The sequence below is a fragment of the Polyodon spathula genome, chromosome 8 (assembly GCF_017654505.1).
Source record: "Polyodon spathula isolate WHYD16114869_AA chromosome 8, ASM1765450v1, whole genome shotgun sequence".
Classification (NCBI taxonomy): domain Eukaryota; kingdom Metazoa; phylum Chordata; class Actinopteri; order Acipenseriformes; family Polyodontidae; genus Polyodon; species Polyodon spathula.
The window spans coordinates 27,623,541-27,748,365 of record NC_054541.1 but is presented as its reverse complement, the minus strand read 5'-3'; the positions used below and the strand labels follow the sequence as shown (position 1 = coordinate 27,748,365).

The following is a 124,825-nucleotide window of genomic DNA, read 5'->3' as shown; positions in this document are numbered from 1 at the left end:
GTTGTAGAGTAGAAATGTTGGTTTTCTCTTTTTTTTCCTCCCCTGTGTTTAGCTAGTAGACTTCCAGCTGAAAAAAGAACAGACTCCTATGCAGAAGTGAGCTTGATATGTGAAGATTATTTACTGGACACCATTTTTCATGCCTGTGACAAACAACGCAGAGGTAAGTAAATCGGTATTGAAGTTTACTTCACAGAACATGTACAGTAGAAAATTGAACCTAGATTCATACAAGCATGTAATATGCTGAGGAATGCTGTCTATATACCATTGTTCTTTTCTTTACTTTTCTGCTATGATCTGTGCAACAAGCATTGATTAGACTATTTCACCTGTGTAACTCTTGATAGTGCTAGCTGCTGTTGAGATTTAAGAATGGTAAAATCGATGAGGCAAACTAAAGACAGTTTAGAATAGTTTATCTTTAGAAGTTATGGTGATAAACAATGATAAGGAACCAATGTGGTGTCCCTCTTTTCTAGGCAAGGTATCTGTTTCATGGATAGTGGATTACCTCCGGCATACAACCAGTCGTGGATCTGAAGACAGCAGGCTTGAGGAACTGTGCAACATGCTGGACCCCAAGCGCAGGGTCATCTCCATAGACCTGCCCACCTATCACACCACCGTGAAGGAGTGGATTGATGACTGCAGAAACAATGGGTCACTATTACATTTACAAGCCCAAGGAATTGTCCCTTTACAATCCAGAAATAAACATGGAAGTTATATCTGCAAAATTACTAAAAACTATTTCTTGAAATCCCTTTACCCCTAATTAATTACTACTTCAATTTGAGCACAGAAATAGTACACTACCTTGATGTAAACAAAAAACTACAGGGATGGAATTAAGACTCCCTTTGCTTAGCAGTCTGATCCATTCCTGGCTTTACTATGTTTATTAAGACTCAGCTGAGCTTGTCAAACACATGTTAAACCCTGGAATGGGTGAAACTGCTGTGTAACAGGAGTTTTATTTACATCTCTGCATTATAGGTCCACATATATGTTTTGGGTGTACTGCAACATTAGCATCTTGTACAATAACTAAGATATTTCACATAATGCACACAAATTACAGTTACAGGCTCCAGGAAAAGAAAGTCGGTATGGTTGTTCTGTTGGTATTTATGTGGTTTGTTTAGAATTTGGTAATGTGAGATTCATGAGTCATTATTAGTTGCACAATGCAAAATACTGAAGCACAATCAGTGGGACCTTGATCGAGTTTTAAAAGTAAGTTTAAAAAAAATAAAAAATAATTGCCCCCAAATGCAAGCAAGTCAAATAAGCTGAATGTTGGTATTCTTGGATCAAATGGTTTTTTGATCAGAGGGACCTGAAGACCTGATTAATCTATGAAAATAACATTGTATTTAACATAATCATCTTTCTATAAACAGTGCAAGTTTTACTTTAAGTTAAGATGAGATGATCCTATGTGTCTTTGCAGTGATGAGAGCACAGCAAGGGATGCAACAGAAGATTCATCTCAGATACTACGGGAAAGTTTCTTATCAGGTAAGAGTTTTGGAATCAGTAATGAATGCTGGAGTGCTGCATAAACCATGTTAACCTAGTCGTCTGTGCAGAACACAGTAAAAAATATTGAAAGTGTCATAGATAACCAAAATTCTCCTGCGTCAGCTGTCAGAAAAAAATTATTTCACAGCTAAAGGGGATTAAATGCAAAGACACAATGACAATCTTGATAGTGGTCCGTATTGTGGCCCTGTTTACAAATGACGAGCTAGCGTGTACATTGCTCAGTTTGCATGTAGTCAATACGGACACTTTATTTAATAGTGGCTGAATTACTTTTTGTCAGGGTTGGGATGAGAAGTTTTTTTTTTTTCTTTCAGATCAATAACTCTGTGTGACTGTTTTATTTATACAGGAAGAAGATCTGTGTTGCTCATTGCAACTGTTGGAAGTTTAGAGGCATTTGGAGGAGAAGTCTCTAGAGGTGGCTTGTAAGTCAAATCCACACTAAATTATAGCATTGTTCATTGAGGGAGAAGGATTGTTTATAAATGTCACTTGATATGTTGAAATTAGCTATATTGGATAAATAAACTTCTTGTCAATTCTTTTATACTTGTGTTTGTTCTGTCAAAGAGTAACTAGATATGACCATGTCACAGTTTGGCATTTTACTGTGAACAGGACAATCTGTCTCTCTCTCTTTTCCCAGTTAATTACCTCCAAGCTAAGTACAGTATGTACTACATTGGAAAGTTGTCAGTCTCTGGGAATAGTCATATTGGATTAAAGAAATCACAAAATGCTATGAACGTAAACTGTAGCGCCCCAATATATGTAGCTGTAAATTGTCAATGTAATTATTAAACATTAAATAGGAAAAAAACAGCTTTTCTCACTTGGTGCCAGAGCTACAATGTTTGCTTGACACCAGATTGCGTGTCCTGTTTATGTAAAGTATACAGTGTGAACCTGGGAACTGGAGTCTTGTTTAATGCATTCAAAGGCAAACGGCAAGTGTTCTATGTGGCCACTAGTAGTACTGGGTTTCAACTTTGAAAGCTATACCTGAGTTTGTAAATTTTTGTTCGGATAGAAAAAGTCAAACCTAATCTTTCATCTCCATGGGAACAGGGAGACATCTGATTTAGTGTACTGTGTCAATGATCTCCAATTCAACAACCAAAAACTACACGATGAGATGAGAAAACTGAAACTGGCTGTGGAGGTGATGGATGAAGCTAATAATAAACTCCTGAAGGAGAAGGAGGACTTCCGGGCCCAGTCTAAAAGGTATTGCTATCTATTTCAAGGTCCTGTTTTGATCGTGTGGCTGTTACAACTACTATTAACATTGAGAACCTCATAATGTGCCTCAACAAATCCCTTCCAAAAAATATTTTAAACAAACCTTTTTATATTGGATTGTATCTAGGATTGTGTGGAATTTTGGTGTATCTTCACTTAAATTGTAAAATGGTTTATCTCTCAATAATCATAATAGGCATTTACTAAGGAGAACCACAATTTCTCATTCTATACGTTTTTTTTTACATAACCTAATGGCACCTTTTTGTCGATGTACTTGCAGCAATTGCAAAAGGTTTTTTGAACCTTGAACCACATTGAACCAGTGCTTGACTTTCTAGCCATCTCAGAAAATGAATGTGGGTTAGTCAGTTATACTGAGGTTTTCTGCATTGCAGTGGCCAGCAGTCTGCTATGAAGGTAGAGCTGGAAGAAATTAAAGTAAATCTGTACAGTGTGGAGGAGAACAGTCAGAATGGTGGCTCAGAATAAACAGATGGTGAGGCCATCAGACTAACCAGTCTGAAAAAAAATGTGTGAAAATAAAATCAATGGGTCAAAAAACTTCTACAAGTCATTGATTTGTTTATGCAGTACACTACATGTTGCTATGCAGAAAGTTTCACAATGTTCCCCGTGTGAGTACAGTAGATTCCTGTTACTTGTTTGGCAAATTGGTGCAATTAACTAGAATATGCAGTTATCTGGAACAGAGTAGTAATAATAATGTGCTTCATGACCATCAGCAATGCAATTAAGAGTAAGATATATATCTTCAGAAACATTTACATGGTGGTTTGATTTTGATCTGATGCCTTTGAACCCTTCCTCTGGAACAATGGCACACTTTTTGCACATAGTGGCCCTGCAGGTTGTGGTGACCTACTCTTTGCTTTAGCAGTAAGAACATTTGAATGGCTGAGTTCCTGTTCATGTACAAAAATATAATTAGACCACAGTTTTACTGCTATGGCCCATTTGCTTGTTATAAACGTGTATTTATGTATTATTGTGTGTATTTGTGTGTATTGTTTTAAATGTATTATAATGGTGCACTCTGTGGGTTTGTTTGTATTCCTTCTTGGTTACAAAAATCTCTAACATTTTATAGATTTCCATGTTGGCTTTTGTGCCAGTTACTTTTGTGTCTTTTAAACTGCAAACCAAGCCTTGATGCTGTGAAACCTGTATATTCTCCTTCATTATTCTCCTTCACCATCCAAGAAGCCATGTTAATGCTAATATGTAAATGCCCTTCAGCAGAAATATATCTGGTGCTTGTGTAGAGGTGAGTTTCCAAACTAGTATATTTTATAATTATAAATACACTTTTTATAAATTTATTTTATATGTATTCTGAGTTTCCTGTTTAAAATTACATTTGACAACAAGTCCTTCTGTAAACAGTAAGAAACATGAGTTTAGAGAGTATGTGATGAAAGGAAATTGATTGTTGACCCTAAGTCATCTTTCATGGTTTAATTTGGTTTTAACATGAAAACAAGGTCAGCATACTTTGCCCTTGTTTTGATTTATTGAAGTGTAGTTAATGAAGATAGTAGTTTTACTTCATGCAGTATTTTCTGAACTGGTCATGTGAACAGTAAAAGTCATGGAGTTCTTCTGACGGAAAAAGATAAGGCTGGTTAAAAAGCCAAGGAACATTAGAATCTTTAGAGTAGAATTAAAATGGTATTTAGAAAAAACAACACAATGCTGGAGAAGTATCAATTTCTGGTATTTTAACTCCACAGAAACATATTCAGGAACTCAAAAGTACCATTGCTGAATATTCCTCAATAATGGAGGTAAGATGTTTTTCTTGGATCATTTCATTAATAAGATACTGACAATGGTGAAGTGAATACTAAAAAACAAAACAAACAAAAAAAACAGCCAGTGTTCTTCAGCGTCTTTGCTTTCTATGTGTAGATCCTTTGGAATGGGAGTTCTGTAAATTGTATGGATGTTTTATGTGTTCGCCATTGAGATTTTCTTCCAGACAGCTTTTAAGACATGAAAAGAATAAACTGGAAAACCACATCGACATGATGCAGCCCGACCTGGCTTTGTGAGTACTGACGGAGGCGGTCGGGTAGTGGGCAGCATATAATGGGCATCTGTGCCTTTCCTCACTCCTCCTGTACTTCTTTAAATAGTTTCCTATTGACCTTTTCACAGTGGCAGAATGAGCTTATAGACTGCATTGCAGGGTCCTTGCATTGCAGTCTCCTGAGGTATGTGGGATGACATAAATAAGGTTTGAATAGATATAAGTAACCAAGGCTACACTGACATTCCTTCAAAATAATGTTCCTAGTCTTGATGTTGGAGCCAGGCGTGCATTGTATCAGCTGGACTGTCTAGATCCCAGCTTGGCAAAAGCATGTACTAACTATTTCTACTTAAATTCAGTTTTCCTTTTTATAACCCTATCTTTTGTTTTTTAGGCAACTGGCAGGAAACAGATGTCACCCTCTTTATGTCAAGCACCATCTTTAGATGAACGTTTGGATAGGGAAGTTCTGTTACTCCTGCAAGCCCAGTACCTGAACAAATGTCAGCTGAATTCAAGCCTTCCATTGTAAAGCCTTTTTACAATACTTTGTAATTAACAAAACAAAAACCAATAAAATGACACTGAACTGTGTGTCCTGAATTAATGTTTCTAATTAATTTAACACATGAATAACTTGTATGTACGCTGCACTCATGTCAGTGTCTGTACAGTATCTACTATAACTAAATTAAAAAGCGCCCTCTTAAATGGGATCTTCTTTCTACCAGTTGTAATAGTTGGTAATGGGCTTAGACACTTCACCATTCTAAAATCAATCCTAACTGGGAGTGTCTGGATTTGCAGGTCTCGTTAAATAAATAAACCCCCAAAACAAGAGAATTTATTTACTCATTGGCATTTCTTTTTTCTGATCCAATGTCCCATTTAAATTAAACAAAAGCTCAACCTATATATCCTGTTAACACAGACTCTCTGTAAATGTCTTAATGTGCTATATTGTAAACCTATGTAGTACTGCAGCTAAGCACTGAATTGTTTTATGGTGGGTGTTTTGTTTTTTTTGTCATTTTTTTTAAGCGCCAAGACTTTACTGAGGATGGCAATACAGCTGTGGCTTCACTAAAGTAAGTAATTGAGTCACAAATAGGAAATGAAGCCACAGGCAAGACTAAGCTCGAGGTAAGTTAGAAATGGTGACGTGTTTTCAAAGTTCAATGTAAAAATAAAAAAAGCTTTTCTGAGATGTTACATGCATGTCGTTTTAAAAAAGAAAAAAAGGGTATCCTCTGTTCTCAGCACTTGCAAGTATGGATTGCAGTGCATAGGTGAAAGAGTGATGCAGGTGCTCCAGACATTGACAAACACAGAGTTCCACGGTTCAAGTTCTTTTTATTTTCTTTTTCCAGTCTCCTTGACTGTGTAAATAATAAATGCTGGCTCTAACCAACTATGGCTATTGCCAGTGTATAAACCAAGGGTTTACAGTCCCAAAATAATACAAAAACACAGACACACAGATACAGACATGCCCAGACAGTGCATGCTCTAGTGCAGGTGCGGTGCTTGATTGTGTACAGGTGCAGTGAAGTCCAGGCTTATGACTGGCTTGAAGCAGCAGTCCCCGTATACGTATAGTAGCCGTCTGGCAAAGACAAACGTACACAGTTATTGGTAACAAACTAAAACATTTCACTCCCTGTTTCCTCCCATTATCCACAATAAAGGAACCGATTATGGTGTTGCATCCCTCTAAAGTACCCTAAGCTCCGCCCCCTCCGATAGCTAGTTCAATCACGTCTCCTCCAATTCATGACTGCAACTTTGCTCACCGTACTAGGGCGATGACTCCTGGTACCGTGACACCGCACCCTTCCTAAATAGCCGGCTTCCAACTGCCTCTGAAATGAACTGCCAAGCCATTCAGTCCGAGGCACGCAGTTACTGTTGTACAGTTCTCTCGCAGGTTGAGAGGGAGATTGTTGATTGTTCGCTCTCTGTCACAGGGTGTAACAACACACTACTGTCACAGTACAATATGTATCATGATATGCAGGCCATGATGCATTATGTATCACTGCTTGTATGATGCATAATAAGATCAAATGGTCATTTAATGGACGATTTTGTTAAGACAAAAAATGAATCGTATAAGGAGAGTATGTAATCTTATCAATTATAAAACACACAATTATTCTTCATTCATGAACCATGAGCTGTGTTGTGATTTTGGTCTTATTTCGCAATACATATCTTTCTTCTGATATGATATATATCTTGTGAAGAAAGCATTACAATTTATCAATGCATCCTTACTTACAATAGTGCAACGAAGAGGCTTTACATAGAAAATGGAAAAAACATAGATGGAAAAGACAGAGAAGAGATATTGAATATGAAATTGGCCTAAACTACACTGAAGGCTAACCACTATATTTGGCCTGCATATCTTTGTCAATGTTTACCGCTTAGCTGATATTTTAACATTTAAACTATTAACACTTTTACTGTGGACAGTGAAGATGTTGTCCTGGAATGTACTACTATGAAAGGTTTAACAGAAGTAATCAGAATAGCTTTTGTTAATTTTAAAATGCATAGCTACTTTACTAGCCTGAAGTGGAAACTGTCCTAGTTTGCAAATCTTTCTAATTAAAAGTACAGTGATTTGTGGACACATTAGCCAGAATAATACAATAACTGCAGAACTACAGTGTCTTTAGATAAAATGGAAATTTGTAGTGGAAAGAATAGAGTGAACCTTACCAGTATGTATTTTGTTTTGCAAAATGAAAAGACCATCTACACCATTCTCACTGAGCAGCATCTGAACCCATACAAATAGGTTTGCGGTTTTTGACAGTTTTTATATTTTGTGCAGACTTTAAAGAGACAACTGGAAGAGAAAAGAAGCTTTTGGATTGAAAATCTCCAGCAGCTGGACCAACATAAATCCTCTTTGGAAAAGGAATTAATTAAAGTGGCAAGTAATTTGCGGAGGTCCAGGACAGAGATTATTCACTTGAAGGATCTGTCTTCCAGGTGAGAGCAATGCAGTAAGGTTATGGGAATTGAATGTTTCATGTAGAAGTACAGCAACTGTGCAAGAAAAGATTATATGTTTTTTCACAGCTCACAGCTGTACCTTTTGTATGAATGTTGCAATGTGCATTAATAGTATGTATAGGCTTTTTTAGTCTCTGTGGTTTAATTGAAAAAAGAACTGGAGATGTGTCAAGTCATGACTAATAACCCTTGAAACCAGAAAATATATAAAGATTTTTATTTTTATTTTTGATGGGCTCTTTTACACAAGTAATATATTCAAGAAATATATAGTTCTTTGAGAGTCCTATTGATGTAGTTGTGTGTGACCTGGAGGGTCTTGACTAGATCAAGCATGTGGAAACTACATGTATCACAATTGGTCACAAACCCAATAATAACCATATGGGTAATTGTCTCCAAGAAAAAGTTTACATTTTTTAAATGCACCGCAATTGTTTTTAATTTAACCCACCCTGGATTCTCTGCAACTGGGGGCCTGCAAAGTATTGAATTTGCTCAACTTCAAATTTCAAAGACCCCTTACTGCATTATCACCCCACCTCCAAAGAGAAGTGATTGGTTGATTGGGCTGCGTATGGTCCCATGGTTACGGAACCACATTGCATGGCCAAGGAGAAATACCCAGGTGTCAGGCTTTTCTTAAACGTCAGTGGCATCTTGTGGTTTTGCCTCACTCCACACCACACCACAGACTTCAAGAACTGGAGGCTCAAAAGCAGCTGCGAGAGGAAGCCAAGGCTTGGGCAGTCAGAAAGCAGTGTGAGCTCAGAGAGGCGGCCTCACAAACTGAACCCTCGGAGCAGCAGCTGATAAAGGAGGAGGCAGAGCGGGGAGGGGACCCTTTGCAGTGCAGGAACTTGCCAAGATTCAATCTCCTTGTCTAGTGTATCCCCATTCCTGTTCTAGCAGTGTAGAGCAAAGCAAATTGTAGCTCTTGGTTTAGTGGTTTTTGTAGATCTGTAAATATCAGAGGAAGTTAAGCTGTAGGAGTCTGAGTGGGTGGTTCTATCGGTGAATTTAAGTAGCTTGCTTTTTTTTTTTTTTTTTTTTTATCGCCTCCTAACCACAAAAATAGCAGTGTTCAAACATGCAAAGCAAAAGTAATACAAACGCAGATGTGAAAGGCAGGTTTAAAGAGACAACATTTTTCTAAGCTTTGTGGCACCTGTTTTCCACTTTTGGAAGGGAGGTTCTTTTACACCAATAGAGCATATCGGCTACTTTTAAAAATAATGAGCATAGTTGGTCTTAAGCTGTATTGAGTTTTCATGCTGTGCATTCAGGTTACAGATGAGACCACAGCTCCTGACACTGTCTGGAATGAAGTCGACTCTCTAAGATGTCAACTGGAGGAAATGGTTTGTGAGAAACAGAACCTCCAGGATAATATCTGTTCCACGTCGGGCAGCTATCGGGTACTTCAGCAGAAAAGTGATGAGCAGCAGAGTAAGTACCGCCAACAGTGTTGCAAAGTGCAGGATAATCATTGAACTACTTCTAGTTGTGATTGAATGTTGTCACACCACTGAAAAGAAAGTGTATATATTTACTCTGAATGATCCTGTTTTATAATATAATACTGTACATAGAAAATCTGAGAGCGTGAAATACCATTTATACATGCCTTCTAATCTTCATTTCTGCTTCTTACTGCAGAATATAATTAAATCAGTGTAGATTGTCTGATGTACACATCTGCTCTCTGTAGGTATAGCTAAGCAGCTACTGTACTTTTTACATTAGATTGCCATGGAAAGGTTCCAGTTCATAGGCAAGAATCTAATGTAGCTGTTAGTAAAATACTTTTGCTGAATGTGTATGATGTTTGACAAAGATCATACACTGGGTTATCAAGAGAGATTAAAATGGAAGTTTTTTTTTTTTTTTTTTTTTTTTTTTTTTAATAAACTGCATTACTAGAGCAGCCCTGTTCTTGAGGGAAATGGTTTTGTTTGGGATTTGATTAAAATAAAGTATTTAAAGTTTTGTCCTCTTGTATTTCATATTGCAATTATGAAGAGTTAATAATTTTTATATAGTGCCTTTCAAAGCAGACCACCACCACAAAGCGCTTTACAAGATATGAGACTAGGGTGTCTGAACTATGCATCAGCTGCAGTCACTTACAACAACGTATCACTGAAAGACTGAGCACAACGAGGTTAAGTAACTTGCTCAGGCTCACATAATGAGTCAGTGGCTGAGCTGCAATTTGAACCAGGGACCTCCTCATTCCAAGCCTGTTTCTTTAACCACTTGACCACACAAATATTTCAACATATGTGTTATATTTTGTAAATGAATTACTTTGTATGGTGCATAATTGTTATGAGCTCCACTAAGTCGTTAAGCTGAACACTTTCCATCTGGTCAAAACCATGATTGTCAGCTGGCAAATAAAACCCTGGAGGATTTTATCCACTCCTGTAAGAGAAGACACTATTTGATTGCAATTTATTGGTAGGGTCTCTAATTGTGTAGATGAGAGTAAATGTACTGTTGTGTAAATAAGAAGTTCTGAAGAGGTTTAATTGGGTTTTAATTTTACCACCAGCCAACAAACATATTAAAGGGAATTACTTTGAAAATCTGAGTATGTACTCCCCTCATTGTTAGTATTGAAAACCCTGCAAGTTATAGATGCACTCATAATATTAGAAAAAGATATGTTAAATGCTTTATGGCCCGTTTCTATAGAAGACTGGAGTCTGTATTAGTCATCTGTATTCTGTATTAGTGTGTTCATAATAATATTAAATAAATCATTTCACTACACAGCTCTGTGGGGAATCGTGACAGACAAATCTTCAGTTTGAAATTTGTTTTTTATAAATAGGCTTTTCAGTTCAGATATGGGTACTGGAATGATGGAAAATGTCAGCCTTTGTTTTAAAGCTGCAATATATCGTTTGTTTGTTTTTCATTGACAGTTCTGTGTTGGAGAATATGATGTTTTACAATTCCCAAGTGTTACACAATTAAAGAATAAAAAAGAAGGCAAGGTGAGAATAAATGTGTTCTTTTTTTTTTATATACAGTAGTATTTTTTTATACTGAAACAGTCACTTGGAGAACAATCTCTACCTAGATGTTTATCATTCTTTGAAAACATCATTTTAAATGGTATTAACGGTTCATGTAAAAATGTTTCCCTGTCCTAATGTCAATTTAAAGGTCAGTTATCCTATTTAAACACACTTCTTTTGAAAACCGACTATTTTAATATAATATATATTTGGCCCTGATATTGATATTGATGTCATACAGCCACCTGCAATTTCTTTATATCGGATGAAATTGAAGTGAGTACTCTGCTGTGTGTGTTTGGCAGTCCCCTTGTGGGTTTTTTCTTTTTTTTTTTTTTTTTTTTTTTTTTTCAAAGTAGTTACAAATATATAGTGATATGTACAGTTAATTTCAAATGGGAGTTATTACCCTTACCTTAATTTTGTATGAATTCATGCATGTCTGAACTTTTTAAATACCAAGAAATTTCAATAAATACAGCTGGGGAGTTCCATTGTAGTAGAAGAGTAAAACAATGATTGTACTTTTCAAATTAACTTTTATTGTAACTACGTTTTGGTCAGTCAGCAGTTTTTCGCAGTTTATTGAGCTTCAAACATAAACAGCTGCCAAAATAATGTGTACTGTCATTTATGGTTATTGCTCTTTTTTCATTTCCAGTTTTGTGACACCTGACCAACGGTTTTTAGAGGAACTTTTCTTTTTGGTGGTTTCCTAAACTGAGATTAAGCAGAACTAGTGACCGGAAGGAACAAGCAGCATTACCAAATTAAATTAATCTGCACCCACGCCTTTACTGCTACCAAACAAATACGATGACCACCTCCCTATACAAGAAAGTGCAAAAAATGGGAAGAATCACTTAAAATGCACTGAGGTTTATAGAATTTAACATTCTTTTTAGAAAATCTGTTCATGTTGCAATGGACAACCAAGGTGTTTCAGATAGTTTATCTAATCAGGCGAAACCACTTGCTCTTGCTGATACTGTGTTCTTCCTCTAGTTATCTATATAGATGTGGATGCAGCTGCTGCTACTTATGGGCAGCCTTTGTACAGTGTTGTCTCATACTTCTTCACATAAATAACTAATGAGAATGCTTTACGTTAGTTTTATTTATTGATTTATTTGTTTTTGCTGATGAAATCCCAGGGAGTTTCAAAGATAAGCGGGACTGGTAGGAACTCTAGCCTTAAGACAAAGGCTGACTTGTTTTATTGTAGTATCACTTAAACTTGACAGTTCGTCATAGTAGATTTATAATTTATACAATTGCACTTGGAGTTCTGCTGTGGAGATCAGGCAATAGGATTCACAGCGCTTAACACGTGTGCTCTAGGGCAGCATTTGCAAAACAAATGTAGTCCAAAGTAACCTGACATGTTTTGTAGGTCGGTGTGTTAAATGCATCTTCCAATCTAATCCTTAAATAGAAAAACAGTAAATAAACTGTAGCTTCAGATAACCACCGATCTCAACAGAAATATATGCCAGTGCAGAAACACTTGTTCCATATTTTATTTTAATGAAGTTTTAAAAAAAATTTTAATGAAAGATCATTACAAATGTAAAATGAAAATAATTTTAAATGGGCTTTATAGAGTTACTGACTTGCAAAGTGTGTAGGGCGGGTGTACAGTAAGAATGAATGATGGTTTGGCTTATTGTATTGTACCTCACTGTGTTTTCCCATGTTTGTATGAAAATTCGAATTTCATGCCGCCCTGAATGCAGACATTTAACTGGAGTATCTGATTTTCTAGCAAAATAGGTGCCAGAAGGGCTGGAGAAGCTGCCCTGAATGGGAGTCAGACCACACTCTGCATGTCATTGATTAGAGGTGCCTCTTGCTGGTACACGCCCTTAATAGGTAAGAGACCAAGATCTTTATCGCTTAGCAATGTTTGATGACAATCTAGCCGCATTTTTTAGACACAAGAAAACTAGCTGCCTTGTTGAGTACAGCCTCTGTATACTAATAATAATTTTGGTGATGTTTGGTATACTGTATAACTTACTTGTTTGTCTGAAGTAACAGGTAGTTGTGTGGACAGATAGTATACTTTCTCTTGCCAGATGCACTGGCATTAGAACTCCTTCAGCTTGATCAAAGACTACAGACACAGAAATTAAAACGACCAAGTGTGAAACTCCAGGAGTGTAAACTAATAGTTCTGAAAAGGACAGCTGGAACCCAAGTGCTATTAAACAACAGGTTGGTGAACAGCTTTTATGCAGTGTTAAACCACATCCCTGTATGTTATAGGGAATCTGATTGTATTTTTTACTACATAGACAATGTTTGACTTTGTTACTATACAATTGCAAATTGCATTAAAGCATGTCTAATTTTATACTGGAGTGAGATGGCCGATGCTTTTGCAATCAAGTGCAAATTGAATCCTTAACATAATTAAATTATTGTGAATGCAATTGCCAACTCCAATTGTATGTTCTGTTTTGTTTTTTTTAATCAATATCTATCTATCCATCTATCTATCTATCTATCTATCTATCTATCTATCTATCTATCTATCTATCTATATCTATTTGTACTCAAACTTTTTTTTTTAAATATATATAAAAGTAAAACATACTTCTGTCTTGTTTTAGATTTTATTCTTATCCAGTTTGGCCCACACAGTATTCCTGTTTTTTTTTTTTTTTTTTTTTTTTTTTACCTTGATAGGAGAGTCTGCACCTTTGCAATGCAAAGCAGTGTTTTCACTTTTCGGGCACTCTTGTGAGAACCCTTTTGTAATGGTTTGGCATTTCAGCAGGATAAGTTTTGCATACACTGATCACTGCACTGCTGTGGAGTTCGAGTGTGAGTTTTATTTATTGACAGTAAACACTACTTGCATGGAAAGAGAAGTACAGCTTTAACTTTTTTTTCCTCTTTGTTTCGTTCCAGGTGTGAAGTATCTTCTGGTGGAGTTCAAGTTGAAGAAGACCTGTCCGTCACCAGCATGAGTGAAGTAAAGTTTCGTTTTATATAAATTACATTTGAGAGAAAACTTGCTTCCTTTTTTTTTCTTTTTTTCTGCCCACACAGAGTAGCTGTGATGTGTTGAACTTCCTCATTTTCTTTTAAATTTATTTATTTTTGGTCATGCAAGCCTGCATGTAAATTCTCTACCAGGAAGCACAAAATATGTTGTCTGTCTGTTTGTCTTAAATGTATGCAGTAAGATGGTAAAGGGGAGATAAACATTTATTCAGGTAAGATATCCTGCTTGTGTGTCCTATGTGGTGTTGCCTTTATCATTGAGATGTTAAAGCAATGGTAAAGATTCTCGCTACTCTTGGACTAGCTGGAAGTATTTATCTGTCGGCTGACTGTAGGCTGATGTTTAATGGGCTTGTATGGGTAATGACTCCTGCCTGCTTAAGATGGATCAGCTACTCACTACTGTATGTTAACATTGCTTGGTATGGTTTTGAAGTGTCCAGACTTTGTCTATCCAAGACTTGAAAGCTTTTTCAGTCCTGTGGCAGCTACTGATGTAACACACATGTGTGCCCTTTATTGCAGATATAAATTAATACCAACAACATTTAATAAGTGCCTAATATTGTTTACAGATTTTTTGGGGAAGGGGGCTCCAGGATATACAATATTTTGTTGAAGGAGGGCTGCATATTTTACTCTTGCTATAATCTGCAGTAGTTAGACATAATCTGTTGTAAAAAAAAAAAATTGGTTACACTTAATTCAGTTGTCCAAAGTTAATTAGGGATTGAATGTTATGTACTTCTAATGAAAGATCATTACAAATGTAAAATGAAAATAATTTTAAATGGGCTTTGTAGAGTTACTGACTTGCAAAGTGTGTAGGGTGGGTGTACAGTAAGAACGGATGATGGTTTGGCTTATTGTATTGTACCGCACTGTGCTTTCCCATGTTTGTATGATGACAGTACTGTACTTGTTTACACTAATTATAATTTTTCAGATCTAGAAAAGCTTAAAGGTGAAAATTAAAGTTCTAAATGGATAATGGATGAGCAGTAACATTTGATGTGCGATATGATCTATTCAAATGACACTAAATATTGCACACTAAGGTGGCAGTTTAAAAATGGTAATAATACTTTAATCAAATAATCTTTGTGCTGATTTCTATTCACACATGATTTTAAACCTATTTCTGTTTTTTATTCACATCAGAAAACTGCAGCAGACCAGTCATCTGTCAGCGCAGTACCATTAAACAGGTTTGTGTCTCATACACTGCATTCCAAAACATTGTTGTGGTCTGGTTTTAGTTCTTCTTCCTTCTAATAGATTGTACCTTCTTGTTTTGCAGTTTCAACCAAGAGAAGGCACCAGTGTGGGATCCAGCTCCAATTACTCCAGGAAGACCTGAAATGACAGGTGGGAGGGGATTTTAAGATCATGTAGATTGTGAGACCTGCTGAGAGATTGCTAATGATAGAGGAGTGTATCAATTCAAATTCTTCTGTTTGGTTTAGGTCGAGAGTCACAGGAGGAGACCTGTCCAGGGGGAAGAAGTTCTATAATGACAACTGGGAAACCCAAAGAAGGAAATGAAAGTGTTTCTCTAAATAAAAGCCTGTCGGGTATTTCATTTTTCATTTATTTGTTCATTCATTCTACTCAATTTTTTGTTTCCTGTTCTACCTTTTTGTGTGTGTTGCATATATAGTGTTTTACGTTTAGTATTCTGTAACTTTTGGTTTAAGAACTTGAATGATTTTTTAAAAAAGTAATTACATTTTATATTAGGTTTTACAGCTGTTGCTTGTTGAGGCACTGCCACTTCTCAGATGGTGCCTGAAACTTTGTATTGCTTTAAATTCTCATTTGCATGAATTTTACATTTTATTATTGCTTTTGCACCACTCAGTCTCAAACTTGACAAGCAGCATCTTTGTATTCTGCCATGGATAGCTTGCATATATTTAAGCAGTGTTGGTATTCAACATCGACTGATGCTCTGTTTTTTTGGGAGACATACTTTCTGATGTTCCTGTCACTAAATTAAAAAAAAAATAATAATAAAAAGACATACTTTCTGATGTTCCTGTCACTAAATTAAAAAAAAAATAATAATAAAAATAAAACATCTGATTACAGTTGCATAGGGAATTGTCTTGATACTTTAACAGGAAATGTCATATTGCAATAATAACTTATTGTAGTGAAATACATGTTTTTAAAGTAGATGTTTAACATTGGTCACAAACACTTTTCACTTCCCGGAGTGAAACATTTACTTTTATAGTGAAATCTGCCTTTCAAATGGTTTGTAAAATGTGATCTTGGATCTAGGTTTTATATACTTTTATTTGTATCTCAGTGACAAAACCTCAAGGAAGTATAATGAATGTGGAGATTTGTTGACAATCTTGTCATACAAGCTTCAGTTTCTGTATTCCTGAAACCTAATTCACACATTACAACTTGTATTTTTTGATATCCAATTAGATAAATAATTAACTGGAGAGGGGGGAATGCTAAATAACCAGATGTTCTGATCACATGGTTACCTTAAATGGCTTAGGTTTAGAATTCTCATGAAGGATGTTGCATAATCCATATATATATATATTTTTTTTTTTTTTTTGCAGTACTTACAAAGCTTATGACTGGACTTTTTGTTTCAGTGAGAGTGAACAAACCAAACAGTGTGTGTAAATATGTATAGATTCGATTATGCCATTTTTTCTGTACTTACAAAAGACATCTGTTAGAGTGGCGCTTTACAATTCCTCTTGTAAATTCAGTACGATTAGCTAGTTCCTAAAGCTTGTTGGCATGCTAATATGGCGAAGTGACTCTGGAGGGAGGGTCAGGAGAGGATTGTGATCTAATATCGTGTTATCGTGAATATATAGCCACACGTGGATTGATCATATCCTTTATTATTAATGTATGTATTTATTTATTTATAGTGGATCCATCTCCAAATGATGGGAGTCTTAGTGCTAATGTGCCAAAGAAAGAAATGTTGACACCCAGAAGTAAATTTAAAATGAACCTGGTAAGTTTTTATCCGCTGCAGCATGAGAGGTGTGTCTATGCATATTTTTAGGGGCTATATTGCATTATACCACATACTGTAGTATTTTTTGCAAGTAGAAGCCTTGATTTTACCTACGTTTGCACTGATGGCTTAGGGGCTTGTATGCACCCCCCCCCCCCCCCCCCCCACAACTGTTCTATCTCCCCAACTTCTGATAGACAGGGTACCACCAGTCGGAAACGTGCTGTATGTATTTGCAGTTCCTTTTTAATTCACAGAAGTGTCAGTGATTTTAAATGTATTATTTTAGGAACTTGCCAAAGGTATGGAGGCTATTGACGAACACAAAGGACAGGAACCACCGAGCAATTCCACAACTGACGCTGTAAAAGGTGCAGGGCCTGAAAATGCATTGTGTTTGTTTTTTTTTTTTCATTTCATTTTTTGTTTTGATTTTGTATTGGTTACATTAGTGCATAAATCCAGTGCCTTGGCAGTGAAACTGCACTTCCTGGAGATTTACATTAAATGGCAATGTGCAAAATAATACATATTTATGAAAGCAATTCAGGCACATAGTGGGTCCTCCTTATCCTGTAACAAGCTCATGGTTATGTCAAAGTTTTTTGTGGTCCAACATTTGGAAACCTGTTCAGCTGGACGGTTGTCGGGGTGGGGTAGGGGGGTGGTGGTCTCCATACACATGGGAGGAGTCATACGCAAAAAACACACATGATAATAGATGTAACCCACTACCAACTCAACACGACCATCATGACACTAAAAATAAACATTAATGAAGTGTTCTTACTTTTGTATAAGTTAGTGATCAGCAGATGTGTCAGCCGCACAAAGAGCACAGCGTGTGGTTTTCACTAACTCTACTGTGAAGAATAAATCAGGATGCGGAACATTTGCTAGGAAATTGGGACTGTCACAACTATATAGGGACTGTTGGCATGTATGTGGTCCAGTGGTTAAAGAAAAGGGCTTGTAACCAGGTTCAAATTCCAGCTCACTCACTGACTCACTGTGTGCGCCCGCCCCCCCACCTTCTGGCGTCGCGGGACCGAGCCTTTCGGGACCGATTTTTTCGGCGGGACCCTGAGCAAGTCACTTAACCTCCTTGTGCTCAGTCTTTCAGATGAGACTGTTGTGACTCTGATACATAGTTCACACACCATAGTCTTTGTAAGTTGCCTTGGATAAAGGCATCCTGCTAAATAAACTAATAATAATAATAATAATAATAATAATAATAATAATAATAATAATAATAATAATAATACTCCAATGCGCTCTGTTCACCTGGTGTAGTGTGACAGAAAGATGCAGTCCATGTATAAGGGTCCCCCCCCCTTTTTTTTTTTTAATACTAGATAGAAAATGACTAACTTTACATTGAGGTCTATAATGTTTTGACTACTATCTTCAACAAGTAGAACAAAGTAAGGAAAATCAGGATAATGGTCTAAAGTAGATGTGTGGCTGTGTTTCAAATATTTTGGATGAACAGAATATTGGGTGGTTTAAATCATTCTAGTTTTTTTAATGAAATCAGAAGCGTCTAGAAATCATAACAGCATTAAGGAGTTTTTCCCCCCTTTGTAGTTAATGAGGACAATGAAAACAAGGAAACCAAGAAAATCACTGCTCCAAAAAAAGATGACAAAAGCATGTAAGTACATGTAAAACAAACAGCAGTTTTATTTTCCTTTATGCTTCCCATATACTTGGAAACCTAGTTTAATAAAGAAATTCCTCCCTCAATTTTTCACAAAATGATCCAAACGTCATTATGAATTAGTACAGTTAGAATGTTGCAAAGGACTTAATAGATTGAAGAAAGTGTTTTTTTCGTTTGCTTGAACTTTTTTTTTTTTTTCTAGTTTGTCTGCCAATGATAAGGAAATTGAGGTGAGTGTTTTGCTAAAAGGAATTTAATTTTATTTAAACCCTTCACTGATTTGTCTGTCTGTTCCTACACTACTTAAATACATGCTGGCTTAACTCCACCCTGAAGCCAAATTTAAAAGTCCATCAACCGATAATTCACTTAGCAGCCCCCTACTGGGCTGAGTGAGTAATTTCAAGCACAATTACAGTATTTCAGGTGGATTTGGGGATATTAAACAAGAAGTGCAACTGTAGCCACCTTCCTGTGATCCTCCTGAGAATGTTTCTTGACTGGTGATATTTGCAATAAAAAATGGTTGTCTTATCAGGCTGAATTTCACCGCTTGTCATCGGGTTTCAAATGTGACATGTTTACTTTGGATAAACGACTGAGGCTGGAAGAGCGATCCAGGGACCTGGCTGAAGGGAATTTGAAGAAAGAGGTCAACAACTGTAACATGCTGTTGGAGGTGAGACCTGTAGGATTTTTAACACCTTTTTGAGTTCTCAGTTTTGCAAGTAAGTGTCTTAAACTGTAGGAAAAGAACTGATGAATGTGTCCTCAACAGTGTTTTTGAAGTTCGTGGTTGAAATCATGATGTCATCCTTAACCCATCAAACTTCAAATGTGTTTTCTTAAATTATAAAAGTTCTAATGACTTCAACTGTTTGAATTGAGGGTGTCAGTAATGCTGTTTTTTTCATCTCCCTCCTTTGTCAACTCTATCAGCTACTACGTATCTATTTTGCTGCTATATCTGCAATTCAGTGCTTAGGAAATTCCTGTTAGGACTTCAAGTTTAGATACAGTAACAAAACAGTTTGGAAAATTGAGTCCTTTTAAACAGGTGTGGGGGGTTGGGATCATTGGTACAGTAAGGAAACTCTGTGGTGTGTTGCTTTCTTAAAGGTAATACTGGTGTGTGTTCTACTCAACAGACTCTGATCCCGCTGTGTGAAGATGATAACCAGTCACTGGAGATTGTCCAAAAGCTGCAGAAGAATTTAGACATCCTCAATCAGTCCATCACCAGAGTCTCAACAAGGGCTGAATTGCTTGGAGCAATTCACCAGGTGATTTGACTTGTTTGTGGGTAAGGGAAGGGGGAGAGACATTCTTTTTAAGGGTGGTGCTTTATTTGAGCTTTGAGTGGGATGAAGCCCATATAAGGCTTATGTGCAGTAAAGGTAGTTTCCGGTCATAATACAGCACAGGGTGTGAATCAACAGTGTGGTGGCAGGTAAAATGAATTAGTGAAAAAAGTCTGGAAAACTAAACTGTAGATGGACAAATTTATAATGGCTTCTGTTCAGTTTTCATTTCATTTTTCTGTGCTTATTTTTAGCTATTTGAGTTATATGTAAATCTTTTTTTTTTTTCCCCCAGGGCGTTCGATTTTTATATCCTGTGTGAAATTATTGTTTTCAGTGTTTTTCTGTCACAATATGTCTAGTAACTCAACAGTACTTACACACTCCAATTGTACCTTAATTCTTATGGTCACTGGAATATTTTTCTGGAGCTTTTGTATGTTTAGGTGTTTTTTTTTTACATGTTGCCAGTTTTGCAGTTCTGTTTAAATGTGTGCAAATATTCCCTATAGAACTGTAATATACACTGAACAAAAATATAAATGCAGCATGTAAAGTGTTGGTCCCATGTTTCATGAGCTGAAATGATCCCAGAAATTTTCCATACACACAAAAAGCTTATTTCTTTCAAATTTTGTGCACAAATTTGTTTACATCCCTGTTAGTGAGCATTTCTCCTTTGCCAAGATAATCCATCCACCTGACAGGTGTGGCATATCAGGAAGCTGATTAAACAGCATGATCATTACACAGGTGCACCTTGTGCTGGGGACAGTAAAAGGTCACTCTAAAATGTGCAGTTTTGTCACACAACACAATGCCACAGATGTCTCCAGTTTTAAGGGAGCGTGCAATTGGCATGCTGACTGCAGGAATGTCCACTAGAGCAGTTGCCAGAGAATTGAAAATTCATTTCTCTTCCATAAACCGCCTCCAATGTTGTTTTGAAGAATTTGGCAGTACGTCCAACCGGCCTCACAACTGCAGACCACGGGTAACCACGCCAGCTCAGGACCTCCACATCTGGCTTCTTCACCTGCGGGATCGTCTGAGACCAGCCACTCGGACATCTCATGAAACTGTGGGTTTGCACAACCGAAGGATTTCTGCACAAACTGTCAGAAACCGTCTCGGGGAAGCTCACCTGCGTGCTTGTCGTCCTCACCAGGGTCTTGACCTGACTGCAGTTTGGCGTCGTAACTGACTTCAGTGGGCAAATGCTCACCTTCGATGGCCACTGGAACGCTGGAGAAGTGTGCTCTTCACGGATGAATCCCGGTTTTAACTGTGCTGAGCAAATGGGAGACTGCATGTATGGCGTCGTGTGGGCGAGCGGTTTGCTGATGTGAACAGAGTGCTCCATGGAGGCGGTGGGGTTATGGTATGGGCAGGCATAAGCTACGGACAACGAACACATTTGCATTTTATCGATGGCAATTTGAATGCACAGAGATACCGTGACGAGATCCTGAGGCCCATTGTCGTGCCATTCATCCGCCGCCATCACCTCTTGTTTCAGCATGATAATGCACGGCCCCATGTCGCAAGGATCTGTACACAATTCCTGGAAGCTGAAAATGTCCCTGGCCTGCATACTCACCAGACATGTCACCCATTGAGCATGTTTGGGATGCTCTGGATCGACGTGTACGACAGCGTGTTCCAGTTCCCTCCAATATCCCTCAACTTCTCACAGCCATTGAAGAGGAGCGGGACAACATTCCACAGGCCACAATCAACAGCCTGATCAACTTTATGCGAAGGAGATGTGTCGCACTGCATGAACCAAATTGTGTTCACACCAGATACTGACTGGTTTTCTGATCCATGCCCCTACCTTTTTTTTTTTTTCAAGGTGTCTGTATTCCCAGTCATGTGAAATCCATAGATCAGGGCCTAATTAATTTATTTTAATTGACTGATTTCCTTATATGAACTGTAACTCAGTAAAATCTTTGAAATTGTAGCATGCTGCGTTTATATTTTTGTTCAGTGTAGTTTTAAATCTTTTTTTTTTAATGGGGAAAGCGGTCAAGTCAACATGAATTGAGTAACCATTTCCAGTGTTTTTTCCAGTATTTACTGGATATAACTGATTTTGGGTGTTTTTTTTCCGTTTTTATTGGTTAAAAACAAAAATCAGAAGCCCCAATTATAAGGGACTTGCAAGAAAGTTGTTATGCTAATGAGTGGTAAGAAAATGTTGTTAAAGCTTTTATTGATCTTTAAAATCCAAACAACCACAATACATCAAAGTAATTTAAATACTATAAAACTGCACTTCTATTTTTTTATTTATTTATTTTTTCAGGAGAGTCGTGTCTGTAAAGCTGTAGAAGTCATGATCCAGCATGTGGAGAATCTGAAACGGCTGTACACGAAGGAGCATACAGAGCTAGAGGAACTAAAAGAGTCCTTGTTGCAGAGTGAACGATGTTTTGGTAACATAGACAGAGGTAGAGACAGTTCATATTTGGATGGAGCAAGTTACTGGAGATTAACCAAACAATATTAGTTAAGCCTTTTTAAAAGTAAAAGCTTTGTTTACAGCTACCTTCCCCAGTTTCAGATCAAAACCAGCAACTGATGGGTCTGTCAGGCCTCTCCTGTACTGGCTGCTGGGGCTAGTGCCCACCTGCTAATGAGATGTCTCTCATCATTTTCATATTTTATTCGTTTTTGCTTAAATATTAATCTGCCAAAGTCAGGATGTGTCAGGGAGGGGGAAAACAAAACATTGGGCACTTCCAATCGTTTATCTGCATTGGGAATGGTCTGTGGGTCGAGGGAGAGCAAGTTCGGGTGAGCTTAGGCCCTCCAAGTCCCAGTCAAACTCTGCCCATGCTCGTAAGTTTCAATTTTACAAGAGATTTCAGGCTTCTGGATTTCAACATATGGGTGGGTGTTTTGGTATTTCATACTATGCTTTTTTTTTTTTTTTTCTTAGATGATTTGAGAAATAAGAGGTCTCCAGGCTCCCAGTACTATAAGGTAGGTTAAATTGTGTTATTCTTCTATTTTAATATATCCCAGAGTAGTGTTAATGTGTGTTTTATGAAGTGTGATCTGAGCTTCATACAAAATACCAGTTTGTTGGTTATCTTGTCTTTGCTCTCTTGTGGTGGAAAATGTCATATTAGATGGGTTTCATATATAACTGTTAAATATGTCAGCAGTTCAGTTTGACTTAATAAATAAAGGAAGCTCAATACATAATTAAACCGTTTTTTCATCACACAGCCTTCCTCCCAACGACGGGTGAGCATTGCAGCCATACCGAGAAATAGTGGAGGTCCTGTTCATTTTGACCTGGTAAGCAATTTCTTACTACTTGTAAAGACCTTTTAATATTGATAGTCAGATTGTGTGTCAAGGTACTGTAGAACACACTGATAAGTGTTGTAAACACTATGAGTGGGTCATTTTGTTTATGTTCTAATATACTATGGTGTGTTATGCACATAATAGTAAAGATCTATCATTTCCCTAATGATTTTCAGACAGTTTTTTAATTAATTTTCTTAAGGTGTCAAATTAGGAGGTATGTTTTTTAATCTTGTTACATATCTTTGCAAATTCTGTTTGTCTTTAAGCAAAAGTTGCATGCAAATGCAGAAACTGGAGCTAATGACAAATTGTCAAGGAGACCTAGCACCTGGTATGTATCAGTTGTGTGTGTCTGTCTATCTGGATGTTGGATCCTGATTGTTAGATGCCAGTAAATATCTAAACAGACTACATTACCCAGGCAGTACATTTGTTGATCCAATTCTAAATACAATATTAATTTATATTTGAACTTAACACTTTTTTGTAATTAAGGAAGTAATCATGCTGATGTATTTTGGTATTAAAATGATGTTTCAGGAGGTTGTTGGGAATTAAGCCAAATCCTCGTCCTACATTACAACGGTTCATTAGCTCTTGTACTTGGGCAGAATCTGATGAACCTTCATTAATGAAAGGGTGAGAATTACTTTTATGCATACTAATCTTCTATTTTTCACTGCTATTAATGAAAACTTGAAAAAAAATCCCATTCATATATTGTAAGAAATCATGAGGAGGCCAGCTGTTAATAAATGGTCAATTCATGAATGAATGGATTAACTATACTACCCTGTAAACACCTCGAAGCAGTCATTTAAGAGTTTAAATACTCCATGTTCATTTGGACAAAAATGATTAGTACTACTGTACACTGTTATACTTCATAATAATGTGTTCATTTTGTGATAATAAAGTAACATACTTTTGTAAATAAACCACAAATGTTTGTTGAATTACACCATTTTTGCAGGCATGAACATGAAACAGAATCCCCTCCAACAGAGGAAAAGAAAGAGGAAATTCAGGAACGAAAGCAGAGCATCTCGGAGAACAGAAATATAATATCAGCTGTTTCAATTACTTCCACAGTGTTAGTTTAAGACAGTTTGTTTTGTTTAGCTATTCTGCTTTAACCCCAACTAAACTCTTGCTTTGCCGTGCAACCTACAACATGCAGAAAGAGCAATTGCATCTTCAACCAGCTGCTTTGCTTTTTGGGGGGAAACAGGAAGCAAATTTTTCTGCTGTGGGAGCTTTAACCCTTTAGTCCTGAATTACTTTTGTTGACCTGAAGATTGGACTCATTTTACTGAGAATACATGAGAACAGGACAAATATAAGTTGACATTTTATACACTACCTCAGCCTGGAACCTAGGAGTCCTGCGAGGTTCCAACTTGATTTCCGACAGCATATGTTAACGTATGCCGCTAAGATGAGACGGGACCTTGAGGTCCCGCCAGGACTGAAAGGGTTAATCAGTAATTTAGTTATCAGAAACCCAATACTGGAAGTTTTAGCTTTCCTAAGCCTTTACTCTCAGCAATTATTGCGCTACGGTGGTTTTACTTTTTGGCTCCGCCCCCACCCATATGCATTTTGCCAGTATAATATGAGTGTTAAATTTAATACATTTGAATACCTTTTATTTCCACAGCTATGACAAGATATCTTCATATATTGCTGATTTCCAAAGCTCTCTTTCTAAGACCAACAAAAGACTGTGGATTTCGCTTATTATGGTTATACTTTTTGCTTCTGTCATTGGCCTGATCGCTGGCTTTGCCTTCCAACCGTCTGCAGAGGCGGCTCCTGTGGGAACTGGGGACTCTTGGATGTCGATACAGCAGCTTCTGTGGCCTTATGCTGGACTTAGACACAATGGTCAGCCTCCTGTATAACAATCCTTTATACTGTGATGCTTTTTAGTAGTTCTAGTATTTAAACAACTGAGAACTATGACATTCTTATTTCATGTAATATATTTAGTTTAAAAATGAGTTGTGTGGCAGTAGTTTTTTTGGAACACTAAGTACATCTTTAATGTTGTTGTTGGGTTTACAGCATTGTGAATCTAAAATTGGACTTTAAATGGCATTCATTTTACACCATACAGGAGGGATTTGGTTTAAAAAAAAAAAAAAAAAAACTGCTAAAAATATAACTCAAATCCGTATTTTTTTAAAAACTTATCTACACTATTGTTTAAACTGAAGTCTCATTTGGTTACTGGTGTTTCTCTAAGGAAAGGGGAAGGAGATTTGTTTTTAGTTACCCCTTTGGGAATCTGTACCAGAATTTTGCAGTGTGATATCACTGGGATATTTTAATTTTAAATGTTTTGATGTAAACAACATTAACTTAATACTTTTGTAGAGCATTAAGTTGAGTTCATACTTTGAGTTGCAGGTGGGACACACTTTTTGTGTTATGTGAATTGGAAATGTTTGGAAATACGCTTTGCAATTTCAAAGACTATGAATGTTAAAAGCAACTGCCACTATGTAATTCCTGAATATATACACAACACTTGAATATAGTATGTGTACAATAAAGTATGAAAGATCACTAGTAAGATAACACTTTGGTTGCAATCAAAAGCTTTTGCACACAGTCAATAGAAAGATAATGAGATTTATTTAATCCTGCACCGAATTCAGCATGCTGTAAAATATGGAATGAAACTTGCAGTTTTCTGCCAGATCAGTGGAGAAATCCTCGCTGTACTGTGTGAGCTGTAGCTGCAGTGCCCTGGTAGCATTTAACAAATACAAAGCCCAGTCTTCATCTGCCACATTGTCTGTCTTAAGGTGTACACTTACCTGAAAATGAAGTAAAACATTCAATACAATAAGTGTTTCCTTCATTCTTTAACTCCAATTTTTGTAAACTGAGAACGATTTATATTAATGTTACCACATGAGCAACAAACAACTTGAGGATGCATCTGAGACTTTCTTGTTTGACCTTGTTTGAGTTTTGTCATATTTATAAGTGTTTTTCTCCATCCAAAAAAGTTAATGAAAGACTAGAATAAAAGATTTGAGAATACAGCCCATAATGTCTTAAATATTACTTATTTTGCTAAATTAGACAATTCCACAGTAGCTTACATTCATCCTATATAATGGCCCATGGTGCCATGGTCACAGGGATAAATTTACCATGATTTTGTGTACAAAGGTCCCAACATCGCCTATAGGTAGATCTGAATGCACAATGTGTGCTCCAGGTGTTTATAGCCAGAGAATTACGGGGTTTCCCTGCCAATACTGTCATAGCTTTGTGTTCAGACACTGTTGTATTTAACTTTCTGAAAATAAATTTCAGCAAGTAGGTCAACAGCATCCTCCTTTGTAACACTTTCTTAGTTGCAACTTCCCTATTCCTGTGTCTAATGCTTGGAACTATCTGGAGGCTTTGGTGTCTCTAAAAAAATTAAATTGTTCTGCTTGTGGATTATAATGTGAAAAGAATATTCTACAACAGCTAATCTATTATAAAATATATACAGAAAACAATTGAGTGTGAACAGCCAATCACCTTCCAGAAGTGAAGTGCTTAACTGTGAATTCAATTTTAAATCAATCCGTGCATAAATTCAGACTTTTTCCCTTAAAATTCTAATCTACAACTAATCTGATAACATAAAAAGCTACTTAAACATACTTTCAGACGCCCTGTCTAGAGACAAGTGAAATCACGCCTGACAGGACACAGTAACGAAAGCTCAATTTGCAGCTACTGGACAGCAAATCAACAGGAAAGACACGATTGGTCCACAATTCTATCATCAGTTGGATTCAAGCAATGCCCTCCCTCAAAACCAGCCAGTCAAACTGCCAACCCTGTTTCAGTTCTTTCCGCACCAGCCAATCCACTCTGCCAGCATGAATAACGCTCCGCTATTATACTAAGAAAGAGTATGACCCCAATAAATGTTTTCTCTACATGCGTGTCATTTTTCTATTCTAATTATGTTAGGGACTATTTTCCTCAGTGGAAGGTTACCTGGCAAAATATTCGAATTTAAGGTAAATATAGGTAAATAGCGCCCTCTCTATGTGGGCGCTACCGTGTGGTAGATGACCTTGACTTTCGTTGGCGCCCTAGTCTACGGCTCGGGACACATAACTCCAGTCGCGGTCATCTACCACACGGGACAGCCCGCATCGACAGGCTCGATCGCTTAAATATATATATATATATAAATATTTTAAAAATTGTATAGTACAGTATGTGATTTTTAATGTAGTATATTGTAATGTGTAGTCCTGCAATTTTAGGCTAACTACTTGTAAAAAGGTTTGCGTTTTGTAATTTTTTTTTTTTTTTCCCACACTAAAGATCTTTTTTGTTGTTTTTAATTGTAATATCGCTAACAACCAAAATGTTCTGGGGTGCAGTGCACAAAAATCCATAGAAAGTCTACTTACCTGCAGGCACCTACTTTGGAATTGGTTATAGAGTGGATTTTTCAGTGTGATTTATCTATCATTTTCAGGTTTCTTTAAACTGGCAGCGGTAAGAAAATCCCTTCAAGAATCTCCTTTTGGGGAGGAAAATGTGCCTGTGAATACAGTTCTGCTAAGCTATACTGTACTTTTTTTTTTTTCTCTCCATACCTTAGAATTGAAGCTTACATATCGTTCTGAATCTTCCTCCACAAAGATGTTAACTCCAGCACAGCGGGGGTCATCCAATTTCCTCTGATGTGGGAAAGGTTATCTTTGCTGGAACGAAGCAGGTTCAACATGCACTGACCATCCTGTTTTTAAAAAAAAGATATTATTAGGTCTGCCCTGATGTCAATGTGTGTTGAACTTCTCTGGACAGTTGATGTCTTTACCCCAAACAATAAGCCACAGCTGGATTTTATAGAGTATTTTACAGTTTCAGGGATTCCATGCAGATTGAATCGCTTATTTATTTTAAGGGCTAATCCAGGGATAATAAAGGATACTCTCTCAAACCCACATGTGGATTATTCAGGTGGGGTACAGGTTGATCAAATTAACCCCTAAGTATCATATGAAAAAAATGGAGGGCAGAGGGGCTAAATAAAAATGCCAATTTAGGTCTACTCCCAGTTTGATCCAATAACTATGTTCAACATACAGCAATCAGCTTTAGTATGGCAGGTAATTTTGTGAACAGGAAATATCTGAGTTGTCAAGTAGTTATTGATTTAATATTCCATTGAGTAAACTATAATTTGTACGCACAATATCAGAAAACACATGCAAGGCAATACTATGAAAACCAAACAATAGTTACAGTATTGGAATGACAATATCTAATAACATTTTTTACAGTTAAATCAAAAAGCCCCATTTGTTTTTTGCAATTAAATTGCACTTGCCTTAATTATTATTTCTACTTCATAAACTGCAGCAGTAGCTGTTAGAATGGCATTATTTAAGCCCAGTGGTCTCAACTTCCAAGACTGAAAGGGCATGTTCACGTGGGACTCCTGCAGGCGTGTGAAATTGTAAAAAGTATCCATCTTGAAGGAAATGTGTTTGGCTTCTTTATCAATTTTCATATCGCTAATACTGTACGTTTTCCATTGTTTGCTTGTAAAATATATATTTAAAGAAAAACATTTTAACAATAGAATCTAAATAACTGCCATTTAAAAATAATTGAAATTTAAAAGAACATGGATGCCCCCCACCAACCCAAGTAATCTGCTTGAACCCTAAGATAAAAAAGGAAATAGACCACATTTACCATCAGTGGGTAAATCAAACCTGTAATGACGATAAATACAAAATAAACCAAAAACAGTTTATTCCACTTTAGTCTCTGACATACAAATAAAGGTGTGTTTGTTAATCTAAAAAGAATAATACAATGCCTTCTGTGTCCCATCTAGCAACCTGAGGGTCCTCCAAAAACATGACTGTGTCAGGAAGACTGATTGTGACACCTACTGGTGGAAAAGTAAAACTGCTGTTATCAGTTTTCTTCTCATCCAGTTTCCCAGAACCAGAGTTACTTGATTTGATTGTTTCCATGGGGTAGGGAAAAGTAAGTAGTCCTGTATCCAGCAGCTAGTAAGAAAAATGTAACTGCTTCAGAAGTGTGAAAGCTCAGTGTGTTTATCAAAAGTAATGTAACTGTGGATTACATGTTTAAATCAATCAACATTCCTTTACAAGTCAAAACAAGACAATTGAAAGTGGGGAAAAAATCTGTACAGTATTATTTATTTATTTTTTAAATTTAGTAGTCGGCAATTATTTTTTGTATTTTCTCCCAGTTTAGAATATCCAATTATTTTTAGGCTCAGCTCAGCTCATCGCTACCACCCCCGCACTGTCTTGGCAGTGGCAGCGGCAAACACAAACACACGCTGTCCTCCAAAGCAGGTGCAACCGACAGCTTCTTTTCACACTGCAGACTCGCCATACAGCTGCCTCAGAGCTAGTGTCGGAGAACAACACACCTCTGGGCAGCTCACAGGCAAGGCCACAGGCGCCCCGCCAGACCGCAGGGGTCGCTGGTGCGTGGTGAGCTGAGGACATCCTGGCCAACCAAGGCCCTCCCCCAATTGTGCGCCGAACTTTAAATAAACACATAAATGACAGCTAATTAGTCCAAGTTCTTACCTATGTTTGAAGTGGCAAGTGCCAGTGAAACTGCAGTGAACAGAGCCAAAAACGGCAGCTCCCATGAATGGGCCCCGAGTGAAAAAAAAAAAGCAGTAACATTTTAAGGTGTTTTTCCCTGAATTTAATGTAAATCGCGTACTTTTCCCTAGAATTAACCCCAAAAAAGTCAAGATTTAGTTAAATACATACACGTTAAACATTCTTAAAAGTTTTTAAATTTGTACATTGTATACAGAGGTGGGGAAGCAAAGAAATTGGCTCTTAGAGTATAAAGGGCAGCTCAGCAACAAAATATATGCTAAGAAAAGAGATCGCATATAAAACGTTTGCGCTCCACTGACCTAGATTATAACACAAGCGTTACAATTATTAAATGCCTTTCAATCAAAATAGCACGTTTTACCAGAAAGAGAATGAGATATTTACCTGCACAATTGTCCATCCTTTTATATTTTGAGGTTGAGGTGGAAGCTTAAACATATCAAAGTAATAAATTCCACCCAAAGGTATGAACTGACACAGGTCAACTGTATCTTCCTCAAGAAAATCTTCTTAATCCTGCTATGGCGCAGGCAGTGTCGCTTCCTGAACTGCACACAACCAATCTTTTAAAGGCATTTAAATGACTGTTAAAAGTTAGTGAACGACTTAAAGAGCAACTTGGTAACATCAGTTAACTTCATTTGTATTGTATTATTGTTGCTTAGATTCACTTTATATCAGATTTACTTTCTTCTGTTTCAGTCATCACATCCTGAAGACGTCCTCTCAATAAAGCATTGAGAATAATGTCTTAACCATGTACATCATGTACACAATTCACATGTCCCACAACATCACTGCCTTTAGTGGATGTTGTACGAAATGCATTGGTAAGAATGTTGGAGAGGGGATGGTTAATAATTACACTGTACTACAGTAGTTTTAAAGTTACCAAGATGTGACGACTATAACAAAAATGATACAAAGTGAATCTAAACAGCAACAAGAACACATTACTTAATGTAATGCTGATATTTCAAATCCATACCGTTTTTCTCTTTAATAATATCTCTCCCAGTAATGTGACTGGGATTTTGATTAGATTTATTTACTTACCTTCAGTATTCTCTTCAATTAGGCAATCTGTCTTATTTTCTTCTTTGTTTTTCTCAGCCAAACTTCTAGTTTCAATTTTTAGTTGAAACTAAGCTCATCGCTCTGCTTATAAATGATAGAACATTTCCATATATGAACAGAGGATGAGTTACTATCAGTTACTGCAGTTCAGATTACTTTGTTTAAACTTGCTATAGTTTATTATACAGTCAGTACATTATACCAAACAGCTTACAAATATTTAAAAGTAAATTCTCATTAGCTTTAGTGGAAATGTTAATACTCCTCGGATTGTTAAATTAATGCAGGGGAATGCTCTTTTACTCACAATATTTGCACAGAGAAATAGAAGGCGTTTATACTCGACTGTGCTGATTTTTTAACTGTATAACAAAGCTGTATTTTAGAGCTGAACTTGCAATAATGGCTTGAAGTCATCTGACCTATGACGATTTGCATATCCAGTCATAAAGTAAGAGATTAAAAGAAGAACCTTTATTTATCACCTTTCTGTCTTCATATCACCTTCCTTTATTTATCACCTTTCTGTCTTCATATATATAACCAAGATCATGCAGCAGTCTCTTGACACAGGGGTGGTACCGACAGACTGGAAAATTGCAAACGTAATACCGATCCACAAAAAGGGAAACAAAACTGAACCAGGTAACTACAGACCAGTAAGCCTGACTTCTATTATATGCAAACTTATGGAAACTATAATAAGAGCCAAAATGGAAAATTATCTATATGGTAACAGGGTACTGGGAGACAGTCAACATGGTTTTAGGAAAGGGAGATCGTGCCTAACTAACTTGCTTGATTTTTTTGAGGATGCAACATCGATAATGGATAATTGCAAAGCATATGACATGGTTTATTTAGATTTCCAGAAAGCTTTTGACAAAGTCCCGCACAAAAGATTAATTCTCAAACTGAACGCAGTTGGGATTCAAGGAAACACATGTACATGGATTAGGGAGTGGTTAACATGTAGAAAACAGAAAGTACTGATTAGAGGAAAAACCTCAGAATGGAGTGTGGTAACCAGTGGTGTACCACAGGGATCAGTATTAGGTCCTCTGCTATTCCTAATCTACATTAATGATTTAGATTCTGGTATAGTAAGCAAACTTGTTAAATTTGCAGACGACACAAAAGTAGGAGGAGTGGCAAACACTGTTGCAGCAGCAAAGGTCATTCAAAATGATCTAGACAAGATTCAGAACTGGGCAGATACATGGCAAATGACATTTAATAGAGAAAAGTGTAAGGTACTGCACGCAGGAAATAAAAATGTACATTATAAATATCATATGGGAGATATTGAAATTGGAGAAGGAATCTATGAAAAAGACCTAGGAGTTTTTGTTGACTCAGAAATGTCTTCATCTAGGCAATGTGGGGAAGCTATAAAAAAGGCTAACAAGATGCTCGGATACATTGTGAAAAGTGTTGAATTTAAATCAAGGGAAGTAATGTTAAAACTGTACAATGCACTTGTAAGACCTCATCTTGAATATTGTGTGCAGTTCTGGTCACCTCGCTATAAAAAAGATATTGCTGCTCTAGAAAGAGTGCAAAGAAGAGCGACCAGAATTATTCCGGGCTTAAAAGGCATGTCATATGCAGACAGGCTAAAAGAATTGAATCTGTTCAGTCTTGAACAAAGAAGACTACGTGGCGACCTAATTCAAGCATTCAAAATTCTAAAAGGTATTGACAGTGTCGACGCAAGGGACTTTTTCAGCCTGAAAAAAGAAACAAGGACCAGGGGTCACAAATGGAGATTAGAAAAAGGGGCATTCAGAACAGAAAATAGGAGACACTTTTTTACACAGAGAATTGTGAGGGTCTGGAATCAACTCCCCAGTAATGTTGTTGAAGCTGACACCCTGGGATCCTTCAAGAAGCTGCTTGATGAGATTCTGGGATCAATAAGCTACTAACAACCAAACGAGCAAGATGGGCCGAATGGCCTCCTCTCGTTTGTAAACTTTCTTATGTTCTTATGTTCTTATATATATATATATATATATATATATATATATATATATATATATATATATATATATATATATATGTGTGTGTGTGTGTGTGTGTGTGTGTGTGTGTGTTTAAAACAAAGAAAAAAGACACAGAATTTGGGTGTGTAATTTTATTACAAATATATACAAATGTGTATTCCTTTTGAAATAAAGTTTGTTTTAAAACTCATTAGAATAAGCATCAATTGGGCTCTCACATTGCTTTTTTTCTTATATCAATAGTTGATTTTTTCTCTCTCTCTCTCTCTAAAATATAAGTCATGTATTGCTCAGAGTCTAAAAACAACAACGATTGCATTTACGTTGAGAGCGGAAAGAGGAGAGGATGACCCTTGTGTGCCTATAAAAATGCCTATTGAAGATATTTTAAACTTCACGAAGTAGCCAGGCTCACCATCCTTGCCGCAGATTCCACGCAGTGTTTACAATCTTTGCACGTCACTATTGCAACGCTGCAGCATGCGTGCCCACGCTGAGACAGTCGCATAGCAAGGCGAGAGCGCGACAGCCAGGATCGATTTGCGGCTCTGTTTACCAGAAATTAAGAGACGAAGGGCAAGGTGTTCAGAAGGTACTGGTAAAGTATTTGCAGATATACATTTAAACCCGGACTACAAAAACAACGTGTTTGTTTAACATGTACAGGGTTTATTTATGTATTTTCGATATTTAAGTTTTAAAGCATGCTTTAAGTTTTGTAAACTCCTGGTAATTGACCAATACAGTAATACTTTATTGACAGTATTCTTTATTTATTGTGATTTCAGCATGTACAGTAATGTGGAATACCCTGAAATGAATTTTGCTAGAGTCTTACTTTATGGTCAGGTGCTGTTTCAGCAGGTACACTTAATGAAGCAACTCAAATATAAAAACAAGTTCAAATTAAATCATATGGTTGTTTGTTGAAGTGACGGGTATGTCAAACGCAACGTGTAACTTGCTTTAGTTTAAAGAATGCTGGGAAACAAAAAACAAGTTTCCGATTTCTTTTGTGCATCATTTCAGTGCTTGATGGTTCGAAGTTTGACAATGGCCAATCCCTTAAGAAGTGAAGTTGTAAGACTTTATAAAAATGTAAGTGCTCTGCTCTTCTTATGAATGACAACTTCACAGGATTAAAGAACAACATAGGATTAAATTTGACATTCATATAAAAGGGTACTGCAACATTAAAAGTACTGTATGCTTTTTTAAAATCTTTGTGCTAAAACTAACAGTAGGAATTGATGTATAACAACAGGACAACTTGCAGAAAAACAGTCAAGTTAAAAAGTGAACTTACAGAGGGAACGAACTGGGAATCAGCTGTAAAATCATTAACCTTACCAGTCCATGTTATTTTGAGAAAATTAAACTGCGCTTAGCCCTATGGTGTCCACTCACAGGAAGCTGATAAGGGGAAGACTTGTCAATATAATATGTCATGTCAGCTGCAATATTGAGATCATCTCAACTTTAATTGAAGAAAAACATGTTTAAGTTCAGAACAACACTGGAATAAATGCATAGGTTTATTATATATCGACAATCCAAGACACTTTTTGGTACGTTTTTTGTTAGTGTTGCACATCTATTAAAATGCTGTTTGTCTTTCTCATTTAAGTTGCTATACCTTGGGAGAGAATACCCTAAAGGAGCTGACTACTTCAAAGATCGTCTCAAGATGGCTTTCTTGAAAAACAAGTGTGTCACAGACCCTGAAAAGATCAAGGAACTAATAGGTCGTGGAGAGTACGTTATAAAGGAATTGGAGGCTTTGTATTACCTTCGAAAGTACAGGGCCATGAAGCAGCGGTATTATGAGGAAGGGAAAAAGGAATGACTTGCCTTAATTGACATGCATTTTCAGGTTGAGAAAAACTCTATTATAAAGTGCATTAATTTTAATTTAGGATGCCACACTAATACGCAAGAACCAGTGGCTCTCATTTTTAATGGCATTGTTGCAAACAGTAAACCTTGTGTATTGTTACAGTGTAATTTTCCTATTATTTCTGTCCAGTAACACAACAAATCTGTTTTATTTTTATTTACAGGGAGGTGCACTGCATGAAATATTTGCAGCATACCAGTAACAACCTCAACATCAGTTGTGAGTTACAGAAGTTATAATTTATATGGTTTGCAACCAGCCACTATTGCTTTTGGTTTGCTGAGTGCCAACTTGTAAACCAAAATCATAAAATAAAATGCAAATACTATTAAATTAGAACAAATGTTTTTTTTGTTTGTTTTTTTTTTTTTTTTTTTAATGAAAATTATAAGAGAAAGGGATAGGTGTAGGGTTGGGCTTGTTTGTTACATGAAAATGTACAAGTAATAGAAGCAATAGTCCAATAACTTAAGACTATCTAAATGCATTTCAGGGTATTCCACATTACTGTAAAGGCTGAAATGACAATGTTTTCTAGGTTTCATTTAAAATAAACAATGTCATACTGTTGAAGATTGTCTTCAGGGTAATTAGGTGAAAAATGAGCATTGCATGATCACTGAACTAAATAGACTTACTACTGTACGGTGCATGTATGATGATACCTTACTACAGGAAGCTGTGTGGTCCAGTGGTTAAAGAAATTGGCTTGTAACCAGGAGGTACCTGGCTCAAATCCTGGCTCAGCCACTGACTCATTGTGTGACCCTGAGCAAGTCACTTAACCTCCTCCATTTTTCTGGTGACACATTCTTGTAAGTGACTCTGCAGCTGATGCAGTTTACACACCCTAGTCTCATATCTTGTAAAGCGCTTTGTGATGGTGGCCCACTATGAAAGGCACTATATAAAAATAAAGATTATTACTATACAAGCAGCAACTTGATCCTTCCAGGTTCTTCTCGCCAGTTATGCCTGTTTGGAATATCATAGCATTCAAACACTTGCACTGAAGACATGAAAAGAATGGTTCAGTTTTTGCAATGAAAATTGCTTATTCTATGAGACAGATGTTTCCATCATATAGCATGTAGCAGGAAACAGAGCTTTGAAGATCACAAATAAACCAATTGCCTACATTTGACAGTGTGAACAAGTATAACTTTTAAATCAGGTTTTACTGTGAGAGAGCTGCATTATCTAGTTAGAGAGTATGAGCATTACATCCCAAAATAACTTAATTTGTGGTTTATGATCAAAGATACCAGGGCTAAGGTTTGAATCCCGGCTATGTCACAGCCAACCGTGACCGGGGGTTCCTAGGGGGCTTTCGGCCGAGCGCCGCCCGAGTAGGGAGGGCTTATGTCAGCAGGGGAATCCAGTTCACTGCACATTAGCGATCACTGTGGCCAATAGGGAGTCTGTGGTTTTGCAGTGGAGCCACCAGATCTGTGTTGTCCTCCGGCACTGTAGGTCTGGTGGCCTTGCTGTGGATCCACAGTGCAAAAAATGACAGATTGGCAGGCGCATGTTTCGGAGGACACGTGCTCCAGCTGCCGTTTCTCCAAGTCAGCAGGGTAGTTGCGAGCAGTAAGCCAAAAGATACAGATAATAATTGAGCATACAAAATTGGGGAGAAAAACAGGTAAAAAAAAAATTGATGACAACTAAATAGAAAGAAGAGACCAGGGCTAGATTATTAATTTTAAAAAAACATTTAAAAGATAACATTCAAAATCACCAAGAAACAGCTTGGGAGATTTCGGATATTAAACAAAAACACACATTTTATTTTTATACAAAATGACTTTTCATGATACAAAAAACATGAACACTTAAACAAGGACAAAACATGGTTTTATTTTTTTATTTTTAGCCAAACTGTTTATAGAAATTATTATTATAGACATATTGTATCAGTGATGCTTGTGGTGCAAAAGCATCATCAAACAGGTGGTAAAACAAGTAGTACAAGTGTTAAAATAAATAAAACAAAGAGCCCCAAAAATGACCAAACATTTAACACTACAGAATAAGTTGGGTAAAAGTGATTTACCAACTTGAAGCTTTAAGGCTGATAACTGACATTAAAGCTCCTTTTGTATCTTTGATTTAAATGTTACAATTAAAATAAAAACATTCAAATGGTCATATGATAGCTTTGGCTTCCTCAATCCAGCTTTCTGATATGGAGGCATTAGCTGGTTAATGCAGCATCAATACATCCTGAGGTTAAAGTAGTAAAGGTATCAAATCAGCTCAGATTGCAGAAAATGGCTCCTGATATTTTTCCTAAGGAGGTTTTCACATTACATCTGTTGTAACATCCACTCTGCAGATGGGACAAGTTGCATTTTCCTGGAAAAAAGCATGTACAACGCAAATATTTATTTGTATAATTCTGTTCCTGCAGATGTGTTTGAATCTGGAGTAACTCTATGCTGCTGGGTGCAACTTTGACAGTTCTGGCATAATCAGTTCATACAAATGAACATTAAAAAAATGTTACTTTACCTTAGCTGTATCCCAGCTTGCAATACATTTTTCAACATAATCCTGATTGCTCTGGTATTTTTATTCACATGTTATAGGTAAATAACAGTAGGGAATTGCTTTTTTTTTTTTTCAACTTTTACTTGGGGGAATAAAAGTTTCTTGGAAACATTGCAGTGTATCCAGATCATGTTCCCTCCTGCAATAATGATGGTGTATTGTGGGAACAGAAAACCAGCATTTCTTTATATAAGAGGGAGGATGATCCAGACACACTGCAGTGTTTAGATAATACATTCTCATGGTGATTACTCCTGAGTAAATTTATTCTCCCAGATGATTTGATTAAAATATTAAAAAAAAAAAAAAAAAAAAAAAAAAGAGGATTGGCAGTATATTTTTTTAAAAATAACCCTGCAACACGGGACACAAAGGTAATGAAACATGTTTCATTGCAGGATGTTCTGTAAGACTACATTGAGAGGGTACATTTTCTCCATGCCATTTTTTTTTCATTAGTACATACAAAGTTATGATTACTATTTTTATCACAATGTAGGGTCCAATTCAGGTAACTTTAGGCTGACAAATAAAATAAAAAATTAGGAAAAATAATTTAAGCAATAAACAGAGCTAATGAGGAACAGTTTTTTTTGTTTGTTTTTTTATTTAGGATTCATCTACAATAAAGTGTTCATTAAATTGAAATAAAAATTGCACATTTGATGTTTAATGCATTCATTTATCTTGAATTAAATGCTTTTTTTTTTTTTTTTTTTTTTTTTTTAAGAGAGAAGTCTCCATGAAAAAAAATGTATCTACTGTAGAAAAGTCTAACCAGGCCCTAAATAATATAGTAACTTTAAGGAAATTTAATTACAGGTATATCTAAGTATTTCTGAATAAAACAGCCTACCTGTAACCAGCGATCAATGCATGGCACGTGGTAATCATGAAGACAAGGCAGCATCCTTAGCTGCTCTCCTTCCATGTAGCTGGAGAAGCAGATCTGACAGCTAAAACATACAAATTAAATACACATTAATTACTAAACCATGACAGGTTTACATTTTTATTGATTCTGATTTTTTTTTTTTTTAAAGAATATTTGCATTTTTTGCCTTAGAAAAGTAAAATGGCATACTTAAAAAGGCCCACTGCTTTAGTATACACACCAATACCCCAGAATCCAGGACTCTGTCTGTAAAGTCTACTTACTCAGTCTTTCCTGCAGCATAGGCAGGGTTGAACAGTTTTGTAGGTAAGCGGTTGATCTCTCCCTTGCTCAGAGTCTTCTTCCCCAAGGCTGTACCCTGACTCTCCTCAAAAGCTAGAAGTGCCTATCATAAAGAAGACCACAAAACAAGAACCTCAGTCTCTAAAACAACAAAACACAAGTATTCAACAAAACAAAGTGGCTTAATATGCTAAAAATCACAAATACCCATTCAATTTTGCAAACAGTCTATTACCTCATAATTGTCCCCCTGACTCTCATCAAGCAGATCTTGAATATGCTGCCTTTGCCTTGAGCGCCTGGATCTTCCATTTCCACGAGAACGGGTAGGCCTGTCTAAACACAAACATTTTACTTTACAGTATTTGCCTGGTTAGTGGTTCACAAACAATTTAGGATTGAAACCGAACCCAATTCAAAACCGCAAGTATTGCTTATAGGTAGGGCTTCCAATTTTCAGTTTTAACAGATAAACACTGATAAAACTCCCAATACAAAAAATAATAAATAAAATCTGTATATATCCAATAAACACCGGAAAAAATATGGAAATGGTACTCAATTCATGTTGACTTCACCCCTTTCCCAGTGCAGTTAGTTATGCAATGTCCCTCCTTCCTTACTTGCATCTAGCATGGATTCGTTCCGAATACTTTCAACCCACCACAACTACTGAGTGGCAGCAAATTCCTACATTTCTATTGGAGTCTCCAGAGACAGGGAGGATTGTAGGATTTAAACGAGACTACAATTAGGATTGCTCTTGCTCGCAGGATTTAAAACACAATTACAAATTAATAAAAGGTGTCTAGACACAAAACCCCTTACAAGAATATGCCTGTGTGAACACAAGGATTTCATTGTGCAAGACAGTACAAGTACTGTTGAGTTACTATACATATTGTGCCAGGAAAAAACACAGAAGAATTTTGGAAAATAATATATCTCATACAGTATATAAAAAACAAAAATCTGAAAAAAGCTTTTTGGGTAGCTACATAATAAAACTGAAACCCAACTTAGGCAGGTTAAGTGTTAGGCATGATACTGTATCAGATTACATCAGGGAAAACTAATCAAATGACTTGTTGAAGAAACTAACTTTTACAAGAGATTGGCAAGAGATGGGTAGAAAGCTGACCAGGATACCCTATTGTGCAATGTTACCCCGCCCCTGGGTGTATTTCTGTGTTATATGTGGCATGTGGTGTGTTAATGTTGGTGTATTGTAGTTGGTTCACTGGATATAATATGGATTATGCGCAGGTGTTTAAATTGTATATTTGTATTTAGGCACAAGGATTGCACATCTCTTCACGTGCAGGTAAAATGTAATAATATGTGAGCACAGGGAATTGCACTAAGTAAATTCACATGCAGTTGTACTGAGACTTGAATTGAATGACTGATTAGTAATCGAGTCTCGGTACAGCTGCATAAAAGCTGCATGTTTTCACTCACTCAGGGTTGTGTGTTCAGTGAGTGGAGAACGGGTGTGGAGGAGAATAAACAAAGTAAAATAATGTAAATAGAACGGTTTTGACTCACTGTGTTTGTTTGTCTAATTAATGTTAGTTCGTTTTGTTTCATCTTTGTTTTGGCTACCAGTGCCGTGTCCTGTGTTTTGTTGACCATTTTTATTTTAAACCTGCGAAAGCAAGCAAGCGCATTTACCATATCACTCACAGTGCTGTGTGTTTTCTTCTGGTCTGACGTCACCACTGAAGCCAAACTGTCACACTTATACATGAAAAAAACCCTGAACACCCCAACCAAAGAAATACAACTATGCACTTACTGTATCCTGTGGCTTGGTGAACAACCATTAGACAATGTTCCAAATGACTGGGAATCCCCCCTGTCATGAAGTTTTCACTACACCCAAATCTCCTACAGTAACCTACATCACTGGAAGCAAATGCATAACACCCTGGAATACCGCAGAACCCTGCTGAACCACTGGCCCCGAGCGTGGGCTAAAAACAAATGAGAAAAGTAAATGTAGCAGCAACACATAACCACAATTTTATAGACAACTTTGATAAAATAGGGGACAGTAGCATGTGTAGTTATGACTAATATATACACACACACACACACAGTGCCTCGCAAAAGTATTCAGACCCCTGACCAATTCTCCCATATTACCGAATTACAAATGGTACAGTGAAATTTTGTTCAGTTTGATATTTTATTTTTAAACACTGAAACTCAGAATCAATTACTGTAAGCTGACATTGGTTTTATGTTGGGAAATATTTTTAAGAAAAATAAAAAACTGAAATATCTTGCTTGCATAAGTATTCAACCCCTGTGCTGTGGAAGCTCCCAGTTTGCACCAATGAAAGAAATTGCCCTAACGAGGACACAATTACCTTACCATTGGCCTCCACCTGGGAACCATTAAAAGTGTTTGGATATCCCAGTGAGCACAGTTGGATCAATAATCAGGAAGTGGAAGCTACATCACACCACCCAGGCACTACCAAGAAAAGGCCGTCCCTCAAACCTCAGCGCTCAAACGAGACGTGTGAGAGAAGCCACAGAGAGGCCAACAATCACTTTGAAGGAGCTACAGAGTTCAGTGGCTGGGAGTGGAGTAACGGTGCACCAGTCAACCATATCAAGAGCTCTGCATAACACTGGCCTGTATGGGAGGGTGGCAAGAAAGAAGCCGTTACTCAAAAAGCTGCGATGCTGGAAAAGGTTTTGTGGTTAGACGAGACCAAGATAGAGCTTTTTGGCCAAAACTCAAAGCGCTATGTGTGGCGCAAACCTAACAGTGCCCATGCCTCAAGACACACCATCCCTACAGTGAAGTATGGTGGTGGCAGCATCATGCTGTGGGGCTGCTTCTCATCAGCAGGGACTGGGCATCTCGTTACAATTGAAGGAAGAATGGATGGAGCAAAATACAGGAAAATACTGCAAGAGAATCTGCTTCAGTCCGCTAAAAAACTGAAGCTTGGGAGGAAATTCACCTTTGGCACAAGGCCAAAGCAACATTGGAGTGGCTCAAGAACAAAAAGGTGAGTGTCCTACAGTGGTCCAGTCAAAGTCCTGATCTCAATCCCATTGAGAATCTGTAGCACTATTTGAAAATTGCAGTCCACAAGCATCATCCAACCAACCTGAACAACCTGGAGCAAATCTGCCAAGAAGAATGGGCCAAAAATCACTCCGACACTGTGTGCAAAGCTGGTACATACTTACCCCAAAAGACAAAGCTGTTAATGCAGTGAAAGGTGGCTCTACCAAATATTAATGTGTGGGGGTTGAATACTTATGCAAGCAAGATATTTCAGTTTTTTATATTTCTTAAAAATATTTCCCAACATAAAACCAATGTCACCTTACAATAATTGATTGAGTTTCAGTGTTTTAAAATAAAATATCAAACAAAACAAAATTTCAATGTACCATTTGTAATTCAGTAATATGAGAGAATTGGTCAGGGGTCTGAATACTTTTGCAAGGCACTGTGTGTGTGTGTGTGTGTGTGTATATGTATATATATATACAAATATACACACACACATATAAAGTAACAGTCAAAAGTTTGAGTACACCTGCTTGAAACCAGGTTTTTCATGATGCTTTTAACTGTATAAACTTGTCTATAATATAGACATTTTAATATATAATATAAAATTGTCTTTAATATTTCATTATGATACGTGTACTTATATAAGCTGATAATTATAAGTGAATTGCATTAATTTTTTTTTTTTTTTTTTTTTTTAAACTGAAAATGTAAACCTTCTCAATTTCAATGAAATGGTCACCCAAAGGGGATTTCAGTCTGAAGCCCAAGTCAGTTAAAAGTCTGAAATATGTATAACATGGTGTTAGAACACTGGTGTAAGTATAAAAGTGTCTTTGTTAGATGTTCTTGGAGTTAACTAGCATGTTACCTAATTAACCTTTTGTCAAGAATTATTGTTAACAGGTGAGGGTCCCTGATTACTATAAATATAGGTAGCATAGGCACAAGTTTGTCATTCCTGAATGTAAGAGAGCAGAAAATGGCAAAATACGCTCAGTTAAGCAAAGAAAAAAGACAGTCTGTAATTACTTTTAAGAAATGAAGGTCAATCTTTAAGACAAATCGCAAAAACTCTGCAAGTGTCTGTAACTGCTGTGGCCAAGACCATCAAACGATTTGAAGAAACTGGCACTCATGAAGACCAAACAAGGTCAGGGTGACCTCAGAATCAGAGAACAAGTTCATTCAAGTCACATCTGCGAAACTGGCAATTAACTGCCCCTGAAATACAAGCTCAGCTAAATGCTACAACATCAACTGTTCAGAGGAGATTGCGTGAAGCTGGTCTAACTGGAAGAATTGCTGCAAAGAAACCATTGTTAAGAGTGCAGAATAAAAAGAAGAGACTTGCCTGGGCCAAAAAACATAGAAACTGGACGTTTGAGGAGTGGAAGTCGGTCTTATGGACTGATGATTCAAAATTTTAAATATTTGGGTTCAACCACCGAGTATTTGTAAGATGCAGAGAGGGTGAGCGTACGAGTTCTGCATGTGTGGTTCCCACTGTCAAGCATGGAGGAGGCAGTGTCATGGTCTGGGGTTGCTTTGCTGGTGACAGAGTTGGTGATCTTTACCAAGTCCATGGCAAGCTCAACCAGCATGGCTATCATAGCATACTTCAGAGGCATGCCATTCCATCAGGATTACGGCTAGTTGGGCAGTCCTTCACTCATCAGCAAGATAATGACCCGAAACACACCTCACAGTTGTGCAAGAACTATCTGGTAAAGAAGGAAAGTGAAGGACAACTCAATCATATGACCTGGCCTGCCCAGTCTCCAGACCTCAATCCCATAGAACTTGTATGGGACGAACTGGACAGAAAAGTCAAAGCAAAGCTACCCACAAGTGCCCTACATCTCTGGGAATTGCTGCAGAAGAGCTGGGAAGACATGTCGGGTGATTTCCTGCTGAAACTTGTTAACCGAATGCCTCGTGTTTGTGAGGCTGTTATTAAGGCAAAGGGTGGCTATTTTGAGGAATCCAAGATTTACAGACAATTTTCAATTTTCTTGAACATTGCTTTGATATTCCTCGTTTTGTTTTGTACATTGTAACGTGTTTTCATTTTCAAGTATTTACAGAAACGTATACGACGTAAAACAATTATGAAAAAAAACGAGTTTCAAGCAAGTGGACTCAAACTTTTGACTGATACTGTATACACACATTATTATTAATTATAAATAATAATTGATATTATTCTATATTATATATATATATATATATATATATCTCCATAGAATATAATATATACTATATACCATATCTATATATATAATATATATAAATTAAGTATGTGTGTGTGTGTATATATATATATATATATATATATATATATATATATATATTTTATTATCAACTATTACCAACACCTAACACCAAATTATATATACACACACACACACACACACACACACACACACACACACACACTACTTACTGCTTGGTGTCTCGTAGATCGACCTTGCCCAACTGCAGGTTGTTCTTCACTGTCAAACTGTGCCTGTTAAACCGAGAAACAAAAAGCCTTGTACTTACCAAGCAATGCAACAGAGGATAGGGACACTGCTGCAGTTTTCAGTTTTGCCTGTAGTGTTCTACAAGCCCCCTGAATTGGTATTTGGTATGAATTAGAGGTGCACCGATAAAGACTTTCTTGGCCGATACCGATAGCCGATATCGGTATCCAATCAGTATTTGCCGATGTGTAGATAAGCTATTGTAAACTACTAGAACATGACATAGGACCTACATTAAACTGTTTTATAAATGTAGATGTTAAAAAAATGAACAGGTATTGTTTACTTGTTTCATTTACTTCAGAAAATGAACACAAAGAATAACTTAGTATTACATTGTGCTTGACAGCAATCTATACATTTGTTTTACAAGTCACACAAAAACAACATTTTGGGGGGCTCCCAAGTGGCGCATCCAGTAAAGGCTCTCTGCTTGAGTGCAGGATGCACCCTATAGCCTGGACCTCGCCGGTTCAAGTCTGGGCTATTCCACAGCCAACAATGGATGGGAGTTCCCAGGAGGCGGCGCTCAATTGGCTGAGCATCGCCAGGGGTGAGAGGGGTCTAGGTCGGCCAGGGCGTCCTTAGCTCATTGTGCTCCAGCAACCCCTGTAGTCTGGCCGGGCGCCTGTGGGCTTGCCTGTTAGCTGCCCGGGAGCTTTATTGTCCTCGTGTGTTCGTCTTCGCCGCTACAGAGTCAGCGCAGGGGTGGTAGCGGTGAACCAAGCCTAAATAATAATTGGCCATTTCAAATTGGGAGAAAATAAAAATAATTGGCAACGACTAAATTTATAAAAAAAAAACATTTTGCATTTGTACTAGTAAATACTCTTCTGTAGAAAAAATATATAATGTGACATTAACTTTTACAGCCACTGCATATTATAACTTCTGTCTATACTATACAGTAGAAAAGAAATGTAGCCTACATAACTGCAACTTTTGTTAAATTCTTATTTTAAGCACACAGCTTAAAAATGCAACACAACTCAAATTGTTCACTTAACCAAAGAGATGTCATACAATATTACAAAATTCAGTGAAACTTGAATTAGGAGGATGTCACATGGCAATGTAAGTAATTATAAGGGCATCAAAATGGGTAGTGGGAGGAGAGCGCTTGGCTTCTGGAATGCAACTACCACCAATTTGAGCATGGATGACATGACAACAATGACTACAACAGTAGTCTGCACTAATCAGTTATTGGGCAAATTAACCAATAACATTGAATGGGCATGAATGCAATTCAAGCCCACTAAATCAAGGAGCATCTCTATAATTAAAGGTAAAGTAGTAGATAAAAGGTTTTACATTAATGGTGTCCGAGAAGCCACTGAAAAGTCTAGGGAGATGGTACGATGGGGATCTAAACGACACAGTTCTTGTGGGAGAAGTTAGACAACAAGCAGTAGAAGGGTTGAAGAGCATAGAAAGCAGCGCTTTATCAGGCAAACTGAAACTCTGGTGCTTTCAGTTTGGTCTACTGCCAAGACTGCTGTGGCCACTGACTGTGCACGAGGTTTCCTTGACAACAGTTGAGAAGCTGGAAGCTTTAATCAGTTCATACGTCAGGAAATGGTTGGGAGCTCCACACTGCCTCAGCAGAGTGGGACTTTAAGATAAAGGAATACTGCAACTACCAATCTCTGCTCTAACCAAGGAGTTTAAGTGCGCCAAAGTCAGACTGGAAATTACATTACTAGAGTCACGTGACAAATACATAAGGGAGGCAGCACCTGTGTTGAAAACTAAAAGAAAATGGACAGCAAAGAAAGCTGTGGAAGATGCTAAGGCTGCCCTCTCGAAATGGGGCAAGTTCAGCATTAAAAGGAGGTTTTGGGGCAAGTGACCGGCAATACATGGAAGGAGGCAGGGTTCATCAGAGTGCGGCATCCTCCCCTTTTGCTCTGGGAGCGACAGCAGATCCTCCTCCACAGAACCTTTACTTCCAGTGAAAGCAGTTGATTGGCAATGGCAGTTCAGGAAGATGACTAAGGCTGCCCCATTCGAAAAGGTATTCGCCCGGCTCAACTGGGGCAAGTTCAGGAAACATGGAAAAGTGAAAAAACGCAAGATCTCAGTTCAGCTCCTCCTACATGGCACACGGCAACCCTAGCTCAACAGGAGGAAGCTGGTAGTCAATGAGGTGCAAAAGCAGGAGGAGAGGATCAGGTGTGTAAAGGCCATTTTCCCAGGCCAAGCAGGGAGAATGGATGAGATGGGAGAGTGTGGAACAATGCAAGATCTGCTGGCAAGACCTATGGACAATGGAACAGAGCAGGATCAGTTTTCTCATCAGATCAGCCCATGATTTTCTCCCATCACCACAGAACCTAAACCTGTGAATGGGTGAGGATCCCTCATATCCTTTGTGTTCATTACCTGCAACATTAAGGCACATTCTGACAGGATGTAAGATGGGTCTTAGCCAAGGACAGTTTACTTGGCGCCATGACCAGGTGCTGCAATGTTTGGCCCTAGCATTGGAAGACAAGCGTAACCTGACCAATAAGTTGTCACCAGTTCCATCAAAGCATTACACACAAAAGACAATATTCCTCCATCCAGGAGAGCAACCACCAAGAAAAGGTGTTAAAATCAAGCCTCGCTCAGGACAACTGGAAGCTGCTAGAGACTGGAAAATGCTGGCAGATGTTGGTCAATGGCTTATTTTTCCACCTGAGATTCCCACCACTAACCTTCAACCAGACATTGTCTTGTGGTCTGGATCAGCAAGCCTTGTTCATCTGGTAAAGTTAACAGTGCCATGGGAAGATGCTGTGGATGAGGCGTATGAGAGGAAGAAACTTCGGTATGCTCAATTAGCTGCTGAAGCGGAACAGCGAGGATGGAGAGTCCAAGTTTACCCAGTGGAGGCGAGTTGTCAAGGATTTGTGGCACACTTTACTCCCAGTTCATCCTTGGGTCTGTTCTGCTGCACACAAATCACTACCCTATTATAGTCTTCAGATATTTAAAAAAAACAATTCCAACCACTGCTCTTTTGAGACTCATTTACTGCAGGTTGATCACACGTTACACAGCACCGTAAGGAAAATTACTGTCTCAGTGTTCTAGAACGCGCGTCAAACCAAACATTAAATTCTGTGCTGCAAGAAATTGAAGCATGAATTTCAGTATACATTACCGGATAAAATAATAAACTGACGATTTTTTTCCTTATATCTGTGCCATGACGTTAGGCTACCAATTATTGGTCTACCCCTAGTAGGAATTGGTATGCAACACAGCATAAAGCAACAGAAAATTCATTTTAATAGACATTTTCCTTTGTGGAAGCAGTTTAAAGATGTTACTTTTTCAAAATGTACCTTTCCTTACCCAGTTAGATGTTCTATACAAAACTGTATGCAAATCTTCTTTTAAAATACCCTGAGCTATCAAAATTACCCCAGTAAATATTACCTATTATTAATTAGTCATTTTGAATGTCTCACTTTTTGCTTTATCAAAGAGGATTCAATATTTTAATGGCATGAATTAAAGGTTAAACAGTGACACCAGGCACGATGTTTAAATAAACTGCAGTGCATTATCCAGTGCTCTCAAGTTTGAGCAAGTGCCACTTACCTGGAGGCATCGGGCAAAGGCTTCATCTTCTTCCATCTGAGCATTTCGAACCACAGCTTCATGGCCAGTTTCATCATCGCTGATTAATATTTCTGCCTCATCATTAATCACCAGTAGCGGGGGCTTGCTCCTCTGGAAGGCAGCATTCTGTCCTACATATCAACAGATTAGTTTGAAATTTGTGATAGGCATCTCATTGATCTCATTCCTAAGAGCTTTCCTTACAGACCTTTTTTCAACAGCATTGGCATTAGTCGGAAATACGAATGGTTAAATCAACGAGCCTAGCCTAATGGGAGATGAAACAGTTTTGTATTAGCTCATTAACAAAGATTTAAAATTTCTATATATTTAAATATCCTTACCCCATGACAGACTGGACGGCCTTTCCAACACATCTATCCATTCAGAATTTGCTGTTTCCAATACAGAGCAGGGGGTTAAACTAGGAGAGCTACTGTTAGAACCACCATTAAACGGATCTGCTGCAGGATCTAGAGTTGGAGAATTCAAGCCCTGCAGAGCCGTAGGGAAAGCTTGAACAGTCTTTGATCTGGATTTAGAATGGGACTTCCCCTTGCTTCCTCTTTGGTGACTCTTTGCAACAGATTCCCCTTTCCTCCTGGTGTAGCTGGGCTGGTCCGAACCTTCCTTCAAAAGTAACGAAGAAGCAGATATTTTCTCTCCTGCCCCTGGGTGCGTTTCTGCGGAAAACGGCATGCCAAGAGCGCCAGGGAACATGTTTGGCAAATGATGGTTAGAGGTAGACTGTCCTGTGTCCAACAAGTGGGAGGCAGGTATGAATCCATTGTACAGTGCAGCTTCTCCACAGGAACCCCACCTGCTCACCTCTTTACTGTCCTTGCTGCTGGACAACTGCAATGCATCAACTGGACAGAGCCTCTGTCGTTTCGGTTTCTGGTGGGAGGGAGTCTTGGGCAGTGCACTTTCATCTTCCTTTACATCAACTGCTTTACTCAATCCCTGATTTTAAAAAAAAAAACATACGTTCAAGACAATACCCATAAAATTTCACAGCCACATCTATTCTGTTCAGAACAGATTACATTCAACAACACAAATGAAACCTTGTACTCAAATTGCCCTTCAAGACTGTCACAGTCTCACTCCTGGTCTATGCTGCTATTTATAGAATATATAGCCCTTGCTTCTCAGCCCTCCAGTACCCACAACCTTGGCCATTGGCCCACACCTTTCAATTAATACTTGTACTTACATTCTTGCGTTTTCCTTCACTGATGAGATTTCTACTGCAGGATGGCTTTAACTCCTTGTGCCTCTTACTCATTTTAGAGAAAACTGGGCTGAAAATGTAAACAATGGAGCTTACAAGAGAGTACTGTAATATCCATGCAAAAATATTGTAACTTTACCGATTATCAATGCAATACCACCACATATAGGATTTGTTGTGCTCACACTACTTTTCATTTGCTTACCTTGGCGTTTCAGGAATGACATAATCTGCATCATCAAAACTGCTGTTACTGGAGGAATCGAATAAATAGCCCTTGTTCAGGGGGTCAGGGCTGCTGGACCCGGACACCAAAAACGAGCCTGAAGCATTTCCATCAGATTCTTCAAGCAAAGAGCTCATTGCTCCCGTCTGGTTGTAATATCACAGGTTATTAAAAATAAAAAAAAATTATAATGCCTCGTTAGAACAGCCTTCATACATCAATTTACCGTTTTTCCACAACTTCTTTTGGAAAGACCTGCAACATAAAATGGCAAAATGTGTAATTAGAAGAAAATAGAATTCATAACATGTCACACAACTTTTTTGTCAGACTAAATCTGAAAGCTGATCTGGCACCTTGGCTTAGGCCAAGGTGCCAGATCACACTGGCTTCACACTGGGTCCGTTTAGAGGGTTTGGTCTGCACTCGGTATGGTTCGGTACGTTTGGTGTGAAGTGTGAATAACATAGTCAACTTGGGAAACAAACCTCTTTAGGTACGTTTGGCAAATGAACCCGACGTAATACAGTGGTGGCGTTCTTGTAGCGCTGGTTTCCGCAGTTTCGCAGATTTGCAGTTCTAGACAAAATCGCGGAAATGCGCGTTCTTCAAGGGCTGCTGCGTGACGTCACTCAACTCCACCTTTAGAAATATGTGCAGATCCTGCACAGACCAGCGCAGCTTTGAAAAGCTGATGCACAGACCAAAGAGATCACAAGCGACCTGCTAAATCGTAATATAAATAACTACAGCTGTGCCTTTAACAGAAGCGAACTACATCAATTATTTAAACAAACATAATGTACTAAATCCATGGTAAGTGACGCATAATGTTACAATAAAGTTAATGTTAACCAATTACATTAAACTGACTCTGTATAGGTAGATAATCCAGACAAATAGAAAACGTTTAAAAATGATCAACCATCATTAACACTTTTAATATTGTTTATGTTGGTGCTGAGTTGGCAACACTGGCTGGACGTCACCAGAACAGAAGTTTAACAGTAGCTACGGTTTTACTTGCTACAGAGACCAGTGATTACTAGAACCACTTAAAAAAATACATAAATAATAAAATAAATAATAATAATAATAATAACAATAATAACAACAAATGAAGTAGGCCTATATTAATATACCTACACAAATGTATGTTAATAGGACTGAGTTAGTACAGTTAAATGTGTCATGCATTAGTCAAAAATACGTTAAAGAAGCTATGTATATGTTTCCACTTTATTACTTTTTATAGGTTGCTTGTGTTTTGCAATGTTGAAAATCAGACTATGGAAAACCACATCCTTTAAATGAAAACATAGACCAATAACTAATTTTTCTAAGCAACATGCATACTTTCCGTTTTATTTATTGCTTTACATTAATTTTAAAAGTTGTTTATGAGTTAATTGACACAAGGAGGGGTGAGGTCTGATGTCTGACGATTGACTCGAGGAGGGGTAAGGTCTGACGATTGACTTGAGGCGTGACAGAGGAAGTTATTGATGCGTGAGACTTGAGTGGGGGGTGCCTGATTCCTGACAACAGGCAGTATGGGTGACGGCTGAGCATGTCCTAAAATGGACGCCGTGCGTGACAGGACAGTCTAAAATGCTTAACATCGCTTAATGTACTAAAGAATGCAGCTATAAAGTTTAAATTTGGAACAATATTAGCCCACAAGAGTACCATATATGATATAAATTATGTGACTGTATATGAAGAGGAACTATATAAAACCCACGTTAAGCCTCGTTTTCCCATCTTAAAAAGGCGCTTAACGTGGCTTAATGTACTAAAAAATGCACCTACAGAGTCCAAATTTGGCACGATAAATAGCCCACAAGAGTACAACAGTGTGACTGTATATGCAGAGGAACTATACAGTAGTATATACATATAATATCTATTTTATATATATATACACACACACACACACACACATACATATACATACATACTACAGTACAATAAAAATACGCATACTATAGGCTCTGCAATGTTACATCCCTTGTTCTTGTGTATTTTGCTGCCATCAAGAAATAACTACTGTATGTACAAGTAGAGTATGCGGATCGCAGGGGCAGAAATTTTAGCCACCGCGGGTCTAAATCATCGAACCCAAGGCACTTGCAAACGGTATTGTGTTCAAACGAACTCAGTCCAGCCAACGAAATAAACCAGACACAGTGAGAATGCTGGCTAGGTTCACCCCGGCATTGCCCTACAAAACAAATTAACAACCTATTTATATATCAATAGATTGCCACATATCATGTAAATAAAGCTATTCTTTGTTACATTTGAAGATTTAATAATACATATTTTTTACAATATTAAAGGAACATACTTTCAATAACATACCTGATCGGCTACTGGGTTGAACAAACAGGCTCAGCCGGGATTGGACAATGTTAAAGTACGTCACATCTGGTATTTTTGAAACAAGATCAACCAACCAATCCTTCTATATGTCTGGCAAACATATTAAAAGATACTCAATTCCGCCGATTTTCAATGTAGACTTCCGTCACATTGCGCGCAAAGGATTCTGGTATATAGAGGAAACTCGGGTTGGGTTCTATGGATAGTTAATAGAGCCGTGAAAAAATGTTTTTTGCAAATTTTCGCTTTGTTAAAAAATGCATCAAACTTTTGCGCAATGTCTATTGAAGAAACTTACTAATTATTATGAAAAAGGCTCTTTTCTGAGCACAGGCCCGTTCTGTGGCGCATGCGCAGAAATATAGTAACACATGTCAGTACAAATACTTTAGCCTTTTTGGCACAGCATTCAGAAGGGTAACTGGCTATTCACACTGTCGTTTCGCTGCTATTTTTGTATTCAGATTTGCGTGTAAAATATCACAGGCAAGACGGGGGGACGTATGATTATAGCAGCGCAGAATATCTTGTTCATGGCATGGGTGGAGAATATGGGCTAAGCAATTTAGCTGGTGGAGAATACTAGGTGGCCAACGCAACGTTCTGTCTGTGGCATCATGGTTACAAGATGCTGGTGCTCCCTTGTGGTTTCTTGCTGCTCGTTATTATAGAGTGAATCCATATCCTTTCCTTTCTCTTCTTCAGAGCAATAACTATGCAGCAGCTTGCACCCGATTTACGGTATTATATTAGGATATCTTCTTACATCAGGCAAAAGGGAGTAATTTTATGCTACCTCTGTAACTCCCTCCTCCCTACCACACATTTTTTTGTTGGTCTGAAGAAATCAGCCAATAAAGAACCGTTTCCAACTTTTACGCGTTTTCATTGGTTCGATTAAATGCCAGTCATATTGCCCGCCAGACCAAAAAAGTAATAATAATAATAATACATCTAAATCTGAATAATTATCTTTTTCGTGAGGTAATGATTACATTTGTACATTTCAATGCAAGCAAAGCAAACCTCAAAAAGCACGTTAATAAATACACATACTTGTTTTAAAAATATGCTCCTTAAAAGTGCATTCTTGTAATGTTATTTTGTACAAAAGCACACACACACACAGATTGTTTTTTTTTAAACACGATGCAAAAATTCTATACCTGCTAATTTTATGTGTATATTTCTAGTAAGTGTATTATTATTATTATTATTATTATTATTATTATTATGTTTAATTAAAGGGAGATTCACAGGAGGGACAAAGGGAGTTTGGCAGGAGGGAAGAGGGAGTTTAAAAGGAGAGAGAAGGGAGAAAGGAGATTCAGAGGAGGAAGGAGTTACAGAAGAGGGATGAGGGAGATTCAGAGGAGGGAGGAGTTACAGAAGAGTGAGAAGAGAGATTCAGAGGAGGAAGGAGTTACAGAAGAGGGAGAAGAGAGATTCAGAGGAGGAAGGAGTTACAGAAGAGGGATGAGGGAGATTCAGAGGAGGGAGGAAAAAATGTTAACAATCAATGTTAAGGATTAATTGTTATCTGTCCCATCAAATTAGTTTGATTTGAAAAGACATGTTTACATTTAATTATGTGAAATTTGAGTAAGATTGGTAACTTTGGGAATACATAACATTGCAAATATTAACAATACACATAACAATATAGCTTTTGGGACAAAGCATTTCTAATCATGTGTTGTGTAATTATTTTATTTTTGAAAACCTGTTAACATATGTTACAAATTAATATATATATATATATATATATATATATATATATATATCATATATCACTTGAATATCTGCTGTTTTTTCTGCATTTCTTTACATGTGCTATATTACTGGACTGCTCAAAATACAAATTTTCATAATAAATACGTAGTGTCATAATTTGCTGATGTTACCATTTTTTACAAGAAATCTTGAAGCCAAGTCTGATGCTATTTTTAACGTAGTGAAAATCTGCAAAAATCATCAAAATTTGACACAGCTCCATTGACTATCACTAGAAGAATTTCCCCGAGCTCTCTCTATATCCCATAACCCTTTCTCAAACTTTTTTTTTTTTTTTTTTTTTACCTGGGCCCACCTGTACTGTTTACACTTCAGATTTCAGAGTCCACATTTTTATTTGATAGATTACTGGTCTGAATCATTATTGTTTAATTTTAGTGGAAATGTTAAATAGTAACCTATTTATTAAGGAAGCACGATTTGATTTTAAAAATCATTGTTTTCCAGAAGGGAGACCTGGTGTGAACGGCAAATACATAGCCAAAGTCATCAAAACAATTTTCTGTCCATTACTTGTTTTTCAATCAGGCTAACAGTGCACACTGACTTTGCTCTTATGTAAGTATTTATGAATTGACCCCCAACATTTCTCTCAATAATCTGTGCTTACATGACTATTACATAAAAAGCTGTTGTCTAGAAATGTAAATCATGACACGTGCTGACATGTACTGTACACGTTATGGGCTCCTTAATGATTATGTTGCAAATACGCATCCTCCACAGGTGGTTAGTATTGATTGTGTTAGTGCTGTTTGTACATACCCAAAACATAGAAACAGCTGTGATATGTAGCAGTTAGTTTTCAACCGACATTTTTTCAGTGATATATAGAAACTGCATCTCCCTGTTCTAATTAGAAGGCAGCAAATTTAACTGAACTTAATAGTATAGGAAGAGAATACCCCAAGGGTTTATCAGAAAGTGTGATCAAGGGATATGAATAAACATTGACAACACATACTGTAGGTAAGGGCATTTATTGGGCCAGTGAGTCAGACCTTGTAGGAACAACTGAATGATGTTCCAGCTCTCATTATTTGTATTTTGTATGTATTTCTATGCTTGATTAATATTTTATTTTATACTGTGTCCAGGAATCATTTTAACATTTGATACCTAGCAGGAACCTGGTTGGCTGGTGCTTCCATTTTTAAGACTAAATAATTTAGGAGGACTAGGATTATAAAATTGGGGAATTAACAACATAACAAATTCAGAAATGAATTATTGACACGTTGTGTATTTACTAAAAAATTGAAAAGCACTACATATGTGAAAGTGAAGAAATTCCATGAATAGGCAATTTCCCTATTTTATAATCCCTAGTCCCTTTCTTAGTTTCATAAGGCACCACTTCAAAAGCGATGACACCATGGTGTCAAACACACTTCACTGCAGAGTCAACAACATCTTAGGCAGTAATCAGAGGAATGGTTGCACACCTTCCAGAACAGTTTAAACCAGGGTTTCCCAACCCTGCTCCTCTGGACCCTCTGCTTTTTATTCCAACTGAGTTCTCAATTACTTACTTGAACCCTTAATTAACTATTCATTTGCTTAATTAGACCTATTTAACAGTTCTTGGAGATTTCAAGTTAACCACACAATTTTATAAGTAACTTAAAATTTGCAACTTTTTAGGAGCTGAGAACAATTTAAAAAGTTCTAATTAAGCTAATGAATAGTTAAATTAAGTGTTTAATTAAGTAATTAAAAGCTCAGTTGGAATGAAAACCAGAAGACACAGTGGGTTCCCAGGACCAGGATTGGGAAACCCTGGTTTAAATATATTGTGGTCAACTGCCACATACCAATAGTTTAGTCCACTTCAGGCAGACTAACTTCAGGACCTTGTGAATTGAACAAAATGACAGTAGTACCAACTGCAGCGCACTACTCAGAAGATCTAGTTAATTTGTTTTGTTGATCTGATCAAGCGGACCAAGTTACATTGATCATGGAAACTAATCCAAAGTCTGGTATATACAGCGTATAAACCACAATTTTAGACAATTTGAAAACACATTTTCTGCACAGTGTAGTATAATTAAAACACATTATTTCCCTTTTTTTATAGATTCTTTACATTATCTCCCCCCCCCCCCCCCCCCCCCATTATTCACTTTTTAACATCGACCTAATTTTATCTGTTATATAAAAGGTACCTGTAAGTAGAATCCAATGATCTACACAATGTGTATGCTGTAAAACAGTGCCCATGTGCAGGGGTATCTACACACCCCTACATTGTGCTCTACATATATGCAATTATTTATACAGCCTGCTTGATAGAGGCTGTGTGGTGTGTGTACTTTATATGTGTAGTACATCTGTGTGGTATTATAATATGCCAAAAAAAAAAAAACATCCAAACTGCATAATATTAATTAATATGCATAATTTGCATGGGGAATCAAAAAAATATAGTAAGAAATCAAAAGATACATTTTAGAGAATTCACCATTGGTTGCATTCTTAATATCTAGACTCAACACAGTTTATTGTTATAGATTAACTATATTATAAAAGGTACAAAGCTGAAACAATTTTAATATTTTTTAAATAAACATCCCTCACACTATCAAGATAAACACAAGGATGACAAATAAGTTATAGATTTTAAAAAAATCAATATAATATAGCAGTGTAATATGTGAAAGCATTGTAAAGCACAACGTATGGAAAGTAGAACAGTAAACTTAGTAGAAAACACAAAATTACTAGTGGAGAAGCATTTGCAAGTGTAATGCAACTATGCAAAAATGACCATGGTAATTTTCAGAAGGGCTGCATTTGAAGTTTGAAACACTTCCATTTATTAAAAATCTACATTATTCTGGGATGATGTTACACAGGCGGGAGAAACAAAGTTTCCATGTGCATAGCTCATATTAAACAAAAAAAAAGGGGGGACAAATCATAGGAAGCAGACTATCACCTTAATCCACAATGTGAATTAAAAAAAAAAATAATAATAATAATAATAATAATAATAATAATAATAACCACAAGGGCCTGGTTTAGTATGCTGCAATCGACACTATATAATTTAACTTTTGATCTCAAAGATCTAAACCATTTTTGGTAAAATGCAATCAGGATTAGCAGTGGTAATGAGTAAGTTGGTCAAACTAATTTAATACCCAAAGTGGGTTACTCAAGTGGATTAAATTTGGTACACGGTCACACTGAATAAACACTATTCTGTTCAACCACGGTGGCCTTAACAGTGGTATGGCATGCATCACTTTTTTGTCACATCTTCATATGACCAAACCACAATTAAAAGGTACAATAATCTCCATTGCTGTTTTATTTTATTATACACTAATAGGAGGGTAAATTCATGACAAAAATAGTGACTAATTTGAGATCACCACACAACACTTACTCCTATAAAAACCATTACAAAGTACTTATTAAACATTGGTAATTCATTTCATTTGATCTGTTATGACCAACATACCAGGTCAACACAAAGAAAATGACTGAAACCAGATTAAACATCATTCATATAAACAAACCAAAAAAGAAGCACAATGTACAAAATATGCACCTTTCAGTATTACAACTATACAAAGGTTGTTAAAACACTCCAGGTAAACACGCTACATTTAAGAAACAAATCTAGGAAGAAGTCGGCACTCTAAGAAGAGAAAGTTTCAGAACTCATGTATAGCCATTACAAAAAAATACAAGATATTGTGAATTCTGACCGTTCATATTTCATTTATACAGATGCAGCGCCAGACCCTTAATTTGTATGGTGTAGCCTTATAAAAGCCTGGTTTCTGGACAGTTTTGCATCCATGTAATAGGTTTGTGACTCTGAATGTGCACAAGGCTTTTTGGCTTTGTACAGTAAGTGTTTCTCACAGCTTCCAATTCCACCCCACTTAAGTAACTACATTTGAAATCTGTGTATTTCAATCTATTTTTCACCTGTGCCCTTTAAACACCAAATGGTGCAATACAGTACCCAAAGGGGTAGGTAACCTTAATCCAAAGAAACAAAGTAAAATGAAAGGCATTGTTTGGACCACCTACAGAACAGCCCAATCTATCAATTGATAGTAGCTATAATGATAAAATGGGTGCATCTTATAAATGTGGCAATCAGTTAAGGAACATTAAAGATTATTCACAGGGCTTAGAACAAAAAAAAATAAAAATAAAAAATAATCAAAAACAAAATTTAAAAAAATCACCAAAACTTGAAAACTATAGGAGATAATGCCATGCACAAGGATGTAAGGAACAGTCTTTTCCACAATATCAGTGTAACCATGAAAAATGGCATACTTGACCGTCACGCTATCTTTATTTGGGGCTATAAGCACTACACAATTATCTTCACAAATTTTATACACTTTAGCACTCCGATAATAGGATACCTCCATCTAACTATAAAGTGTTTTGGGTTTGCCCACAACACATCTATTTCAGATTCAGTTTAGTATATAGTACCCTAACAGTATTGTGCAGCCTTTTAGTAAACATTGTCAGTAAAATGGCCTACAATTATCTTCTCTCATTTTACTTGCATTACCTCCAGTCCCACCCAAAAACATGTTAGAATATCCACCAATAGTACTGCACATTTGATGAACTATGTGTAGTTTATCGGTATTTGAGCTTAAAGTTGAAATATCAGGATTTTTTTTTTTTTTTTTTTTTTTTTTTTTTAAAAGCAGTTTGTTTTAAGTTTCAGTTTAGTCTAAAGGTATACCAAAATCTATAACAACTGTATGTCCTGTAAAGTAAGACTTGATCAAAACAGACCCTTATTGTGGCAACTTCAACAAGCAGCACAGTATACAAAAATACAGAAAGCTCATTTTTAAAAAATAAAATAAACTAAAAAGTGATTACTGCTATTGATACACCAATAAAATATACATTTAAGGAAAATGAAAAGGCTTAACAAAAGTACATGCACCAAAAGCCCAACAGAGACTGATCAGCTAGCTGAAGGGCCAACACCAAAGGAACACTAGCACTTAGTAAGTAAAGCCTATTTTGTTTTCTTTAAAAAAAAATAAAAAAAGGAAAAAACAAGCAAACCACCAGCAGCTAAGGATTCAAAGCAAAATTAAATAGATGTGCTAACAAAACCAAGTCTAATAATTTAGTGTAATGTACAAAACAAGTATTACTTTCATTTCAGAACATGTAAAGGTTTATTTTTCTTGTTTAAAAGGGAAACATCTATTCACATGATTATACACTTTGTCTTTGACTTCTTTTTCTTCTTTTTGCCATCTTTGCTCATCTTCTCTTTGTGCTTTCGAATTTCTCGGACTAATGTGTAAAAGGCATCATCCACACCCTAGAGATAATGAAGAAAGGGGAAAAAATTATATATATATATATATATATATATATATATATATATATATATATATATATATATATTTTAGATATCATACACACACAAAAAATTAGGTGTTTACTTCAAGTGCAAGTGTGATAGATCTCCACACTTATGTGATTATTCAGATGTTGAGATTATAAATCTAGTGGAGATTTTTTTTATTGTAAATAGTTTAGGTTATTGTGTTTATGTAGACAGGTACATTACCAATGACATTTATTTCATTTGAAACATTTGTACAAAAATAAATATAAAATAGTTACAATGTCCTGCTTCACAGCTTTAGCAACAGACCTTCAGCTGTACAGCTATGGGCAACAGTTTTACATCACCCTATATAATTAACTAATTTTGCTTCAAGTCAAATGAAACCTGCTGAATAATGTTGCATTAACAGATCAAATGACATACTGCTTTGTAGTTTACCATACAAACGAAAAACTGACTAATTAAATGTGAATTTCGAAACATGAAATACTGTACTACCATTGCTACTTTCGCAATATAAATTTTGTAGTTTCCTCTCACATGTTAAATAAAACAAAATGTTCATGTTTTCTATTTATTTATTAAAATGTTTCAATCTTAAAATTCTAAGTCATGAAAACTTTTAGCCACAATGTTAAATATCACAAAGGGCAGCCAAAACAACTTTAGCACAGACATTTTCACAGGAATGTAAATAAATAAATAAATAGATAAATAAATAAATAAAGCAGTGCTGCAGGAAGGAAATCTCATGGTTTAAAGACTGGGATGTTCTGCAGCTATTCTCTAGCACACACAGCGATTCCCAACCCAGGTCAGTTCTGAAGCAGCCTAGTACATCAACTAACACACAAGCTATTTAACTAGACTGTGCGTGAAGGAATGACTGTGTATCCTGGTGTGAATAAAAACAAGGAATAGCTTGAAAGCTCTGCTTCTGAAGAACAGTCCTCCAGCTCAGGCCATTCTAGACTTGATATTTGTTCTCACCATACCCCAATTTAACTGAACCAATTAAACCACTATCTGGGTCTTAATTTCTTCAGATGATTAGCAATAAATTCAGGAGTGGTTGAAAGAAAAACTAGCAGCCACAGTAGCTCTCCAGGACCAGGGTTGCAGACCCAACCCCAATAAGAAAGCAAACTGGTCTGTCTAAATCCCACAAACAATAATGGTCATGCTGGGGGGGGTCTGGTTTAGCTTCTCAACCCCTATCAAATCCCATCTTGAGAAACTTACCCCTTCACATTACAACACATTTTTTAAGCTTCACACAGCGAGGGGTCTTTTCTTCTTTGCTGAGCTTTTTCAACCGGTACTGTTGGATCTCCCGTACCAGAGTATAAAAGGCATCCTCCACTCTCTGCAGTGCAAAACACAACTCCCAAAATATTTCACAAATCAAGGGGGCACTACAGATTGACAATGCATTGAGGTCCCTACTCCCAGCATGAACACAGCTGTCTCCCAGCCTTGTTAGAAATCTGTGTTTAAGAGGTGTTTTTTTTTTTTTTTTAATGCAGAAAATGGAAATACAATTTGAAAGACTACTTGCAATGTATTTTGATCCATTAGGGGAGGCTGTTTAGTAGCCGTCTTCATTATTAATTTAAAGTACAATTTTAGCCATCATTTTTGTGGTTACTATAAAATGATTAAATACAACCTCTTTCACCATCAGAACAAATTATGATTATTAATCCAGGTATTTTCAATCCTGGGACTGTAACTATTTTTCAGTGCTGCAAATAATTAACAGATTTGTGGGTGTGCTTTTTATTTGAACCCAACTACAATATAAATCAGAGTGTCAGTGTCCCAAGCACCATAAATCAGGAGTTGTGATTTTAGCAATGCAGAGAGAGAAAGAGAGAGACAGAAACTGCCGCCACCACAGACCATGCCCAATAATACTGAAACAGGGCTGGAAATAACTAGCAACACAGAGCAGAAACGTGAGCTGTATGAATCTGGCTACTCAGCTTCCCTAATCGAATAGCACTAATGTGCTGTGCATGGCATGCCAGTCTAAACTCGAGTTTAAAGCAGACCGTATTATAGTATACTGAAAAACATCAGTGCAAAGACTAAACTGTATAGCTGGCACGTCCTATTAGGTTTTAACAGCCTAAATTAACTTGTTAAAAAAACAAAAATCAGATGGTCAAATGAAATTCCAGTTTTCTTAATTAGAATTGTGATGATCTTTGTACCATATTGATTGAGAAATGCAATATATACTGCTACTGACAGTTACAGCACCCCTATATATATATATATATATATATTTATATATATATATATATATATATATATATATATATATATATAGACACACACACACACACACACGTGTGTGCATGCAATAAGGCCCGGCAGGCCGGCAGTATTTTTAAAATTGTGGACATTGCAATTGAAAAGATATACCAGGGGGCGGATTTGATACAGCACAGAGTTTTTTTTTTCCCTGTCACCAATAGTGCAGACACACTGTTTGAGCAGAACAGATGGGAAGAATAAAAACAAATACAACGACGTCTCGGATTTCAGTAATTTTTCAAGCTATGTGACTGAGGGGTAGATAATGTGCAGAAGTGTCTTTTTCTGTAGCGTTTACAAACTGCTAAAAGTACATTATTTTAAGTGACAAAGTCGGGGTGACTGTATAAAAGACAGCGATTATTATTATTTTTTTTTTTGTATTTTTGTTTGCCATCTTCCGATTCATTTAATTGTTCTTCATCCATATCGGCATGTCTACTTTGGGATTGATTTGCAGGTAATTGTTCACTCAGTTTCATAGTTACAGCTGAACATCTGTAACTGTAAAAACAAGATGGCTACCATCCGATACTTTAAATTGTTAGGCAGCACAGTGATTTAGAATATGTGACAAGACTCCAACTGTCCGTATCCATCCAATATACAGACAGCTGAAACCATGCTCAACCAAAATCACATTAATTAATTCACGTTCCATTGCCAGCCCTGGATTTATTTATTTATTCATAAGCAAAACTGCTAATCAAGAATCACTCTCCTCATTAGCTTTATGTTGCACTAAATCAAATTTGAAAAGATAAGGAATGACCCTGCTACAGAGTTCACTAATGTACAGCACTCTTACTTCCAGCCCTTGATTAAAAACAAGACATCATTTTGCACAGAACCAGAGGGGGAGGAATGAATGGATTTTTAATCATCAAGTTTAAAACACACAAAATAACCCAAGGCATTCATTTCAAATCACAGACTATCTATATGTGTATTAAACCTGGAGAGGCTCTACCCGACAGAAAGGAAATATAGGGTCCATTTATAAATGAATTACAAAAATACATACGTGATACATTACTGTCAGCTTACTACAGCAGCTTTTAAAGAATGTTGTGACATGTGTTTATCATACTATTTCTATTATGTAATAATTATCACTAAGGTTATGGGTTTAGATGTATACATGTATGTTAGTTATATATTATATGTAATTTAAAAATATAATATAAATATTTATAAAAATAAAAAGAATATCCACTTTTGCCATTCCCAAGTTTCTTTTCAATAGATCTCATGTCCAAGGGATTAAAAAGATTCTCTCTCCACCCCCCCACCAACCCACTACAGTGTTACAAAATTTCTATCAGATCGTTTCCAGAGAATTTTAGACTTTGGTTTTGACGAGTCTGCTGGAACTGGCACACCAATGGCATCTTTAGCTAACATCTAGACCTGAAACACTTTCTCTGTGAAAGAGTTAGGGTGAAGATGGAGACTACACATTTACACAAATAATCATTATAAAAGAACATAACCTTAAGAGTGTAATACTGATATGGGTATTACGAAACCTTTTTTCAGATGAAATGAATGTCATTGCAGCCTGACGTTACCAGTAAACACCCTGTTCACTGTCAAACACATGGCGAGATCAATTCCAGGTTATAAATCATTCAAATCGCACCATTACTTTAGGTTATAACACATATTTATTCAAACAGACACCTACACTGTAAACCCCAATGTCATTCTACATGAACATTAACTTAATTCTAATTTTATTCATAATACTTATCCACTGTAAGTTAGTTTTACATTCAGATTTACTTTAGCTGTTCAAACGTAAATGGTAGAAAGTAGAATCGGGACTAGATTCCCATCAGCCCTTGAGGGACTTGTACAATTCATTTTTGGAATTGTTTGTTGTTTATTGTATTTTGTGTATGTGCGGTTGCACAAGTGTGTTGCGTTTGCTTATCTCGTGTGCCCCCACATGCTCTCTTACATGCGTTCTCCTTGTGTTGGGTGTGGCCACCCTCGTTCAGTGGTCAGCCTGAGGATGTGACTTCCTTCCCTTCTCCCTCTGTCTACATCTCTGCATTTGCCTGGTTCCAGCACTGGTAAATGCTGCCATAAGCACAAGTGCTGCACTGGCAGCTAATACAATAGCTTGCTGCTTGCACATTCTGTTATCTCAGCTAACTATTGTTTAAATGAAATAAAAATGTTCAAGCTAACTTGACTATTAAAAAGTAAATCTAACTTAAATGGATTGACTTACATGAGTATACATGTTATGAGTTTATTCAGCCTCAGAGAAAGTTGTCGTAACAAAAAAACTAAACCAGTAGCTAAACTTCATTATATTAAGACAATGAGTTTACTCAAAATCAGGGTTTACAGTGTAGTAACATTTATTATCATTGCGAGGACAGTGAATTGTGCATTCCCCTACCTGTCTTGTCTTTGCTGATGTCTCTATGAAAGGAATTCCATAACTTCTAGCTAAGTCCTGAGCTTGCTTTGTATCCACCGTTCGGGATGGAAGATCACATTTGTTTCCTACCAAGACCATAGGGACATCTTCAGAGTCTTTCACTCGTTTTATCTGCTCCCTGTGGAGGAGAAAAAAAACAAACAAAAAAAACCCACTGGATTAAGTATGAGGCTCTAATCAATTCTAAAGCTGACACCGGGATGTGCAGATTATTGTTACATCATTATATGGTCTCCTGAAAATGTAAAGTCAGAAAAGTAACGCACTTGTTCCATATCTGTATCTTTCTTTATCTGCCTTTCCTGTGTATTTGGTCATTGTGGTGTATGCCTGTACGTGCACATTTTAAGATGTGACAACATGTCAACCTCAGCGGGTATGCTAGAAAATTCCATGCTAATAATTGAGTAAACAATAGAGTATATGACCAAAATAAGTGTGAAATACATACCCTTTTATACAGATTTTTTTTTTTCTTTTTGTACCTGTGTGCACAGACAAGACAGCATTTGCCATTTGAGTCCATTATTAGAATGGATTGTGACTATTAGTCAATGACATTATAAGAAAATGGCTAAACAGAAAACACACACCACCTTAAAGGAATGAAACAGCTTTCAAATCTGCCTACTGTTCAGGCCATGACATTGAGAAAAAAAAAAAAATCATTTAGTTTAAAGAAAAACTAACCTTTTTTGTTCCTCAGACCAAAGGCCCTAGAATTGCATTGTTGATGAGTGTGTCAAGTTTCAGGCCTGCACTGGTTAAGGATTTTAATACTGTCCTTAAATGCTATTATGATACAAATGACACTACAAACTGAAATTGGCCATTAAGTTCAGCTCCATTGGCTTGCACAGGGTATACATAGCTACTTGCGTACATGCTTGATGATATTCAAATATTGTTTTTCTTCTCACCCTTACAATTGACATCAAAACAAAAAGGCCTTCCTTTCCGGAATGTTCTGCCTACAGTTGCTCAAAATAAGTAGCAGTCATGGCTTTTAAACTACAATGTGGAAAACACACGCAGGCACTGGTATGCAGTGCAAGCTTTTATACGTGTCCAAAATAAAAAATGAACTAATAACAACAACAACAACTAGAACTGCCAGGCAGTTTTACGGCTCCCAAGCCCCAGTACCCATCTAAGCATGTTCAACAGTTCCACAGAAGATGATTTTGAATGTTTTGTTTTTTTTCAAAAATGCATTAAGCGGCCATATTGCTTAACACACAAATACCATTTTTGAAAATGTTAATTTTAATCGACACAGGCACGATGGTTTTCAAGTTTGGAGTTAATCAAGTGAACCAATTTTAAACTGAAGCAGTTAACTATAAGAAGAAAATGTAGGCGTGGCAGCCATATTGTTTGACGAAACATAACCATTCTGACATATTTGTAGTCCGCTGTCACCGGAACAATGCCTACCAAGTCTGGAGTCTGTTGGTCAGACGGTTTTCAAATAAAAGCAGTCTGCTGTTAAGGGCGCGTTACGGTGAAATCTGTGGCAGCCATTTTACTAATGAATTGTATCACAGCAACTTCTGCTTTACAAGCAGGTTTGGATGGTGACAATATATGCCAAATGTCAGATCAATCACTTCAACGGTTACATAGAAGTGAAGTTTCAAGAAGAAATGCATCATACGGCCATTTCGGTTTAACACAAGTTTCTTAAAAGTCATTTGTTTTGCTAGAGTATCAAAAATAATGCTTATGAAGTTTCGAGTCAAGTAAATCGTTTGTCAACTGAGGCAGTTTTAAATTTCAGACGTAAACGTACACCTGGTGGCCATCTTGTTTTATAAAACATAACCATTTTGACATATTTATATTCCATTGTTACTGGGACAATAACTACCAAGTTTGGAGCTTGTTGGTTAAACGGTGTTCAAATAGCAGCAGTTTGTTGTTAGGGGCACATTTCGATAAGATTTGTGGCAGCCATTTTGACATTAAAATTTATCACAGCAACTTCTGCTTCGCAAACTTGATGCGGGTTTGGATGCTGATGATATATGCCAAGTTTCAGATCAATCGCTTCACCGGTTCCCAAGAAGATTTCAAAAGGTTTTGTCGAAAAATGCGTCATGGCGCCAGCTGCAAGAACTCAGCAGCAGCAAAATGTTTTCAGCATCTTAGAGTCAGAACCTGATCAGTCACACAGCTTTGAAGCAGCAGCAGCTTAAAGTTTTGGAAGAAAAAAAAATATATATAATAAAAAAAAAACTAACAACAATAGGCTTCCCAGCCTTGGAAGCCTAATAATAATAATAATAATAATAATAATAATAATAATAATAATAAATAATGTGACTGGTACTGGGACAGCATGATCAATCTCAACCCCTCCAGTATAAGCCACAGCTGGACTTTATTGGAACATTGTACAGCACGAGGGAATAACCCTGGACTGATCTGACCAGTGTTTTCTTGGGATTATCTTAAAAAAAAAAAAAAAGGCAGCTGATGCAATACGGACGATTCCTCAGCACTGTTTAAAATATCAGCACTACAGATCTTGCGTTCTATGTAGACTGAAAACAAAGATCTCTTTGGGCTACTGATTTTCTGCGAACGCGGAATTAGGCATTGGGAAAAGGAATTAGTCATTTTGAGAATGGAACTTTGCATTCTTGTTGTTTTCTGTTTTTTTTTTTATTTTTTTATTGTAGTTCGTTTTTTGCTCTAAACCCAGCCAAGTTGTTAATTCATCATGTGAATTCACTCATGCTTCTCTGCTAAAACTCAACATGCGGGCTGCATCAACAAAGAGTGAAAAAATGCAATGTTTCAGTACAAGACAGAGCTAAAAAATTTTCTGACTGTCTATATCGGGATGGTGGGATCCTATTCTGTAAGTTTTACCGAGTCAATAACCATTGAAAGATCGTGCTGCCAACTACAAACTGGCAAAGCACTGCATTCTTCTATGCTGAGAAACGTAAATCCAAGGTACTGCGCTCAAGACGGGGCTTTCCCGAAGCAAGCTAAATTAATTGCATGTTTCATCATTGTTTTAATAAAGCTATAACTAGTAATGTTAAACCATGACCATTTCTTAAACTATATTATCAGATGATGGAGAAACAAACTCAAAAGCTATTTTTCTAGTTTCCTTAAAGGAAATTGATCACTTTACTATGTAAAGGGTGTAGTCACTACACTACACGTTTGTTTCATAAAGACATTCTGTCTGGAGACACGCCTCATTGAACTTAGCAAACAAGAAGGCAGAATTAGCAGAGAAACATTGGGAGGATTAATTATGCATTTACATTAAAAAGGATGCTATTTAAATCGCAATCGGGTGATACACAGCACTGATATGTGTAGAGCAACGAGTCAGTAAACAGTACGCCTTTTTTTCTCCCCTCAAAGTGTTTCATATTTTATCCTAGTTAATGCCAGTAAAATGATGAACTTAATTTGTGGCATACTGTAAACTGGCTTACTCTCACATGACATTGGTGGACTTTTACTAAACTTTCATATTTGTCATTGTTATTGTAATGCCAGCAATAAGATAAACAGGTTTTTCAAAACACCTTCAGACTGAACTACAGTGTTAGTGGAAGACTGTAAATATGATTCACAACAGTCTGGACATTTGTTTTCTGAACGGTTGTAATATAATTCAAGTTTTCTTGTTTATGTAGTGCCAGCAATGAGCCAAGTGATGTTGATAAACATTATGAACATGTTTGTGTCTTCAGGTGCTTTACCTACTTTTACAGCAACAAGAATCTGGTTGAAAATCTTAGATTTAACAAAAAAAAAAAAAAAAAAGAAATTGTGGTAATATTTATTAAAACTTACTTATTTTAACTATGAACATTTGTATTTAAATGCCGTGTTTCATTATTAATAAGTTGATACAAAGTGTGAAAACTGAATTGGTAATTTTTTGAAAAACTGAATTTGCTATTCCCCAGAATCGGAAAGTACGGCTACTGATTTTCCAGTGAACAGTATTTAGTGTAAAATTGAACATGAACGTGCGACACTGCAGCTTTCAAGTCAATACCACGACTTTTGACTGCTGAAGATTTCAGGTTTGGTCACCGTGTGGCAGCATTAACCCAGTGGCAGGAATGTTCATGAATCTGCCATACTGTACATTCTTTATACTTACCTATAGTGGTGTATATCTTCAAATGATTTAGTATTATTAATGGCAAAGACACAGAGAAAGCCCTCCCCTGTTCTCATATACTGGTCTCTCATTGCACTGTACTCCTCTTGACCTGCGGTGTCGAGAATGTCCAACAGACACGTCTCCCCATCGATTACTACTTGTTTTCTGTACGAGTCCTATGAGGGAGATGAAAGCATTGCAATGATCCAACGCAGGCTTTAGCTAAACAAAGCCCTATTTCAGTCAGTATATATTAAAAAAAAAAAAAAAAAAAAAAAAAAAGTGTGCCAGTCAGCATTTACTGATTTTAAATAATTAGTACCCCTATAAAAGGTAATTCATACCACTGTTATTATCCGAAGGGACTTAAAGAATAAAAACAAAACTTTTATTTCGGCCGTGTTGCTCAGCTTTGCCCAAAAACTGAAAGAAGTGGTGGCTTAATTGACAGATTTAAATCTGAGTATTTTGATAAATTCAACCATGTTACTCTTTGTATTATTGGGAAAACCTTACAGTGGTTGCGGAACCCCCCCCCCAAAAAAAAAAAAAAAAAAAGCACAGTAAAAAGGCCAGAACATTAAAAGTGAAAAGAATAACAAAAAAAATATAATTATTGTAAACATGGCAATATAATACAGAGTATGTAAACTGATTTGTCATGTTACGAACATTGTTTTAAAACAGTCTTTGGTCAACATGTTTCACTAAGCCATTGATGTTTAAAAAACAAAGGGTTGACTGGTCATTTATCCTGCCAGTATAGCTTTGATATAGTGAAGACATGTACCTCTATTGTAGGGTCATATTCATCCACAAAATGATTCTGAATAAGCTGTATTGTCAGGGCACTCTTCCCAACGCCTCCAGCTCCAACCACCACAAGCTTATATTCTGTCATTTTCACCTGCAAGATACAGAAAACAAGACAAAAACTTTATATAAAAAAAGAAAAGAAAAAAAAAAAGAAATGCAGGACAGGGAACAGCAACTTCAATCCAATCAGCTTCGCTTGGACTCCACAGTTTTACAACACTGATAAGCAATAAACCTAGGTAATTATTACACATCTTTAATGCTTTCCAGATCAGAGACCACAAAGGTGTCACGATCACGCATAATTCCACTCCCCCCACCCCGTCTGAATGGATGTCCTTACCAAAACAGTAAAGTATGGGGTTAAAACAACAAATCAGTGCTGGACTTGTACCTCAAACTAAAAAAGCATATTTTACTGTACACTGTTTAAGGTCAATGCATTTCAAAGGTACAGCATTTTGAAGTCTGGTTAAAGTACTGCATCTCATCTACTACGGCTCAGGGTGTGTGAATGCAGTATTTCAAAGCTACACGTGAATGACACTTACATCACGACAGTAAAAGGTTTGCTTTTTTTTGACATACAAAGACAGGGTGTTTATAATTAAGTCACTTTACTGCTAAGGAAGAACCCAGAGGACATTCAAATAGGACTGGTGGGTGCACCAGACATTGGGTAACAAAAGAAAATATCGCAGAATGCAGCATTTACAAATGTCAGTGCATTGGCAGTCAATGCTTCAACTTGGCTATGAATTGACTCTTCCACAGAGACAGCACAGTACCAACTGACTTCATAGAAACCCTGTATATTTATATAGGATGTTCACACAGAGATTGAGGGATGGGAAATAAGGACTTCTATTGCATAGCAGTCTGATCATGTTTATAGCAGGTTTCACTGGACGTTTACTGGTCTAACAGTATTGCATTAGAAAGCAGCATCAGGACATGGTGGGGGTTAAACTCAAGCTAGAAAATATCCACATCCAAAAGAAACAAAAGCCTGATTCGCACAGGACAAAGTGACCACAGAAACCGGTGGCTTCGGAACGTTTGCAGACAATCGGTGAAATTTTGTCCCGTGCGAACCATCCATTTATTTTCCAGATCCTCTGATTTTGTTACAGGACATCGGGGTCATCTGTAAAATTTCAAACTCATGCGTCCTGTGCCTTTACTCCTGTACAAATCAATCATGCCAGTGTTATGTTAGAATGTCACAATATCGCATTTCATTCTGAATTTACCGACTACTAATCCACATCTGGGAGGTTACTAGACATCCTCTGCTTTTGACCACCACCAACCAACCTAGTTTTTTTTTTTGGTTATATCATGCTTCAATTCTCTGCTCTACAACAAACATCCTGTGGTTTACCGTTAGAGAACTAGCAGTGAGTTTACAGCTGTGGTTCAAATACCCATTTTTACAGGCAGCAAGATATTCATCATGTAAAAATGCAAGAATTCTTGATTCTACATTTTGTGTAGCTAGAAATAAGTTAATGTTCCATCTGGATTGTGTTGTATGTTTCAAAACAGCTGTTCTAAACTGTGGCAGACAGCTTAGTGTCTGGAGCAGTACTGTGAGGTCATGTACAGGTGGCTGTTTAAACTAAAGCATAGGATGACATGGGCCAATTCTTTTCCTGCAACCCTTGAAATGCAGTAAACCAGATTTTACTGGCAAGATTATTTTATCAATACAGTCCCATTTTAAAACTATAAATCCCCAAGTGCTTCTTAAGCATCTATCGCCACATAAATCTACAAACTCACATGCCGAAAAGCATACAGCATACTGTACCGCCTTTTTTTATCCAACTGCCCTTCATAATTTGCCTCTTTTTTAACCAACTTTGCTTTTCAGTTCTAGCAGCATAACCCATATGATGTTTGTTTGAACAACTTTCAATCATGAAATAATGTCAAAGAAATTGAAAGTTTCAAAGCCGTGGGCCCAAAGCCTGTGTTTCTAAACAGTGACATTTATGTGGACTAACTGTTTAAGGACATTCAACAAAATTTTAAGTTTTATTACATTATGTAAGTCATCAACAGCAGACTTTGTGACGATTTAACTTCTGTGTATTAAACTGGACCCTCGTTACAAAAGTTGGGCTTGCCAAAAAGTAGACTGATGTCAAAGACCTAACAGTTAGACTGAAGCGCACCATTTGTGGTGAAAACATTTTTAGGTTTGTTTTGGTTTTTTTTTTTTAATTAAATCTGGCACTAGGACTGCCATTGTTGGTACCCTAGAGTCGGGCCGTTGTTAATAAGTCTGCACGCCTGTGCAGCATGTCAACACCCACCGCTCTGTGTCTGATTCGCTATTATTCAGCGACGACCCATATATGCAATGTCGCTATGTTAAAGGCTGTCAATGAGCAAATCAGTCAGACTCAATCTGATGCTGGTCAGGTTTCATATGTGTGCATATTTAATAAGAGAGAATGCAGGAGGTGAGAAGGTCAGAAATACATCTGTTAATCACTTGCTTTGACTGACACAGCAGTAAACCAGAAACATGGGTTTGGCAGCATGAGCTCATTAAAGTTTATATGACAGGCATGTAATTGCAATGAACACAATTCTGGAATGGAATAGGTACAACAACGATCCAATTAAAAATCTGATACATCACATGATAAAGATAGAGTGAGTTTCTACCTGAACAGACACTAGAAGCTCCAACTTTGTGCATACCTTTGTTATTTCTTTATTTTTATGTATTTCCCTCCATTTGCATTCTGTATATATGTGTAATTGGTTAATTTCATCTAAAATAAGTAGTTGAGGCTTGTAAAGTATTGAATATTTAGATATTGGATTACAAAAATGTACTCAAAGCCTCAGAACCCAAAATAACTGCAAGTTGACCAACACAATTTCTAGTGTGCATTACTGTAAAATATCTTCAAATACATTTGGTAGCATCTTCTAAACTAGTTTGTTCAAGAAGCAAGTCATTTGTCTGAAAGCTGCCTGAACCCAATAAGCTAAAAATGTAGTATTGTAGGCTGCTGTATATTGCACCTTTTTATACAAAAGGCAACTCATTCACAATGGCTCCAAGTTTCTTGGTTAAACAGAGTTTTAGATTTGTCTTTTACACTACAGTGGACTAACTGGTTCCACGAAATTGACAGTTGAAATATAAAAAAGTATTTCCTGATTATTATCAAATCACTTAAAAAGAAGCACAAAAGGAAATGTCTCATCACATAATTAAGGAAAAGCAGCTCTGCATGCTAACTTTCAAAAAGCCACATCTACCTCACAGTGCTACCTTTATGAACAGGAACACAGGAGTGGCTCTTTTTTCCTACACCCTTGAAAAGTGGGAGGCCTCTCCAATTATTCATCAGTCTGCTGTCTAGAATGAGCCAATCCTCCACTAAGGGACAAAATACACATCCATAATGCTGGGGGTTCATTTCGTTGATCACCGTTAAAAGTTTACCTAACTAATTCTCATCATGCAGGATACAGAATGTACAGTAATCATGACAAAGGTCTGGAAGTGGAGGATGGGTATTACTGTCCTTCTCGCGTTCCGCCCCTAAGTTCACATGAATTCTTCACATTGTTGGCATACTTTCAATACAATATATATAATGGGGGCCTAAAATCCCAGGTTTAATAGACTTTTAAAATTGTATTTTGTTTGCAAATGACCTTGTTCCACTGGTCTTGACAAATCAAGTCAACTCTGTGAATCCCAGCTTAGTTCAACATTTTTGTGTTAACATGGGAAAGTTGTTTTAATTTCACCTCTGGAATACGATAACAAGGTTCCGTTTACTTAAACGCTTCCCTATGCGATTTCCAAATTGAAACAGCACACAGTATGAATGGTATTCCTTTTTATATACCAAGCCTATTTCTCAAAATATCTACCTCTGAGCATAACTGGCATTTCCTAAATATTCCAACAGGAAGCCTATACAGCCCAAGTCTGGGAGCGTGATTTAAATATGGAAAACCCAATGCAGTATCTCCACAAAAGTACCTAAAATTGTATTTCTAAACAGCATATCGAAATAGGCCAACTGTAAGACTTAAGAATATGCTTTCTGTTTTAAACCAACAAATCACATGATACATATAAAGCTCCAATACCAAGAGAAGCCTGAAAAAAGCTAATTCCTATAGTGTAAAAACATGACCTTACACCTTTTGACTGCTGTGTTGAGCATTTGTTTCCATTAAGATGTAATCACTGGAGGAAAAAGAATGCTGCTATGCTTTTGTATGTACAGCCAACTCTCTTTATACCGCCAGGTAAGGGTCATGGCAAAAACAGGCAATAGGCGAGGGTGGTGTATAGTGAGGGTCAACAAAAAAACAAAAAAAAAAAATGTTTTATTTATACAATCACAGTATCTCCAAGCCATTTTAAAAAAAAAAAAAAAACTTTTTTTTTTTTTTTTTTTAAAAAAGCTACAGTAGTAGTTCTTAACACAACAGTAGGTCTACTAGTGAGGTTTTATCATCTTTTCCCGTGTATGATACACGGTTACTTTTGAGGAACAGTTATTTAAAACACATACTTGTATTCAAGATATCTTCTTGATGCCCATTACACACACATATAATGCTATTCTGCGTCAACATATTACTAATTGTTGACCATGGACGTAGAAAAAAAGTGCAATGACACAAATACAAATGCCATATTGTACTTGTGAGTACTCTGGAACAACTGTATTTACCACCTTCTCTATAGTTGCTCCAGGTTATCTAGCAACAACAATGACTATATATACAATGTCAGTGTCACAGGTTAATTGGTTACTAAAGAATGAGCCCCCAAGGTGGACATTAAGCCTCAAACAGACAAGCATGTTAATGTTTCATGAAGCCATGTTTTGTCCACTGTAAGTCTGGAAAACCAATGAGAATTGTAAAAGGAGTCCTTCTAGTTAGATACGGTGCACTTTATCCTTAAAAATGGCACAGTTTAAGTTGAGATCTAATATCTTGGGGAATATTTCCTAGAACATTTCCCTGTGCAATATTTTTTAAATTTTGAGACTCTGCCACTCCACCCCACCCCCCCCGGCCCCCACCCCCCCCCCCTGTCAGCCAAAATATTTAAACCCATCAGTATTTTAATTTACTTTTTTATTTTTTTTGATGTGACCCTAAATGTCTTTGTGGAAAAATGTTTGACAAATACAAACAAAAACCAATTTGTAAGTTTAGAGATCAACTGCTTACTATACAGTATGCCGAATGGTAGGTACATTTTTTCAGCACAATTTTAATGCCACAAACACATGCATATTCATGATGTATTTTCTTGTGCTCAGCCAACAATCTGTCAAATAGAAACATCTAAACTACACCTCCAACCAACTGGTTTGGTGTAGGTACACCTGAAACTGTTCAACTGTGGAAAGCCCATTTGTGTAATTCTCAAAAGTAAGCTATCAGTTGTCAAAATAAAATAAAAAAATCTACCAACTTTCCCCTCACAAACCAGACTGAGCAGTTTTACTGTCCAGCAATACCCATCTCACCCAACCCCACTTAGGCATGCATCTTGCACAGACTACTAATTTGAAAGAGGACTCTACATTAATGTAGCCTTAAAAATTGCCTTAAGCAAAAGGGATTTCATTTGAAACCCCACAAAACAAACATCCATTTAACTCTTTTAAAAACTAGAAAGAAAGAAAATAAATCAATGCTGTACAATATCATTACTTTATATTTACTTAACTGACTTGGTAGTATATCAAACAATATCGCCCATAACTAGCCCAACACATGCCAAGTGATTCAATATTTTCAGACCATGAACATATAAAAACAGGGCAAATAAAAGGTATGTAACAGTAAATAAAGGGTTATTCAGGGTATTTTGATGTTTACACTTTTCTCATACCAGTTTTAAATTTTTACCTGTGAAATATTCTTGCCAAATTCCACAGCAGAGTAAAAAGGCAGTACAGCCATTATCTGTCTGTATAGTAACGACTCAAAGACCTTTCTCAAGGTCAGAAATAAAGGTCGACTTTTTAATTTTTTTTTTTTTTTTTTTTTTTTTTTTTTTACATTTTACTCAAACTGCACAGAGACATCAATGCACTTCTAAAAACACAGGAACATCTAAATTCCAGAGTTCCTATGTGAGCTGCTCCCAAAAGGTCTGCATATCAATAGAAGCATTCTGTTATTACAGGTCCTCCTCGTAAATCAGTCTTTCCTATATACTGTTTTAGTAAAATGAACCTTTTGTTGTTGGTTTTATTGTATCAGTAAAATGCAGTAGATCATGTGAGCTGCCAATATCAATCACCTTTAAGCTACCTTGATGACATATGGTTCGTGACGATAAATGAAGTGTAAGAGAGTAACTTGATAGTACTTACTGTATTACAGTAAACAATGCATATCCCACTGCACCACACCAGGAAATAAATAGTTCACTTGGCTCAGATGGAAAAAAAAAAAAAGTTTGAAGGGAAAATTTCAGTAAACCCCTGAAGAGGATTTCTTTATTGTACAGTACAATACTCAGTCATAGGTATTATGAATCAATATTATTCCAACATACTTATCAAAGATTACTGTTACATATGTTTTGCATTTAATTACACGCAACCCCCCCCCAATACATATTTGTAAATAGCTAGAACACCTCTGGAACCAGTATTTTATTTATTTTGTATTTATGTTTTAACAGTTGTACACACACTCTGCACAAGCAAATGTGGCTCAGCTACACACAGGACATGAACATTTTAGTTTTTCATTTAGTCAGTGATATTCTAGGAATTTACAAGCACAAAAGGATATAATACAGCACAGACTAGATGTACATCATTTGAAAAAAGAAAAAACAACTTGTCCTCCTAAAAATTAAACACATCTAGAAATAAGCTGACTGCTAGAAGGATAAACTATAAAAGGCACACAGGAAATCAAAACTAGTTTAACCAATGTAACTGACACATGTAGGCACACAGACACCTCCTTATATACCCGGACTCTGACACATAGAATGTCCTAGCCATGTCACATCAGTAGTGGATAAGCTGCTTTCTAAACACAGTAGAAGAACTGCGAGACACACATGTATTGGATATGCATCTCCAGTGGAGAGTTATTATTTGGTTACACTATAGTGTTTAAATAATGTCTAACCTAATTTCATTCGGCTATTCGAACACACAAATAAAATGGTATAAACACTAGTTAATTATCTAACTACAAAAATAATGGTACTGTAACAATTACACATACAGTATACATTAGGATAGTAAATACAATGCCAACTGGTTACAAATTGTCCCTTTATACTGTGGAACTGGTTAAAGCATAAAACAGCTAAATTTTCCCTGATTACACAGCTATAAAATAGGTTAATACTGCATTTAGATACGTAATTTAAAAAAATCGACATGTAAAATTTTAATCAGTTTAATATTGTGGTGCTTCAATAGGGCAAACTTCTGTAAAAATTACTTTTTTGTTTTGCATTCCAAATATTCATTCCATTCTCCCCACTCCTCAAATCTGAAACAAAAGGTATTCTATTTGAAATGCCATACATAATAAACGATAGGAGTGGGTCTTCATTCCCATCACTACCAACGCAATACCGTAAAGTCAGTAGACTGGGCCTCACTGTTTGCATGAAGTCTAGAGAATCTTAGCACCTGACTGCTAAAACACAGCAGATCGCTGCACATACCTGAAAGACCATGACTAACAATTCAAACTATACAGGTTAGCCAAAGCATTCTTAATGAAAAAAAAAAAAAAATTGTTAGACTGAAGGTTGCCTCTGATTTACATGAAGAACAGCTTAGTGCGATCAAGGTTCTAAAATCATGTTTGTGTGCACAGGGGTTGGAGAAGTTGTAAGGATCTGGTCCCTGACAAACCTGCAATATATAAAAGTTGCATACCTACATTACTCTATCATTATAGAGTACAGACTTTCAATCTGTAGCGTCCTGTCTGCAAATGTTCCCAGCCTACACCCAATTGGCGTTATGGAAGTGTTCTATTTTACAGAATCATCTTTTCCTACTTATTTTTTTTCTATTATTATTATTATTACTACTACATTTACATTTAATCTTAACAATTAAAACATGACATTGAATTAACAAAAAATATATATTTTCAGCTAGTGTTGATCACTGAAAATAGAATTTTGCCCACCAAAACCACTGTGTTACTGGTTATCCAAACAATTTTAAAACTGACATAAATTCAGTCTTAGAAAACATATAAATAGTTAGACACTTCTAAATAAAATCTTTTCCAAGAAAAAAAATTACTAGCAAATCTACAGCTGTCCAAAACTTTTGCATCACCTAGGATTTTAGGATTGCGGTGCCGCCGCGCCGCCCCCCCCCCCCCCCCCCCCAAAAAAATATACTATAAACATAATTGATAGTTTATGTAACATCATGTAATCAAATAAACTACAAAATGATATCGCAAGAGTGTACCGGAAGCAATAAATGTACAGTATTTCATGTTCGATTTCAAAGCGTCAGATGTCAGTTTTTCGTTAAATACTGTATATGGAAAACTACAAAGCCGTATGCAATTACATCAGTGTAATATTCTGCCGATTTCGTTGGACTTTATGAAGCAAATTTCGTTAATTCTAAATGGTGATGCAAAACGTAGTCTAGACTGTAGCCCGTAAAACCCAGTTTAGCCACCGGTATGCTCCTCCAATACAATCAAGGATATTTAACATAATTAATCTAGTGTCGACAATGTATCAAACATGACACAAAAAAGTCACAAAAATTGAAACATCATGGCAAGTGGCTGTAACAAACTTTTGATAAATTACCGATTCCTCCACTCAACCTTTTTATAAAGCTAGGCTAGTTTTTTTTTATTCTGGGGGGGGGGGATATATCCTCTCCTATTTTCAGAATGGTAGCCTGTAATGAAATTAAACATAGTTGTAATGCGCTTAGTTTATATAAATACATTTGCCCCAACAGTTTAACGACTGTCACTGCCTACTCTGCAAAATAATGGTCTATGCCAAACATACAAGTAAAGTAAGGGTCCACATGGATTGTAGGCCAATTTAGGATCCTTCTACTCTTATCCCATTACAGGTTCACGGTAAAATAATAAGAATACACACTCTGATAGGAAAACCAGCCACTTCATTCAAAGCGTCCAGCATTTTAAATGCCAGCTATATTTTTAAAGACCTGATAGCACAATCTCACATACACGCCGCACAGATCAGCACAGCAGAGCCACCGAGAAACAAACTCCATGGGCGTTGTGTAATTTTTTGCTTTTTTTTTTTTTTTAACTCGATCGTAGTACATAAAAACGTATATATTACAACACCTATTTCAATGCAATATAAATAGGCTAATAAAGTAAACATAATTCTTGCAATCGCAATGTCTGTGCATAAAAATTAAATTACTTTTTTTTTTTTTATTGTATTTTGTTTTACCTTTTGCTGAGGGGTTCCACGTCCAAACTGTCAAAACAAGCCGGTTTTAGCTGCTACAACAATTCTTTCAGTAAATATATCGACATCCTTAGAATACGACTGCCCTTCTAAATCACATTATAGACCGGGTTTGTTGTATATTATAATGCAGCAATTCGGTTATCAATGAAACTTTTTTTTTTTTTTTTTATCCTTGCTCGGCCTGATCACTGCACGCCTGATGTATAGCACTCAAAGTACAAAACTGGGCGGATACTGCATGTCGGAAAGCTAATTTGAAACACTTACCCAGAAAGCAACGTAGGGGAAATCTGGGGAAATCCAGTTTGTTTGCCTCCCCCTCTCCCCCTTCCTTGTAAGTGTATTTTCAGAAATATGTTTCAGAAATCCATATTAGCGTGATTTAGGACCTGGATGGGTTTACAAAATAAATAAACCAATGAGGCTATGCTTAAGCCTCATAGAGAACGAGTACTTCAATGGTTTGCTGTAGCACAAAGGAGTAGCGGGCGACACTAGCGACTACCTGCCTAATTGAGGAATGCGAACTAAAAATAGACCAACAAATTAGATAGATTTAGTTGTTGAACTATTCAAACGACAGGGCTGTGTCAGTAAGAAATAAAAAAAAAAAAACAAAAAAAACGAATAACTAATAGTGGGGGCTAACCCACTACCATACTGCCTTTGTTGCCGCTTGAATAGGTGTTTCAAATTAGTTATGTGCCCTACCCGGGGTACCAAGCTTTATTAAGAATTAATTCAAACCTTACAACGTTATGTTCATTTAACATATAATACAACACCTCTTCCTGTACAATACTCCAGTTTATCTAAACAGCTCAGGCGCTGCACGCATCCTTAAATAGGCTCTATAAATACTCGAAATATGTTTAACCCAACGTCACTGACGAGCAAGTGCCTGATTGGCGCGTCCCTGTCAGCTGCGATATTTTGCACAAGATATGATGACGTTCTAGAGTGAGAGAGCATCCTGATTGTAATCCAAGATTTCTGCCTGCAGCGTGTTTGTTAACCGCTGTGAACCTGCGTGAGTGTGTAGTAGTATAATAACAATGTTGCCAAAGCGCAGTCTGGAACTTTGTGTTTATTATACTGCTTTACTGCATCTGTCTAGCCAGTCACAGACAACAATCCCATCAAATAAATATTGACTAATAGGAATGCAACTTGTCAGGGCATGAAATCTGCCTCAGCAACTTGTGTGCACTTGTGATTTTATTTATTTATTTTTTATATAAAATATTACAATAAAACTGACAAACTGTTGAGTGAACGCAACCAAATAAAGTGTTACATTGTCCACCCATTCAAAGGAAGCATCAAATACGTTGTGGTTTTGTTATATTTGACCTTCACATTGTAATGTTCTTCCTGGGTTGAGAGGTTATGTCAGTGAAATGCATTTACTGGAACAGATGTCTGTTTTTAGTTTCATTTTTTTTTTTTTTTTTTTTTTTTTTGTGATGAAGACGTTTCCAATCATCTGCTGTATATTCCATGCTGGCTTTGTGTTAACCCCAGAACCTTCCACTGTGCTATACTGTGGTGTCATAAGTTTTAAGCAGCAGTTATGTTGGTAGTTGTGTCGATAATTTTGTCCTGATTTACTGACTGACATTAGTTCCCAATTTGCAAAGCAGGAAATTACAGCAAGGATTTTAAAATACATTTAAGCTATACATTACCTTTCACATCACCTTTCAGTTACAAAGGGAAACAATAGTAGATATTGTACAAAAAGGAAAGAAAATATTTGGTTTATAGTACATTTAAAAAAAAAATCAATTTAAAACACACTTATTTAGATTAAGATCTAATCATTTCTTATACGGTTTCATAACTGTTGAAATATGTCTTAAGTTACAAGATCATAGAGCAGCATCTTTTCAATATTCGTCCGCAGTTACTGCAGGCCCCCGATACTCTCTCAATATAGTAATGAAAAGATCAACAGGACACTTATATGGGAAGCAGTTAATAATGTACTGAAGCTATATAAAGTATATAGTTTAAAATTGTAGTGGCCAAAGGAAAAAAAAACGATCTGTTCAAAACATATTACTTAACTTGCTAGTATACACAGGGACAAAAGAAAATACAATTTCGTTTTACATTTGTTTTTGCTGTGCTTGGAGTTTAGTAGTTAATGTCAACAGTGAAACGATTGTGTATGTATCAATGGTTCCTGGGGGATTTTTTTTAACATAATGTTTTTCTTTCCTTGACAATACACCACTATGCCAATCATTTTCTTCTGCATTCCTAAAAGTTTAACATTTTCAAAAGTTAAAACGTATGCCAACCCTCCACAAGGCTGCTTTTCTAACTCAAAACCTCACAGAGTCAAATTTAAGTGTGTATGTTTTAACATATGCTTGAGAACCCAATTAAACAAAACTCAATTAAACAAGAGCTCATGGTTCTGTGATTTTGACATAAGTACTATCACAATAGATTAGCATTAGTATCAGAGAGGAGAGGAACACATGTTTCTAATTTAAATAATTTATGCAAGGCATGCTTTGTAACAAGATGTCTGTGGAAGACAGAATTAAATTTCTTTTTGGTATGTCACTCAAATGGTACTTGGGTTGATGTCCCTGAACAGAACCTCATGCTATATTAATTGAAACCTCAAACAAAATTAGTTCACCCAAAGGAAGAATGGTTTCTGGTAGAACAGTTAAGCCCAAGAAAGCTAAATATTAATTTCATAGAGAAATTTGAAATGAGCAAACATTATCCAGAGAACCTTAAACATAATACATTAGGGACTGGTAAGTAGAAAAATATATACTGGCACTGGAATATATGTGTACAAGTGTTACAGGAGTTTAAGTCTAAAGTAACCTTCAGAACAACACTTTTTTTTTTTTGTTCAATGAATGAATGAGTGCTAATTCTTCCATTTTACCAGTCATTTACAAATCCCATCTGCTAATTACTTGTCTAGTTTACCCAAGCTTGTATTCAGGCAAATTTCTTTTAAAAATAAAAACTTGTCTGGTTTCACACACTCTAATTAACACTAATCTTGGCCTACCTAATTTTAATTTACGGTAACCCATTACTTTTGCTGTCCAATGTCTGTGAAACCAGCCTTCAGTGCAATAATGCATCATTTATTTATATTACAAACCTTAGTAACTCTGTATTAGTCCCCCTGTTGTTAACCCAAGGTTAATTTATGGTCCTTATTAATATCAGTAAGCAACTAGGGTGCCTAATATTACAAATAACAACAGTTGCACACATATGATAATGCTCATACTACAGAAAGTTATTGTATGCTCATACAATAACACACATAAAAACAATGTGTAAGCTGAAAGCTTGCATGCATAAAACAAAATAATGCAAAGAGGTCTGTAATAGAGCATGTTGATAAATTAAATCCAGTTGTATTAAGAACTGCATCAGATCCTTGAAATTATAGAAACTACTTAATATTCTGTTATCAAGGTGTTTACGGCAAAATTAAATAAAGGTTCAAATGTTAATTTGCTTTGCCACCAAATATGGAGTTTAACCTCAAAGACAATTAATCTTAGCAGTTTCTTTGGAGTCAAGTTGTGTCACTGTCAAGTTTAGTAAATTGTGTGTAACCCTGAAACTCTTACCTCTTTTCACAAAGTGTTAATTTGTGACTAATTTCATTACTGTTTTTGATCAGTTAAATAAGGTTTGCTAATCTATGATGTTGAAAAAAAGAAACAATCTCAAGCAGTAAATACCCAACAATCTTTCATTAACTAATTGGTTGAAGCATTTGAATGGGGCACACTCTATCATGTCTGTATTTTTAAGGGAAACAGTATACACAACTGGCTTTAGAGACACATTTTGTGTTTAACACCACAGAAATAAAATTAATTCAAGGCTTGCATTTCAACAGTGCCTCACATTTGTTATTGTTATGATTTCCATTACATGAAAGTAGTTAAAGTCTAACAGTCAGGCTGGACTATGCACCTTTATACTTAACAAAATCTTTTTTTTTTAAATCAGATTCCAAACTGTCACTAAGGAAGATAACTTTCTGGTTTGGTGACCGCCTATAGAGCGTACATGCTATTCAAAGCAGGAATTGCTTGTATTTAAATGATGTGTCTTACTGCAGGACAAAATGTGTCATACATGTTCATTGTGTTCATATATATATATATATATATATATATATATATATATATATATATATATATATATATATGTAACTTTACAGACATTTGGAGGAGGATGACTACAGTCATCCTTAAAATACTGGACCACTAGCTCTAAACATTTTGAATTTCAGCTTTGTGAATGCATTCAATTAAAATACTGACATTTCATTCCCAGTAAACAAGGAACCATAAGGCCACCCTAAGATTAATGTTCTAGGCCTTATATACTGCAGGGGCAATCTTGGGACATCAAGTGGTTTCATCTAGCATAATAGGTTCAGATAAAATGGCCACACCTGGTTTCAGGCAAAATGAAGGGTTCATGAAGGATTGTTTGTGCTGAGATGTACACTATGACTTCAGTTACTCACCTATTTTTCAGAATAGGGTGTTCCGCCTCTGTCCCAGCCATTGCTGGCTGATGTAGATTGATATCACTTTCTCAACTACACCATATAAACAGAGATTGATGCTACTCTGTGGGACTTCAAAAGAAATAGTATGTGCCTCTTGGTGGCTAATGTAACAAGTTCTAGAGACCAGCACAAAAGGCTATGTGCTGTAGAGTAATGGATAACATTGATGGTTCAAATCCCTTCCACTTGGCTCTTTATGTTACTGATCTGTTTTTTTTTTGGTCAGCATACATTTCCATTTGCCATTAGTTTTTTTTTTTTTATGGTCCTTATTAATATCACTAAGCAATGTTGTCTCCATTATGTATAATATTAAACCATTCTGTGAACCAGAATATACAAAGGATTTCTCATAAACTGTTGATTCAGGGATTGACAATTAGAGATGCATGCATTCTCTATATATATATATATATATATATATATATATATATATATATATATATATATGGTACAATTTAATAATTATCATGTGTAAATTATTAATATACACATTTATATCAAATATTTTCGATATGTTTTATATTCCTGTGGATCTTTATAATTTTTTTTATTAAACCAAAATAAAAGGACCATTTTTGTAAAGAGTTCTACTGGAGACCCACCGTCATCAACACGTATTATTTGAGTAATTTGATTATAACTCAGGGTCCCAGTTCAATAAATAACACCTAATATATATATTATATATCATATATATTATATAATATCTATTATATTATAAATATATATATATATATATATATATATATATAGCTGTGATATATAAAGCATGTAGGTACCAATGAATATCCTTAGAATATTATTACGCAACATATCTCTTTATGGCTCTAATACTTACATTTAAAGCTGTTAATAAAACCTGTGTAAAAAAAAAAAAAAATTAGTCCACCACACATGCTACTCATAGTTTTATTTAAAATATATGAATACAAGTACAAATCTTTACATACATATGTGTGTGTGTGTGTGTGTGTGTATGTGTATTTATCAAAAATCATGACATTTATGTTAAATAATATGAAATAAATACAAAATAGATACAGAGCAAAGCAAAAACACAACCTTACTTGAAACAATCAAGGCCAAAATAACTTGATTTATTGCAGACCAAACCTTAGCACTTTTACCTGTTTTATTAAAACAATCACCAAGAAGTGAGCTTTTTAAATTTCTTTTGTAAACGAACATGTTGATATAAAAACTATGTATAGAAATTTTGCAAAATAATATGAGGTTTACATATCATGCTGCAGTCTCTGGTAATCTGATTTATGTGGACGACATTTTGATGTAAAGTCAAACCTGGTTGGACCACATGATAGAAATTAGGCATGTGCTCACACAGCTTTCCCAAGCTGGCTCAAAATAGTCGTTTGCAAAGGAACAGTGGGCTAGGACTAAAGTGGAGTACGTGGGACTCCTGGTGGGAGCCGAAGGCGTGCAAACACAGTCCAGTAGAATTCAGGCAATCCAGATGATTAACTACTAATGTCTTAGAGTCTAGTAGTTTTATGGGGGTGTGTAATTAGTCTTGACAATTCATTGATGACTATATAGAAACAGCCAAGCCCCTGTGTGAATTGTTGAAGAAGGACAATCTTCGGGGGATGAGAGCAGGAACAGGCAGTGCAGGAGTTGAAGCACATGATTTGCATTACATGGGAGTAGATGTTAAGACTTCATGCTGATTTGAACTCGGCTCTCGCCAAGATAAGCACCAATTAAGACGTAGCTTTACAGTAAACTAATGTGATCCGTCTGTATCTCCATCCATTTGCGCTTCTTTCCATCTGTTGATGTGGATATCCTTCTGCCTGGTGTTGATTGCTTAAGTGTAATGCTGGCTCCAGGTATCAGCTTATTTGGCCTCCCCAGCGCATCAGCACACACAAAGGCTGTGAAGCTGGCTCCGGGGATCAACCACAGTGCGGTCTCCCCATGCATCATGGATTGAGCTAAATAGGGTACATCTCTGGGGTCTTCAGGTAGGCACTTTCTGTCCTCTGTGTTTTGTCGACTAGCCCACAACACCTCAAGAGGGCTCAACAGTGATTCTGGCATCCCAGCACTATCCCTTTCCATCCCCCACTCAGCTCTGCCCAGCTTACTTACCCATACATCAGCGTTGCTTTCTTTCTATTGTGCTTGAGATCCCCATCCAGAATCTTTCCATCTCAACCACAGCCAGTTGCTGCACCTTTCTGCTGCTTCAGATCTTCACTGTGCAACGCAACTCTTGGCCACTGAACCTGACATCTCTGAGAAACCGGGTTGTAGAGTGTGCCACAAATCCTGGTCAACCCACCTCCACTGGGTAAACTCGGACTCTCCATCCTCACTGTTCCGCTTCAACAGCTAGTTTAGCATACCAAAAGTTTCTTCCTCTCATACGTCTCAACCAGAGTATCCTCCCATGGCACTGTTAACTCTACCAGATGAACAAGGCGTGCTGATCCAGACCACAAGACAATGTCTGGTCGAAGGTTATTGGTGGCAATCTCAGGTGGAAAAATAAGCCATTGACCAACATCTGCCAGCGTCTTCCAGTCTCTAGCAGTTTCCAGTTGTCCTGGGTGAGGCGTGGTTTTAACACCTTTTCTTGATGGTTGCTCTTCTGGACAGAGGAATATTGTCTTTTGTGTGTAATGCTTTAATGGAACTGGTGGCAACTTATTGGTCAGGTTATGCCTGTCTTCCAATGCTAAAGCCAAATATCGCAGCACCTGGTCATGGCACCAAGTAAACCGTCCTTGGCTAAGACCCACCTTACATCCTGTCAAAATGTGCCTTAATGTTGCAGGTGATGAACACAAAGGACATGAGGGATCCTCACCCACCCAGAGGTTTAGGTTCTGTGGTGATGGGAGAACATCATATGTTGATCTGATGAGGAAACTGATCCTGCTCTGTTCCACTGTCCATAGGACTTGCTTGGCCTGGGAAATGGCCTTTAGACGCCTAATCCTCTCCTCCTGCTTTTGCACCTCGTTGACTACCAGCTTCCTCCGTTGTGCTGGGGTTGCCTTGTGCCATGTAGGAGGAGCTGAACTGAAACCAAGACCTCCTCTTCCATGCTGAACTTGCCCCATAATATCTCTGATTCGAAAGGCAGCCTTAGCATCTTCCACTGCTTTCTTTGCCGTCCATTTTCTCCCAGTTTTCAACACAGGTGATGCCTCTCTTGCACATTTGTTGCGTGAATCTACTAATGTCATTTCCAGTCGGACTTTGGCGCACTTAAACTCCTCAGTTAGAGCAGAGACTGGTAGCTGCAGTATTCCTTTAGCATAAAGTCCCATTGCACAGAGCCCTGTCTCGCTTACTTGAACAAGGAAGCAAAAGTATTATCTTGAGGCAGGATTTTCACAGCACACTCCCAGTGCAGCGCTGTCCCAAAAGTATGACCAGGAAAGGCGCGTTGTGACCTACGGCAGCAAGGTTCTCAGCAGTATAGAACAAAAGTTCAGACTGTGAGAAAGCGCTGCTAGCCACACTCAGACTGTGAGAAAGTGCTGCTAGCCACAGTCTGGTCAGTAGAGGATTTCTATTGTTTCTCAACAATTGCAGGCTCAGAGAAGGCAGAGTAACCAATAGTCATATTGTTTCCTGGATGATAGCTTTGCAGGGTTATGAAACAGAGGTGCGATACACCAAAAACAATAAAATGTATCTAGGGGAGGGGTTAGCCCAGTGTCAAGACTGCGGGAAATACGATCACCTTCAGGAGGTTCCCGTCATAGTGACAGTTGCCTTCCCGCCAACAAATCATCACTACTATGATGAAAATGTGGGTCGGGTCTTACCCAGAGCATACACTAATGGTTGCTCCTTCCGCCACAAGTAGAAAAAGCAGGCAGGAGTGGGGCTAGTCTGGGAAAATAACAGGCCATGCCTACCCACACAATACCAACTGGGTCCCAAAACTAGCCAGTACACAGAGGTGGTAGCTGTGCTAATCACTCTCCAACAGGCTATAGCATATGGTATAAGGGATTTTGTCATTTGCAGTGATTCTAACTATGCCAGGCATAGCGTTGTGTCCCATTTTCCTTATTGGAGAATGAAAGCAATGAAAAATACTCAAATACAAAACGGAATTGTTTGTTAGCAACAATTACTTCAAGTGCTTTTGATAGCTTTCGATGACTTAGTCCCAAACACCCATTTTTATATTTTATATATTTTATGTCCTACGTGTCTGTTGTTTATCAGTAACAAAAACTGTATATGTTTTAAAGCTATATCTGCATTATGGTAAAGAGACCCTATTTGTATATGTAGTTGTGACGGGGTACACCGGCCCGTCTTTATTTTATTATGATTTAAATGTACTGCTTTGTGTTTATTTTAAACACTGTTTTATTGTTATTATTGTTTTACAGACTGGGTGGGGTTAAAATGCCCCATCCAGATAAAATCGTGAGAATGGATGATCAACAGCGAGTGCTTATTGACAAACTGGCTGTTGACCACGTGTATGAGAAAGCCCGTGCCGAATGTGGTCAAGGGATAAACTAGGTAACTGATAGCCATTTAATCTCTCAGCCACAATATAAAAACAACCAGCTTTTGGGCACTTGAGGATGGATGTACAGAGGTGAGGTACGAGAGAGAGAGAGAGAGAGAGAGAGAGAGAGAGAGAGAGAGAGAGAAAATATAAAAGAATCTAAACAATTGGTACTTGTGCTGGATTTGGACCAGAACGATACTTGTTTGTTCACTGTTCTGTGTTTTGTCTGTTTGTTTTGGCCACCGTACCGTTTACTTTTGAAAAGTGTTTTTGTTTTACGTTGAATTATTTTGTTTTATAATAAATCCGCACATCAGTGCATACCCCGCATACTGCCTGTTGTGTATCCATCATTTCCTGATCTGAGGTCACCACCAAGCCATCCGGATCACAATAGTATAGAATGTAGTATACAATATGAAAAGTGGTTTGCTTATATAGTTCTGCTCACATCAAATTACATATTGTAAAGTTAACAAAGATAAAGTAGTCTTTGAAACAGTCACAATGATGTATTATCCTACAATGAGTAACTAAGATTCAGGGTATGTGAAAAAATATGTGAACCCCTCGTTTTATCAGCTCAATTAAGGGGATAATATGAATAAGGTGTTTAAATAATTAGGGGTGAGTTTGGGAGCCCCCCCCCCCCATATAAAGATCAGAAACTTTGTGTTTGGTCTTCACCATACAGGTGTGTGGAAACACGTCATGCCACGATCAAAAGTGAGGACCTCAGAAAAACAGTTATTGATGCTCATCAGTCTATGAAGGGTTACAAAACCATTTCTAAGGATTTGGGGCTCCACCAATCTACTGTCAGAAAGAAGATTCTAGAGAAGAACTTCTGTAAGTGAGCTGAAGCTGAACCGAAAGTGGATCATGCAGCAGGACAATGATCCTAAACATACAAGCAGATCTACAAAAGAATGGCTGCAGAAAAATAAATTCTGCGTTTTACAATGGCCTAGTCAAAGTCCTGACCTAAACCCCATCGAAATGTTGTGGCAAGACCTGAAGCGAGCTGTCCATGCAAGGAAGCCCTCAAATGTCATTGAGTTGAAGCAGTTCTGTAAGGAGGAATGGGTCAAAATTCCTCAAAACCAATGTGAGAGAATGACCAACAGTTACAGGAAATGCTTAGTTGAAGCCACCAGTTACTAAATCTAAAAGTTCACATACTTTTTCACAAATGGATGTTGGATGTTGAATCATTTGTGGATAAATAAATGTTGAAAAAGTATAATGTTTTTGTGTCATTTGTTTAATCAAGTTATCTTTATCTATTATTGGGACTTAGATTAAGATCTAATAACATTTTACGTTTGAAATATGTGAAAATCCTAAGGCTCGAAATAGGTACTGTGGCATAATATCAAGAACGAACTATTTCCTATAGACTCCTTATACTGTCACATCTCTCCACTTACTCACCGGCTGCTGGGTCTGGCCTGGTAGACTGTGACCGAGCCTTTGACTGCTAATATGTGCACAAAAATGCAATGACTGATGATGGATACACACTCCTATTGTGTATCTAAATTGGGTAACATTTTGGGGTCTAGAGTTAAAGAACCACAGTATTTAGATAACTAAAAACACACCTGTGAGTATGAATGCTTTCAGCCTTAAAAGAACCATGAAGCTCAATTTAAGAATACATTTCCAGATTTTGAGTACATTTAGTTCAAGTTGCTAAGCATGTTAGAAATATATTAACTGTTTTTATTATTTACTTATTTATTTATTTCTTAGTAGACACCCTTATCCAAGGAAACTTACAGTTATTACAAAATCTCACAATACAAAGTATCACCTTAAAATACACCGTGTAACAATTTTATTTATTTTTTTGGTTCCTGGGTAGTAAGTGGTATTTCCTAATTGCTTATGCCTCAAAACTATAGAAAATGGCTATTATTCCCCACAAACTTTGCTTTTGTGACCAGGACAGTGATATTTTGAAATTTACCTATTTCCAATGAGAAAACAGTCTTTTCGTTCACAAAGTCAGAAAAAAACAACATATGAATCCAAATTAACATGTATTTATACTAAAGTAATACAAAAATGACTACAAAAGATTTAGAAGTGAGTAGTTTTTCGGGATTTACGATTATACTGTAAATCACTTTCACGAATCAGCCCCCAAAAGCACATTACAGAATATCACATTACAGTTAAGAGCAGTTATAAAGTATAATGTATTTAGTAGAAAATCAAATTCAAATAAGAGCAAAATAAAGACTACAATAAGCAATTACATTTAAGAGCGAGTTTGACTAAGAGCAGTTAACTTATGGTATATTTGCATATACAAGTAAATTCCATTAAGAGCACAAGTACAATAAATAGATGAGAATAACTTAAAATAAGAGCAATTACAAAACTAGAATACAGATACCTACAGTATATCTAGTACAAGATACAGTGAATAGTAATAATTGCACAATTCCTCAGTCTCACAATGCCTCAGGTTAGAAGAAACAATTCACATTGAAAAAAACTGACAAAAACCTTATCGAAACATGTTCATTAAACACTCCTTGAGGCAATTTGTGGCACAATGGAATGATTTAACTATTGTTCCTGACAGTCAGGGACAACCACAGTTTAACACAACAAAGCTATGCCAGCGTTAGTGTTTACAGTTGGGTTTGACGTACATTTGTATGTACCTTTATAGGCCGTTGTATTATACTATTGTGTTGAGCTGCAGTATGATGACACACATAAATTAGCCTCTTATTCTATTCCATTGCTGTCAAAATGACAAATGACAGCATGCTCAAATCTGTTATCACAGCGAGAAATTCTGAACAATTAGATGGTGAGTGAATTGTAGATTTGATTTATAGGTAGGGAATATCAGTTATCTTAACTAATGTATTCTTCTTATTGCTTAGAGCTATAATTTCCTAGTGTTATCATCACATCCTAATGTCTTGTTGCCTAGGAGGCTTGGTGATCCAGTGGTTAAAGAAAAAGGCTTGTTACCAGGAGGTTCTGGGTTCAATCCCAGCTCAGACACTGTGTGTGATCCTGAGCAAGTCACTTAACCTTGTGCTCCATCCTTCAGATGAGAAGTAAAATTGAGGTCCTTTGGTAAGTTACTCTGCAGCATTGTGAAGCATGGTTCACCTCCTAGATGCTGTAAGTTACTTTAAATGAAAGTGTGTGCTAAAAGTATTATATAATGCCTTTTACCTTTCCTGTAAAACAGGAGGCTTCTCTTCTCTCCGATTACTCAGGGTTCTTGAGTGTTTAGTACTAAGCAGGTCTATGTGATTCCCAGCCGTCTCATCCTCCACTTTCTCTGCTAGCTTACCATCATTAGACAGTAAAGCTGAATGGCTTCTCGTCTGAACCTCTTCATCAGAGACAGGTTCCACATTCCATCGATCCGGTGAATAGAAAGCTTTTTTTTTTTTAAATCACCTCTGAATTGTTTAAGTCTATCTATTTTATCTGCCTGGTATTTAAAACTCATGTTGTTTTCTTGCAAAACACAATGAGCAATCGTCATGTTAGATTTCTATGCTTGACAGGGTCTGTTTGGACAAATAAATAAACTTGGAAACAATGTTTATATTGTATATGCTAATTATGAGTACAGAATTTAGAAGAGAGTATGTACTAAACATATACATGCTCAAGTATAAAGCTTTCCCTGCTATATAAGGAATCACTACCCTGGCTATTTGGTCTGCAGAAGTTGTACATTCTGGACCAGTCCCGAATCTATTTTGCTCTTTCCATAGAAAATCCTCTGGAGGTTTGTGAGAGATGTTTGCTGCTGCTGATCACAGCTAAAATAAAAGAATAATAAAACACAAAATTAATTCAGATTGCAGTGTCACAAGGGCAAATCAAGGTGCTTCGCAAAGAATAGTAGGGAAGCTCAGCTTAGGGATGACTGTATTGTATGTCCTGGTAAAGTAAAAGTTATAATGAACACTAAAAGAAACAAACACTTCTTCCTGAATAAACATTTCAAGAAACAGCAGACATCACTGTATGCTTATGGGAGTGATGCCTGAGCATATATTTTGATCATGTAATATAATATCATTACAGGCAGTCTTCGCACTTGGGACACAGTTGGTTCCTGAAAGTCGCGTTGTAAGTCGAAGCACATTTTCCTTTAAACAATATTATAAATTGGGGTTACGTTTCTGACTCTTTGGCCAGATAATATATTTTTACAAAAATGACCCGTTATATTGTACTCATGCAAATATTTATTTAGCTCTAAACTCAGCCAGGTGGGTACGCGCATATTACTCATACATCAACAGTATATGGCTAATTTAAAAGTACAGACTAGCGGGAACTACGATCGCCTGAATTTAAGCCCCTCATCATGTGACAGAGTTCACAGCTTAGGCTTCGGTTTGAGTCAATTGCTCTTAACAGATATTGTCAACGTCAAATTCTAATAAATAAATAAATAAATAAATCAGTTGCATGCACACAACCCCCCCCCTCCCCCTCCCCTCCCCTCCCCTGCTAGACTGAGTCAGGGCGACCACGGCAGGTACTGCAGTTTGGACACCGAGCATGCGCATGTGACGCATGGCTCGTGTCTCGCCATGTTGTAAATACCATAATCTATATCGTAAAGTCGAAGCAGGGTAATAATGCAAAATAGTCATAAGTGCCATGCTTCGTAAGTCGAGAATGGCCTTGTCACAAAGACGGCAGGAGTGGGTGGCGTCAGACCAGAGCCAGGAAATAAGCAAGACAGAGGTGGAGTTTGGTGGAGCTGAGCGAATGGTCTTGCTCAGCATTTAATGAATGAACAGACAGACAGAAAATAAGCGGTTGTAACAAACAAAAACAGGACATGGCACATTCGCCAAAATAAATAGACAAACAAAAACAGACTAACACTACACAGAACAAAGTATTGGGCAGATATTTTAACTATTATTCTTACAATTTATCACTATTACCTCTGTCTCCAATCCTGTTCTCCACTCACCGAACACACAACCCCAGGTATGTGAAAACATGCTGCTTTTATGCAGCTGTACCAAGACTCGACTGCTAATCAATCATTCAGTTGGAGTCGTGGTACAACTGCAAATGTAAATTAATAAAGTGCAATTCCCCGTGCTCACATATTATTACTTTTTACTTGCACGTGAAGTGCTGTGCAATCCTCTTGCCTAAATACAAATATACATTTTAAACACTAGTGTTACACAGAACCATTTATATCCCGTGTACCAATGACTATACACCAACATTTAACTATTTCGATATTCCCAATGGCACTGCAATAGAAACGGCAAACACATAATTGATCATTTCAATTATGTTGCGAGTAATTAAATGATATATAGTTGCAATCAAATGGCATGCATGGTGATTAGTACCAACTGTTCTGGTGTTGAACACTTTGATCTGCAAAGGAGTTTGCAGGTATTGACGGATACTGTGGACTAACAAAATGAACACAGTGAAATGCTCACCCTATTTAGAAGCAATGCAACCACAAGGAAGGGTTGGAGCTTTCACCATTCATGATTAACTTCTTTACACTGTAACATACAGTAGGTAATATTTTAATTCCACTTAATCTTAATTGTGAAGTCTGGGATACCTGTCCTTAAATTAAGTGACCCAGTAAATTGTGAAATTTTCAGTCGAAATGGACATCTTAACTTAAATTTACCTGGAGTTTGCATTGTGGAGTCTCGTGCTGTGGAAGACCTGCTTTTGCTGTTACTAGGGGCCGCTGCTTCCGTCTTCAGCTCCCTGAACAAAGAGTTAAAATAATCCTTTTCAATGGAGGCTTTTCCCAGGTCAAGGGAAGGTGGCACAGAACTCGCTTGGGACCCTCTGACTCTTCAAAGCCAACTATGAAAAGCAATCATTTTAATAATTTCATTATTCACAATGCACTGAACTAACAAGTGTGACAGTGTGTCCTGTCCCTTTGTTTATTATTGTTTTTGTATTATGGTTTATATGTTAATATGACAGCAAAAAGTCAATAAAATATATATATATATATGGTGACAGACTAAAGCCATCCGATATTATTATTTGTTGTGCGAGACCAGCAAAAAGCCAGTCTCATAATATAATCACATGAATGGGGTTAAAATTCCCATTCACAAAAACCTCGTGCAGAAGGTGACCATCTCCCGAGTTGATTAATTGTTGCTAGTTGGGAGATGGTCATCTGTATAAAAGCCTGCCGCTGTCTGCCCTCAGAGTTGAGTGTCTAGAAGTAGAGAACGGTAACAAGGGGGTAAATGAAATAACAATTGCTAAGTGTGCTGGCTTAAACACCAGCACGATACTTGTTTGTTATTTGTGTATTGGTTTGGACAACATGTCTTTTGTTTTGTGTAGTTTTGTTGTGTTTAAATCTTTTATTTTCTATTTATTAATAAAATACTGAGCGCCGTAACATTTCAGTATTGCCCCACAATTCCTTGTTTTGGTTTCTGTTCTGACGTCACCCCTGCAAAGCCACCCTGTGGCAGGCTGGCGAGTGGATAGAGGCCCAGAGACAGACTGCAGTTCAAAAAAATCCTAATTTTATTATAAATAAACACATAAATAAAGTGCACAAGACCAAATAAAGATCTTTAAAGCACAAATAGAAAGATAACAAAACAAAACTTACAAAAATAAGGTTTCCAGGCTATGCCTTCACTGGATTTAACAAAATTTCAACCACAAAAAACCACCAACCTGCTTCCTCAGCTCCCTCCTCCCAAAGGAGAAGCAGAGGCCTCCTTTTATGTCAGGTGGCTGGGCGCTGATTGATCGTTAATTAACCTAATCAACTAATCAACCCCAGCCACCTGAACATAATAAACCCAGGCAGGTAGGGGAAATTAACCCCATCCCTGCCAATTTAAAAAGGGCAGAGCTTTTCTCTGCCACACACCTCCCCCCATGTACAACGTACACCGGCCGCAGTTGGCCAATTCCCCCCTTCCCCCCACCCTCCCCCCCCTCCCCCCAAGAGTCCAATTATGTCCCTTGGGTGGGCTGTTATGGTTGGGTGGTGGTTGATGTCAGAGCCTTCAAGCCTTCTTTGGTTGAGGGTGCCCCTGATCTCCAAGGTAGTACGGCGACGGCGGCCCGGCTCCCTCTGGTGGCGGAGGCGGCGACGGCGGCCCGGCTCCCTCTGGTGGCGGAGGCGGCGACGGCGGCCCGGCTCCCTCTGGTGGCGGAGGCGGCGACGGCGGCCCGGCTCCCTCTGGTGGCGGAGGCGGCGACCCTAGAAAACAAAAAGGAGACACCAGCAGTCCCAAGCGATACGGAGCAGCAGGCAACCCCAGGCGATGTGAATGTGTCATCCCTGTGCGGAGCGAGCGTGGCATCCCTGGGTGGTGCAAAGCAGGCATCCTTGGGCCATAGCTCCTCCCCTCTGGGCTCTGAGAGCAGCGGCAGCTCCTCACCCCTCTCTGGCTCTGGGAGCGGCGGCAGCTCCTCACCCCTCTCTGGCTCTGGGAGCGGCGGCAGCTCCTCACCCCTCTCTGGCTCTGGGAGCGGCGGCAGCTCCTCACCCCTCTCTGGCTCTGGGAGCGACGGCAGCTCCTCACCCCTCTCTGGCTCTAGGGACGGCAGCTCCTCCTCCCTCTCTGGCTCCCGGGAAGGCGGCTCACCCCTCTCTGGCCCCGGGGAAGGCGGCTCACCCCTCTCTGGCCCCGGGGAAGGCGGCTCACCCCTCTTTATTGGAGTGACCGGGGCATCTCCCATGTCTACCGTCAGGTAATTAACCACCATGAGGGCAACCTCTGGGAAGGACGCTGGGTGGTGTTGTTCCTCCCACTGTTCCCACCTCTCCCCATCTCAACGCCACAGCGTGTTGATAACTATGGGGAGATCGTGGACAAGGTCTGCCTCAGGGTGCATCAACCAGTCCCAGATCTCCTGGGACGGTGGTGAAGGTGGTGGTGCTGGAGGTAGTGGGGTGGCCCCTGATGCCCGGGGTGAATACTGCACCTCTTCCTGGGCCTGGTTGTAGAGGCATCCTGCCCAGTTGTGGCCGTCCTCCTCACACCGGCCACACCAGTTTGCCGGTGGCACATCTGGGCAGGACCGCCAACGATGGTTCTCCTTCCCTCACCAGGAACACCAAGAGAAGAGGCTGGCCGGGTCCTCCAGCGGTGGCTGCAGCAGCTTACATTTCTTCAGCTGCTGCTTGTCCTGCCTTTGCCGCTGTCTGCTCTTCTTTCCCATGTTTTTTTTTTTTTTTCAAAAATTCCAAAAAATAAAAATAAAAAATACTGCTCTGAGCCTCTAGGTGGCGCTATCACACTTCTGACACCAAATGTGGCAGGCTGGCGAGTGGATAGAGGCCCAGAGACAGACTGCAGTTCAAAAAAAATCCTAATTTTATTATAAATAAACACATAAATAAAGTACACAAGACCAAATAAAGATCTTTAAACACAAATAGAAAGATAACAAAACTTACAAAAATAAGGTTTCCAGGCTGGGCAATGCCTTCACTGGATTTAACAAAATTAAAACCACAAAAAAACCACCAACCTGCTTCCTCAGCTCCCTCCTCCCAAAGGAGAAGCAGAGGCCTCCTTTTATGTCAGGTGGCTGGGTGCTGATTGATCGTTAATTAACCTAATCAATTAATCAACCCCAGCCACCTGAACATAATAAACCCAGGCAGGTAGGGGAAATTAACCCTATCCCTGCCAATTTAAAAAGGGCAGAGCTTTGCTCTGCCACACACCCTTTCACACGTGGTGTCATTGGAACTGCCTCTGCCTCCACCGGCAGGAGCACAGCAACAGGAGCTGCCTCTGCCTCCGCCACCTCCACCAGCAGAGGGTGAATACCTGCTGGTTACACCTCTACCGCAGTCCTCAGTCTGCAGTGCAGTCCTCCCACAATGATGGAGGCAGAACCAGCAGGTATTCACTCTCTGCTGGTGGATGTGGGAGCAGCAAGCAGTCTCCCACAGTGGTGGAGGCGGACTCAGCAGGCTCCTGCAGCGCTGCTCCTGCCAGTGGTGGAGGCAGAGGAAGCTCCTGCTACGTTGCTCCTGGAGGCAGCTTCTACACACTCTCAACTTGGTATCTTGTTTCACTAATCAGAGTGCTCTGTTCACCCAAGCCATTTTATAATTCCATTAATGAAAGTGAAAACGGAACGCAAACCATATTACTGTCTTCTCAAAGTGCAAGATAACAATTCTAAAATGAACTGGAAATAGCTTTTTCACTTACTCTGCTAATTTAAAAGACTTGAGATGAATATTAACATCTGTTTTTGACAGTATTTATTTTTAATCCTGGGTCTATGATTTTTTGTTTTTTTTATATCATAGTATATGCTGCTACTCTGTTTCCCAGACATGATTGTAAATTAGATCTTGTATTTAATGCTATACCTTAAAACAATAAAGTGCACTAGAATTACCCTTAGAATCCGTTCACAAATGAAACTTTAAATCTACTACCTCGCATGTGAGGTATGAAAAAAATACTGCAGCAACAACAACAACTAAAATAGTGGCATGATTTAATAATGTTAGATAACTGAACTACAGGGGAATACATTCTGGGAATTGAATTTACTTCAGATCTAGACATGAGTAATTATTTTCATAAGCTGTGCTTGGCTCATTCAATCAATTTTAAGGTACATTATATAAGGGGTGTGTGTGTAGGCTATATATCCAGTCGAAAATTTATGGTGAGACTTGAAGATTGCAGTCCATCGCCGATCCCCAACAAACTTATCAGAACTGAAGCAATTTTCCTGTGAAGAATGGGCAAACATTTCACCATCCTACTGTGCAAAGCTAGTAGAGACCTAGTCAAAAAGACTCATGGCAGTAATTGCTGCAAAAGGTGCTTCTACCAAGTACTGACTTAAGGGGCTGAACAAGTAAATTTCATTTTGGTACACTTTCTTTGCAAGTTTTGTTGACATTTAACTTTCTCATATAGCATTGTTCAGTTTAACCACTACAGCTTGGAATAAAAAAAAAAAAGTTAGTTTGAAAAACTGTGCATATATTATTTTTAATTCAATAAAATGTAACATTATTGGTAGGGGATGAATACTTCTGCAAACCACTGTGTGTGTGTGTGTGTGTGTGTGTGTGTGTGTGTGTGTGTATGCTTTGCTACTTTGAAATAAATTACATCAGGTATTTTTCCTTCTGGCTGCAACTGAGTAAAACTAAAGAAACTTTAGTCTAGAAGATAAATATTTAGCTAATACAGCTTTTTTTCAACAACTCGTGTTGATGGGATAGTTCTTGAACTATTTCTAATGAACTTATACTGGTAGGTTTTAGATTTTCACAAATGTTATGACAGAATGATTCATTTCAATCTCATCAATAAATTTGTAGGTGTGGGCTTGCAGACATGGTAGTAGTTTTAAAATAAGAGAAGGAAAGTTTGAACAGTGGGAGGTGTTGGAACTTAGAGTAAATGGAACTTAAAATTTTTCAGCATATTTCTGTGTTGCATTCACTCAATGTGGTTAGCAGGCCACAAATCATTTTAATCACAATACATTCTGTGAGAAATACCAGTGGCATTTGATGTATCAAGGAGACTAGTACATTTTTCTGTCTGGTCTGCGCAAATCTGTTTGGGATTATTTAGTCTGTTTCAGCCTGGAACAATACATATGGAGTGAGGAACATGTGCAAACCAGAAGTATCTGAATCAGATAAAACTAACATTAAAAAAACCTGGTAGTATCAGAACCAAAGAGAACAGCATCAACTGCCATTTTGCATTAAAAAGCTAATTTTATTCAAAAACTGTATGCATCTATTGCCACTTGTGTTAGTTCATAATGAGCATCCATTAGACAACCTGTAACTTTCATGTGATACAATTAAACTAATAATTTAATCCAGTGGTGTCTATTTCTCTTACAGACAAGAGTCAATGTACAGCTATGGCCAAAAGTGTTGCTTCACCCTATAGAATTAACTAATTTTGCTTCATAAAGTTGAGTGAAACCTGCTGAATAATGTTACGGTAACATATTGAATTACATACTGCTTTGTAGTTTCCCATATATTTGATAAAACACTGACAAATGAAAAATGTGACACTTCAAAATCTAACATGAAATACTGTACAATTATTATGGCTTCTGATAGACTTTGGCAATATAATTTTGTAGTTTCTTTCATTACATGATGTTAAATAAAATACATAAATTATGTTCTAGTTAATGAAACACGTTTGACCATAGGTGTATGTGGAACAATGATGATTTTAGACCCAACACCCACATCGATTCAACCCCACCTCTCTCTCAGCAGATGAAGCATTTTGTTTATACAATGGTCAGGGAAATATTTATGTTGCCAATAAAGAAACCCAATGCAGCTACAGCCAAAGGACTCTTATTCTTGACCAAGTGACTCAGATTTCACATGACTGTTTTATTACAGCTTCAGCATGCAGTTGTGACACACTATAAGCCTGGGGCAGGCAACTTTGCCTCTTCCAAACCATTTCACTGCAAGGACTTCTTCCAACCAGGACCTCAGTTGTTTAATTGACCTTCAGCAGAGTTAATAAAGTAATTAGGAGACTGGTTGGAACAAAGTTTGGAAGGTTTGCAGTAGAAGATACCCAGGTCCAGGTATTTGTTGGTAGCTGTACATACAGTAGCATCCAATCTATAGAAAGTAGAAAGAAAGTTCTACCCATAAGGCAATTAGAAAGAATTTGAAATAACTCAAATCCTTTATCTAACCAACTAAGAACAAACTGTCCAAACAATAAGGTAGATGTACTAAGTTGGGCGTACGTTTTGTTGTATGTACTAAGTGAAAATATGGTAATAAAGAGAGTCACAATGTACTAATTTAAATATTTGTTCTGTCATCTTAGCAAGATCTTTAGCATTGTTAGAGTCGTGTGACCTTTTTTAGATTTAGTAAAATCAAATCAATTTAGCCTGTAGACTACCACTAACACAAAATAAATTCTGCTGCGGCATTGTACACAATGGTGTACAATGTGAATAAAGATTATTTTAAATTTAAACTAAATGATTTTAGCATTTAAAAATATTATTATTATTATTATTATTATTATTATTATATTATTTATTATTATTATTATTATTATTATTTATTATGACATACTTAGTAGCCTAGACAATTTATACAAAATAGATGATGGTGCTGCACATGGTAATTACAGGAGGACAGTCAATTCTCGTTAATACGAATTTCAAGGGACCAGCAACAAATTTTGCATTGTACCACTAATTTGTGGCCTATAAGCCAAATGTATACTGTCAGTTTTTATTTAAGTTAGTCAGGGGTGCAGTGCTAAATTGTGCACAATTACAAACCATCTGCACATTAATAGAATAGGTGTGTTTCCTATTCCTATACAGATGTTCAGAATGAGCTGTGCAGTCTAATGCTCCCAACACTTTGGGGGAATAAAACATGTCATAGAAATTTGTTTTCAAGGCTTGTAAATACACCCTGCATTTAGGGAAAAATATGTATTTGGGTGTTTACCTCAAAAATGCATTGAGCACAACTGGCAACACACAAGAAAAAGCGGACTGGGAAATGCCAGCAACAATTGCGACTGTTTAAAACATGCTTTCAAAAGTTCTTAACAAAGTCAGTGTCACAATTGCCGGCAGTTTTAGTACATCTACTTAGAATATTTGAGAACCCTAATCTCCATCCCCTTTTTGTGAATTTATGCAGGAACTCCCATAATTACATATTCACCTGAGGATGAACCGCAAAGAAAAACTGCTGCTGCAAAGCATTCCCTAAAAAGTCACTAACAGCATTGCACATGTTTAGTACATTTCACCCTACACTTCCGACTCGTTTGCAGCTGGTTTGCGACTATTGTGACAGCCACAACACTTTAGTACATCTACCCCTAAGTATTATGTTCTGGTTTCTGTCATTTAGGTTGATCTGAGTAGATATTATGTAGAGCACTGTTATGCGGCCCCTGCTGTAAACATATGATAGCAGGCTGAATTCCTCTCTGCAAATGGAAACAGTGGAAGTCTGTCTATGGCCACAGATAGATTCAGTTGGAGGACGGAAACAAGGCCTGGGTTTTATTGAGCTGGAATGGTATTTATTGTCTTATGGGAAGGGTGGTACACTCTATAGCTCAGTGCCTCCAAACTCTATGCTGTGCCACTTCCTCAACACTGGTACAAAAAGAAAGAGCTCTCCCTTCTGAATCCCCAGCACCATGTCCCACAGCACCTGGAGGTCCCCAGTCCTTAGTCCTGACTTTGTACTCTAGTAGCTGTTTTGGCCATAATCCTGTTATTGTTGATATTTGATGCACGTAATGGAAGTCATGCTCAAGTCAAATAATAAATAGGTCTGTGAGTTAATGAGTAGTGTAATGAAACTTCAGCAGTCGCAGTAAATTCAGGTCTACACTTCAATTTTATATCACCTGTCAACAAGCCTTCATTATATGAGAAGCTCGAGAACAACACAGAAATAATTATTGCTGTAATATGTATAAACAAGTATAATATATCACCCAATTAATGATTCAGCAAATACAAGTTTAACACTCACTACTCAAATGCATCATTCTTGGTTTCTCTACAACCCTAGAGTACAACAAATATTGTATAAAGGCACACTGCTCATTCTACTAAGACTAAGTTAATGATTAATTAAAGAATGCACATGAAGAAAATATTGCTTTTTTGCAAATAATGTAAGTACTGTACCACAGAAAAATATTACATTTAACAGAACTCAGGGCCCACAGTCTTGCCTTTAAAACCAAACCATATAGAACATTTCATAATACCGTTAAACCTCAAATAACTGCCGGGTCTCAAATAATCCCTGTCTCCAATACTTGCCGGGTCTGCTGGCAAATATTGTAAATAAACGTCGGGTCTCTATCTCCAGAGTCTCTGTCATTGCCATTGAAGCTGAGGAAGATGAGGAGGGGTTTGAGCGTAATGAAGTGCTAACACATGACAGCAATGATAGAGACCCACTGAATTAATAAATAATAATAATAATAATAATAATAATAATAATAATAATAGAAAAAGTAATTTAAGGTAGACCTAAATGTAATGCATGTTTGTTTAATACAATTATTACGTTATTAAAAGTTTTGATAATTTTAAGCAAGCTAAAAGTAGGCCAGATACAAACCTCTTGGTGTACTTTAACATGTTTTGTTGTATTAACAATGTACAAGTTTGAGATTAAATAATACATTATTTTTGATAATGACACTTATTGCTTGTATTGTTCATTTTTAAAAACATTTAAAAAGTTTATATTATTATTATTATTATTATTATTATTATTATTATTATTATTATTATTATTATTATCATTATTATTTTCTTGTAGGAAATCTGGGAGTTACAAAGGATGCAGACATATCCCTGCTCCTCTGCCCCTAAATTAATCTTTGGTCTCAAAGGAAACATTTAATTTATTTATTTATTTATTTTAAAATGGTTTTGCCAGAGACGACCAAGGCCCTGCTAAATGTTGTTCCAACAGAGCTGACTGAGATACATGTGCATAGAGGCATTGGTCCGATCTGCCTCATTATCCACACTGTGCTTACCAATGAGAGAGCAGAGTGAAGTGGAGGCTCAGTCTGGGAGCACAGCAGGAAAGCAAATGTGGCTGTGGGCATCTATGGAAATACAATCACATTGAAAAATGCCATTGCGGGTGGTTTTAGCAGAACCCTGCAGCTTTTGTAGCGAATATGGCCCCAAGATAGTTAATGCTTTGCTGGGGATAGCACTTTTGGAAACATATTGTCAAGTAATTAAACACGATTTAATTTAAGGAGCTTGAAGGTAACTATAAAACTTAATAGCACCTCTGTGTTATGGATGTTATGAATGTTAAAATGATCCTACTATTTTATGAAAGACACCCTGTTGATTTTGAACATATTTTAGCTTTCATGTTTCATATTGTTTGTGTTCTGTTATTTCTGATCAACATGGAATGAATATGAATGTCACATTTGTACTTTTTTCACATCATGATTTTGGATAATGAGGCTCCAGTCATTCCATGCTAGGTTTGAAATATTTGGATTTACTTTCCATCTAAATCCATTTGAGACTATCTATTCAAATATAATCAACAATGAACTATACATATGGGCTATACATATCCATTAGGATACCCTATGTTTTCTACATAGGGTATCCTAATGGGCACTGAACATAACCTAAAGAGATCCTGGTTAGGATCCTGCATTACATTTGCACAGTAATGCAGTTTATCGTGCTTTTTCCATACTACACATTTTTCATGCTTTACTTTGATTTTGAACAAATTAGTGGAATTTCCATACAGAGAAAGAGTCATGCCCTCTGTAATCCCTGTTTGCTAAGCACAGTAGAAAGGAATTAGACTATGACTGTCAACCTCTGGATTTCTTTATGAAGAAAAGGTTGGCTGGTGCCCTTTAGCTGATTAGGCAAGACTCTTAAAACCCTTATGTGTTCCCCTGCACATGGCAGCAGAAAAGAAAGATGAGAGGCTTAGTTATTAAGTGGTTCTTAAAGTAGTCTTTCAATTGGTGGGAATCCCTTGCCCTGTACAGGCCCAATAATCAAACATGATGTTTGTGCAGGCACTACCATCAGCTTATAAAACATGCTTCAGGTGTTCAGGAGTAGAAATACAAAATAACAGATTTAAAAAGCCATCAAAGAGTATTTCCTGAGGGACTGCTTATTCCAGAAACTTCTTTTCAAGGTGTATGGCAGAGCATGCAAAGGATATATACCCCTGTAGCCTAGGAATTAAAACTAATCCTTGTGTATAAAAGATCAATAGAAGATGGAGGTAGAAGGAAGAGGGAAAGTAAATATAAAATAAATCAACAGTAAAACCCCAAATAACAAGTCTTCTATTTAGATTAATTTTTTTGCTGTCCCTCAATTTCGCATTCTTGTGGTTTTGTTTTCTTTTAAGCCCTGCCAAGGGATAATTGTTCTTTGGTATGAAGAGTGTTTCTAGTTACCTGGTGCACAAATGAAAAGGTGCTGCCTTCCATAAAAACAACTAAAAGAAGATGTTCTCCACATCTGTTCTGCGTCCCATGCCTAATATTTCGGTCACATGTTTTCAATAACTGTCCATCCTTTATCAATCTGTTTTCCATTTTAGGTGATTGCACCTTTCTAGATCATAAACAAGGTATCTTGGTAACATAGCCCACACCCCCCCCCCCCCCCCCCCCCCCCCCCCTCACAAGAATATAAATACATATAACAGGTGTTAGGACTAGGAAAAAGTGAATCACCATAACCCACATTCATATGTGGAATAGCCACAAATAAGAGCTATTGGGCAGGATTTTCAAAAACCAGTGTTATTGTATAAAATAGCATAAATAGTAATGAGAGCTTTAGTAGCAAATGATTTTCAAACAAAATGTATTAATTAAATCAATCTGTTAGTGCTTTGAAATTGAGTCGATGAGGTTGTTAATGAACACATTTCTCGTTTAAAAGCTTAATTGTCGCAGGTCATGTACATCACTTGCTTTCTCAACGACTAGATACAGGGAACTAGCTAATCAAAATGCATGTTAATGAGATCAAGACAAATGAATGGAAGCATAATTCACTGTTATGGAAACTACTAGAGCACTGCGAGACGGCTCTCCTGTGAGCAGCAGCCAAATGGTAATGAAATGAAAAATAATAGGAATATCTATTTTGTGTACAATTTGTAAACTTAATTTAATATTGTGCATTTTGTCATGCAGAATGAACATTTATTTAAATAACTTCACATATATAATGCTGATTTACGATTATCTGGCGTGTGGGTAAAAATCGGACAGCACAGATTTTAAAAATAAATAAATAAATAATAACCTTTTTCATTTCTTTTTTGGATGGGGCAAGCGGTAGGTTGAAATTAATTTTCTTACGTTGACATCTAGTTTTGTATGTATTTTAGCATGTAAGATTGTAGGCTATAAATAGTTTTGAAGTGTCATCTGTGTTTGTAGTTGTTAGTTATTATAAATGTATACCATGTATGTAACACTTCATTATACATTTATTAAATCTTTAAAATTATGATAGAATCCTCCACGATAAATAAACTCAACATGAATAGAAGTAGCCACCGAACACTTACAGTATTATAAGATGTTATAATATGTGCATACAGACGTGTGTAGGTGAGAGTGTACACTGTACATACAGTGTGGAGGGAGTCTGACAATATTACCAGTACATTAGGCAAAATCCATGTCAACGATCTCGATCACACTAGGTATTCCATTCATGTCCGTGGCGATATCTATTGAAAGTGAGCCCCATATTGCATTTTTTAACTATTAGATGAAATGTTTACAGAATACTTAACAACTGATATTAGGACCATGCTGCATGATGTGTTTATTATTAATAGCATTATAATTAAACTATACCACATCATGTTTTTATTAACAATGAAGGGAAAACATGTTTTTGCTGACTTTATAATCATTTGGGCGACACAGTATAGGTTACCTTCATTGTAAATAAAAAACATGATGTGGTATAATTTACCGATAATGCTATTAATAATAAATTAATCATGATTGTAGCAGAACTTTTTGAGTATTTTGTAAATACTTCTTCTAATAGTTAAAAAGTACAATGTCGGGTTGTTGGTTCTTTTTTTCAGAAAATATCGGCACAGACATTATATACAAACCAATGGTGTATGTATGTATGTATGTATGTATTGTGACAGACTGGGGGGAGGAAGTGGAAAATATGTAGTTTATGAGGGGCTAAAGAACTACATCCCCCAGAATGAAACAGGAGGGAGCCAGGAGGAGAATCACCTGGCTCCAGTGTGTAATCATTATCACCTGCCTGTAATTAGCAGGCAAATATATAGGAAGATCAGAAATGTTTTTTTGGGACAGTCTCCAGTCTGTCATGGGAAGAAACATGTGTGGTTTGAAAAGGTACTGTGTGAACCTATTTTGTGTTTGTGTATGCGTGTAAAAACTGTTTTGTAACTGTGAAACAGCTTAGCTGTCTAGAATTTAGTCAGGAAATCAACAGCAAGTCAGTTTGTACTCAGTGTGGGAATTAGGTTTTTGTTTCTGTTCTATTTTTAAAATAAAAGTGACCATACGTGCTGAAAACTTTAAATCTTGTGTATGAGTCTGTGGTTTAAGGGTGAAAATGAACCTGAGTATGAACCACAGTATGTATGTGTGTGTGTATTTAATAGAAAGACAGAATACATACATGTCTCCAGTCATGTGGTTTTCACGATCACGTCGCCTTAAGCTCTAGCCAGAATTGTAGATATTTATTGCTGCCATAGCCTTATCTTTTCACCTATTGATTCGTCCCATTGCCACTGTACTTTTATGCATCCCTGCCTGAGATGTCATGGGGCAGTGTATTTCGGGCTTAAGGTTACAAATTGTTAAAGCAAGTGAACAAATCTCATTCATAACCACAAGTATATAAAAGTCTAAAATATTTCCGTAACTACAAATATTGAGTTATCTAGGTCTCTGTATTGTCAGCATCATAGCTGTGGTCTGTTAAATTTCTTTTTCAAGATGAGTTATATTCTTTTGTTAATTAAAACCCTCCTTTTTAACACATTTGCTTTTAAATTCCCACGCAAACAAAACAAATAGTCACAAGCACTGCTCGTTAATATATTAACATTATTTCGTAAATGAACAATTCTGGAAATCATGTTAGCATGATTATTTAATAACGAGATAGGCATAACGACCGCTTGAAAATGCCCAAATCAATGCTACACAATGATTTGTTGATTAACACTGGCGTTATCATTTACAAACTTTTGAAAGTCTTGCCCGCTGTACTGTAGGGAACAGGAGAATGCAGAACCACCCAGAATAGAAATAAAAAAAACAGCATTGTTTCAGAGTGACATTTAAGATAAACAAGGTGGGACTATGATCAAGAGACTGATTTTGTCACACAGCACGCCAAAAAAGAAAAGGCAGCCCAGGGGCGGCCCAGATTTGCAATCGAGACCTTTTCCTGTCACGTCACCAATTTGATTTTCTATCATAACACGGAAAAACGTGGATTTTCTATGATGTCGGAGATATTTTTGTTTTACATCTGGTGAGGGGCAAAAAACATGCAGTACAGTAGTGTGAATGGGGTCTTTGATCACAGACTACCATCCTTTTGTGGTTGCTCTCACAGTTGATTTAGCTAGCTTAATGGTTTGCAGAACCCCTCTATTAGATAAGATAAAAAGAACCCAGGCACAGTACACTAGGAGTTGCTTTAAATAGACTAATCATGGAAAAGCTAATGCAGCCCACAGCATTCCTTAAACTCAGCCTGCTCTGTCGGCATGTTGGTCTATAACAGAACTAAAAAGTATAACAGAGTTAAAAAGTACTGAAAACCTTTATTTTTATCTGATGCACATATTGCTTGATATGCTTTGAAAAGTGTTAAGTGTTAGTAAATTCAACACAGCACAAGGCCATAAACCAAATTTCAGCCTTCCAGCTCGAGTGATCCGAAAGATTACACTGCATTTTAAAAATGTTAACTCTGAAAAGACATGAAGACACACAAAATAAATCTTTCCTATAAATTAATAAAAAAACTAAATCCAACAGCCTGTACTCTATTTCCATTTGACCTACACGGCTGATTCATAAAAGATTATACATTTCAAATAGTGTGGTAACTGTTAGTGGTTCCCAAGAATTTAAGTGGTCTGCATATACCACATTTTAAAAAAGACTACATTAACTACCTCCACATTGGCCAGTTGGCTGAAGAAAAATACAAATTAAACCTACATTAGTGATTGACTGAACTAAGTGGTCACCTGTTCCTTCCAGCCAGAAAAGACTTTTTTTTTTTTTTTTTTTTTTTTTAGCTTTTTTCGAAACCTTGAATTCAGAACCCCTGTCTTATAAGCACAAATGTTTGTACGGTTACTTCCGGTTTTTCAGAATAAGTTAATAAATAATGCTTATCTTTTTATGAACAAAATATCGAATCCAGTATGTTGGACAAAATGCAACCAAGGCCTCTCATTGTATTAATGCTGCACTATTGAGATGTACCTGTGCTTGCCCTGTGGGCACAAAGTAAATAAACAAACAAATAAGCAAAAGATTTTAAAAAATGGTCAAATTATAAATGTTAAGATGTTAAATTTTAGTGAATACCCATTTCAGCTATGTGTTTCATTTCATTTTCTAATCAGTCCGTAGCTGCGCTCACCTCCAGGGAGATTCTGCTTTGTACTATGCTCTTTAATTTTATAAATGAAACATCTTTAATCTCACATTGAGTTCTGAGTCACCCTCTCAGCAGCCAGAGAGGATTAGACCTGACACTTCAAAGGTTTGTTTGGTGCTTTCTTTCTATTCTACCACACCAAACTCGTCAAAAAAATAAAAGAAAATCATACTGGGCGTGGCTCTTAATACATTCAAGTACTTCCATGTCTTTTTTAGATAACTAGAACTATGGTTTGATACACAGATAAGATTGCCATACTGAGCATTGGCAGAAAGATTGTAGACATGACCTACTTCATCAAAGGTAAGTTGCAATTAACTAGATTATGAGAACTGGAAGAATTTATGGTTAATAGTCTGTAAACAAAGTTTCATCATAATTGGATAACTGGTTGTTCTGATTTATCTCTGTAAATACTTAGAGATATGTAAGAGTGCCTCTACTATATCCCCATTGTAAGGAATTTACTTCCCCAGAGGAGGGTATAATAAGATATGTTGACTTTATTCATTCTACTATATATAAGGAGACAAAGTTTAGTGAGTAATCAGTGTTTTGGTTTCTTTAAGACAGGAGAGTGTGCATGATATCAGTTATAAAAGATCAAAACTATTCAGCACTGCAATCTACCCCTTTCAGATTCCATGTGCCTTTTCAACACTCTGGTCCTGCTCATATGTGTACACTGTAATGCTGTTCAAAGCAGCTCCTGTAAAATACTACCCTAGCAAGGTCACTGCAGCCACCTCTCCTTCCCATAGGCAACATCTTTGTCAGGATTACAAAGGCTGCTTATTACAACTAATGTCAAAAATCCTACCAGTACCAGAATATTGGCTGTCAGTATTCCTTTTGTCTCCAACACACAGGCACATAATACTGGGAGTATGTATATTTATTGTACATGTATCAATCTATTTGTGAAAAAATACAGTATATACATCTGCCATCTATCTGTCTCTACATATTTTAGAATAAACATTTGCATGTGCTATGGCAATATGTGCCAGAATCCATGATTCTAGCTGTTACACAAGGAAGTGCTTTAAAGTGCTCTCCAATATTGAGCAGAAACATAATAACAACGGTGCCCACTACAAATTTAATATGACCCATTGGTCCCTCTTTCCATCTTGTTTTCCAAAATCTCTGACTAAAGGGCACAACTGTACTGGCACTGTATATACTGTGAAAATGCAGTTGGGAACATCAGTTTTTTCCCAAACACCCTGAATGCTTCCATTGTCTGTGTCCTAAAGACTAGTTGGGACAATCACGCATATTATCATACTTCAGTCTTACATATTGGAAATAGAGATGGAGGCCTCCATTCACAGCTGCCAGCAGTTTTTTCTTCAAAGCGTGCCGTGGCTCGGTGCTGTAATTATCAAAGAACTGACACACACTGACCTCTAGCCTGGTCTCCAGGGCTCGAATGTGTCACTGGCCATTCAGTCGCTCCTGTTTCAGCCTCTCAATGAGCCCTCTGTTGTTGCTCTCTTCATAGAGAAGCTGTGTCGCAAACCCCAAAAAAGGTCAACATATTTGAAAAAAAAAGTAAAGAATTAAACTAAGTACTAATTAGTTTTACATTCATGAACTTTAAGATGCTGCCAAGTCTATTATACTTCATTTTATGGCACCTCAGTTGATTTGTATTCCTTCAGAGAACAGAAGCTGTAAACAGCCATGTTACAGTGTATAACAAATGATGCTAATATACCATATTCTTCTGATGTCAGTATTTTGTGATTGGAATTTTGATGTAAAGTAGCAACTAGTAAATAGCAACTAGTGACTAGTATTACAGAACTATTAACAAAATGAGTGCTTAATACTGTTCTAAAATGCATTCCTATTTCAATTGAGTCAATGCAACTGCTCCACGTAAGAGAATCATTGTTTGAAAGAAGCTGTATCAGGTTATAAGTATTTTAAAATGATCTTTATCATCTGTAAGTGCCACCCAAACTTAAACAAGAGATGTCAGTATACTGTACATATTCCCTACCTGAACTTTAATAGGGCGTCAGATTTTTTGTGTTATTATAATAAACAGCCTAGAGCCAGGATATATAACATTCATGCTTGAACCCGAGCTTAACAATGATGACTAAGAATGATCCCAAAATACACACAGTACCTTTTATAAAGCAAAGCACTGCTTTTCAGAAGAGCACCAATCAACAGAATAGGAATGCTTTGACTAAATGTTTGATAATGGCTTTCCACAGACATTGACTGCAAAACTCATCAGGAGTTATAGGGATGTACGGCTGCTGCCGGGCTTTGTAACACAGTTCACTGTTAAACTAGAAGATGGATCTTTTTTTGGAAACCTTTATTACTTGACTGACTGATTGCAGTACAGCATCTTGTCTAAGTGTGTTAGTTTTGTCATATCTTACTTCTGTCGCTTGTTGATTTTTATCAGATTAAATGAGCTCCTCTCTGTTTCGAAATTAATCATATACTGTAAATGTTTGTTGATTAGATACAATTAGCTTTTTGACAAATCACTTTGGTTCAAGGGTAGAACAAGGTCAGCTTTATTATGATCCCAAACACGATATTGAGGCAACTGGTCTGATTAACTTCATAGAGAATTACATTACAAAAACTATTACTGTCAAGTCATTGAAAGGTAAAAAACTTTAAATGTAACACAATCTTTCTAACAGGTTCAATTTAATGTTCCAAGTAAGCCGATTACTAGTTGGGACCCCTATAAACGTTTAACACAGTAAAGTGTAATTTGTCAGTGTCCATGCTATGTTTTTTAACAATGTACAGATTTTTTTTTTTTATTCGCTTATCCTAAAAACCAGCAATTAAACAGCTTTGGATCCTGTAACCTATAGTGCGTTTTAGAAAGGAGACTAGTCTTTTACTGAGCCTGTGGGGTCACATATTAACACTGCTGCATTTATATCCCTATTACAAAGTGGGTTTAAGAGAAGGCCATACACATGCTTCTGATTCTACACTGCTGGGCCGCTTCGCTCAAACTATCCCAGGGTTCAGATTTATGGGAAGAGCAAAGTCTTCAAAATCAAAGTCTTCATGTCTGTCAACAGTTCATATCCAAATGCTAAGATGTACCCTTTTCCCTACATACACACAAACATGTACTGAGAACTGTGGTGGTCTAAAGAACTGAGAAAAGGATGAAGTGTAAGGGGGTTCAGGATATCCCAGCTCAGCTCCTTAGTCGCTGTAACATAGCATACCTGTTTCACAAGGCAGTATTCTTGAACAGATTTGTCTATCTGTAAGTAAGGTTTATAGCCTTGGTTACATCTTGTTGTAGCCTTGCTTACACATTAAGGGTACATTTAAAACAGAAAATCAAAAACTGTGTGAAACCAAATGTTGACTTTTCATCATTTGGTTTCACACAGTAACCTAATAGTCTATTAGGCATGGATAACTCCACAGACTAAACATGTACTCACCCAGAATCTGCTAATACAGCCCTGCTGGCGCTTCAAGCAAAAAAATCCAACTCATTAATGGAAAACCACACTAAATGTGTTTACTTCTCTGGATAAAATACAGGACATATAAATGAAAGGCTCTTTGCCAGGGTTTTCTATATGATGTCACCGTACTTGTAATATTATGTCATAGCAACACAAAAATGCTATAAACGAACACTTTATTATATTAAAATTATTATTTTTATTTTAAAGGGCCAGCATGTAAAACTCGTACAAACTTTCAGGACCGTACTGATGTATTTATCTAATTAAAAGATATAAGTGAGAACATTTGGCCAAACTTAAATTGACTTTTTACACATCCTCTTCAACTGCAGTATTCATAAAACAAACAAAAAAAAAATGAAAAATGGTTTTAAAATAACTTTTTATCTGTTTTTTTTATATCATGTAAACCTGGAAAAATCTACCTCCTAACTCAGATTAACCTCTGTGCAATTTTAGTTTCTTTCTATAATAAAAAAACTATATGTATATAATAATAATAATGATTCATTGCTATGATTCATTTGAAATAATTGTCTTTTATTAGTGCAATAAAAGATATGTCCTGGTAAGTGAATGTAATTAAGACCTTTTGAAAAATGCTGGCTGCAGATTTACTTTCAGCAGGCACATCAGGTCTTCTAATCAGCTGTGTTCTTCCATGTGGTGCAGGACCCTGCTAGGACTTGTCAGCTTGTAAAGAAAACCAAGCAAGGATGGCAGCACAACAGAGAAAGAACATGAAAGCACACTTCTCTGTGAGGGAAGAAGACATGCTGACTTGACACAGCCAACAAGTCCACAGGGAGAGGAGAGAAGAAAGATCCTGGGCTCTGTGCGGTTCCCGGCTCTTTTCTTGCTGCTATTGCTACCCACTCACTCGGCTTCACATCCTGTTCTGACTGATCTCATTTCCAACAATCCAACGTTTTTAATCTAATTTTCTGGTACAACAGCTATTAAGTGAATGCATACCCTACACTAAACCGCTGCTAAATGTTGTTTTTTCTAGAACAAAAAAAAAATAGCAACAATAACAAACAATGGTATAAATCTGGATTATAAAACATGAGTCATTAAGACTAAACCTCCCATTAACCCAAGCATAGCATCGCTGTAAAAATAAACAAAACATTCATCATCTTCATTTTAACAGTTAAGTCCAGCATTATCCCATGCAAAAATTACTGCATTCCTACTCACAGCAATACAATACGTTGGATGCAACTGTACCCGGCCCTAGCCTTTGGGGGGGCCTAGCCCTGATTTTTTTTTTTTTTCAGCCTACTTTAATGACTATATGTAGAAAATATATAGGTGCTCTCTCCTCTACTGGGATTAGAAAAACAAACCATAACAAGGTAGTATACAAAGAGGCAGTGTGGTCCAGTGGTTAAAGTCTTGTTAAGGGGCTTGTAACCTAAAGATCACCGGTTCAAATCCCACTTGTGCCATTAACTGACTCACTGTGTGACCCTGAGCAAGTCACTTAACCTCCTTGTGCTCCATCCTGTGGCTGAGATGTTAAATCAATGTCTTATTGTAAGTGACTCTGCATATAATGCACAGTTAACAGCCTACCCCTGTAAAGCTCTTTGTGATGGTGGTCCACTATGAAAGGTGCAATATAAAGATATTATTATTATTGGCAGACTGTCAGTCAAAACAAAAATTCACAAATCACCGCTGACAGATTGTCTATCTGGAGGCGGGACACAGAGCGAATGCTCTGAAAATAGGTCAGTGTAAAGGTCATGTGATTGCTTTGCTTTGGAGATGTGATACTGACAAAAAAAAAACAAAAACAAAAAACAGTATTTAAACAAATGACATGCTTTTAGGATATTAATTTGTGAAGTGTGCTCATAGACTGTTGTTCTCGCTTATGAGTTGTAACGAATGCATTTGTCTAATTCACAGTCTTGCACCAGAGCCCAGTAAATCCCAGCGCTGACACTGACCCCTAATCGGGGTTATTGATGCTTGTGATTTGCAATAAAAAGACAGCTTTTTGTCAGCCCCCGAATCCCAAGTCTCTTCTTGTACTCCGTTCTGAGCTCGAACGCTCTGGTGCGAGGGTGGGGGGGCGACTGCAGCCTGGGAAGCCGACTTTGGGGTCTTGGAGTTGACGGTTGCAGGCTGGAATTGACAGTTACCCCCGGTCCCGTGCTACCTTCCCAGGTCTATAGTGCTATGGTGTAGTGCTGCTAGAAAAGGATTGAGGTCTTGATAATCTAAAACTTCATTACCTGATAATGTCTTTCCAAGCTCAATAAACAACTAGACCCATACAGTGTGACATATACTTGGATTAGTATTTCTAGATTATGTGAATTTCAAACAACTGCCTTAAACCAAATTTAGAATAAAGTAATACCATGTAAAAAAAAAAAAAATGTTAGCATTATCTTAATAAAGTATTGCACTTGGACTAGCAACAAGTATTGCTTCATATTCAAGTCCAGCAATTAATTAATAATGTGTCATTGGCCAAATTACCTCCTGTGGCTCAGTCCATCCAACTATAAAACTGTCTACCAATTTTTTTTTCACCAAGCAGTTTTCTTCTTATAACTTTACTTGTGGAAAAGTAATCTTAGCTAAGTCTCCTACTGTGCTACACTTGGTTGCCCTTTGAAATATAAATGATGCAGCTAAGTCTGTTCTATATGTGGGAAGGTGTGTGTTATAGGATAATTCAAAGGTAATGACTATAAAAGCTGGCCAGAGAGTACAAATTAAGCAGTTTAGTTTTTTGACTTGCTGCCAATCTCCTACCATTTCTCAAGCTTGTTTGAAGGCAGCAGATGCTCGCTCTCTCTCTCTCTTGCTCTCTCTCTCTCTCTGCCACTCTCTCTTGCTCTCTCTCTCTCTTTCTTTTTATAGAGCATTCTGAAGTGAGCTGGGGGAAGACCTGCTGGTCATATATAAAGAAAGTTTGGCCCAAGGAGAGCTGCCACTCAATTGCAGGAGGGCAGTAGTAACGCTGCTCCCAAAAAAGGGGGACCTGTACGAAATAAAGAATTGGAGACCTATCACCCTGTTGGGTGTGTATTACAAGTTGCTGTCAAATGCTCTGGTGAATAGACTGAGGGAGGCTTTGTGGTTGGTGGTACACTCAGACCAGTCGTATTGTGTCCCTGGCAGGTCAATTTTTTACAACATATTTTACCCTTGAACCAGTTTCTGAAAAATCCAAAGGCTGGCCAACTGTAATTAATAAAAAGCAACCTCAAATAATGTAAGATGTATTGCTAAAGAATAAATAATTAAAATCCCTAGGAAATCCATTTCAGGATCTGGAAATCATTTGTGACTTGTTTTTACAAGAAAACTTTAATTGTTTTCACCTGTGGCAGTTGAAAGGAGTTTCTCGATTGTGTCCTCTGTAAGTCTAGGCCTATATTCTGTAAAGAGTTTATTTACATTGCATAAGGGTAATGTTTTCTGAAAGTAGATTTTTTCAAAGTGGTTGTAGAGTTACCCTAAAGGAACTGTTTTAATTATAGGGCAGATAACTGCAAAATATGTGAAATTACCAACTGAATAAAATTGGGAACAAAAATTCAACAAAAAATGTTAAGTGGGGAGTTTTTCTTTTAATTATTTTAATTAAATTGTTTGTCCATTTGTTAATGTTCTAACTATCTTAAGCACTATTGGCTGCCATCTACAGTATGTCATCACATTAAATATGGCTGGCTTGACGTGCACTGCTGTACATAACCAGATTTGCTGTACACTCAATGGATGCTTAAAAAATCAATCTCTGTGTCTGTCACAGCAAAAAACTACAGCAATAAAAGTGAACTACCTCTATTACAGCTGGGTTTATTTTACTGCCGGCACTGTAGATTCATATGTAAACAACTGGACTGAAACACTGAGTAATTAAGCCCAATAGCTTCAGTTTGAATTTTATAATAGTGTTCTTGGATAATAGTGAAAGTGCATTTAAAGGTGGTACAACTAATATTCAATATATAATAATATTCAATCCTTAATTAGTTACCCTTTTCATTGCCCTAATCAGAATTTAGCCCAGCTTATAGAGAAATAGGGCAGTTAATTAGCCCAAAGTTTTAACAAGCATGTAAACACGGCATGATAGTTCGAAATAGAATAATTTTTCTACTGTGTAACTTTCAGAGACTTTTCAATGTGAAAATATATTAGAAATGAAAATTCAATTACACCATGATAAGTATGGCAGAGAAGCATTTCCTATGGGAAGAGTATGTCTATAAAAAGCCTTACTCTAAGGTTTTGTTCGAGTAAACTTCTATTACAGTTATATAAAAAAAAACAAAAAAAAAAAAACACAGGTCAATACACAATTTTTAAAGCCAGCTGATGGAAGGATATGTACTAAAGTTAACATTTCTAAGAATCGTGTCTGGGAATAGTAAGGCCACTGAAGTAGAGTTTGCTTCCTTGGGGTTAGCACTCCACCACTTTGATTTCTGATACCCGACACATTCCACACACTAAGAACACCTCAAAGGAGACCAAAAAATGTGCATCTTTTATATTATTATCTATTTATTCAGCTGGCACATTTATCCAAGGCGACTTACCTTTCATTAAAGGCTGAACAACATTTTGTTTATAAATAAAATCCCCAAAAATCACAGCTATTTTAAAAAAGGGTTGAAGGAAAGGATTTAAGAAACAAATCTGCTGAGAATTTGGGGAAAAGCATGGGGAAAACAAGGTAAAGCACAGGTAAGCATTGTAAAGAATAGCAAGGTATGGTAAATCATATTAATAAATATGGAAAAAGCATGGTAAAACCTACAAAAATACTATGCATAAATACCATTGTAATCTTTTACAAGGGGCTGTCAAAATGAAAACATTACAAAGTTAGTATCGGGTATGACCGCCCTGAGCATTAACACAATCCTGGCAGCGTTGACGCATAGACCTGATCAGTCTCTGGATAGACTGCTGTGGGATGTTCCGTTAATCTCCCTTTGCAGCTGCACCCAGCCGGCGAAGGTTGGCTGGTCGCAGTTGTCTCCTGTGGATGACACTGGTGATTTGGTCCCACAGATGTTTTATTGGACTCAGGTCAGGAGAAAAGCTGGCCACAGCAAGACCTTGACATTGTTTTCTTGAAGTCATGCAATTCTAATCCTAGCACTGTGTGGTCTTGCATTGTCCTGCTGGAAAATCGACACTTCCGGATTGGCTTGCAGGAACGGGAGAAATTGTTGCCTCAAGGACTTTGTCAATGTATCACTGAGCAGTAAGGTTGCCCTCAATCTTCACCAAAGGCGTTCTTGTGATAAAGGAGATTGCTTCCCCCATCATCATACTTCCACTACACCACTGGTTGGCTTGAACAATGCAACAGTCAGCATAACGCTCACCACGATGTCTCCACACACTTTGTCTTCCATCAGGTCTGTCAAGGGCAAAATGGCATTCATCAGTGAATAAAACACTCCACCATTCTCTTTGCCGCCTCCTCAATTGTTCTCTGGCCACAGAAAATGACAATTTCGTCTCTCAGCTGTCAACATGTTACCCCGAGCATGCAAATCATTTTCATGCAGACGACGAGCTACAGACATTCTGCTGATGCGCAGGTTATTTCTTCCTGGAATTTCTCGTGCTGTATCCACTGCAGTCTGCGAACTATTACGCAGATGGATCCATCAGATGTGACAGTCCGAGGCCGGTGCAGTCACCCTCTGCCTGTCATGGCCTGTCCCTCACAAAGCCGGTTTCCTGGTTTCTCTGGACTAGTCTGCTGATTGTTGAAGCAGAACATCTCATTCTCCGGTCAACTTCTCTCACTGACAGGCCATCTTCAATCATTACAATAGTAATACTAATCAAACAATCAACAAACCTATATATATATATATATATATATATATATATATATATATATATATATATATATATATATATATAATATACACACACACAATACAAAAATACCCTAATAAATCCCTCGCATTTTAGAGGACTGTCTTTGTTTTGAGTCAACTCAATAAGGACATAAAGTAGGGAGCTCATGTCTAGCTTGCTTGTAGTGAATCAGAGAAACCTGGATTGCTGTAGTCCTGTCTTTCTGATTGTCTTTCTGAACTTCAATAACTCCAGCATACTAAATCCAAATATGGTTTTCTAAAAGGTGAGTGATTTACTACAGTATTTTAGACACTCGTAAAGAATATACACAGTCCTAATTATATGATTAACTCAAGTAAAGCACATTACAATACAATAGTAGCAATGATGGACACAACATTAGAACATTATACATGGTAATTTCATTTAAAAAAAAGATTGGGAAATGAAGATAATGAAGATAATTTATTTATATAGATGACTAAAACGTATAACATTATAAATACATGAAGAGAGCAATTACTGGAAGACCCAAACTGTGCTTTCCTCTTTGTGCATTCCGCACACCCTCATTACAGCACCGTCCTTGGGTGACACTTGAGTGGTAAATGGTTTGAATTGTAATAGTTGTGCACTAATAGGGTTTATGAAGTTGGGAGTCAAGGTTTGGCATTTATAAATCAGAGGGAGCGCTGCAACACAAGTGCATTTTTAATGAGAACGAGCAAATTAAACTCTGGATAAATTTATTGCCACTGGTGAAATTGTTTAAATCTAACCTTGAGAAGCCAGTGGTGTGCATCATATGGCTTTTTATTGTTAATTTTATTGCTCAGTAGCAGTAAAATACTCCTAACACAAGCTGAACCTTCCTTAATAAAACCTTCAACTTTTTTTAATGACTTGATTATGACTGAAATCTTGAACACGTCAGCAAAGTTTAATTTGCATACAATGGAATCCATTGGTGACAAGAGGCCTAGCATTTCATTTTTTTTTTCCAATTACCATAGAGACCCCATCTAGCATTGTTATGAGTCCTAAGAAGAACCAGCTCAGGGGAACTCGTGATGCAGTTGCCCACCATGTAACTCTGTAAACTGCCATTCACTTGGTCATATTCAAATTATGCAGATTTCTGTTCTTTGACAGTCCACACATTAAAACTCCAGAGACAAACAAGAGCATCCCTTTCTTGAAAGCTGAACAAAATGGGGTTTATAAATTATAAATAACATCCAAAAAAAATCACAGCTATCTTAAAACAAGGTTGAAGGAAAAGATTTAATAAAAAATAAAACCATCTGCTGAGAATCTGGGATGTTTACAAATGGGTCCTGTCACAGCAATGTAAAATTGAACCTACACAATAATATTTAGGGCTTCAATTTTTTTGTTGGTCATATTAAAATTATATATATTTATGCAGGCTAACTTCGCTATAATGAACCCTTGTTATAATGAACACCTGTTTTTAATTATCCCAAAGAACCGATTTTTTCAATGCAAATTAGCCCTATTAGAATGATCACATACAAGATCGACCCAGATGTGTTTTTATTTTCATCTATTTATTTATTTATTTATTTATTTATTTTTACAGAGATTTGGAATTGTATTGGATTTATTCTACAAAGTCCCTTGGAGTGCTTTATCTAGCCCTCTTTTTCTACATTTGTGAAGAACGTAATATGTCATACAAAGTGTCCTGATAAAGCACACACAAATCTTAAATATTAGTGTATGTGTGGACTGTTAAGGTATACTATTTTCACAGGTTAGTTCTCAAAGTGCATTATATTAGGACGCCATCTGAAATACATTACTGTGATTAAAATGCAAAATAGTTCATATATCATTGATTTTCTCTGTGATTCTCAATCTTCATAAAGGTGCCCAGATACATATCTACAAACACACTGGCAGTCAATTGCTTTGCCAACCCTATTCAGAGCATAACTACACTTTCCTTCACTTCAGCAAGTCAAGAAACAATAAAAAAAATGCATTGAAATTTCAAGTACTGAATAATGTAAATAAAAAGAAGACCAAACAGGGAAATGCAGTAAACATTTTAATGTTTTTTTTTAAAGCCAATTTAATTCTATGAATTTAATGATTGGTGAAATTATTTCTCCATTTCATGAAATATATCCACATGGTTAAAAGTAGTACTGGGTTTTTAAGGGACATTGATAATGGCCTGAGAAATAACAGATCATTACAATTAGCTAGAAATCTCTATTTATGTCTACATGTAGATGTGCCACAGTACAATCATGTTATTGAGGTTAAAGCGAGCAACAAACATGATTTTACTTTTTGCTCTGAAGATGCCGGACAATGTAAATGATGGGTTGGACAGACTGTTATCCTTTATTAAATTCCACCAATAAAACCCCTGGCCGGGTCCTACAGCACATAATCATTTCCTGACACCTATTAAACCTGTAATGGAACTACACTCCAACCAGAGTTGCCCAGCCCTGATCTAGAATGGCATTGAATCTTATGAGGCCCAGTGATGCATTCTTGTAAATCAGGGGTAGGCAAGCTTGGCTCTTCCAGTTGATTTCATTGCAGCTCTTTGTTCCAACCATGTTTTTAAAATTGTTTAATTGAACCACTTAAACTTCCATCCAAGCAGTAAAGTAGTTCCTTATTTAATTTCACCTCATAAACCTGGAGTGGAATGCCCCCCCCACCCCGAGATAATTGAGATAATTGAGATATTGAGATAAAACACACCAGTAAATCACAAGAACATTTTAAATTGTACTTTACTTGATTTAAAAAGCTCTTTTTTCTTGATGTTACCAGACATTTAAAAAATAAAAATAGAATCATCACTCTTACAAAAATGAAAAGTTTGCTGCAAACCTGCAGTAAATTTGAGGCAAACTTGCAGCAAACTAATTTGCCACTAGTGGCCAACCTTTGGCAAACTTCTGGCAGACAGTTTGCCAGAATTTTTTTTCTGGTTAACATTATCATTTTATGAAAATAATATATGTGGTACTGACTAAACAATGTATGAATAATAATAATAATAATAATAATAATAATAATAATAATAATAATAATAATAATAATAGGAAAATAGAGTAAGTCAGTGGTGCACAACTCGATCCTGGAGGGCCGGTGTCCCTGCAGGTTTTTATTCCAACTGCACCCTAAAGTACTTTAATGGACCTTATTAGAAGCTTAATTGTTCCAATTAACTAATTTAAGGTGTGGTTAGAACAAAAACCAGGAGGGACACCGGCCCTCCATGACCTGAGTTATGCACCACTGGCCTAAGTAGCATAATGGTGATTCTTAAATGTGAAAAGTTTTGAGGGATTTGTTCTTGAATATAATAATACATATTTACTATTTTCAGACATTAGAGCTCATTAGTACTCAAGCATCAGTTTAAACACATACTTAGTTGTTTTACATATGAATAAGAAAATTCAACACCAGGAATTCATTTCAAAACAAATAGTTTATTTCCAAGTCAAAATGCACAGGTTCTATCTCGGTGGATGACAAAACATTTATTTGAATACAAGAAATATTTACAAATACATTATGAAAAACCAATGTAATTGCATTAGCTAAATTATTTATCATCTTACTAATATACACTTCTAATTGATAACACATTCACATCTCTCTCTTAGAAGGTGTAAGCAACTGAGCTAAATGAAATAAGCTTATTAATTATGTAGTAATAACAGCATCCAGTGGTGTAGATGTTAAACTAAATTTCATCAATCTGAATCTAATGTATTTGGAGTTTCACATACAAATATTTTGTCAGTCCCAGGGATAGCAACATTTCTTTAATGCAGTCACGAACCTACCTGCACAATTTAAAAAAAATAATTTTACTTTTAGAAACAGGTACGTTCATTTATTATTAGTATTGGCACTTTTACTCCAAAATGTACTGTCAATAAGTCCTTCGCTCCCTATTTGTTTTTTAACTGGTTACCCAGCAACCAACTTGCATGATAGCCAATCAGCGGAATGCACTTCTGTAGTCTTTAGTCCAGCCTCTATGATTTTTATTGTGAAGGGAGTTCAAAAAGTTGTTTTGCATAAATATCTAAAAATTGACAGTTTTCTGAAGAAAAGTGTTGGAAACGGGAGTAATGAAGGGGAATCGAGTGGCACTGCAGCAAAAGAAGTGCCGACAATAATGACCCGATCAGCAGTAAAAAAAAAAAAAAACCCAAAAAGCTTGTAGATGTGAAAAGACTTGTGTTGCTAGCTTGCCTGGCAAATGTTTTTGATCTCGAGATACATCTGTCCTTTTTATCACTGACTAAATCAAAAGCTGGACCAAGAAGCTGTCCTTGTGGTATGATCACGTAACCTGGAAGCATTTTTAATTTTTTTAATTTTTTACTTTTGACTCAAAAAAATCTTGCAATTGTATTGTGAATTAAAAATAACACAGTGTAACCAATTTTTTTAATTTATTTTTTGTTCCTGGGTAGTAAGTGTTATTTCCTAATTGCTTATGCCTCAATAGAATATAGCTATTATTCCCCACAAACTTTGCTTTTGTAACCAGGACAGGTAAATTTCAAAATATCAGTATTTCCAATGAGAAAACAAGCAAATTTGTGTCTTTTCGTTCACATAAAGTCAGAAAAAAACAACATATGAATCCAAATTAACATGTATTTATACTAAAGTAATACAAAAATGACTACAAAAGATTTAGAAGTGAGTAGTTTTTCGAGAATTACGATTATACTGTAAATTTGCTGTAAAGTAAGAATGCTTTCAAAAATAGACACGTTAATAGATTATATTTATCAATTAACAAAATGCAAAGTGAGTGAACAGAAGAAAAATCTAAATCAAATCCATATTTGGTGTGACCACCCTTTGCCTTCAAAACAGCATTAATTCTTCTAGGTACACTTGCACAAAGTCAGGGATTTTGTAGGCATATAGTCATGAGTATGATTAAACAATTATACCAAACAGGTGCTAATGATCATCAATTCAATACGTAGGTTGAAACACAATCACTAACTGAAACAGAAACAGCTGCTTTATAGCATTTTTTCACACCTGCCTAAAACTTTTGCACAGTACTATGTGTGTGCGTGTGTGTATATATATATATATATATATATATATATATATATATCTATATATAATCACATGCATACTATGTTTCAGGTTATACTAAAACAAGATGACTCATGTCAAAACCATGGCTCCAAGGAACACAAGCTAAGAATCAACAGAAAGCACCAAGCTTGGTGAAAAATCCTGTCATTCATGCATTAAGATGTATGTGAAAGTCATTTTAGTAAGTGTAAGTGATTTAAAAATCTTATATCCAATACAACCAATGTATGTTTTTTTCTTTTTTCAGTGTATGTCATCAACAAGCTGAGAATAAGGATTCAGACTTCAATAAAGCTATTAATTCAAAAGCCCACACTTCCAAAAGGGCAGTTCTGGTGAATCATGTTAAGTAAATCACTGGAGCTTGTTCTTTTCAAATTGCATTGAGGATAAGTTCAAATATAACGCATCTAATGTTTGATATTTTGTTTTAGGTATAAGAATAACCGATCATAAGATTATAAGAATCAATCATATATAGTGATCAAAATCACTGGGACAAAATCATTCCTATACTAACCATGCTAAAATACTCCTGTGATTAGGCACGTGCACAGCGTCGAAATGGCAGCTGTTTTTTTTTTTGTTTTTTTTGTTCGCTTAGTGAAAATGTGTTTTAATAAAGTGAATACACATTAATTGAATACACACTGCTTAAATATTGCCACATATACTTAAATGCAGTGGTAGTCATGACAGTAAAATACTGTACTGTAATGTCATTTTAATTCAAATGCCATTACAAGTAATACTGCACGGCAGATAATCTAGGCACCCTCATGAGACGATTGCTTCTCAAGTATACTGTAGTAAAATAGGATTCTGTAGACTTGTTTTGATTGTTTTATATATTTTCCTCAGTGATTGAGCACCACTGACATTTATATACTATTTAAACCACTGATGCGCGGAGGCACGCTTTTCCTAATTGTAATAATATCAGTCCGCTTTTAAGAATCAACCGCTTATAAGAATCAAATCATCCAGGACTTGATTATAACATCTAAATTGTATCTATTGCTATTTCAAGTATGTGAAGGTTATTTTGTTGTGATACCTTATCAATTTCAAATTATTAGCTTAGTTTACAATGTGGATTTGTTCTTTTTTTACATTTAAAACTTAATGTTTAGTGAATGAAACTGATGCACAGCTGGTGTACTTGATATTGTATTCTATTCAGTGTTTATGTATTCTGATTGTCTATTGAATAAAGTTTTAAAGCTAGTTTTTAGTAAAGGGGGCTAATGATGGTGTGGGATCTAAGTATCTGCTATTCAGTCAATTAAAATAGAAAAAAATGAAATACTCTTATTGACTGTTCTTAAAAAAAGACATTACACTGGCATAAAATGTGACTCGTATTTAATCATCGATACATATTTACATTCAAATTACTTTTTAGGCTGATAAAGATGAAGAAAATATGGATCAAGATATAACTAGCTTGAAATAATATGCTTTGTTATAAGCAGAAATGTGGTTAGCAAAACACACCCTGGAGTATAACAAAATATTTCTATGTTCACTGTGACTCTAGGATTAAAATGTTCAATGAAAATGTTTAACATGTATTATAAGAGTATTAAAGTAAAGACATTAGGCAGTGAAGAGTTAACATGTTATTGTGTTCCACTGTTTAAATACAGAGCTGAATTATCAAAATCTTAATCCCAAACTGGTGTGTATACATTCTTTTTTTTTATCATTTTATTTTAGAAAACAGATGTTTAAAAAATACATGTTAGGCTTTTTAATGCATCATATATTTCCACTGCATGTCACAATATTCACAACAGTTCACCAGAAGTTTGCTATCACTACACCATAAATGTTTGCCATAAGCTCACCACAGCTGTTTTCCAGAACGGGAAACATGCCACTACAGTTTGCCAGAAGGTGTATATTTTGCTAAGGGAGGTTATATGATTTAAAATATTCTGCTGCATTCAAAATCCAGCACATATAGGCCTATAAAACAAATTGTAACTTTTCTGAACGCTGATGTATTCCACCCACATTGTGTGATAATAATAATATATATATATATATATATATATATATATATATATATATATATATATATATATATATATATATATATATTAATTCATTTCCGGCACCAAATTTTTAAGTGTTTTTCAATTTCATTTACCACATGCTGGTGATTTGGGGCTTATTTCCACACTTAATAAGCTGTCAAACCCATAGATAATGAAATACCTGCTTCATAATGCCTGCTTCATCTTCACAAGTACATAAATGAAATGTCCTTGAAGAGTCTTGAATGTTAAAGAAAGCAATAATGAAAAGCATTTTTATAAGTTCTGAAAATACAATTTACAAGTCAATGCTATGACTGTCGATGCATATTTACACCACAAGTGTGTCTCAATGTGTTCTAAACATTCTGTCGAGTTTTACTTTTTTTATAACTGGAACTGCTTTTATATGAACCTGCTATCATAATGGCACCACATCACAACATAATAACATTATGATGAAAAAAGTTCAAAATAAATTATCTACAAAATGATCTCCATCAAGTTAAAAATCAATAAAAAAAGCAGTGGTTTTGGTAGCCCCTGTAATACGGTATTAATCAATCAGACAATTACTGCGGTATATGCAGTAACAAATCATTTTTTAATTCCGTATTTGGCTCGTCAATTTTTTTTTTTTTAAATACCATACATATTGCATTGAGATAAAGTTGATGAAACCTGCTGAATAATGTTACGTTACCATACTGAATTACAATACCGCTTTGTAGTTTTTCAAAACTGACACAAATTGAAAAATGAGACATTTCAAATCTAATCTAACATAAAATACTGTACTACTATTATGGCATCAGGTAGATGTTTGCAATATCATTTTGTTGTTTCTTTGATTAGATGATGCTAAATAAAATATCTAAATTATTTATTTATTTATTTATTTGTTTATTTGTTTGTTTATTTATTTATTTA

General features: G+C 36.8%; 4 protein-coding genes across 10 annotated transcripts; 2 read left to right on the top strand and 2 right to left on the bottom strand.

Moving 5' to 3' along the window:
* The first annotated feature begins 8,706 nt into the window (after positions 1–8,706).
* On the top strand, positions 8,707–25,215 carry LOC121319716 (inositol 1,4,5-triphosphate receptor associated 2-like). Of its 2 annotated transcripts, XM_041257425.1 has the most exons (21): positions 8,707–9,325; positions 10,810–10,881; positions 12,671–12,777; positions 12,984–13,122; positions 13,822–13,885; positions 15,079–15,125; positions 15,218–15,285; positions 15,384–15,491; positions 16,827–16,915; positions 17,208–17,289; positions 18,509–18,575; positions 18,787–18,814; positions 19,123–19,263; positions 19,733–19,867; positions 22,197–22,341; positions 22,833–22,876; positions 23,126–23,197; positions 23,479–23,543; positions 23,753–23,851; positions 24,186–24,305; positions 24,873–25,215. In XM_041257425.1, the coding sequence occupies exons 3-21, from the start codon at positions 12,732–12,734 to the stop codon at positions 25,114–25,116; spliced, it is 1,803 nt and encodes a 600-aa protein (XP_041113359.1). In that variant the 5' UTR covers positions 8,707–9,325; positions 10,810–10,881; positions 12,671–12,731; the 3' UTR covers positions 25,117–25,215. The 2 variants fall into 2 exon arrangements, with proteins under 2 accessions (XP_041113359.1, XP_041113360.1); XM_041257426.1 differs by lacking the exons at positions 8,707–9,325; positions 10,810–10,881; positions 12,671–12,777; positions 12,984–13,122; positions 13,822–13,885 and adding an exon at positions 14,054–14,129.
* An 8,261-nt stretch (positions 25,216–33,476) lies between these two features.
* Positions 33,477–35,604, top strand: LOC121319715 (electron transfer flavoprotein regulatory factor 1-like). 3 transcript variants are annotated; one of them, XM_041257424.1, is made up of 4 exons: positions 33,477–33,549; positions 33,987–34,055; positions 34,585–34,712; positions 35,018–35,604. In XM_041257424.1, exons 2-4 carry the CDS (start codon positions 33,993–33,995, stop codon positions 35,091–35,093), a joined length of 267 nt encoding a protein of 88 aa, XP_041113358.1. In that variant the 5' UTR covers positions 33,477–33,549; positions 33,987–33,992; the 3' UTR covers positions 35,094–35,604. The 3 variants fall into 3 exon arrangements, with proteins under 3 accessions (XP_041113358.1, XP_041113357.1, XP_041113356.1); XM_041257423.1 differs by having other exon boundaries at positions 34,585–34,830; positions 35,018–35,102; XM_041257422.1 differs by lacking the exon at positions 35,018–35,604 and having other exon boundaries at positions 34,585–35,000.
* Positions 35,605–36,698: 1,094 nt separating this feature from the next.
* si:ch211-59o9.10 (uncharacterized protein LOC561841 homolog) lies at positions 36,699–51,697 on the bottom strand. 2 transcript variants are annotated; one of them, XM_041257421.1, is made up of 11 exons: positions 51,578–51,697; positions 49,207–49,482; positions 48,984–49,071; positions 48,112–48,730; positions 47,747–47,898; positions 44,074–44,136; positions 40,383–40,560; positions 38,820–38,920; positions 38,566–38,687; positions 38,264–38,363; positions 36,699–37,212 (listed from the first exon to the last, which is right to left on the bottom strand). In XM_041257421.1, exons 2-11 carry the CDS (start codon positions 49,362–49,364, stop codon positions 37,159–37,161), a joined length of 1,635 nt encoding a protein of 544 aa, XP_041113355.1. In that variant the 5' UTR covers positions 49,365–49,482; positions 51,578–51,697; the 3' UTR covers positions 36,699–37,158. The 2 variants fall into 2 exon arrangements, with proteins under 2 accessions (XP_041113355.1, XP_041113354.1); XM_041257420.1 differs by having other exon boundaries at positions 51,592–51,697.
* A 4,504-nt stretch (positions 51,698–56,201) lies between these two features.
* Positions 56,202–78,650, bottom strand: LOC121319713 (GTPase KRas). Of its 3 annotated transcripts, XM_041257419.1 has the most exons (6): positions 77,984–78,241; positions 68,486–68,602; positions 67,693–67,871; positions 63,507–63,666; positions 60,014–60,137; positions 58,669–58,738 (listed from the first exon to the last, which is right to left on the bottom strand). In XM_041257419.1, exons 2-5 carry the CDS (start codon positions 68,594–68,596, stop codon positions 60,018–60,020), a joined length of 570 nt encoding a protein of 189 aa, XP_041113353.1. In that variant the 5' UTR covers positions 68,597–68,602; positions 77,984–78,241; the 3' UTR covers positions 58,669–58,738; positions 60,014–60,017. The 3 variants fall into 3 exon arrangements, with proteins under 3 accessions (XP_041113351.1, XP_041113350.1, XP_041113353.1); XM_041257417.1 differs by lacking the exons at positions 60,014–60,137; positions 77,984–78,241 and adding an exon at positions 78,272–78,650 and having other exon boundaries at positions 56,202–58,738; XM_041257416.1 differs by lacking the exon at positions 60,014–60,137 and having other exon boundaries at positions 56,202–58,738; positions 77,984–78,233.
* Positions 78,651–124,825: the final 46,175 nt, after the last annotated feature.

Bases quoted from the DNA above. Each gene is read 5' to 3' on its own strand.
- LOC121319716 (XM_041257425.1), top strand. From the start codon at position 12,732: ATGTCATTGATTAGAGGTGCCTCTTGCTGGTACACGCCCTTAATAG. The intron at 13,886-15,078 runs GTAAAGTTTCGT...TATTCACATCAG, and splicing joins CCGTCACCAGCATGAGTGAA to AAAACTGCAGCAGACCAGTC. The intron at 23,852-24,185 runs GTGAGAATTACT...CCATTTTTGCAG, and splicing joins GAACCTTCATTAATGAAAGG to GCATGAACATGAAACAGAAT.
- LOC121319715 (XM_041257423.1), top strand. From the start codon at position 33,993: ATGGTTCGAAGTTTGACAATGGCCAATCCCTTAAGAAGTGAAGTTGTA. The intron at 34,056-34,584 runs GTAAGTGCTCTG...TTCTCATTTAAG, and splicing joins TTGTAAGACTTTATAAAAAT to TTGCTATACCTTGGGAGAGA.
- si:ch211-59o9.10 (XM_041257421.1), bottom strand. From the start codon at position 49,364: ATGAGCTCTTTGCTTGAAGAATCTGATGGAAATGCTTCAGGCTCGTTT. The intron at 38,921-40,382 runs GTAAGTGCATAG...GTTTGTGTTTAG, and splicing joins TCACCAAGCCACAGGATACA to ACAGGCCTACCCGTTCTCGT. The intron at 38,688-38,819 runs GTAATAGACTGT...TCTTTATGATAG, and splicing joins GTCAGGGGGACAATTATGAG to GCACTTCTAGCTTTTGAGGA.
- LOC121319713 (XM_041257419.1), bottom strand. From the start codon at position 68,596: ATGACAGAATATAAGCTTGTGGTGGTTGGAGCTGGAGGCGTTGGGAAG. The intron at 67,872-68,485 runs GTACATGTCTTC...TCTCCCTCATAG, and splicing joins AATATGACCCTACAATAGAG to GACTCGTACAGAAAACAAGT. The intron at 63,667-67,692 runs GTAAGTATAAAG...TCTCCTCCACAG, and splicing joins GAAGATATACACCACTATAG to GGAGCAGATAAAACGAGTGA.